Raw genomic sequence first — 122,778 nt, 5'->3', positions numbered from 1 at the left:
AATCACAAAAATATTGTGAATAGTAATTTAGATAAATTAACAAAGTTAATAGAATTTTGATTAAATACACATATACAAATATATATATATATATATATACAATCCTGCGGCTGCATGTGACTTTTTCCTTTATCTTTCATTCCCGATCCTGTGGCTTCTTGTGACTTCTTCCATCTATGGTTGTTACATTATGACCTCAGTCACAATAACAATTGTAAGTGTAATTATATACACTTTATTTGGAACATGATCCTGATAAAGTGCCAGACATGGTCTTCTGCTGTTGACCCCATTGCCTCAAGATTTGACATGTTCATATCATTCTGAGATGCTATTCTGCACACTAAAATTGTACACAGCGGTTATCTGAGTTACCGTAGCCTTTCTGTCATCTCAAACCAGTCTGGCCATTCTCAGTTGACCTCTCTCATCAACAAGGCATTTCCGTCTGCAGAACTGCTACTCACTGGATGTTTTTTGTTTTTGGTACCACTCCGAGTAAACTCTAGATACTGTTGTGCATGAAAATCCCAAGAGATCAGCAGATACAGAAAACTCAAACCACCACTTCTGGCACCAACAATCACTTAATTACTGAGATCACATTTTTTCCCATTCTAATGGCTGATGTGAACGTTAACTGAAGCTCCTGACCCTTATCTGCATGATTTTATTCATTGCACTGCTGCCACACAATTGGCTGATTAGATGATCACATCTAAGTTGCAAGTAGGTGTTAAAGTGCTCAGTGAATGTATTTGCAACTTACATTTAACAGGGCCATTGCCATTGATTTCAAAGTAAATAGAAAAGTGTTCTTTAAAGCTTTTTCAGTTGTTAGACTCCTCCGTTACTATTATTGTTAGTGCTGGATCTTTTAAAGTGGTGAATGGAGAGCCGCTCTCACGAACGCCGGTGAAGATTCCTCAATCGGCCACCCGTGGTCTCCCTCGCCTGAGTATTAACATTGGACTACAATTCCCAGTGCCCACATACCTGGTCTGATTACCACCCACCTGTTCCACATTACTTAGACTACTTAAGCCCTGTATGTTTGTTCACTCTTTGCGAAGTCTTGTTTGCCCTGTCTACATCTCTGAGTGTTTATTCATTCCCTGTATTATCCTACCCGTGTGTAAAGGGATCAATGGAAAGGAGGAGGCGAGAACCGGCTTTTCAACATAAATAATATTTTAATAATAAACTGAAGCACACAAACATAAAGACACACATGACGGACATGTCCGTAAACTCACTCTCTCTCTCTCTCTCCCGCACGATCCTCTGCAGTTGACCTTTATCCCTCACGGAGGCTGGATTAGCCTAATACGGGACCGGGTGTGTAGGATCACGAGCCCTGTCTGCCGGCAGGTCATCCCCGTCTACCTGGACGAGGGAGGGGACAAGGTGAGGGAAACAGAAATAATTAAACTGAGGGGGTACTTCCTGTAACAGTGTAGTACCCCCCAAAAAACACTGTAAAATTTAAAAGAGAGGGAAAAGGCCAACGCAGAGCAGCAGTGAGAGAGAGAGAGAGAGAGAGAGAGGGAGGAGAGAGAGAGATGAAAAGAAAAAAAAACCTTACTCGCCAGTTCTCCGATACGCCGTAGCTTGTTCCTCGGCCACACCTCCACACTCTATCGGACGACAGCCATGCCTCTCTGGGCGGATCAGAGGCAGACTTCCAGCCCCTGGCAGATGGAACGCCCTGCCACGTTCTCGGGGAACAGAAGGGGTCTCCCCCGCCCCTGGCAGCGGTTCTCCCACTCCAGGCGGTCGGCAGCGAGCCCCTCCCCACTTGCAGTCAGCGGTCTCAAACCCCGCCGCGTTTCATCGGCCCTGACCGCTCCAGGCGGTCAGCTACGAGCAAGGAGCCCCTTCTTCCCTCTCGGTCGGCGGCCATCATACTCTTCCAGGCGTGGCTCCTCATCCCCCGGCAGATGACTGCGCCTGCATCGTTGGGATGGACGGTTGTGGCAAGAACCTTACTACGGCGTATCCCTCCTCCTTCCCGAGTTTCGGCACCAGTGAAAAGGGATCAATGGAAAGGAGGAGGCGAGAACCGTCTTTTCAACATAAATAATATTTTAATAATAAACTGAAGTACACAAACATAAACACACACATGACGGACATGTCCGTAAACTCTCTCTCTCCTGCACGATCCTCTGCAGTTGACCTTTATCCCTCACGGAGGCTTGATTAGCCTAATACGGGACCGGGTGTGTAGGATCACGACCCGACCCCACCCTCCACCCTGCCACACCGTGTTTGAACTTGTCTTGTATTACCTCTTATGATCGTTTGCTGCCTACCTATAACTGACTTTGCCTGGACTACTTCTATTGATGTTTATTGCCTATCCCGATCTCCTGCCTGTTTACCTCATCTCTGCTCTACCACTGATATTGTTGATTGCCCTGATTATTTGACCTTTGCTTGTCTGTACACTGAACTTGTTGTATTGAATAAACCGCATATGGATCCTTCTCATCTGACAGCATGCTCTTTGTTTTACAGTATGTGCTTTTGTAGTGACACTAATCACTGCAGTCAGATCGATGATGCTTTAATAAATACTTGCAGTAGAAAAAGGCCCAACAAAATATTGCATGATGTCAACTGGATGCTGTGCACCAAAGATATAACATATCTAACATGTATTGAATGTGGACTCGCATCGTCTAGCGCGTCTAAAACATTGATCCAAGTAATTTGTTTATTTACAATAAAGGAAAAGGCGAACAAAACAAAAAACATCTGGAGGGTGAAAGCCTAAAATAATAAACAAAACAGAGCTAACTGGAGGCAAAACTCCTACCTGGCATTTAAACAAAATATTCAAGAATCAAAGTTTTGCCTCCCTCACTGGCCATACACAGGAGAACAGTATTTAATAAATAAAAGAGCACGACTTTCCTACAAACATTATCAGATAAGGCAATTTAATTTCAATATTACTACAATACAACTTTAGCACCTTTAAACAACAGCTTGTACAACAATTTGCAGTTAAACTCTCAACAAGTTATTTTAACATATTTGAGATGGGAGAGTGGAATCAGAAAATGATGCTTTCCAGCAACATCAACCCGGGCACCTTGTTTTAGTAATCTCAACTGATAGTGGTGTGAGAGAGAATAAGAACGAGAGAACGAGAACAAACAAATATGTTTGAAGCTACAACAAAAGGTAATATATTACAACAGAAAAACTACCTGAGATCGGTTAAGGGTAAAACAATGATAGCAAAATTACAGCAAAGCTTTTGATAATATCCCGCCATCCCCAAGAAGCAGCATCATTTAAGTAAGTTAATTCATTATTGGGCATTGGAAACCAAATAATGCCAGAGACTTTTGCATCCACTGGACTTACCTGAACTTGGCCAACCTGTTTACCCAGGTAGGTGACTGTAGCTTTAGCGAGTTAACATTTGGGCAAATTCTAAGTCAAAGAGGCGCTTGCAAACTGAGTAAACAGCACTTAGCATTTCTACATGTTCTTCCTAAATGGAAGAATCGACAACGACATCATCCAAATATGCTTTGCACTTCTACACTCTACACAAGCTTGTCTGGATAAAGCCCCGTGTACACAAGCAGAGACTTCCAGCGACAAAGCAACCTCATCTCATTCATTTTCAATGAGAGCTGGCGACTTCTGGTGACACGAGCAACAGCAACCTCTGGCGATAAGATGTGGGAATGGTGAGCGACAAAGTTGATGCTAATGAGGAGCCACTTTCGGGAGTGATTACCAATAGGAGGGAAGACAGGAGTGGTGGTGGTGTAGTGGCCTAAGCACATAACTGGTAATCTGGTAATCAGAATTACACTGGTTTGAACCCCACAGCCACCACCACTGTGTCCTTGAGCAAGGCACTTAACTCCAGGTTGCTCCAGGGGGATTGTCCCTGTAATAAGGGCTCTGTAAGTCGCTTTGGATAAAAGCGTCTGCCAAAAGCATAAATGTAAATGTAAGACAGTGTTCACCGGAGTTCACATCAACCTTCACCTTTAAGATAATGGCACTGATTGCAGACTAGACAGAGCAGCGTTGTCATGTTTCTGTGAGCGATTTCACTGTTCTATGATTTATTTGTAATTGCACGCATGGATATAATGAAAAATGAAAGCAACTGATTGCCAGTCTGAGTGATTCATCTTCTATTAATGATATGATGCAATTACCACTGCTTCAGATCATATAAAACACTCTCCCCTGCAGAATGTGCATTTTAGGGACAAGAAAAAGGATAATTGTCAAATTAGAAATAAATCTTAATTTTACAGACAGTACATCTCATATTTGATCATATTTCCAAAATACATGGCTATGTGTGCATTCCAGCACAGTGAGAGTGGCAGCAGTAGAAATGCCCACTGGTGACTTCATAGTACAGAGATTAGCTTCATCAAGTGATAAAGTCCCTGCATGTGTGTTCGTGGTTTAATGCACTGAAAGGTAGCGGGGGCATTGTGCATACTAAAAGGCCATAATAGAGTAATGCAGGAAGTCAACATGCATAATCAAAGCCAATATTTCAGATGCATGAGAGGTAAGAGGAACTTGCCAGTATCCTTTTAAAATGTCTTGCTTTGTCACAATTTTCGCAGAAACTCTGTAAGTGAAAGTGTGAATGAGTCAGGCTTCGTAACTGAATTAACTCTGCGATAGTCAGTGCAGAACCATAAGGATGAATCAGACCTAGGCCATAACCATGTCTTGAACATTGGGGGTGACCAAACCATTTTGGGGGTGGGGGTTCAGAGGTGTAATCGGTCCTTTAAAATAGTAAATGTGGTAAATGCAATAATTTTCTGAATAAAGCTTTAAATCCGTAATTTAAAAAAACAAAAATGCTCTTCAATGGGCTACAACTATTTGGAATCAAAATTAACCAGTTACCCAATCCATTACCGCCTTCCTTTCCCACTTCAAAGAGGTTTTCTCTCACCTCACAGGACTTTCTAATGAGGAGAATAGCTTCATCGCATTAGGCAGGGGAAAATATCTATTTCTGATTATGCAATCTCCTTTCGCACCCTTGCAGCAGCCAGTGGATGAATGAGACCACTCTACTTACCTCCTATCACCAAGGACTCAACACTACAGTCAAACGTCTACTAGCGGTCAACAATAACACTATGGGTCTGGAAAGATTCATACAACTTTCCATCCAAGTTGCTCATCAGCTGCAGACCTATGGTATGGAAGTCCTGCCCAAAGCAGAATCACTGTTATCCCCCTCATTCCCCACCACTTCCTCTGATGAACCCATACAAATAGACTCCTCATGTCTCAGTACTACAGAATGTCAATGTTGTATTCAGAACAGGCTCTGCATGTACTGTGGAACTGATGACCATCTTCTCCCTAACTCCTCCATTCGTCCTCCTCGTGTGCTGGTGAGTTCAGTCAGTTGTAAGCCCACCATTCATTCTCCATGGAGTACTTCAGTGAATATCACTGCAAACTCACTCTTCCTCACCATAGAGGCCCTCATCAATTCAGGATTGGTGGGCAACTTCATCTCCAGATCTCTTTGTAAACAACTCAAGATCCCAACCATCACCTGCTCCACAGCACTCCCCAACCACTCGGTAGTGGGTCAACCATAGGGAAAATGTATCATAACTCATCGACCCAAACCCATCCTCCTACAAGTAGGTGCCTGGGCTACACATCAGAAATTGTCTTTGGAAGACCTTGGCTGGTGCAACACTCTCCCACAGTGTCCTGGGTATCCGGGGAGATCCTAACTTGGGGTGAACATTTTTTCCACAGATGCCTGGCCTTATCTCGTCCTCACTATCCTCCTTGCTGGGATACAGACACCCAGGGATAGCTCAGACCCTCTCGCTAGTCCGTAATCTATACTGGTGGTCTCAGATGACACGGGAATTCCAAAGGTTCATGTAATCTTGCCCCGACTGCACCATGTCTAAAACTCCTCAACACCTTCCAGCTGGGAAGCTTCTGCCTCTACCCATTCCTCAGCACCCCTGGTCACACCTGTCTTCTCCTACAGAGCCTGATGGGGTGAGTTATCCCCCACCACCACTGCTCCTGAAGCATAGCCCTGCGTATGCAGTTTGGGAAATTCTGGGCTCCTGACACCTAGGGGGTCGTCTCGAGTATCTTGTTGACTGGGAAGGTTACAGACCAGAGGAAAGGTCTTGGGTGGGTCGAGATGACATCCTGGATCCATCTTCAACACAGATCAGCCAATCATCCAGTTCTGGAGAAGAACGGGGGGAGGGGGTTGGGGTAATGTCACTCCCAGTCATGCTCTCCACCTCCTACCATTCTCCGCTCCCAAATCACCAGAGTTCTAATCAGTCTCTCCTGCAATCAATGAACAACTCATTATGAACAATGTGTATATATATATATATATATAAATACTCATCTCTAATCACACATCATTGTCAAGTCTCACCTTGGACTATTCACAACCACTCTGCTCCCATGCAGTGTTTCCCTCTTCATCCTATGGTATTCGCCTGGTTTATTTCTACAGTTTATATACTTGGATACTCACCTTTGTTACTTACCTGTTGGAACACCATACTGCCATTCTCTGTTTTACTGCTGATATCTCTGCTTACCTGTATCTGCTGTATTCATCTGCTCATTAAATCCTCCTGCATCTGGGTTCAACTGTACATTGTTGTGAGTGCATTCCTAACACTTCAAGAATCCTAACACTGCACTCTTCCATACAAAAACAGTTCAAATTGAGCACTTCTATCAAGGTCCAAAGAGGGAAAGAAATCATCATGAAAATACCATAAAAGTAGTCCAAACATCACTAAGCTTTTATATATCCCCAGAATGCTTGAAAGAAAGTGCACAAGTCATATGGACTACTGTTGCGATTTATATTTTGATTGCAATACATTTTGTTTCGTCAGGGTACACAGTTTCTTTTCAAAACTTGATCCGACACTGAATGCTCAAACTGCCTAATTTACACTTAGAAAACTCCTGAAGTTGCTATAACAATGCAAAAAAAACACTTACCAGTTTGCTTGAAAATCAGTCCTCCTTTCCTGTTTAATTAATTAATCGCATGATCATACAGAACATCTCAGGTTTTTAAATCCATAAGGATCTCTTTCTCAATGGCAATAACAACAGTGACAGCCTACTGGTTTGCAAGATTTCGCGCTCTTCGCTTTGAAATTACATTCATCAGTTAAAGCATGACTGCGTCACTAAAGGCCAGTTAGATGGCCTGGACTGGGACATCAGCAGGTTAAAATGAGTGTGCAACACTTTTGTGATCAAACTGAATCTTCATCACAGCTTGTGAGGTTGCCAAGTTTGCCTTTGCCACCTCAGAAACTTGACAAAGACATTTGTGAAAAAAGTTCACATATTCTGACACAGAAGTGAGTGAAGAGTCTGTGAGAAGCTGTTCGCTTAGTTGTTTTAGAGGACTTCGAACAGTATGACCAAATCATAGTTTGGCTGAGCTGAAACCAAAGGACTCCTGAACCGTTTATCTTATCGCAAAGAGAAGCAAGGGAGTCTATAGGCCCAGTCTTTACCAGTTTTAACACAATGAGCATGTAACTTAGACATGAGCATTTTGTGAAACCTCTCCAGAGCTTCCTGAGATTGGGGGTGAATGATAGGCGCAAGACATTTGGTGAGTTATTCCCTTCAAAACCTCTGTGAAAAATTTAGAGGTTAAATTTGTGCCCTGATCTGTTTGAATTATACTGATTATGCTAAATGTAATGAGCTCCTTAGCGATGGTCTTCGCTTTAAGATTGCCCTGTGGTATTGCCATGGGGAAGCACGAATACAGCATAAGAATATACTGATAACCATATTTCAATCAAGGGAGCAGGCCAGCACAATCAAAAATGTGTCATTCAAATGGCTCCACCATAACTGGAATAGGTTGCAAGGGGGCTGTTTGAATGACTAGGTTCGGCTAAATTTGACATGCATGGCATGAGTGACAGTAATTTGAGGAAGCTGTTCTTAGGCTAGGGCAATATACAGATTTAGCATAGAGCCCTAATGGTGCAGGCTGAAAGGCTCTTTGAACTTGTTATTTATTCTCTGATCGGCAAACTCACATGTGATGTCAATTGGCTCACATGATGTAAGCTCATAGGTCCACTGACATGTAATCAGGTAGCCAATCATTTCATGTTATCTCTCTTTGCCTAACATTTAAATTGCTCAGTTTTGCAGATAAGCTGGTTTCACTGCAGAATGCGGCAAGAAATGTTCTTACCTTTTTCTCCACATTAACATGCTAAATCTTTCTGATAGATGTCATGACTGAAACAAATAAAACAATTATTTGAATAAAGCCAGTTATTTTAGATGTTACCACATGAAGCTATATTTTAGGTTAACGGACAAAGCATTATTAACAGTATGGGAAGGGATATAATGGCCATTATAAAGTATATCCAGGCACAATATTCTACACAAATTCCCCCTATAAAATTCTGACTCTATTTGGACCCTTGCATGCAGGAAGACAAGTAAATAATGTAATTCCTTACACAGCAAATATATTTAAATACATTTCATATAAAATGTAAAAGCAAACAATTACCTCGTAAATTCTGTAAATAATATAGGAGCTTCCTAACAGTATGATAGGTCTGACTTTTTTTATTTTGAAAACAAGAGAATTTTATATTTAATTTCATCACTGAGAAGATTTACCTACAAACTTAGTAGCACCAAACATCACAAGCAGCCTCAAGAATGGACAATGGAGAGTGGTTGTATAACACTTTTCCTTTAGCAGAATATTGCATTAGAGATCGCTATGTTTGCTCAAAGGGGAAAGTGAGAGCTAGAAATAACGCACTTGCGTGCATGGATACCAAATTGCACAAAAATTGGTATAACATTAGGCAGAACATTTCCAATTTGCACAAGTATAAATCTCAAATTGGGGGTGTTGTGTCTCTTATCTGGCAACCCTGAGCATGTCAAACATTGTGGAGGTGCGTTAGGTCCAAATGCAAGATAACTGAAATATCCAATCAAAAAAAAATATATATATTTTAGGATAAATGAGCCGCAGGCCACATTAAACCATGTGGAGGGCCGGCCCTTGGGCCGTAAGTTGTCCAGGTCTGCCTTAAAATTCTTGGTTGTGAAAAAGTGTATCTTTTACAATAAAGCCTTTTATGACTCACCATAAAATGCTGTACTGAAATACTCAATCATTTACTTAAAAAGACATCATGTTGCAAGAACATGTAGAAACAGGCATGCAATACTTCCCTCATGTAAACTAGATTTCATGATGATTTAGTGTATACTAGAGTTAAATTACCCGCTCTTGATAAACATCTATTTATACCCATCATTTAGGAAATAATATATGTAGGAATCCAGAAATCACTTTATTTTCTGTGAAGTCACAATGTACAAACAGTACAGATGTCTCCCAATTAAGATACATACAAACACACACACACACACACACACACACATATGTGAAATGGGTGATCCTCTTTGGATAGTTTGTTGGTTTATGTTACTTCTATTAGGGGAATTGTAAAATTAGCACAGTCCTCTGAGAAGCAGGCTGACACCTAAAAGTTTGTTTACAAATGGCGGCCATGAATGAATGTTTTTCAAAGTTTTTTGCATCATAATATTGGTTTTCTTTCTGACATTCATTCGGGATCTCACAAAGAGTACGACTCAGGCCTGACCGATTGCGGACCTCATCATTGACAGACTTATCTGTGCAGTCCTGTTGCTGCCTCATTCTCACACTCTTCCCCATGGAAGATTTTGGAAGCTGTCCTTAGCATAAGCATTTGAGGATTACTGCTTAACAGTTTGTTGACGAAGCTGCTAGGTAACATCTGAACACAATTTCCACTGTGTTTTTATTGAGTGGCTGTTCAATTCGTTTTGTGTACTAAAAGAGATCAAACTAATGCATTGAGGTGAGTTTTCTCTTTTTTAAATGAAAAAGAACTTTTAGCACTTTTGTGGACTCGAAAGCTCTGTTTGGTGCCAATGTGTCAGCTATGCGCCAACAGTGTGATACTCGAAAGATGGAGGGAGAGGCATTTGAAGTTTGTCTCCCAAGAAAGCACACTCCACGATCTTATCAGCCGAACCGAGGAGGTTTCAGGCCCTCCGAGAAAGGAGGACAGTCTGTTTACCAGCCTTCTCTCTTGTCATGCCTCAGTAACTTGGTAAAATGGCTCTGCGATTGTTTCTGAGATTGTGGGAAATTGAGCAGTCAGGAGTGAACAGTCAAAATGAATATTTGTATTACTCTTTCAGTGTCACACAGAATTTTTACAAAAAGGGCTCTTGGTGGCCAAAATACACAAACGAGTCATTGGGGTTTCACACTGCTAAGGCACATGCAGCCAACATTCTCTGATGCTCTGGCTTGCCTTATCAGGTCTCCCTCCACCATCACTATAACCCAGGGGATAAGCCTTACCACTCTCCCTCTCCCGCAGACAGACACATGACCACGCCCCCATGACACAGGCTCCAAAACAGAAAACAGGCCACTCTAAACCCCAACAGTCCTCTGCAGCCACAGCAGCAAAGCAACTTCCCGCCAACCCTCAGGGTAGGAAGAAGAGCCGGGCGATCTGAGGTCATTCAGATTCACTAGGAAGGGTCTGGAGATAACACCTAGAGCTTCACTATTCCAGTCCCTCATGAGACAGACACCTTTCTCCCTCCTGCAGGGAAACTGAAAAAGATATGTCTATAAATATGGTTTAAACAGCGAAAAGTTAATTTTATTCCACTGTTAATTGTGCGTGGAGTGGTGGAATAGGTTCCTTTAGTGTCCCCTACAAGTTCTCTTCCCCCTCCACCCACGGGGTTTGTTCTGATGGCAAAAGAGAAAGTTTGCACAAGCAGTCATATAACAAGAATAAATTGCTCTATGCCGCATCCAGGCAGAGGGCTGAGTGGTGTAAGAAAATGGACACACAATACTAAAATCATTAAACATATCTATCATTCATGGGCTGCTATCGCAGCTGCCCTCTTTGCCACTAGATGGCAACACCATCCCACTAGTGAGCAGAGATGGCAGAGGCACAGTTCATGACTGAGGTTTAAACACAGTAGAGAGGGACTACAGGCTTCAATTCACTGTAAAGCTACCTCTTTTCAACGGAGTGGTCATGTCAGCAGTTCAGGGGGAGTCAGCTTGGATATTAGAGGAAGAAACAACCTCTTTACTGAGAAATGGAGTTATAAGAATGATACCATTGGAAGAACGCCATCAGGGTTTTTATTCCTGGTACTTTATTATTCCAAAAAGGGGGGGAGGTCTCAATCCCTTTTTAGATTTACGGACCCTCAATAAACACCTCAGAAGCATAGCATTGGCTTATCTAGACAATTTGCACGTATTGGTGCCATCTCAGTGGCAAGTGGAGAGAAATACGAAAATGCTAGCTACATATTTGGAGAGCTTGGGATTTCGGTGGAGTACATTAAAGAATTCTATACCTACATCTCCCTTTTTCAACAGGGGAGATCAGTTTCTCTCAAGACGTGCCTCCGACTGTTGGGCTTGATGGCCTCAAGAGTGGGAGTAATCCCCCTAGGAAATTTGCAAATGAGGGAAATTCAGAACTGTACAGCACCACTGTGCTAGGTCCGTTAGCGCTGTCTCAGTAGCAGAGTAATCGTTTCATCAGAATGTCCCGTATTTTCCCAGGACAGTGTGGCAATTGGGATAGATTTTAATGAGAAAAGTGGTGATGACTGACTCTTCTCTCACAGGCTGGGGCACTGTGATTGATGGCAGAACAATGAGAGGTGTCTGGATTCTGGCAATGAGGGAAAAGCACATACATTTTCTGGAGCTGCTGACAGTGCTTCTAGCTCTCAGACATTTTGTGAATTTTCTCCAGAATCATTACATGTTGATTCGGACAGACAACATGACAGTGATAGCCTATATAAATTGGCAAGGGGAATCCGCTTGTGCTAGCTTCACAGCTTGGCAGAGAAACTGATTGTGTGGAGCAGCATGAACCTGTTTTCAATATGCACAACGCATGTGTGGCGGCAGGGTTGTGGTCGAGCATATCTCCAGATAGAGAGAAAGCGGTAAATGTGCACACACCTTAGCACTATAATGTCTATCACCTGTTTCTGATTGCAGTTGTTTGTTGATGTGGAAGCTGAAAAGCTATTTTTGAGTGATATCTTATTAGAGACCAGCCTTTTGATTTGAACCCACATGTTTCCTGTTTCCTCCTTTCACCCCACAACAAACTCCTTTACATTGGTGCCAAACCCGGGATCTTGGAGGAAATATACACCAGCATGGAGAACTCACCGTTAGTGGAAGTAATCAAGTCCTTCGCCAGTGTGCATCACGCTCAACATAAAACCCTGCTTGAAGCTGTGCTATGACTAGGATCGCCGATTCCAAGAGGTGCTCCAAGCTCAAGCAGAAGATTGGCACGCAATCTGGAGTTTATTGCACTAGGAGAAGATGATCTGGAGGTATTCCTGGATCTGTTTGAGAGGACGGCCGAGATCAGGAGCTAGTCGCGTGCTCAGTGGGTGGCCAGACTCATCCCACTGTTGTCCGGGGAACCCCAGTTCATGGCGAAACAGCTACCGGCAGTGAGTAGCCTGGTGTACTGATTGAATCCTGATTATCTGAGGAAGATTATCCTGTAGTGGGTCGGTCCCAGCCCTGAACAGCACCGACAACACTTCCTTTTGATGAAGATGGATGTGCGCGGCCACCCATTTGCCTTCACTTAACAGCTCCAGGGCACCTGCCTGAAGTGGCTGCTTGCTGAGGACCATGAGACGCAGAGTGAGTCAATGATCTTGTGGTGCTGGAACAGCTTATCCATAATCTGCCGAAAGGATTGGTGGAGTGGGTCCAGTGCCAACGACCGGCATTGCTGGAGGAGGTAGTACAACTGGCTGAGGACCTTATGTCGGTGTATCAGAAGGCGGAAGAGCCTTCCCACTCTCCCTCCCCTCCTTCTCTCTTTCCCCCATCTCTCTCCTCTCACTCTGTCAATTTTTTAAAGGCAATCTCAGTTCCCTGGAGGAGTGGAAATGTACCGCTGAAGCCGGCTCCCCGTTTGCTGGGGTTTTCCTTGCCACTGATGGCCCCGATGTATCTTCACTCTCCCCCTCAGGTGGTTGAACGTTTGGGCGTAAAGTCTGGGCTGGCCTGCTGGAGTTGTGGGGAACCTGGACATTTCTGGGACCAGTGCCCAGTGACAGAGCTGGGAACATTGGTCCGGGTCCCTGACACTCCGTGGGCTGCCACTGATCGAGCCAGAGCATACAGAACAGAGTGTCAAGGGGATTACACACCAAGCCTTGGTGGATACTGGCTGCAATCAGACCCATATACACCAATGTTTGGTTCAAGATGTTTGGTTCACATATAAAAGGGTGAGGTGTATGCATGGTGATATTCACAATTATCCTGTAGTGACACTCATTACTAAATTTCAGGGCAAAAGCATAGAGTGGAGGTTGAAGTTAGTTCCCACCTCACCATTCAGAAGTTTTGGGAACTAATTGGCCAGCATTTAAAACTTTATTAAAGGGAACATGTGTGGAAAGGTCCTGTGAGAAAATTATTAGATGTGATTAGATGTGTGATGCCTTGATGGGGGAGGCAGTGCCGTGTGGTCTTCGTCAGCCCCAAGTCAGGATGACGTAAGGGAGGGGGAGGCTTCAGCCCCTCCCATCCTTAGAGGATTTCCTGAAGGGGACTTCCCTCTGTAGCGGTCAAGAGACGAAACCATTTGGTATGCCCTTAACCAAGTGAAAGTTATTGATGGTAAGCAGCTTTAGACAAACATCGCACTTTCATATCCATATTTTACTATTATAAAAAAGTAGTTGTAGTCAGTGGCACAGGATGCTCAGACAAAAGAGGATACAACCCAATTGTTAATACCGTGGAGCCACTGGGAAAAGTTATTCCATACGAATCATTATAATCCAATGGCGAGTTACTTAAGGCAGGAAAGAACACTAAACTGACTAATGGACAGTTTCTATTGGCCAAGCATTCATGGGGATGCTTGCAGGTGGTATGTGGCTTTCGGTGAATGTCAGCTGGTGAATCTGCCAGCCACCACAAGAGTTCCGTTGCGTCCCTTTCCGTTAATCGAAGTCCCCTTCGAAGGAATTGGCTTGGACCTTTTTGGGCCATTAGAGCGTATGGCACATGGGAATCGCTTTGTATTGGTTCTGGTGGACTATGTGATAATAACTAATGCGATAGCAGTGCCTCTGTGCAAGATCTCAGCATATAGTGTTGTGGAGGCACTCTTTAGAATAATCTCCCATGTGAGGATTTTGAAAGAAATCCTCACAGATCAGGTCACTAAGTTCATGTCACGTCCACTACGTGAACTATATGTATTGTTAGGTATTAAATTAATTCGCACCAATGTTTACCACCCACAGAGAGACAGGTTGGTGGAACAGTTTACTAAATCCCTGAAGAATATGATTCATAAATTTGTACACGAGGATGCTAGAAATTATGATAAGTGGCTCAATCCCCTGTTATTCGCAGTTCGAGAGGTCCCACAAGCCTCCACTTGAGCTGCTGTATGGATGGCGACCGCGTGGTGTACTCGGCATCATGTGGGAAGCTTGGGAGGAGGGATCTTTGAACAGAAAAAATAAAATTCAGTACATTCTTGATCTTAGAGCGAAACTCCAAACTTTGGGTCAACTGACACAGGAGAATTTGCTCCAAGCTCAAGAACGTCAAAGCCAACTGTATGAAAGGGGCACTCAGCTATGGGAATTTGCATCGGGAGACAAAGTGCTTGTATTACACCCAACGTTGATCTCTAAATTACTCGCCAAGTGGCAAGAACCATTTGCGGTCACTGGACTTGTAGGAGATCTTGATAATTAGGTAAGGTGAACAGATAGAGGTAATGCACGTCAAGTATACCATCTCAACCTTCTGAAATTATAGAGGCTGTCCCTGTGACGTATACAACGGTTTTTCCAGAGAGGGTGGGGCTCGGGCCGGAGGTGAACTTAAAAGCCAATCAGATTACCCCTGTCACTTGTGGGGACAACCTCTACACAGAGTTTGCCAGGTTGCAAAAATAGGTTGATCATAACCATCCCTGCCCGAACACAAGAAAAAAGTAGTTCGGGAAGAATTGGATGCAATGCTCGATATGGTAGTAAAAGAAGAATTCCACAGTGACTGGTCCAGCCCGGTTGTTCCAGTCCCTAAGATTGATGGGTCAGTACAGTTCTGTGTGGATTATAGGAAAGTGAGTGTGGTGTCTAAATTTGATACATAACCAATGCCTCGTATTGATGAGTTGCTTGATCAGTTGGGCACAGCTCGTTTCTACTTGACATTGGATTTGAAAAAGGCAGGTCCCCTTAACGCCAATGTCCAGTGAAAAAATTGCCTTTTCCACACCATTTGGCTTACACCAATTTGTGACACTTCTATTCAGTTTGTTTGGGGCCGCAGCTATGTTTCAGCACATTATGGACGAGTCCTCAGACCACACTCTGTTAACGCCCTTGCCTATCTGGATGACATCATTATATACAGTAATGATTGGCAGTGGCATATGCAGCATCTGAGGGCTGTTCTGAGGTTGCTGAGACAAGCGGGACTCACAGAAAACCCAAAGAAGTGTGCAGTTGGATGGGTGGAGGTATAGTATCTGGGGTTTCACTTGGGTCACGGGCAGGTGCATCCTCAAATTGATAAGACTGTAGCGATTGCGACCAGCCCAAGACAAAAAACGGAGGTGAGACAGTTCTTAGAGCTGGCAGGCTATTATATGGTTTGTGCTTAATTATTCAGACGTCACCAGCCTGCTGACTGATCTCAATAGAATGGCAGCTCCATTCCCGATCCAGTGGATGGAGCAGTGTCAACAGGCATTAAAGCAGGTGAAAGCTGCACTTTGTGGCAGACTATTTTGACATTCCATCGATTTGGAATGGGACTGGGGGCTGGGGGCAGTGGTCTTGCAGGTGGTGCAGGGGGAGGAACGGCCAGTGCTGTACATTAGTCGCAAGCTTTCACTGAGGGAGACTAACTACAGCACCATTGAAAAAGAGTGTCTTGCTATTAAGTGGGCCATCTTCACTGTCCCATACTACCTGCTGGGGCATGCCTTCACCCTTTGTTCAGATCACGCCCGCTCCAATGGCTCCACTGAAAAAAGATACCAATGCACGGACCACCCGGTATTATCTGGCTCTTCAGCCTTTTAGGTTTGAGGTGGTCCACAGGCCAGGGGCACAGATGGTTGTTGTGGACTTCCTTTACAGAAATGGCGTGGGGGGGGGGGAGGGGGCAGACTGGATGACTCCCTGGACTGAGTCGGGCAGTGGGCTATGTGGTGGTGGGGTGTGGTCAAGTGTTCGTCTGGAGAGAGAGAAAGTGGTAAGGGTGCACACACCTGAGCACTATAATGTCTAACACTTGTTTCTGATTGCAGTAAGCACTGGGGAGAGCAATATATGGAGGAACCAGGCCAGAGGCGAAGAGAGAGTGAGTCACGCTTCAACCACCAAAGTTGTTTGATGATGTGGAAGCTGAAAAGCTATTTTTGAGTGATATCTTATTAAAGACCAACCTTTTGAGTTGAAGCCCCACAGTTCCCGTTTCCTCCTTTAACCCCACAATGAACTCCTTTACAGCATGTTCCAGGTGTAATGAAAAGGGGAGCGGATTTGCTGTCCAGAGGGAATCCTCTATATGTAGAATGGAGGTTTAACCCTCAAGTTACTATATGCATTTCCCCCATTGAGCTTGATCAGACTGACGCTGTGGAGAGTGAGGGAGATCAGTCATTCTGTTATATTTTCCCTCCCTCTTATCAGAAGTTGGCTCTCTGGGCCTGGCCCATGAGAGGCAAAATTTAAATAATACCGGTTTGCCCCGAGAATGATTAAAACAATCCAGAGCACGAGACTACCCTCGACGAATTAATTATATGATCTCAAATTGGGGAGTGTTTCAACGATGCTGTGCAGACAGATATGTTGTTCCATACATGTGTTCAGTGATGGATGTACTGTGTTTTCTGCAAGACCTTTTAGATAAGGGCAGAGCAATTTCTATGGTCAAAGTCTATTTGGCTGCTATAGTAGCAGGTCAATGTGGGCATCGACTCTGGCACTTTGGGCCAGCACTCTCTTATTTGTCATTTTATGAGAGGTGCATGAAGGTTAGACCCTTTTCTAGACCAGTTGTTCCACCGTGGGACCTGTCCGTGGTCCTGAACAGGTTGTCTCAGCCCCTGTTTGAACCACAAGTGTGTATGACATTAATGCTGCTCTCTTTAAAGACAGATTTGTTACTTGCTATCATGACTGCAATACGAGTGAGTGAATTACATGCTCTATCAGTTTATTCCTTGTGCCTGTGGGCTGACAGGGAGGTCTGAATGTAACCATTAGACAAAACCTGGCATTTGTACCTAAAGTGTGCAACCCCTCAGGCTCGTGCCAGTCAGTAGACTTGTTGGCTTTTCACCTGCAACTTTTTTCCTCCATGGAGGAAGAGTGGCAACATTGTTTGTGCCCAGTATGAGCTCAGTTGTTCATCTCTTCACACATTTCTAAGGATTTACAGACTAGATGTTACAGAGCCTTCAGTGGCTCGCTCTGTCCTTGAGGCAGGAATGCAACATACTGTACAGTAAGCACAAATACATATGTATCAGTAGCCTAATATGTTAGGTTAGGAGGTACTGAAGTGGTTCATATACTTCTGTTTAATTTTCTGAATAACAGAGTGTGTGATTCAGTACAATTGTTTCTCTGCCTGTGGCATCTGCTTCAGCCAGCATATCTGCAATATGGAAGTTGTCTATATCCCTTAGTAAGATACTGGACGAGTGTTAGAAAGAGAACTTTAGGTTACTCATGTAACCCTGGTTTTCTGATAACATGGAGTGATGTATCTTACATCATAGCCCTCTTTGCAGTTTTCACGGAGAAGAGCCTGCTATCTGTTATTTGCTGTTTAATAAAAGCAGTAAGTAGGGGATAAGCCAGACCATGATAATTTTAAATGCAAGAAATATATTTATGAAATTAATTTTATTCCAGCTTAGTAAGTTTTAATGGAGTGACAATGATTATATCTATTAGGCCTCTTGTCAAGTACCTTGAAAGCCTAATTATATATTTCTGTACAGGTTTAAGAATGGATTGATATGTATGTTTGTTTGCATTTCTTTGACAGCTGAATAATAATATTAATAATAATAATTATAATAACAACATTTGAAGAAAAATTTTATTGTCTACAATTATATAATGCAAATGTATTTTCTTGATCCTTAGCATTCGCTTATTCTCTTGAAAGAGCATGAACACTGATCAGTATCAGACAGTTACTGTTTATCAATTCAAATTATGAAACTTATTTAAAGTTTGAGTTATATATTTTACCCTAAAGCATTCTGTAAATCTAAGGTCATTAACTTTTAATTACAAACACTATAATAGTTACATTACCAATACTAAAGTAGTTATGCTACACCATAATCAGGTAGTTTCACTTTCTGATGTGTATACAAATACATATAATGTTTATCCCTGGCATCTTAAATGCACTATAACTTTTTAATCCCTATTTGTCTGTATAATGAGGGATATTTCCCTCAAACAGGGTGCTGCTCAACACCATATGTACCTTTTTTCTTTTATGTCAGCTGTGATGTATGAAAAGGCACATCCAAAAAAACAGCATTTACATGCACTCACAGTTGACTTCAAAACCAAAACCAAAACCAAATCCAGACCTATTCCTCCATCAACATTTCTTTAATGATTATATACAAGTTAAATCAGACAAATGATGTGCGTATGTATTTACATATGTATTTGCAGTCAAAACAACATGGAGCTGAACACGCTCAAAATGGTGGAGATGATTGTGGACTTTAGGAGGAACACCCTAACATTGTCCCCCTCACCATTCTAAACAGCACTGTGGCAGCAGTGGAGTCATTCAGGTTCCTGGGCACTACCATCTCACAGGACCTGAAGTGGGAGTCACACATTGACTCCATTGTGAAAAAGGGCCAGCAGAGGTTATACTTCCTTCACCAGCTGAGGAAGTTCAACCTGCCACAGGCACTGCTGATACAGTTCTACACAGCAGTCATTGAGTCTGTCCTCTGCACTTCAATAACTGTCTGGTTTGATGCAGCCACGAAATCAGACATCAGAAGACTACAGAGGACAGTTCGGACTGCTGAGAGGATTATTGGTTGCCCCCTGAACCCCCTTCAAGAACTATACACTTCCAGAGTGAGGAAAAAGGCTGGTAAAATCCCTCTGGACCCCGCTTACCCTGCCCACTACCTTTTTGAACTGTTACCTTCTGGCCGACGCTTCAGTGCTCTGAGCACCAGAACCGTCAGGCACAGGAACAGTTTTTTCCCTCAGGCTATCCATCTCATGAACAGTTAAATTGCCCCATTGAGCAATAATTATGTGCAATACACAATTACATCTATTTATATTATCCAACATATCCACTTCTGCCATTACATACATTGCACTGTACATAATATACTTTATTTTTGTTCTTTATATAACGGATTTGTAATAGATTTGCACTACGTGTGTGTATATGGGTATGTATGAAGGTGAGTGTATGTACATATATGTATAATTATTTATTTTTTCTTTTGTTTTGTTTTTTTTTAATTATCTATGTCTTGCTGCTGTTTTTGTATTGCTGTACACTGGAAGCTCCTGTCACCAAGATACATTTCTTGTATGTGTAAGCATACTTCTGATTCTGATATAGCCAGGCTGTGTGCCCAGTGCTATTTACAGTTGTGCAAATTAATTATTTGGCCACACTGAACCTGTGGCAGGAGTCCCCCTGGTGGCCTCTGTGGCACTATGTAGCCACTTATGTTGCTTAGGTAGGGCCGGCATTGTCAATAGATACTGATTGGTCTAAACAGAAGCAGAGGGAGTTGCAATATCCTGCCGGGAATTATTGCCTGCCACACCTCCACCAATGCCTTCAGTTCAGCTGTGGGGTCATCAGCCAGGAGCCACCTATCTTCAATGTTTCACTTCATTAATCCTGGAACATCTCCTTGTGGTGGGGCAGCAGTCAGTGATGTCTCCCTGCCACCTCCTGCAGCTGGATACTGTTTTTCTTTAAAGAAAACACAAACAAGTAAACTTAGCATTATTTTATAACACGTTAACTTGCACTCTTTTATATACTGTTAATACAAATGATAAATTATAAACATTCACATTTACTCATTGCAATACTTTAGCAATTTCTTACAGATCTATCAGGTCTTTTAATGTGTCTTTGTAGGTCTGATGAGTGTAAATGTGTGATTGTTTAATGTTTGTGTGTCTGTATGTGAATCAATGTTGCAGTCACTTGTGAACAATACAGTTGAATCAGACTCAGCATTACTTTGATTCAAGTTTTTCACTTCTTCTTCTTCAGACTTAAGCAGATCACGTCTATTTCGTCTGAGGATTTGTCCATCATCCGTTTTCATAGTATAAGATCTTGGAGCTACTTCTTGCATAACTGTGGCTTTTTTGCTCCAGTTCTCATCACTTGTGATTCTGACGACATCATCCATCACCAATGATTGTAAACGCTTTGCAGTCCTGTCATAGTAGAAATTTAGTTTTTCTTTCAGTTGCTTGAGTTTCTGCTTCATTTTCACATTTCCTTTTTGTTGAGCATATTTTGGACTAGAAGTGACATGCTTGAAGCCATATTCCACTGAAAACTCTTGCCACTCTTTGCTGCTGAAGCACGGGCCATTGTCACTGATGACAATCTGCAGTATGCCATGTCTTGCAAAAATTTATTTAGCATGTGTTATTTCACACTTTGTAGACATACTTGAGAGTAAGGCCATTTCAGGGTTATTTGAGTAATAGTCAATCACCACTAGATAATTTTTGCCTTTGAGATGGAAGATTTCCATTCCAACCTTCTCCCAGGGTGATGTTGGTAAGTCCGGTATTATCATCGGCTCTTTGGTTCACTTATTTCTGAATTTTTGACATGTGTCACAATGTCTCACGAGAATTTCGATGTCTTTGTTGATTCCAGTCCAAAAGACTGTGTCTCTCACTCTCCTCTTGCATTTGTCTATGCCGAGACAATCTTTTTTGCTTCAGAAGAATTCCATCCACAGCACTAAGATCACCTCTGACATCATAGTATTTTGGGGAAGAATCCGTCGGCCATCCGTTATGCATGTTATCAATTACAGCTAGCAACTCAGTGTCTTTGTTAGTTTCATATACTATTCGCTTTGACTTTCCACCATTTCCACATGAATCTCATCATCTCAACAAATACTTAGCCAGTACTAAGTATTTGCCAGGCGTATACACCAGACTGAGATTGTACCTCTGTAATTTCATCATCAATCTTTGAATCCTTTGTGTCATCTCATTCAGATTCTTTTTCATTATTGCAACTAATGGATGATGATCCCTTTCTGCAGTGACGGTAGGAAGACATATCTACGTCCATGGGATATACGTATGTCTGAAATTTCTCCATCCAAAACAATACAGGTGCAGAGGTCAATGCAATTTTCAACTGTTGCCATTCACTCTCAAGTTTGTCTGTCCATGCAAAATCTGTTGTCTTTTGTAGGAGTTTTTGTAGGCATGACGTTTTTGCAGAAAGAAATGTGGAATTAAATTTCCTCTATAGTTGACCATACCCATTTCACGTTGTACTCCTTTTCTGTCTGTGGGACTTTTCATTTCTAGACTGGCAATGAAGTATCCCTTGATCTGCCAGTTTATCCCCAAGAAATACAATTTCTTGCACAACATATCTAAATTTGTCTCTGTTTAGTTTCAGTCCACTCATTCTGATTTTTTGCAGCACTTTAGACACTCTACTGTTGTGCTCTTGAAGTGAAGATCCAGTGTTGAAGGTACAGTACTTTACATTGTCCTCATCCAGATGTATTTGCCAAAATCCTTGTGAGGCATCAAGCTTTGTGAAATATTTTGCACCTGACATTTCATTCATTATTTCTTCACGTTTTGGTATTTGATAGTGCTCACGCTTTATGTTGTCATTCAGATCTTTTGGATCCATGCATACTCTAAAGTCTCCATTCTTTTTCTTTACTCAGACCATGGAGATCACCCAGTCCGTTGGCTTTTCAATTCTTTTGATAACTCCTAATGTGGTCATCCTGTCTAATTCTTTCTTTAGACAATCGTTGAGCGGTGCTGGAACTCGATGTGCAGGATGACCTACAGGTTGTGCATTTTCTTTCAGCTGAATCTTGTAAACATAAGGTAAGACACCAAAGCCTTTAAAAACATCTGCAAAGCTTTGGACTATGTCATCTACAGAGTCACTTATACTCATAAGTTTCCACTGCTATGCTGACGATACACAACTTTATATGTCTTCAAAACTTGATAAGATTTTACAAATCTCCAAATTGTATCAATGAAATAAAAGATTGGATGGCCAGAAATGTCCTTCTAATCAATTCTGACAAAACAGAGGAACAAATAAGATGCTAAAATATCATTTGACTCTTGATGGATGTACTGTTACATCATCTTCAACAGCGAAGAATGTAGGTGTTATATTTGATACAAATCTGTCCTTTGAAAATCAAATTACCAATGTTTGTAGAACAGCATTCTTCCACCTAAGAAATATTGCTAAATTACGGCACATGTTCTCTGATGCTTATGCCGAAAAACTAATTAATGCGTTCGTGACTTCAAGACTAGATTATTGTAATGCATTACTGGGAGGATGTCCAGCAAGATCAATAAATAAACTTCAATTGGTTTAAAATGCAGCAGCCAGAGTGCTAATGAGAACCAAGAAATATGATCATATTAGCCCCATTTCATCATCGTTACATAGTCTTCCTAACAATGTTCGAGATGCAGACAGACTCCCTCAGTCTCATCTATTTAGCCAGGCATACACCTAATTCATCTTTCAACCCACAATTAGGCAGCTTTAGTTTAGTCTGCCGGAACCAGAAACATTGATCATGATTTAAAACTCTGCAATAAATTGAATGGCATCTATGCTTATATTATTTTATTTGTTTCCCTGTTTTAACCTCGGGACTCCTATCCTGAGGTCACCAGAACCAGTTTGATCCAGCTCTATTCCTGCTTCATGTTGGACTCCACTGCTACGTGTCGCTGTGTGATGATGACTAAATGCATCCGGTGCCAGCCAAACATCACTTCAGTCTGTTATGATGGACTTCAGAGGATGAACTGATGCCAACTCCAACCATAAGACATGGTATAAATCATATGCCATTGTCTGAGCCTTGGGCTTAGGATGGACCACACAGAACCTCACCGAAATTACCGACCAGGCTGAACTGCGATGCACCTCACTGACCTCTGCCTGCATCACTTCGGTCTATTGATGGACTACGCTCTTGAAATGGAATACATAGACTATCAATTGCAAACAAAAGCCTTCATCAGCCAATTAACAGGGATGATTTAATCTATGTGAACTGTTATTCCAGGATGGACTTCAAAGACATTGGCCATTCATCTTACAGTTCATACAAAATCTATGTTTAAACACTGTCACTTAACACTTACTTAGTTTATTAATTTTAAACCATGAGTTGCACTATACATAAGAAATATTGGCATTATATTCATTATGTTAGCCAGAGGGGAACTGGTCCCCACAGTGAGTCTGGTTTCTCCCAAGGTTATTTTTCTCCCATTAATCAACATCTTACGGAGTTTTCTGTTCCTTGCCACAGTTGCCTTCAGCTTGCTCACTGGGGTTATTAATACAATTATTATTTAATTAGTTATTTTTAAACAAAATTCACAGTTGTATTTTATCTAATTACATAATGATGACTCATCGACATTACAGACATTATAGTTGTATCTTCTGTTAATGCCTGATCTTCTGAAAAGCTGCTTTGAAGTGCTAAAATTTAATTGAATTTAATTTGTCGCCTAGCAGGGACTCTAGTTCGTCTACAACAACGGAGAACAGCAGATAATGCACTTTGTACTTTTAGCTTGCATATGCCTAGAGAGTCAACGCTTTGTCCATTGTAGTCCTTGAGAAGTATTGACTTTTTCCTGATTTTCGGCTTTTTTGTCATTCTTTTAATACCGGACATGGTGATCAAGTTTGCTTTTGCACCAGTATCTAACTTGAGTGTAACCAGCACCCCATTGATCTGTAGCGGTGCTACCCACTACATTTTATCACTTTTGATAGCATCATCTTGACTCTGGATGGTCTCAGAATCCAGCATGTTTTCACAGGTTACCATGCCAACAAAAAAATTTATCACTCAGGTCAGTTTCATCTATCATCTTGACAGTTTGCTCTTTTTGTCTCACTTTTCCTTTAGAAAAATTTTGTTAAGCAAAATTATTTTTACCATTACACTTTGCACACTGTTTTCCAAAAGCTGGACACTGCTTAGGCTGATGTTCAATACCACAACGTTTGCATCTATAAATGCCATCCTTCTGTTTTACACATCTGGACGTGCATCACTTTACTTTGAAAGATACTGCACTGATTGTAGTATCTGTAATTGCACACGCTCTTTGGCCATATCTCACCAAATGTTTTCACATGCATTTGGGCAAGTTCACTGGCTTGACAGATTTTAATTGCATCTTGCAAAGTAAGCTCTGTTACTCTTAATAAACATTGTCTGACTTTTGCATCACATATGCCAAAAAGAATCTGATCCCTTATCATTGAATCATTCAGTCAGGAAGAAATCAAACATTTCATGCAGCTGCTGCATGCTTGAATGAAATGCGTACCTTTCATGTTTCATTCTTTTTAGGCAAGCTGTGAGCAGTGAATTTGGCTAGTACATCATCAAGATTTTTTCTATCTTTGTTTTCTTCAAAGACTTCAAAAACTTATGTGCTTACGTGTCCATCAAATAGCTGCCTGAAATGGTCTTTTTAAGGTATCCATCATATCGCTTTCACAACAAGCTGTTTTTAGTTTGAGTTCACTCCTAGTACCATGTTTTGTTCAATGTTTCAAATAAAATACTTCTCTGTACAATCTCAACATGTCTGTTTACACTTTACACTTCTGCCTGTGTTGTTATTCTTCATTACTCATTGCATAGTATCCATCACAAAACACTTAACACATTGCCATCTAGTGGCTTTCTTGAGTAACAGACACAATCAATGAATATCAATACAGATACCGGATACCCTAAAATGCCTCTCATCCTTGTCTTCCAATCCAGACAACCTTTCTTCACAAATTACTTGCAACCAAAGTTATATATGTCATAATACCTCAACACGACCATACGCGCCAACCCATTGGCCAACTGGCACCGAGATGTGGACTCGGTGCCCTACTGGCACTGGCAACTTATCTCTAAGTAATTAAGCACTACTGTATCCGTATGGCTTTCTACCTGAGCACAAGCCCTCACCATATATTACTCAGGTTCTCGATTCCTCTGTTTCTTACTTCTGAACCCCCCACGTTTTGTCCTTCCTTCTTAACCATAGCAGAAACTCCCTTTCTCAGCTTCTTCTGCCAATTCCTTCAAATACTTTTTAAAGCTGTCTCTAAATAGTTACTGCATTGATGTTCCCATAAATCCTCTGCACCCAACCTCCACAGGGTAGCTGGCAGTCCTCCATCCATTTTCCCTGCTCTCTATGGCTAGATCAGCATATTTTAGCTTCTTCCGCTCATAGGCTGTCTCCAGACCCTCTTCCCATGGAACAGGAAGCTCAATCATTATTATTTTCCTAGCTGAAATCGACCACAACACTACATCCAGCCTCAAGGAGGTAATGGTAACCTCGGTAGGGAATTTTAGCTGCTGGCCAAGGTCAAACATCCTTGACAATCACTTCCAGATGCCAAGCTTGATTTGGCTTCCCTCCATGCCTTGTGCGGCACCTCCCTCAATAATAACCAGTATTAATGATTAATGACACAAAGTTTTATTTAGTCTATAGTACACATCTTTGTCTTTGTGCTGATAAATGTGAACTTAAGGCAAAAAGGTTTGAGAAACAATAGTTTGAGTCTAATTATCAGTTAATTTTACTCTACAGGCCAGCATCTCTCACAAACATGCACATTAAAATTTTGCATTCTGCTTAATCCATACCAAAGGCAAATGTTCTTCAGTTCATTTGCAAAGGTTATTTAACTAGATTTCCATGTACTGGAAGTTTATAAGAACACAAACAAGCCAAATTGGCAGGCAAATAGATGTAGTCATTATGCAGGCAGTATAATCCAATAAACCAAAAAGACAGTCCAACAAGGCAAGCAAAACAAAGCAGTATCCAAAAAGCAGTAAATCCAGGAAAAGAGGCAATGGTCATAACAAATAAATAATCGGCAATGGCAATGGCAATGGAAATGGAAATGGAAATGGAAAAACACATGGTGAAGCAGGGTAAGCTGGCAATACTTCACAACGTGACAGTAGAAACAGCATAGAGTTAGTATTCGAGGGAGGGCTCCCTCTGGTGGTTGGTAGGAGGGTTAACAACCTCGGATGTTACAGAAGTTGCACCATTTCTCCTGTTCACGGCTACAATAGTTTTGAAGGTGTCTGCCAGTCTCTTGATTCAGAGGTTCCACCTGTCCATTGGCCTGGGGGTGATAATCAGTGGTGACTCACATTAATGTCAAACTGTTTGCAGAATGCCTGCCAAACTCGTGACGTGAACCTCGATCGGATACGATGTCCTCTTGTAATCCATAGACCATAAAGACTTGGTGGAACACATCATTAGCGTGTTTCCATGGCAGTGGGTAAACCCTTGTGAGGGACAGGTCTACATGATTTGTAAAATTGGTCAATGATTACCAGAATGGTAGTGTATCCATGGGAGTTTGGCAGGTCTGTGACAAAGTTGATGGACAGGTGAGACGATGGTATTTGAAGTATGGGCAGTGGTTGAAGCAACCCTGTGGGCAGTTCTCTGGGGGTCTTGGATTGGGCACACACCTGGTCACATCATGAATCAAAGATGGCCACCAGAAATAATTAAGTACTATGGTTATTTGGATGCCAGGGTGTCCTGTGTTCAAGGAAGTGTGGACCCATTGGATAGTCCTCTGACATACAGCTTGGGGTACAGGTGCTTGGTTGGGGGGCAGTTAGGTGGTGATGGTTCATGCTGTTGTGCTCATTGTATTTCCTCCATTATGTCCCAGCTAACCGGTGCTATGGTAACAGATGGTGGCAGGATGGACCCAGGGAGAGGTTGGAGGAGAGGTTGATCATGATTGGGGATGATGTTTCTGGAGACATGACAAGACTGTAGATGAGGATGTCGCCAATATAAGCCACCACACAATGATTCAGTAAGTCTCTGAATATTATGGTGATGAAAGACTGGAAAACAGAAGGGGCATTAGCAAGTTCATATGGCATGACCAAATATTCATAGTGCCCACTGGTGGTGATGAATGCCGTCTTCCAATCATCCCCTTCTCGGACCCTGACTAGGTTACAAGCACTCCTAAGATCCAGTTTCAATCAATCAATCAATCAATCAATCAATAAATGTATTATTTATAGAGCACTATTAAAACAACTACCGTTGACCAATGTGCTGTACAATAAAACATAAATTACCATCAGATACAATCGATACAAATTCACACATAATACCAAAACAGAGCAAATACAGTAACGCATCATGTCACAAATTGTAGGCCAAATCAAATTAAAATGTTTTTAGTTAGATTTAAAAATAGGTAGTGTGGGGGCAGTTCTATTTTGACTTGGTAGGCTGTTCCAAAGTTTGGGAGCTGCTACGGCGAATGTCCGATCACCCCTAGACTTTAACGTTGATTTTTGAACCACTAAAAGGCTTTGATCGGCAGACCTGAGAGCTCTCACTGGGTGGTGATCCATCAACAGGTCAGAGAGATATGATGGTGTTAAATCGTTTCTAGACTTAAAAACTAATATGAGAATTTTTAAATAAATTCTATAGAGAACAGGAAACCAATTCAAAGACCGTAAAATAGGGTTAATATGTTCCCGCTTTTGAGCCCATGTTAAAACTAGCAGCCACATTTTGAACCATTTGAAGCTAAAAAAGAATGGCTAATTCCCAAGTATAGAGGGGGAGAGTCTTTTGGGCCTCTCTGGGCTTGATTAGGCAGAACATCAATTGCGGTTTGTAAACTTAAGAGCGTTTGTCGATCGTACACTAATAACGTCGAAACAACTTGAAATAAAAGAGACCAAAAACACATTAAAACAAACATACTGACAGATGTAGCAGACGACAGATGGCAAGCCATACACAATGGCACCATCTTCAAGTTTGGTATAGATCTTGGCTTCAGGGAGTTGTTCAAGGGCTAAGGGGATAAGTGGCAATGGGTAATGATATTTTATGGTGACAGAGTTCAGGCCTCGATAGTCGATACAGGGACATAGACCTCAGCAGCTGGGGAGGTGGAGGGATGGATGTAACCAAAGGTGAGGGTCTCAGGGCTTGACAATACATAGGCCTTGCTTAGATGTATTGGACAGAAGTTCAATGGCAGAGTCCCATGGATGATAAGGAGGAAGTTCTGTAGCTTTATTCTTGCTAAAGACTTCACTGAACTCTGCATACTCCTTGGGAATTGTGGTCTCCTTCTGTGAATTAGGGCTCTCTATACTGGAAATAAAGCAAAGCCTGGAAACAGCAACATGGAGACAATGTTCATGACAGAAACTTGACCAATGTGTGAGCTCACCTTGGTTCCAGGATATCGATGACTCATGGACGGCCAGCCAGGGATAACCCAGGATAAGACCGTGATTGAGTGAGTTGAAGAAATATAGGGAGATATTTTAAACATGAAAAAGTCCAATATTGATGGTTATCGGAACAGTCTTGTGTGTTATGCCCAGGGCCGGTTCTAGACATTTGGAGGCCCTAGGCAAAATGTATGTTGGAGGCCCCCCGCCATGCCCTCCTCCCCTCCACCTTTCAGAATTCACGAGTTCACACTTACATCAAATTAAATAGAGTAAAGATTATGCGTATTTGGCATGCTGTCCAGGGGAGGGCTCCAGGCTCTGAATTTTGGCCAGATTTACACAGTATTACATTGGATTGCATTGTATTTTGGATTGTGTTGTTTACATCCAATAAGAGATTAGGACTATTAAAAATCAAAGTGAGGAGATGGGGGTGGTGGAGGGATGCTGATAAACTGTCAATGAACAGAGCTAAGTCTGCAGTATATATACCTCTTATCTCGTTGATTATCTGAATGTGCTCCTCCCGAACTTTGTTAATAAAACATCATTTAATAAAAAAGACTTGAAAACAAATATGATTCCTAACCATTTTATTTATACAAAACCTGTTATCAGTATTTTTATATTTTTACTTAAATGTGCATATTAATGTAACTTTAATTAACGTAAACAAAACAAAAAAAATAATCTGAAAAGTCATCTTTTTTTTTTTTTTTTAGCAGTCAGGAAGTTTTTTGCAGTAATTTGTTCAGTAATTTATTTATGGTAACACACTAACCCACTATTTGGGATAATGAACAGTTTTGTTTTTGATAGACTAAATATAGACATATTAGGTATGTATTGTAGAGAAATACCTTATGGTACACAAATCAGCTGCTAGTGGAAGTGAAAAGACAAGTTAATTTCGTCAACTGTAATTGTGTGCTTATTCATATGCTTAAGATTGCATACTTATTTTCAATAAATATTGCAACAGTATTTATGATTGGAAAACGAAAAAAATGAAGTCTATTATGGTCTATAGTCTATTATGATAGACTAGAGCAGTTAATGTAGGCTAAACATCTGCGTTTTAGAAGATATACAGACTGTTTTAAAACATAATAAACAATGCTTTAGTATAGTGCGTTTGCTCTTTGACTGACAAACTTGACTTTTTCTGTAGTGTTTTGCGAGTCAGCTCCTGACTAGGGCTGGAAATCGATTGTAGCTACATACGCTCGGATTCAAAGTGTCAGAAGTGAATTCAGTCCATCAACGGTGCTCGCGCTCTTTTGAACTGGAAATAACCGTCAAATGATCTATCTCAAAATGACGCTGATCGTTAGAATCAGTTTATTTTTTACAATACATTACAATCACTCAAAAATAGATGATACCTGAATCACGAGCTGCACTTTCTTTGCGTGCCTGCTTAGCCTTACGCTTAGCAGCCCCTGAAGGATGAGTTCGCTTCCGCGCCATCAGATACATTTGCAGAAAAGTTGGATTTTATTCATCTACAATTTCTTCATTCATAAATTCAGAGGTCGGGAGTGACTCGCATGTAAACGGTGATATTAGTGGTTTAACTACTGGTGAATGACAATTGTTATATCCAATGGACAAACAGCATAGTATTTTGCTGCTCTTGATTGGTGGATAAGCATGTGTATATTTTGGAGGCCCCGCCTCCAAGGCCGAGGCCCTAGGCAACTGCCTAGTTCGCCTATAGGTAGCGCCGGCCCTGGTTATGCCAGTACCAATAGGTGCATATTCCACAGTGGTGATGTTAAGCTTAGGAAAGCATTCAATGGTGGGTATGTTGAGTTCTTGTACAATCCCCTGATTAATGAGATTAACAGCAGCCCCAGTATCTACTAATGCTGTAACACATCTTGCATGATCACCAATGGAGATTTCTACAGGCAAGAGTGAGGTGAGTGATTTAATATTCATAGTACTCACGTGCTGTCTTGACTCAGGGAACTTTGATTTCTTGTGTGGACATAAAGCATTGAGATGACTTGGTGATCCACAGTAAAAGCAAAGGTTTGCGTTGCATCGACGTTGGTGCTCCTCCATGGAAACACGAGTGTGAGCAACATGCATTGGTTCGGGTGATACAGTGAATGTCTGGGCCTGTACTGAGACTGTAGAATCCAGGGTGAAACATAACTGAGGCCGTGAAGCATTCTGAAGCAGGTTATCAATCTTGATGGCGATAGTGATATATTCAGAAATACTTTCACATGTTTAGGTTAGTTCCGTCCTGAGTTTCAGTTTAAGCCCCTCATGGAAAACAGTCCTCAGAGTGACATCATTCCACCCACTCTGAGCCGCTAGTTTTCTGAACAGAACTGCATTATCCGCTGACTTTATTTAAAGAGGCGTGGTCGAGTGTTTGTCCAGAGAGCGAAAAAGCGATAAGGGTGCACACACCTGAGCGATATAATGTCTAACACCTGTTTCTGATTGCACTGGGGAGAGCAATATATGGAGGAACCAGGCCAGAGGCAAAGAGAGAGAGTCACGCTTTAACTGCCGAAGTTGTTTGTTGATGTGAAAGCTGAAAAGCTATTTTTGAGTGATATCTTATTAAAGACCAACCTTTTGAGTTGAAGCCCCACAGTTCCCTTTTCCTACTTTCACCCCACAATTAACTCCTATACAGCATGTTCCAGGCGTAATGAACAGGGGAGCGGAGTTGCAGTCCAGAGGGAATCCTCTATATGGAGAATGGAGGCTTCTCCCTCAAGTGTTGAGCCTCACATGTCAAAGAAATGGACAGGCAGCTTTAAATCTCTTCGCATCATGCGAAGACACACAATGTCCTCTGTTCTTCTCCCTGGTGATGATGCAACGTTGGGTGTTGCAACTTTGGCACACATGTGGCCTCACGCATTACTATATGCATTTCCCCCACTGAGCCTGATTGGACTGTCGCTGTGGAGAGTGAGAGAGTTCAGTCATTCTCTTTGATTTTCCATCCCTCTTATCAGAAGTTGGCTCTCTGGGCCTGGCTCATGAGAGGCAAAACTTAAATAACACTGGTTTGCCCCCAAGAATGATTAAAACAATCTAGAGCACGAGACCACCCTAGACGAGTTCATTATATTATCTCAAATTGAGGAGTGTTTGAACAATGGTGCGGACAGATACTTGTGTTCGGTGATGGATGTACTGTGTTTTCTGCAAGACCTTTTAGATAAGGGCAGAGCCTTTTCTATGGTCAAAGTCTATTTGGCTGCTATATTAGCAGGTCAATGTGGGCACCTACTTATTTGTCATTTTTTGAGTGGCACTTGTAGGTTAGACCCATTTCAAGACTGGTTGTCTGCCGTGGGACCTGCCCGTGGTCCTGAACGTGCTGTCTCAGCCCCCGTTTGAACCACTAGTGTAGTGGTCGGGAACCTATGGCTCGCGAGCCACATGTGGCTCTTTGTTAAAAATCAGATGGCTCACCGGGTCTCTCACCATTCACCAACACATGAACGTTTAAAACTTTCTAGAGAGACTTTTCCAACAGAAAGTGTGGGTGCGATTGCAAAGCTTGAAGTCAATGTCACTGTTTTGATTTCTTTTCTCCTGAATTTTAAAGCCTACTTCTAGTGAACAGGGTACTAAACCCTGTATAAATAAACACCCGCCACTGTAGAAGGTGACCTGTAAGACTTCTTGGAGTGATATATTACAATAAATTAGAAAACAGAAACGTGACGAAGGAAAAGCCACCGATGTGAGTCTGATTTGGCATGTGCGCTGTGAGCTCTGAGTGCAATGAAAGCGCTTTTCCAAGACAAGCACATGCTTAGATTTCTGGGAATCGTTTCCCAATAACTATTGATCTTAGCTGTTAAGAGCATTTTCTACAAGCGATTTTATGAACATTCGTTATTTTTTTATGTGCAACCAGGGTGTGATATAACACCTGCAAAATGCGACGAGACTCAATCCAATTCGCGAGCTCCTCTCCAAATGCATTTCATGCACGAGTAATTTTGCTCATCTACCTGCAAAAGGTGTCTCGGAGTGACACATGACAAGAAATACTTTTTGAAGAAAAACAATTTATTATATTTTTAAGAACAGACAAAAGAAAAGCCGTCAATCCTCGTGTCTGATTCACTGTTCAGAGGCGTGGAACGGGACCTTGTCTCTTGAAACAAGCGCATGTAAAGCGATATCACTCATTTCTCTCTGTTTTCATTCAACTGAAAACTGTATAATGATGTTTAGTTCACTCTTACACGTTGTGAACGCAACTCTGCAGATTCAGTAATATAAACAGGTATCTTTGTATTAAATAAACAAAGACGAAAGTGATTAAATCATAAGGTAATACAAGACACGTTCACCTTGATCCTAAAATTGAGTTCTATTTTTTTTTCTTTAGGCAGCATAAATATGACCAAAATGATCAGTATCAGTCAGCTATTGTTCATCAATTCAAATTATGTAACTTATTTAAATCAAAGTTCTAGTTATATATTTTACCCTAAAGCATTCTGTAAATCTAAGGTCATTAACTTAATTTAATTACAAACACTATAAAAGTTACATTACCAATACTAAAGTAGTTACGCTACACCGTAATCAGCTAGTTTAACTTTCTGATGTGTATTCAAATACATATAATGTGCATCCCTGGCATCTTAAATGCACTCTCTAACTCTCAGTAATACCTATTTGTCTGTGTATTGAGGGATATTTCCCTCAAACAGGGTGCTGCTTGACACCGTATTTACCATTATTGCTTTTATGTCAGCTGTGATGTATGAAAAGGCACATCCAAATAAACAGCATTTAAATGCATTCACAGTTGACTTGAAAACCAAATCCAGACCTATTCCTCCATCAACAATGGAAGCAAAAGGTGGATTTGAATCTGGTTGCCTGTATTAGCCACCTGTTATACTAATGTCAACACACCACTTCTAAGAAATCATGCTGCCAAATTATAATATGTGTATAATAAACTATAAACATTCACATTTACTCATTGCAATACTTTAGCAATTTCTTACAGATCTATCAGGTCTTTTAATGTGTCTTGTAGATCTGATGAGTGTAAATGTGTGATTGTTTAATGTTTGTGTGTCTGTATGTGAATCAATGTTGCAGTCACTTGTGAACAATACAGTTGAATCAGACTCAGCATTATTTTGTTTCAAGTCTTTCACCTCTTCTTCTTCAGACTTGAGCAGATCATGTCTATTTCGTCTAAGGATTTGTCCATCATCTGTTTTCATAGTATAACATATACACAGTATAACATTTTCTTTTCTTTCAGTTGCTTGAGTTTCTGCTTCATTTTAACATTTCCTTTTGTTTTGAGTAGTACGAAGTTTCCGATTAATCAGCATTTCAGCTGGGGCCATACCACACTCTAATGGAGAGGTTAAGCAATTGAGCAAAGCGAGGTAAGGATCAGACTTGCTGTCAGCGACTTTTTTCAGAATTTGCTTGAGAATATGCTCTCCTTTCTCAGCCTTGCCATTTAACTGAGCATATTCTGGACTAGAAGTGACATGCTTGAAGTCATATTGCACTGAAAACTCTTGCCACTCTTTGCTGCTGATGACAATCTGCGGTATGCCACATCTTACAAAATATTATTTTGCATATGTTATTACACACTTCATAGACATACTTAAGAGTAAGGCCATTTCAGGGTAATTTGAATAATAGTCAATCACCCCTAGATAATTATTGCCTTTGAGATGGAAGAGATCCATTCCAACTTTCTCCCAGGGTGATGTTGGTAAGTCCGGTATTATCTTCAGCTCTTTGGTTTGCTTAATTCTGAAATTTTTACATATGTCACACTGTCTCACCAGATTTTCAATGTCTTTGTTGATTTTAGGCCAAAAGACTGTGTCTCTCACTCTCCTCTTGCATTTCTGTATGCCGAGACGACCTTCATGAATTCTGTGAAGTATGTCTTCTCTCAAGTTTTGCGGAGTGATGATTCTATTTTGTTTCAGAAGAATTCCATCCACAACACTAAGATCACCTCTGATGTCATAGCTTTTTGTGGAAGAACTCGTCAGCCATCCATTCTGCATGTTGTCAATGACAGCTTGCAACTGTGTCTTTGTTAGTTTCATCTGCTATTTGCTTTGACTTTGCACCATTTTCACATGAATCTCAACATCTCCTTCAATTATACTTATACTATTCATTGTACTAAGTATTTGCCAGGTGTACACACCAGATTGAGATCATACCTCTGTAATTTCATCATCAATCTTTGAATCCTTGGTGTTATATCATTCAGATTATTTTCATTATTGCAACTAATGGATGATGACCTGTTTCTGCAGTGAAGGTGGGAAGACGTATCTACGTCTACGGGCTATACGTAGCTATGCAATTTCTCCATCCAAAACAATACAGGTGCAGAGGTCAATGCTATTTTCAGCTGTTGCCATTCACTCTCAAGTTCGTCTGTTGTCTTTTGTAGGAGTTTTCGTAGGGATGATGTTATTGCAGAAAGATTCGGAATGAACTTTCCTATACAGCTGACCATACCCATTAAACGTTGTACTCCTTTTCTGTCTGTGGGACTTTTCATTTCTAGAATGGGATTGATCTTCTCACTGTCAGGGTGTATCCTTTGATCTAACCCTAACCCTTTTATCTCCAAGAAATACAATTTCTTGCACAACAAATTGACATTTGTCTCATTCAAATGTGACTTGGTAGCTGAACCAAACCAGACAGTTATAGAAGTGCAGAGGACAGACTCAATGACTGTTGAGTAGAAACGCATCAGCAGTGCCTGTGGCAGGTTGAACTTCCTCAGCTGGTGAAGGAAGTACAACCTCTGCTGGGCCTTTTTCAAAATTTTGTCTATGTAAATCTCCCACTTCAGGTCCAGTGAGATGGTAGTGCCCTGAATGACTCAGTGCTGTTCAGAATGGTGAACGGGGGTAATTTTGGTGTGCTCCTCCTGAAGTCCACTATCAACTCCACTATTTTAAGCATGTTCAGCTCCAGGTTGTTTTGACTGGACCAGACGGCCAGCTGTTCAACCTCCCTTCTGTATCTTGGATGAGGCTGATGACTGTAGTGTCATCTGCGAACTTCAGGAACTTGACAGAGGGACCCTTGGTGGTGCAATCATTTGTGTAGATGGAGAAGAGTAGTGGGGAGAGCACACATCCCTGGTGTGGCACCAGTGCGGATTGTACATGAGGTGTGCTTGAGGTGAATTTCCCCATTCTCACTAGCTGCTGTCTGTCAGAAAGCTGGTGATCCACTGACAGATAGAGCCCAGAACAGAAAGCTGGGTTAAATTAGTCCATAGGAGAGCGATGGTGGTTGATGGTGTTAAAAGCCGAACTGAAGTCAACAAATAGTATCCTTGCATAGGTCCCTTGTTTGTCTAGATGTTTAAGTATGTAATACAGTCCAATATTGACTGCATCATCCACAGACCTGTTTTCTCTGTAATCAAATTGAAGGGGATCCAGAAAGGGTTCAGTGATGTCCTTCCGGTGGTCTAACACCAGTATCTCAAATGACTTAATGACCACAGATGTCAGAGCAATGGGTGAGTAGTCATTAACTCCTTTGATCTTGGGTTTCTTTGGGATGGGGATGATTGTGGAGCATTTGAAGCAGTAAGAAGGGGAGAAGCCAGACCATGCTAATTTTAAATGAAAAAAAAAATATATATGAATTTAATTTTAATCCAGCTCAGTAAGTTTTGATTTTTAAAGGAGTGACAATGATTATATCTATTAGGCCTCTTGTCAAGTACCTTGAGAGCCTAATTGTATATTTCTCTACAGGTTTAAGAAAGGATGGATATGAATATTTGTTTGCATTTCTTTGACAGCTGAATAATAATAATAATAAAAACATTTGAAGTCAGTTTTTATTTTCTACTATTTTTTAATGCAGATTTATTTTCTTGATCCTTAGTATTCACTTATTCTCTTGAAAGAGCATGAACACTGATCAGTCAGCTATTGTTCATCAATTCAAATTATGTAACTTATTTAAATCAAAGTTCTAGTTATATTTTATATATTTTAGTTCTAGGGATATTTCCCTCAAACAGGGTGCTGCTTGACATGGTATGTACCTTTAGCTTTTATGTCAGCTGTGATGTATGAAAAGGCACATCCAAATAAACAGCATTTACATGCACTCACAGTTGACTTGAAAACCAAATCCAGACCTATTCCTCCATCAACAATGGAAGCAAAAGGTGGATTTGAATCTGGTTGCCTGTATTAGCCACCTGTTATACTAATGTCAACACACCACTTCTAAGAAATCATGCTGCCAAATTATAATATGTGTATAATAAACTATAAACATTCAAATTTACTCATTGCAATACTTTAGCAATTTCTTACAGATCTATCAGGTCTTTTAATGTGTCTTGTAGATCTGATGAGTGTAAATGTGTGATTGTTTGATGTCAGTGTGTCTGTATGTGAATCAATGTTGCAGTCACTTGTGAACAATACAGTTGAATCAGACTCAGCATTGCTTTGATTCAAGTTTTTCACTTCTTCTTCTTCAGACTTGAGCAGATCATGTCTATTTCGTCTAAGGATTTGTCCATCATCCGTTTTCATAGTATAACATCTTGGAGCAACTTCTTGCATAACTGTGGCTTTTTTGCTCCAGTTCTCATCACTTGTGATTCTGATGACGTCATCCATCACCAATGTTTGTAGACGCTTTGCAGTCCTGTCAAAGTAGAACTTTTTCTTTTCTTTCAGTTGCTTGAGTTTCTGCTTCATTTTAACATTTCCTTTTTGTTTTTAACAGGATGGCAGTGTAGTACGAAGTTTCCAATTCATCAGCATTTCAGCTGGGGCCATACCACAATCTAATGAAGAGGTTAAATAATTGAGCAAAGCGAGGTAAGGATCAGACTTGCTGTAAGCAACTTTTTTCAGAATTTGCTTGAGAATATGCACTCCTTTCTCAGCCTTGCCATTTAACTGAGCATATTCTGGACTAGAAGTGACATGCTTGATGTCATATTGCACTGAAAACTTTTGCCACTCTTTGCTGCTGAAGCATGGGCCATTGTCACTGATGACAATCTGCAGTATACCACGTCTTGCAAAAATTTATTTTGCATGTGTTATTACACACTTCATAGACATACTTGAGAGTAAGGCCATTTCAGGGTAATTTGAATAATAGTGTTATGTATGACCTTGTCTTGTTTTTCCGTTGCCCCTTTGTTTTCCATTTTTGTCACATTTGTTATTCCATAGTTTTCACTTTTGTCCCTTCTGTAGCTCCACAGTCTTGTTAGCCCTCGTGTTCACTGTTCATTGTTTTCACCTGCCCTCGTTAGTTTCCCATTGGTTTCTGTTTATCATCTTGTCATGTTATTTTGAGTTCTGTTTGTTCATTGGCCCTTTTGTCTCATGTTCATGTATTTATACCCTGTCTGTTTGTTCAGTCACTGTCGATCGTTGAATGTTAGTGAATGTTTATGAAAGTTGTTAAGCCTGCTCTGTGTTCCCTTCCCGAGTTCTCTGTTCATGTTTATTTCCCCATTGTGGGTTTTCCTTTGTGTTCGTTTATGTTAATAAAGTTGCTGCATTTGGATCCTCAACCTTCGTCTGCCTTCGTTGTCTGCAATTCTTGACAGAACGATAGACCAAAACAATGGATCCAGCGGTTCTGCGAGCAAGCTGCCGTCTGCTCAGCCTTAGGCAGGGAAACCGTCCGGTGGAGGACCACATCCGCGATTTCCTCGCGATTGCGAGTGCCACCGAATTTCCTGACTCCGACCTGGTGGTGTTTTTTCAGGCCAACCTGGATTGTGCGCTCCAGGAGCGGTTACCACCGTCAACGCGTGGCTGGACGCTCCTCGAGTTCATTGAAGAGACTCTGCTGGTCTGCACTTCACCGTTCACTGTGGGCGTCATCGAGGAGAACCCTGCCACTCCTCCCACAGTGGTAACCCTCCATTCGCCCGTGGTTCGTCCCTTCACGCCTGCCTTGGTCAGCGAGCCAGCGCGGCCCTCTTCATCTGCCCGGAGGAGGGAGAGAAGACGGGCTTCCGCCTTCCGGCCCACGCCTGCCCCGGTCTTCGAGCCTGTGCCCACACCTGCCCCGGTCTTCGAGCCTGTGCCCACGCCTGCCCCGGTCTTCGAGCCTGTGCCCACGCCTGCGCCGGTGAGCGAGCCAGCGCCCACGCCTGTCACGGTGAGCGAGCCAGCGCCCACAACTGTCACGGTGAGCGAGCCTGCGCCTACGCATGTCACTGTGAGCGAGCCTGCGCCAACGCATGTCACTGTGAGCGAGCCTGAGTCCTCGTCAGCCACGGTGAGCGAGCCTGAGCCCTCGACCGTCCCCGAGCCAGCGCCTGTAGCCTCAAATGTCAATGAGCCAGTGCCGATAGCCTCAAACGTCAATGAACCAGTGCCTGTAGCCTCAGATATCCGTGTGCCAGCGCCTGTAGCCTCGACCGTCCCTGAGCCAGCGCCTGTAGCCTCGACCGTCCCTGAGCCAGCGTCTGTAGCCATGACTGTCCAAGCGCCAACGCCTCCTTAGCTTTCCAGAGCTCCACCTTCTGAGCCTCCCGAGCTTCCCAGAGCTCCGCCTCTCGAGCTTCCCAGAGCTCCGCCTCTCGAGCTTCCCAGAGCTCTGCCTCCCGAGCCTCTCGAGCCTCCCAGGGCTCCACCCCTCAAGTCTCTCGAGCCTCCTACGGCTGCGCCTCCCGAGCCTCCTTCGGCTCCGCCTTCAGAGCCTCCTACGGCTCTGCTCCCAGAGACTCCAGAGCCTTCTAGGGCTCCGCCTCTAGAGCATCCAATGGCTCCGCTTCCAACGCCTCCTGGGCCTCCCTCGGCCCTGCCTCCTGGGCCTCCCAAGTCTTCTACGGCTCCGCCTCCGAAGTCCTCCTTGGCTCCGCCCCACGCGGCTCCGCCGGCCCCTATCCTGCGGCCACCACCCAGGTCCTCCAAGCCTACCCACATTACGTGGTCAACTCCCAGGCCACCTGAGCCTGTCCTTGCCCTGAGGTCAGCTCCCAGACCTCCTGAACCGGTCTTGCCCCATGGCCATCTCCTAGGCCACCAAAACCGGCCTCTGTCCTGTGGCCACGTCCCAGGCCTCCTGACCCGGCCCCTGACCTGTGGCCTCCTCCCGGGCTCCCTGACCCAGTCCCTGTCCTGTGGCCTCCTCCCAGGGCCCTTGACCCTGTTCCTGACCTGTGGCCTCCTCCCAGGCCTCCTGACCCAGCCCCTGTCCTGTGGCCTCCCCCCAGGACTTCCTGCCTGCCCTCTGTGCCCCCTTGGACTTCCTGCCTGCCCTCTGTGCCCCCTTGGACTTCCTGCCTGCCCTCTGTGCCCCCTTGGACTTCCTGCCTGCCCTTTGTGCCCCCTGAACTTCCTGCCTGCTCTCGTGCCCCCCCTGGTCTGCCCGTCTGCTCCTGGTGTTTTCTTTTTTTCTTTGTGTTTCTTTTATTTCGGATCGTCTGGGATCCGATCCTTTGAGGGGGGGCTATGTTATGTATGACCTTGTCTTGTTTTTCCGTTGCCCCTTTGTTTTCCATTTTTGTCACTTTTGTTATTCCATAGTTTTCACTTTTGTCCCTTCTGTAGCTCCACAGTCTTGTTAGCCCTCGTGTTCACTGTTCATTGTTTTCACCTGCCCTCGTTAGTTTCCCATTGGTTTCTGTTTATCATCTTGTCATGTTATTTTGAGTTCTGTTTGTTCATTGGCCCTTTTGTCTCATGTTCATGTATTTATACCCTGTCTGTTTGTTCAGTCACTGTCGATCGTTGAATGTTAGTGAATGTTTATGAAAGTTGTTAAGCCTGCTCTGTGTTCCCTTCCCGAGTTCTCTGTTCATGTTTATTTCCCCATTGTGGGTTTTCCTTTGTGTTCGTTTATGTTAATAAAGTTGCTGCATTTGGATCCTCAACCTTCGTCTGCCTTCGTTGTCTGCAATTCTTGACAGAACGATAGACCAAAACAATGGATCCAGCGGTTCTGCGAGCAAGCTGCCGTCTGCTCAGCCTTAGGCAGGGAAACCGTCCGGTGGAGGACCACATCCGCGATTTCCTCGCGATTGCGAGTGCCACCGAATTCCCTGACTCCGACCTGGTGGTGTTTTTTCAGGCCAACCTGGATTGTGCGCTCCAGGAGCGGTTACCACCGTCAACGCGTGGCTGGACGCTCCTCGAGTTCATTGAAGAGACTCTGCTGGTCTGCACTTCACCGTTCACTGTGGGCGTCATCGAGGAGAACCCTGCCACTCCTCCCACAGTGGTAACCCTCCATTCGCCCGTGGTTCGTCCCTTCACGCCTGCCTTGGTCAGCGAGCCAGCGCGGCCCTCTTCATCTGCCCGGAGGAGGGAGAGAAGACGGGCTTCCGCCTTCCGGCCCACGCCTGCCCCGGTCTTCGAGCCTGTGCCCACACCTGCCCCGGTCTTCGAGCCTGTGCCCACGCCTGCCCCGGTCTTCGAGCCTGTGCCCACGCCTGCGCCGGTGAGCGAGCCAGCGCCCACGCCTGTCACGGTGAGCGAGCCAGCGCCCACGCCTGTCACGGTGAGCGAGCCTGCACCTACGCATGTCACTGTGAGCGAGCCTGCGCCAACGCATGTCACTGTGAGCGAGCCTGAGTCCTCGTCAGCCACGGTGAGCGAGCCTGAGCCCTCGACCGTCCCCGAGCCAGCGCCTGTAGCCTCAAATGTCAATGAGCCAGTGCCGATAGCCTCAAACGTCAATGAACCAGTGCCTGTAGCCTCAGATATCCGTGTGCCAGCGCCTGTAGCCTCGACCGTCCCTGAGCCAGCGCCTGTAGCCTCGACCGTCCCTGAGCCAGCGTCTGTAGCCATGACTGTCCAAGTGCCAACGCCTCCTTAGCTTTCCAGAGCTCCGCCTTCTGAGCCTCCCGAGCTTCCCAGAGCTCCGCCTCTCGAGCTTCCCAGAGCTCCGCCTCTCGAGCTTCCCAGAGCTCTGCCTCCCGAGCCTCTCGAGCCTCCCAGGGCTCCACCCCTCAAGTCTCTCGAGCCTCCTACGGCTGCGCCTCCCGAGCCTCCTTCGGCTCCGCCTTCAGAGCCTCCTACGGCTCTGCTCCCAGAGACTCCAGAGCCTTCTAGGGCTCCGCCTCTAGAGCATCCAATGGCTCTGCTTCCAACGCCTCCTGGGCCTCCCTCGGCCCTGCCTCCTGGGCCTCCCAAGTCTTCTACGGCTCCGCCTCCGAAGTCCTCCTTGGCTCCGCCCCACGCGGCTCCGCCGGCCCCTATCCTGCGGCCACCACCCAGGTCCTCCAAGCCTACCCACATTACGTGGTCAACTCCCAGGCCACCTGAGCCTGTCCTTGCCCTGAGGTCAGCTCCCAGACCTCCTGAACCAGTCTTGCCCCATGGCCATCTCCTAGGCCACCAAAACCGGCCTCTGTCCTGTGGCCACGTCCCAGGCCTCCTGACCCGGCCCCTGACCTGTGGCCTCCTCCCGGGCTCCCTGACCCAGTCCCTGTCCTGTGGCCTCCTCCCAGGGCCCTTGACCCTGTTCCTGACCTGTGGCCTCCTCCCAGGCCTCCTGACCCGGCCCCTGTCCTGTGGCCTCCCCCCAGGACTTCCTGCCTGCCCTCTGTGCCCCCTTGGACTTCCTGCCTGCCCTCTGTGCCCCCTTGGACTTCCTGCCTGCCCTTTGTGCCCCCTGAACTTCCTGCCTGCTCTCGTGCCCCCCCTGGTCTGCCCGTCTGCTCCTGGTGTTTTCTTTTTTTCTTTGTGTTTCTTTTATTTCGGATCAACTGGGATCCGATCCTTTGAGGGGGGGCTACGTTATGTATGACCTTGTCTTGTTTTTCCGTTGCCCCTTTGTTTTCCATTTTTGTCACTTTTGTTATTCCATAGTTTTCACTTTTGTCCCTTCTGTAGCTCCACAGTCTTGTTAGCCCTCGTGTTCACTGTTCATTGTTTTCACCTGCCCTCGTTAGTTTCCCATTGGTTTCTGTTTATCACATTGTCATGTTATTTTGAGTTCTGTTTGTTCATTGGCCCTTTTGTCTCATGTTCATGTATTTATACCCTGTCTGTTTGTTCAGTCACTGTTGATCATTGAATGTTAGTGAATGTTTATGAAAGTTGTTAAGCCTGCTCTGTGTTCCCTTTCCGAGTTCTCTGTTCATGTTTATTTCCCCATTGTGGGTTTTCCTTTGTGTTCGTTTATGTTAATAAAGTTGCTGCATTTGGATCCTCAACCTTCGTCTGCCTTCGTTGTCTGCAATTCGTAACAAATAGTCAGTCACCACTAGATAATTATTGCCTTTGAGATTTAAGAGATCCATTCCAACTTTCTACCAGGGTGATGTTGGTAAGTCTGGAATTATCATCGGCTCTTTGGTTTGCTTAATTCTGAATGTTTTACATATGACTCACTGTCTTGCCAGATTTTCAATGTCTTTGTTGATTCCAGGCCAAAAGACTGTCTCTCGCTCTCCTCTTGCATTTGTCTATGCCGAGGCGACCTTCATGAATTCTGTGTAGTTTGTCTTGTCTCAAGTTTTGCGGAGTGATGATTCTATTTCGTTTCAGAAGTATTACATCCACAACACTAAGATCACCTCTGATGTCATAGCTCTTTGTTGAAGAACTCGTCGGCTATCCATTATGCATGTTGTCAATGACAGCTTGCAACTCAGTGTCTTTGTTAGTTTCATCTGCTATTTGCTTTGACTTTGCACCATTTTCACATGAATCTCAACATCTCCTTCAGTTATACTTATACTATTCATTGTACTAAGTATTTGCCAGGTGTACACACCAGATTGAGATTGTACCTCTGTAATTTCATCATCAATCTAATAGATGATGATCTGTTTCTGCAGTAAAGGTGGGAAGACGTATCTACGCACGTCTACGGGATATACGTAGCTATGAAATTTCTCCTGCACAAAAACTAATCCTAAACACTCTTTCTCGATTTGTGCATATCAACACTCAGAATCAGTCATGGATCTGCTTGCATATGCTACTGGTTTCCAGATTTAATCATCAGCCTGCAATAAAACTGCACCAAGACCATTCATCGAGGCATCTGTGGACACTTTGGATTTCTTAGTTGGATCAAAGAATTTCAATACAGGTGCAGAGGTCAATGCTAATTTCAGCTGTTGCCATTCACTCTCAAGTTCGTCTGTTGTCTTTTGTAGGAGTTTTCGTTGGGATGACGTTTTTGCAGAAAGACACGGAATGAACTTTCCTATACAGCTGACCATACCCATTAAACGTTGTACTCCTTTTCTGTATGTGGGACTTTTCATTTCTAGAATGGGATTGATCTTCTCACTGTCAGGCTGTATCCTTTGATCTGACAGTTTATCCCCAAGAAATACAATTCTTGCACAACAAATCGACATTTGTTGTGCAAATGTCGATTTGGTAGCTGAACCAAACCAGACAGTTATAGAAGTGCAGAGGACAGACTCAATGACTGTTGAGTTGAAACGCATCATCAGTTCCTGTGGCAGGTTGAACTTCCTCAGCTGGAGAAGGAAGTACAACCTCTGCTGGGCCTTTTTCAAAATGTAGTATGTGTAAGTCTCCAACTTCAGGTCCAGTGAGATGGTAGTGCCCTGAATGACTCAGTGCTGTTCAGAATGGTGAACGGGGGTAATTTTGGTGTGTTCCTCCTAAAGTCCACTATCAACTCCACTATTTTAAGCATGTTCAGCTCCAGGTTGTTTTGACTGGACCAGACAGCCAGCTGTTCAACCTCCCTTCTGTATCTTGGATGAGGCTGATGACTGTAGTGTCATCTGCGAACTTCAGGAGCTTGACAGAGGGACCCTTGGTGGTGCAATAATTTGTGTAGATGGAGAAGAGTAGTAGGGAGAGCACACATCCCTGGGGGGCACTAGTGCGGATTTTACACGAGTTGTGCTTGAGGTGAATTTCCCCATTCTCACTAGCTGCTGTCTGTCAGAAAGCTGGTGATCCACTGACAGATAGAGCCCAGAACAGAAAGCTGGGTTAAATTAGTCCATAGGAGAGCGATGGTGGTTGATGGTGTTAAAAGCCAAACTGAAGTCAACAAATAGTATCCTTGCATAGGTCCCTTGTTTGTCTAGATGTTTAAGTATGTAGTACAGTCCAATATTGGCTGCATCATCCACAGACCTGTTTTCTCTGTAAGCAAATTGAATGGGATCCAGAAAAGGTTCAGTGATGTCCTTCTAGGGGACTAACACCAGTATCTCAAATGACTTAATGACCACAGATGTCAGAGCAATGGGTGAGTAGTCATTAAGTCCTTTGATCTTGGGTTTCTTTGGGATGGGGATGATTGTGAAGCATTTGAAGCAGCAGGGAACTTCACACTGCTCCAGTGATCTGTTGAAAATCTGTTTGAAAAAGGGGGCCAGCTGGTCAGCTTAGGATTTTATACAAGTGAGTGGAACACTATCTGGGCCCTGTTCTTATCTTGTCTTCTGTTTTCAGAAGATCTGGCACACATCCTCTTCACATATCTGAAGTGCATGTTGAGTAGCAGGAGAGGGAAGGAGGGTGGTGGTAGGAGATGTAAATGTTTGTGTGCTGTGAAGGTCTGAGCGGGTGTGGGTTGTGTAACTGGGCTTTTCAAATCTACAGTAAAACACATTCATGTCATCAGCCAGTTGTTGATTCCCTACAGTGTTAGGGGATAGTGTATTGTAGTTGGTGAAGTCTTTCAGGCCTCTCCACACTGATGCAGCGTCGTTAGCTGAAAACAGTTTTTCCAGCTTTTCAGAATAGCTTCTTTTAGCTTATTTTCGAGTGCCAGAGTGACACTGTTCCATGCAGATTGATGGCTGGTCCACCAAATCAAAAAGGCAGAAATATACTAATAGTGTATTAGTAAGCCCTTACTGCTTTCCCTTTCAGACAGACGCTCGATCACGCACCCGCTCCCATAAACATCTTTATGTTGCCTCACTCTCTTTGTGTATGCACTGTGTGTGAGGAAGTGAGAGAGCTATCTATCTCTAAGCATTACTCTTAATTTATGTACATTGTTTTGCACTGTGTTTGTTTTATTTCTTTGCCTGCAATTTCTTTCTAAACAGCCATAAGCCATTGCTTTGATGACCAACTAAATCTGAAATGGAGAGTGCTTCCAGCCAAGTACAGCGATTGTGAAAAAAGCATGTTTATTCCCATTCTTTTTGTCAATGGTGGCTTGTGCAATGATCCCCAACAAGGATTTGCTTTCCCCTTAATACCTAAAAAGATTCTCCAAGGTGTGTCTAATCTGTGTTTGAGTTTTGCTTTATTTAAAGGTGATGTATGCAATTTCTGACGCAGTTTCAGGCAGCAATTTGAGCTATACATGGCAGCCATCGGGATGGCCACAAAGCCAGAAGCACGTAAGGTTGCTTTATTTCTGACGATTGCTGGTCCACAGGCTATTGAAGTGTATTATACCTTCGTCTTCGATGAGAACGAAGATAGAAACAAGCTTGATGTTGTACCAGCCAAATTCACTTCTCCCTGCTCGCCTAAAAAGAATAAAACAAAAAAATATGCAAAATGTGCTTCTTTCCATACAAAGTAATGATATAACAATTATTTCACATATGCTATTATATATTATTATTTTACATAGGTTACTATTCAAAATAAATATTTTGCAATTACAGCAACTCCACAAAGCAGAGGGTTTTTCAGATTTGTTCTTCTGTGAACTAGCCAACACCTGTGCCAAGCAGGAGGAATGAAAGTGTCTAATAATAATGTTTATTGCACTGTGTTACTTATATTAGTTTATTGTATTTTGTAATATTGCCATTTCATTTTTCATTGCATCTATGTGACCTATTAAGGCAAATGACTAATGACAAACTTAATAATTGTTCAAAAACAAATAATTATTATTATTGTACCAGTATGCAAATATAAGCATCAAGCTGTGTGTAAATGAGCAAACATTGATTCATAACGGATGAGGAAAGGGGTAGTTCTTTTCACACTATACGTATACAAATGGATGTGTGAGCAAAACTCCACAGAATTATATAATGAAATGCTCTGATGATACTGCCATTCTTAGTCTACTACACAGTGATCACGGAATATAATTTTACCAATCTGAAATTAAACAGCTTGTGGATTGGTGTGATGCTCACCAGCTTATTGTAAATGTGAAGAAAATGGCAGAGATCATATTTGATCCGAAGACCTTTAGGGATCACAGCCCAGTATTGTTTGACAAGGAATCCATTAAACAGGTTACCTAGATATCTTGGTGTCTATATTGATAATATGTTTACATGGCAAGTTCATATTGATAACATTTGCTCTAAGTTGCAACAGAGAATGTACTTTTTGTGAAGGCTTAGACTTTACAGTGTCAATGGTAAGATTATGTATTTCTTTTATCACATGATTTTAAAGAGTGTGATTAAGTATGGCATACAGGTGTGGTATGGCAATTTGCCAGTACAAGTCAAGTCGAAGCTTGCACATCTCAGTGAGATGGCAATGAAGATTATGGGGAAAAAAGACCAATATTACCTTCAGGCTCTGTATGAAAATTCTGTGCTAAGGAAGGCACAGAAGATTTTAAATGATCCAACAAATATCTTACATTCGGAATTTGAGATGCTACCGTTAGGCAGGCGGTTTAGATTGCCAAAGTACAGGTTGAACCACTACAGGATTCATTTGTTCCATCGGCGGTGAGATTATTGAATAGTAAACGGTAAAGGATTCTATTAGTCCTCTTTGCATGTGGCTGTTTGCATATATTTTTTTTTATTTCTTTTGTATTTGTTTTATGTAAGCAGCGGCTCTGAGCCCAAGACAAATTTCCTATATGGGACAATAAAGTTTACCCTAACCCTTACCTTATTTGCAATGAAATTAGGCACAGAATAGAGGTTTACTGCTGTTGTTTTATGCAACAGATTCTGCATGATGTTGGTCTCAATAAAGCTCATTTGTTATCTTTGGAGTGAAGGGTTTTGGAAAGAGGGAACTAAACACTGTATAATGAAAGCCATCTTTGAACAATTAAGAAGGTCCCATCCAGTTTTGGTTTAATATTCATGTTTAGAAAACAGTCTTTATGATCAGGAATTTTGTTGCCATTAGACCAGTTTTTCAGTAGTCTTTTTACATCTTTAGACATATCATTCCAAAACTTGGCTAGCTATCCATGTAGAATGTATACTTAGTCTTTATGCAACAGCAACCACATTAATCATTGTTGCCTCCACCAGTTCAGCAAGATGTTTTACTGTTATAACATGTGTATTAAATAGCATATAGCATAGTCTGCTCACCTCATTAATATAAAAATAATATTAAAATATAGTTTGCTTTAATAAATACAAAAAATAAGAAAAGTGTGGCTCTCAAGGATAAAGGGATCCTGCTTTTCGGCACCCCAGCTTTATAAAGTTGAGTACCCCTGCTTTAAATAGAGCTTTATAATCAATTATATAAAAAAAAAAACAAGATAAATCTCATTTGTCTAGTTTATGGATTTTTTGATATTTTTACAGGAAAACAATACAAAAATTATTATCAAGAATATGATTTTTGCCCTAATATCAAAGGTCTTACTAGAAATTATGATCCAACATGAATTTTCTTGATAAAAAAAATTAGATAGTCCCTGGTAACGTGCATTTAAAATGGCTAGAAATAGCACTTTAGCTTAGCATAAAGCTGACAATTTACACAATGCTTATTTCTAACATTGTGTAACATTCTATTTCGTTACTCCCCAACCCTGGGTATACAACAGGGCTGGTCTTCATGAAACAAGATACCTATAACATTTTTAGGCTGATTTGCAATACATTTAGACAATATCTTGTAGTCAGAGTTGAGAACAGAGATAGGCCTCCAGTATTTTAGCAAACACAAGTCTCCTTTCTTTGGATTAAGAGTAAGAACAGTCCTTTGGCAACTGTTAGGACGTACCTTCATGATGTAGCTTTCTTTTAAACCATTAAAAAAGTATTTTCCAATAACATTCCAAAAGGTTTTATAGAATTCTCCTGGTAGGTAATCCATCAAACACTGACCTCATCTAGATAAGAGTTGTTTAACTGCATCCGTTATTTCCCCAAACGTAAGATTCAAAGAACTGTCTTTCTTTTTCATTAAGACACAGTAAATCATTAAAACGTTCACACGGATTGTACAGATCAGAGTCTTTTGCATATAAATTAGAATAAAAGTCCATATCAATTCTTCTCATCTCGAAAGGGTTTGAAGTACTTCCATTAGGTCTGTGTAGAAAATGCATTACATTAGTATGAACAACTTTCTTTTCTTTTCTACATTAAAAAAGTATTGTGTAGGTGCATTAGATATCATTTACAGAAATGAAATGTGTTCTAACTATCGCTGATTTCACCTTTTCATGTAAAATTGTTCATGTTTCTTAGACAGTACATTTCCTATATCATTTACCAAATACCCTTGTAACTTAGAAATGTAATCTAATAGACATAGCTTTCTTAACTCTATTCATAGATTGTGATGAAAACTGTTGACAGAAAAGTTGAATTTAAAATTTTCCCACCCCCCACATTGAAATGCCAATAATATGGCTGAGGAGTTGTTTGTATAAAGATTATTTGTAAAGAATTGAGGTGATGATCAGAAATAATACTTGGGGTTATATGGATCCTTTCTATCCTGCTATATTCTTTTCATAAAATCTATCCAAATATGCAGCACTTAGTACTATCTAAAAAAGTATTTATTTGCGCAACCGAGTAGATATCACCAGATTTCTTATATATCTTACACTCTCATCATCCGACACTTTTTCCATTTCATCAGACAATCCCTTAGCATTATTTTGCTCCACTACTTCCTTATGATCCAAAACACCAGTAGCACCACAACCACTAGATAAAGCATATTTTTACCTTCAGATTTTTCAGAACAACTTACACCTACCTCTTCACTGTCATTCACTTCAATTTCCACCTCTGTTCCTATTTTTGTCTCAAGAGCTCTCACATTATTCGGCAGCTTCTCCACTGCACTCGTTTCACTAACTGCTGCTTCCTTATCAGCTTGTTGGTTATCTTTTATGGCCAATATCTCCACACTCAAAACAACGCAAATTAGTTACACGGAAAGATACATCCAGTGTTTTGGTGGGAGAGGTTAAAAACATGAACACTTGTTATCTGAAAGACAAAACATGTTAAAGTACTGCAGATGCACATCACAAAGGAATCACCTTAACAGCACTTGCCATTTTCACAAATCGAGACATGTTAGAAATGATCACTTTTGTGGCCAGAATAGACAGTAGTGCGATCAGCACAAAAGCTCCTTTAACTCAGATGCCGCTTTAAATTAAAATGTTAATGAGTTGTTTGTTTTTATGAAAAACTACAACTGCTTCATTCGTATGAGATGCAGACTATATATTTTCATGGCCTAATGTACCTGTAGTCCTGCTGTCAACAGAACATCTTCAGTAGGTGCACCCACTTCCGGAATGCACCTGAATCCATTCTGAAGCTAAAGAGACGACGCTTCCCCTGCAGTGGCAGGCGCCATCCCACCTCACACTCCGAGCAACTTCAGGACACCAAACAGTATAATTACATTTCACAACTATAGGGCCTTGAAAAAGTTAAGAAAAGAAAGAAAAACTTGTAGGGGGAAACATCCAGCTCTCCCTCACACAGCTATAACATATACCTCACACTCCAAGCATGCAATGAGAGAAACATTGTAGAGTTTTATACAGTGAGTGAGAGAAACATTGTATAATGCACCAAATACAGCAGGTTTCAAAGTGGGATGACTGTTTGAATAAGACACTTCCACTAACTTCAACAAAATCCTCTAAAAAACACCAGCTTGGCCTAATCCTGCTGTGTTTGATATTTCTCTGAAACAAAGTTTTTTTTATGTTATATGTATTGATTAATTGGTGAGTAGAAAGTTTTTTTTTGTGTTTGTTGAAGAGCTCAGATAAGAGCCAAATCTGGCTCCACGGCTCTAAACAAACAGCATGTTTTCTTGAACATGTTTTCATTTCAGATTTACCTGTCCACTTCTTCCTGTCTTCCTTAACAACATTATCACATTTATTTAACTAGTAAATTTTTGTTCTCTTTGAAAAGCTATATTGTGATTGGACTGTCGCTGTCACAACATCACACTCTTTTGTCATTGGTTGTTTGTCAGTTTAAGCAAGAAAGAGTCATTGTCATTATGCACAGTTCTATCCTCATCTTCAAATGATCATTGTAAACTCACAAAACCTCTTCACTGGTTAAAGATGAAGTGTACACTCACCATTCTCCTCATAATGGAGCTCTCTGGACTCACCTCCAGTCTCTTCAAACAACATTTCTTTGTGGATTACTATATGTCATGGAACGATGCACAAGAATACTGCAAAACTCACTTTCATGACCTGTCTACATTCACCAATGACAGAGAGGAACAGCTATTTTTAAATGTTGCAGTTGTTCAAACTGATCGCAGCTGGGTTGGACTCTACAAAGAATCAGGAATCTGGAAGTGGGTAGGAGGTGAAACTGCAACACGAATTAGCTGGGCTACTCAACAACCGGATAACGATAACTGTGCCTTTCTATTTAAAAGCGAAAAGAAACTGCATGATAGACAATGCACTGATCGATACACCTTCTTCTGTATGACAATAAAATTGGTTCTGGTTCCCCAAAATCAGGGCTGGGAGGACGCTCTGGAATACTGCAGATATTATTATACTGATCTGGCAAGTCTGAGCTCAAAGAATAAGAACGATTCTGCTCTTAGTGAAATCGTAGATGCTCAAACAGAATACGTGTGGACTGGTCTGCACTTTCTAGCAGGAAAGTGGTTCTGGCTCAGCGGAGAAAATCTTGACTCCAACGTCTGGTCTCAGATGGGACTGCCCCAGTGTCCTGCCAGAAACCTTCTTTGTGGAGCCCTGGACAGTAATACGATGGAATGGAGGAACAGAGACTGTGAAGAGAAGCTCAACTTCTTATGTTTTTAGCAGTCAGTAAATAGTATCTCACTTGTACAGCTTTCTGGAAGCCTACATTTAATATGATATGGAATTATATGATAGCAATTGGGGATAGGGTAGTTGTAGATAGCTGTGGTGGTGTTAGTTCAGGGCTGTACCCTTAAATTTTAGGTGTTACCACTGGTGTTGTAAAGAAAAACATTCATTATCACATATTAAAATATATAAGCACACCGAAGAGTTTGATTTAAATTGTTATATTTTTAATTATTGGGCCTGTTAAATACAACAATTTCTACTTCTACTACAAATACAACTACAATCTACTATTACGAATTTGACTTATTTAAAATAATAAACATTCATCACAATAGACATCATAGCTGCAACACCCTAGTAATTCCCTTGATTGGGTGTTTTCCCCACCACATCAAGAATGTACAGTATTGATGATGCATGACCCAAGACTTATTGTGGAGAAAAACAGATCTATATGAGCCTCAACATACTTTTTAAAAGGAGGAATTAACAAAAGCATGGGATGCAATTGCTTCGGCTGTTGGTGTAGATGGCAAGTTACCATTTTTTTGGAAGTATGTCCTAATTCTGTATTCAACAGTAATTAACACAGTTGTACCTGATGTTTGAACAAACAGAGAGCACTACCCAATGATTGCATTTGAAAACTTATTTCTTACAATTATAAACCCCACTTCTGATAACTATTTTGTAAGTTATTGTAATTCATAAAATAAATTCTCAACAAAGTTACTTAGAACTCAAGTTTTTTTCTGTATATTGTGCTGTGGCTGTATCGCAATGAAAATAAAAATCATATTAAAAGCCCTAGTTGCACTGTAGCTTTGCATATGCTTTGCTGTCACTTGTAATGTCAAATAGGCATAGGATTATGTTTATTTCGACCTCATTGTTTTCAAATATATCTGTCTTCTCTGTCCACACTACAATGTGAAGATGGTATTTTCAAATGAATCCACTTGGGAGAGCGTTTTCTGAAAAGCTCAGTTTTTGTTGTTTAAACAGTGTCTCAGTGTGGAAGAAAAGGCAAAACCTAGAGAAAAAGATGCTTTATTAAATGTATTAGTGCAGACTTGGTCTTAGAAAGAATACTGCTTCTGCAGACTGATCTCACGATGAAATCGGAAACATAAGGTTTACCTTTGTTTAGCTAAAATCGGTCTGTGCTTACTGAAATTCGAAACACTGCCCCCAGTGGCCAAAGCATGAGGTGTTGAGCTCCATGGAGGCATTACATGTTGCATCACTTGGGCATGTTTAGTATTATGTAATGATTTGGATTAATCTTTTTTTTTATTATTGTGACATGAACCACATTTAATTAATTATACTGAACGCAACGTAAAATCTAATAGAATTGCCGTGAGCACCTCTGCGCCTGTGGGCAGTGGGTACCTAGAATTATTCCCACCTTTCACCATTAGTTACAGCCCTGCCCAAAGGTTAAATTAATGTCAGTTTGTTTGGTTGCTATTCACAATTAGCCTAACTATAGTTGATTTGCATTTCTGCAATTGGGTATGAGTATTATCACACCATCACACTTGCAGTGGTTGTATAGTTTTAAGTAAGAAAAAGTCATTGTGATCATGCACAGATTTGGCATAATAGGCCGTCAGTCAGAAAATCTAATCAACGTGGCTCTGTTCGTTTCTATAAAGTTGCTTTCAACAAAGCTCATTTATCCATGTTTTTATAGGCATTTATATTGATCTAAATAAATCATTAGAGATGAGGAACACACAAATGAGAGTTATTTATAGGCATATCGTTCTTAATTGACAGCATTAAGTGAAATGCACTGCAGAAAAAAGGACAATCCTTATTTTAAGCACACATTGTAAGTGGAGTTTATGTCAGCGCATGAGTCTTCATTAAGTTATGCTTTTTACATTATCTTTGTGAGGTAATAGTTTGGTTGATTTTGCTAATTTAAGCAGATTATTAGATCTGAGTTAAATTTGTAAAGCTATTTTTAATATCAGCTCCTGTTTATTACCTCTATGTTGGTATGCAGTAGACAAACCATAGGAAAAACAGATCTGCTGTGTTCTTAGAAAACGTATGCATTTTACTGAAGTGAAAAGATATGTAGACATGCATTTTTAGTACATGAAAACGTACAGATGTTATTTGAAACTCTTATTATAATACCGTTATTGTTGTCTTTTGATAAAAGTCATGCTCAGCAGCTCACTTTGCTTTGCTCTTATAATGCTTAAAACCTCGACTAAAGTCTCTTTGTAGGTCTGTAGACAAGCACATTTTAAAGGATTCAAATTTATTTTGATCCTTGATTCAGTGACTAACTCATTTCACACAAAACACTCATTTGTCACCACCATCTGACATCACCAGAAATATTCACTGAATCATTAAATGGATCTGAACTCATTTTGGTGAACGTAGTCAAAACACTCGAGTCACTTGGATACATTTAAATCCCACAATGCACAACCACAGTGTAAAAAAATATATTTTGCACATGCACAATTATCATTATTGTAACTGATTGAATAATTTATTCAGGACCAGCTTGTGCTCAGTCTTTTATAGCCTCCGCAAGATGCCCTTTATTTTTGCAGCTAATTATGCAATACTTGAATCTTTAAAATACTGCAAATATTAAAAGTAAATAATATGTATATATTAATATCATACTTATATCATACTTAGACATTAAATGCATTGTCAGTGTTAGGTCTGTGCGAGCCACCTACTGACAGCAATGTCCCCCCACTTTTAAAATGACTGCTACGCAGTTTAACCTTTAGGTTAAAATCTACCTTCATTATATAGTTTAAACTTTTCCTAATGTATCCCCTTGTGGTTTTATTGTTTCCACTTTTTGTTGCAGGTGTACAACAGTTTTGAACTAGGTGTTTGTAAAAAAAACTGATAGAAAAAAGCATTTCTAATTAAAAACAAATACTTTTGGTCTCGATTATAAGGCTAGACTTAGATCAAATTAACATTTAAACTGATATTGCTGTGCTTTTTAACCCAAGAGAAACCTGCAGCTCATCAGATGTTTAAGTGGATAGTTCTCCCTCTGCTACATTAAAAAAATTTTTACTACATTATTGTAGTAAAGCAAATGTATGAACACAGTGATGCAAGACAGGCTACTGTACTCGCAGTGTGTGAATAATTAGATTTTTCAAATATACAGAGTCTATATTTCCTACATTGTTGTTGGTAGCCTACATTATTAATATAACATCCATCCACCCCATATATTTGGCTTCACTCCCCCCACCTGAGTGAAGCCAAATATATGGGGTGGATGGATGTTATATTAATAATGTAGGCTACCAACAACAATGTAGGAAATATATTTGGAAATATATTTTGAACAAAATACTTTAGAGCATACTTGTTTAATGTTAAATGGTTTATTTTATGCACTTGTGGTCCCTTCTGAAGTTAAATGAGCATTCGTGTCATCATAGTCATTTATTCATTTACTGTAATCAACACTGTAATTTTACAGTAATTAACAGCATTTTGCACCTACAACCTACAATGATTATCAGAAATTGCTGTGCTGTATTTAATTGCTTTTTTCTTTCATGCACAAAATAATAATTCAATTCCACAATAAAATGATCATCACCCACTTCCATGAATTTACAACTATCGCAGGGCAGAGGGCGGGGCCGGGTTGTGATCATACACACCCGGTCCCTTATCAGGCTAATCAAGCCTCCGAGAGGGATAAAGGCCGATTGTGGAAGGTGGTGCGAGGAGAGAGAGATAATTTACGTCATGTGTGTGTCTTTGTTTAAGTTAATCATTAAAGTATTGTTTATATCGCCAGGCCGGTTCTCGCCTCCTCCTTTCTGGATTTCGGCACCAGTGTAAAGCAGTTCAATGGAAAGGTGGAGGCGAGAACCGGCTTGACGATATAAATAATAGTTAGACCCCAAAGGTCAGTTCCCAATACTCAAGGGACAGATAAATTGGTAAGAAATAGAAGTAGACTATTAGACAGTACAACAAAAGTAAAGAGTCGTCATCATTTGATGGAGGAAGGTGGGGACAGGGAAAGAGAAATTAAAAATAAGGGTGACTTATAAGAAAATTATATTTTGTAACTTAAGTAAGAAAAGTAAACCTTAAATGTGAAAACTTTACATTCATGTGTCTGTTTTACATTATCTCTGGTCCAGTTTATGAGAGAATACAGTTTTTAACAATATTAAATTAAACACTATAAAGTATTGATATCTAAATGGAAGAACCTATGATTATATGTTTTGTTTTTAATTTTCTATGTGTTGTTTAGAGAACAAATTTACATGTGAGTTTAAATTTTTTTCAGAGTAAACTTGATCAACCAACAAAAATATGATAGGTAGAGTTTCTTATTTTTGCTAGGGACTGTCTGATGGAGAGATTGAGTGAGACGCTGTTAGTGCCCTGAATAAAAACACACCCTGCACTCTGTAAGGAGAGTGAACGGGAGGGGTTAAATTCCATGCTCTTGTCATCTCTCTCTCAGACAGGGGTGCCCAGAAATGAGAAAAGATAGATAGCAGATTCTTTTAGTTAAGATTAGATATTTTTATTTTATTTTCTTGTTTTATATACATAGTGTAGCTTCGGTTGATCATGGGTACACTGAGAGCTGCCATTGAGACTAGAATTAAAGAAAAAAATATTTTAAGAATTATTTAAGGATCATTTCATGTTCTCTGCTTTTCCAATTCCCTTTGAGATGTTTTTTCTTGGGTTTGTTCTGTGACCAATCATGCCTGATACAATTAAAGTCCCAACCTTGAATAAGGAGGCATTGTACATAGTTTTGCTCAGATATTTAACAAAATCTTTAAATGGAAAATGTTATTCATGCTAGGAGTTCTGATTTGAAGATTTAAGAAATATCTGTGATGTATGTGATTGTAAAAATAAAATTGTTAATGCTAAGGAAAAAAATTATAGTTGGTAGCAGGTGAAACCCAAGGAGAAACAATAAGATTTAATTGAACAACATAAATAAATTCATATTCATGCATTTATTCTGTGTGCCTTTTATACTAACTATGATTTACCCTTTCTTTTGTCATTATTATGTGTATGTTGTTTCATTAACTCAGTCTGGAACCAGTCTCTAACCATTGCAGATGGCTGAGCCAGATGATTTATTGAAGCAGCTAATATTGCAGGAGGAAGTCCAGAAAAAAAAAGACTGAAAATTAGGTGGGCTTTTAAACGATTGATCATTTCAAAGGTGGATTCAAAATTCTCTGGATAAGTTGATTTCAGTCTTATACAACTAATTGGATATTTGATTTTCCAGACTGCCATCCATGGGTTCAATGCCCATATCTAAATTGTTCTGAGGGTCTAAATTTAAATCCAGTATCTAACCATTGATTCATTGATTTGAAGATTAAATATTAAAACTTAATGGCAAAGTAAAAGTTACCTTTATTGGATTGTTTTTTTGTATTTTCCCGTATTTTCCAGAGAAGTACCCACACTTTAAAAAACAAGTTTAGTGGGTGCTACAAAGGGTTGATTGAGTGTCTTTTTCTAGTAATTATTTCTATTTTGAGTTCACTTTAGAGGCATACAGTTTGTGCACTGTGAATTTAGGATTCGCTATTTAACTGAATCAATTGTCAAGAAATGCTGAGAAGTATAAAAGTATAATAACTGAAAAATATTATTGTTAAATGATGCAGAAACAGTAGAATATAAAAAAATACAAATAAATAAGAGACATGAAACATTAAAAGGACAGTGTATGATATGTATCATGACATTTGATGATCAAATATTTAAAAACACAAGAGATTTGTCTAAATTTCCATTGTGCCTCTTTACTACTTTATTTTGTGTAAAATATTTAATTCCTTTTCCATGTGTTTAAAAAGGTGATTTGTGTTGCTTCATTAGATAGAAAGTTCCTTCTCCTGAGAAAGAGTAAGAAAATGGTCAAAGTAATCATTAGAGAGTTAATTGACTTAAAAAAAGGAGGGGATTATATTAGTAATAAAATGACAAGATAGGTGTTGTAAATGTAAAGCTCAGCTTGAACAGAAGGCTAAAGTAAGTTCAATTGAATGATAAGAGAATGTCAAAAAAGAAAGTTTTAGATTTGATGGTTCTTGGTATATGTGTTCTCATGAAGGACAGATTGTAGCATCAACTAAGCTTCTTGCGAAGGTTGGTGACTTTTTGTCCACATGTGAAGTCTGTGCTTTAAACAATGTCAGAAAAGATATAATAACACCCATAGGTCATATACCAGTGCCAAACGGACCATTCAAGCATTTGGTTACGTATTACGTGGACATGAGAAAGAAAGTGCATGGAAAGCATTATATGCTTCCGGTAATATGCAGATTTAGCAGATGGCTGGATGCAGTGCCATCAGCAGATCAGGGGTCAGGAACAGTAGTCAAATTTCTAACAAGAGAAGTAATACCTAGATTCAGAATACTGAAAGACCATCTCTAACAGGTGCCTCATTTGCATATGCTGTATTGCGGTGTAATAGTCTTTACCTTGGTGAGTTTATGAAACACAATTTCATGTTATTTATTTACCATATTTGTTTTAAATTAAATGTAATGCAGGTTTTATTCAGTTTTTTTTTCTCCCTCCAGTTTTTGGCTTACCACTCAGCAGCTCATTGGAAACCACACAAACATCATTAGCCCTGAGGAATATTTCTTTGGAGCTCTTTCACTCTGCATGGATATTGTCCAGATCTTTATCTTCCTCCAGCACATCACTGGGAGCTCTTCAGAGTAAATATATTTGTGAGCATTTGAATGATTGAGCTTATACCTTGTTGGTTATGAAGAACAACTTTGCATGCATCACGAATATAGTTGTCTATAGTACTGTCTGTTATTCCAATGTACTTCGTGTTGTGTTGCTCCTTCTCAAAATTGATCGTTACACTTAATTTACATTAAGTACTTTATTGTTTGTGGGTCATTCCTGGGATTCGGTAATATTTCAGTCCCCTAGATTTTTGAAAGTGGTGGTTCACCAAAATTAAATGTTAAAAGCTTTTCACAATACTTTGGTATCTCCTTTATAATGAATACAAATAATTATTGCATTTAAATAATTTTTATCATTAAAAAAAATATTATTTCTGTCTTAAAGCAAGCATTTTGTCATGTCCCTGAGGTTCTTCGCTGAATTTGTACTTTGAAAATAATTAATAAAATGTGCACAGTGTCTATAATTTTTGGCAATAATGCAAGTATTTATGTGTGTTCTTTGCTTTTGAAAAGAAAAATAATAAAAAAAATGCAAACTATTTGATAAAAAACAACTTATAAAGTTACGTCCCTCAGTTTGAACTCAACCCCGTCACGCCAACCATTCTCCGCCCATATTAATTTAGACTGCACCCATATGTGACATCATTCACAGGAAGTTGCATCACTCAGCTCTCTTCAACAGCATGGTGCAGAAGAAGGTGAGTGACATCACACTTTTTATTCATTTTTTGAGGTGTATTATAGTCAGGGAGGGTACTGTCAGGCTTAACAACTCAACCCCATCACATACAATTAAGATGGAAAATGATGACTTTTCAAAATTTTATTTTTATCCATAAAAATCTAAAATATACTTATTTCATTGGCTGCCATGTGGCCCACTCTTCTACACCACATTAAGAGCAGTGGCCATTTTGAGCAAAAAAACTCAACCCCATCACACTCAACCCCGTCACATATGTCATTGTTTCGGGGTTGTAAACTTTGTGACAGGGTTGAGTTATTCACTTAATTTAATCAATGATTTCAATATAAAAGTTTAATTTCAGTAAATATATTATTACCAACTCATATTTTAACTCATATTTTTGTTATAGATAAAATATTTGATGTAAAATTTCCACTTAAACTTCAACAGGCATCCTAGTCAGAAATGGCACCCACATCAACAGCAGAGAGGCAATATGATGGGATGGCAAAAGCATCTTTTCTACAGTGGGTCACTGAAGACAAGGCTTTAGAAAAAAAAGACCACATGAAGAAGAGTTCAACAGTAAAGATAACTGTCAAGAAAACTATTGAGGATACACAGGAGACCCTTACAGATTTGCTTCACAACAACATTCACAAGTTTAAGAAGCACCTGTTCAATATCAAACAGCAATATGCCTACAATCGTGAGCTCAAAAAAAACCTGGCAATAGATGAGGCATTGATCCACATAGATTTTTCAGAGAACTATGTCTGTAAATATGCATCAGAGATCCAAGCTGTTCACTTTGGCGCCTCACATAAGCAAGCCACTCTACACACTGGGGTAATGCATGTAGGGCAACAAGAGCCCATGTGCTTCACCACAATCTCCCCTTCTAGATACAAAGGTCCTCCCGCTATCTGGAAATATCTTGATCCTGTGCTAGACCACCTTCAGGCTACTCATCCACAAGTTTCTGTCCTACATTTTTTTAGTGATGGACCTTGTACACAGTACAAACAGAAAGGAAATTTCATGCTTTTTACAACAGAAATCCACAAACGTGGATTTAAAGATGGCACATGGAACTATTTTGAATCAAGTCATGGGAAAGGGGCCCCCGATGGTGTAGGAGGAGCATTAAAAAGAGCTGCAGACAGGTTGGTGGCTAAGGGCCATGACATCCAAGATGCACAGCAACTGTATGAAGTCCTCAGACAAACGAATACATCAGTGGAACTGTTTTTTGGAAAGCACTGAGGTTGACCGTGCTGTAGAAATGATGCAGAGTCCTATAAAAGCAGTGCCCTCTTCAATGAGAATACACCAGGTCGTCACCCTTGCTCCAGGTGAGCTGATATGTCGTGATGTCAGCTGCTTTTGTTCAACAAAGAAAGACCTAAACTGTACATGCTTTAACACACAGCACTTCAGTTTTGGTCAGAACATACCAATGCCTGCACAGCCAGCAGACAATCAGGAAAATCCACAACCCATGGAAGTGGAGAAATTGGTACATCCAGATGTTGGACAGTGGTGCATACTGAAATATGATGCTGACCTGTACCCAGGCATTGTCCTTGACACAGACGAAACAAGTGTTCAAGTCAAGTGTATGCATCGTGTTGGACCAAACAGATATTTTTGGCCTTCTCGTGATGACATCCACTGGTACCAATTTGATGAAGTCATTGAGATGATTCCAGCTCCACAACATGTGACATCTCGCCATGTAGAGGTTCTGAAGGAGGTTTGGGCCAGACTCTCAAGATAAAAGCCTGAATAAAGTGCCTCAGCCACACACACACACACACACACACACACACTTGTTGTGTTTCCATGTTTTATGGGGACTTTCCATAGACATAATGGTTTTTATACTGTACAAACTTTATATTCTATCCCCTAAACCTAACCCTACCCCTAAACCTAACCCTCACAGAAAACTTTCTGCATTTTTACATTTTCAAAAAACATAATTTAGTATGATTTATAAGCTGTTTTCCTCATGGGGACCGACAAAATGTCCCCACAAGGTCAAACATTTCGGGTTTTACTATATCCTTATGGGGACATTTGGTCCCCACAAAGTGATAAATACACGCTCACACACACACACACACACACTTGGTAGCTCAGCACTGTGGTGCCTCTATGAATAAATATGGATTAGACCTTTTATTTCTTTACATTTGTTCAGGTATTTTATGCAAATGTTCATAAAATAACTATTTTAAAATCCTGTTTATGTTGAGTTTATGTGTTAACATGGCATTTTCTTTTGTAATGACCCACTGATTGTTACTTATGTTATTATGAACTTTTACCTGCTGCAGTTTTGTTTTATGTTCCAGCACTGAGGAATGTTTTAGACACTATAGTGAATTTACCTATTGTGCCCATTTGATAAAAGGTTCTGTTTGGTAATCTATTTTTGTTTTTTCTTACCAAAAATATTGAAAAGTTACTAACGACCGTACTGTCTGCAGTAGTTTTCTTTGTTTAAATTCTCACTGCTGTTCAGATAATAAAGTAAAAACGAAAAAATTAAATATGACTATGTCTTTATTACATGGTTGCCTAAAATAAAATAGTGTTTTGTTTGAGTCTCAAAGAGGAATTTTCGTATTAAACAAATACAAATTAAAAGTAGGCCAATGTGTCCTTTCAACGCTGTTACAGTATTCAACCCCATCACAGTATTCTCAACCCTGTCACATTAATATTTTTGGAAAATAAAATAAGGAAGACAATTAAAAATTAAAGCATTTCTTGCTGATTACCACCCGACATGTTAAGGGCTAACAAAGTAAAATTGTGGTTTTAGTGAAACATCTAAATTATTTTTTTCTTACTAAAATAAAGAGACCACGGACAAACAATTTGGATATTTGTAACTTCCATCACATACAAATGTGAAAATTATCATAAATGTTACATTTGAAGTCAATGAATTGGTATGAGGGACACATGAGCAGTAGGTAGATGTTTGTTTTATAACAAGTTTTGTGTAAAATCCTGTTTAAACTAATTCAATTTTGTCCGTTACGGGGTTGAGAATAAAAGGTGTACAAATCTGAAAAAAACTGAAAATAATAAAAAGTCTTTAATGCCTGAGATGGGAAAATATGATTTTTTGAAGGTTTGATATGTACCTAATAATGTGGGGTATTTAGAAATGTAATCATATGTAGTTCAAAAATTAAAAAAGTCCAAGTTGAAAAATTACCGAATCCCAGGAATGACCCTTGTATTATTAATATTTTTAGAAGGCTACAGTGAAAGCCCGTGTGTTTAAGACAATTACACTGTGATTTGTTATAAGTTGTCAGTCTGTATAGGTTTATAAAAATTTTGCCTATAACCTTAAGAGAAATAAAATGAAAAGTATAGCAAATGTTTTAGAAAATATTAGCAAGCTGTCAAATGTGTCATAGGTGCGTCCCAAACCGCACACTTCTGCATTATTCTAAGTCATTTTGAAGTGCAAATACACTGAAAATGAAACAAAAGTGTGAATACCCGGATGATGTACTTCAACAATTAAAACTGATTGTAGAACATTGTACATTTCATGCACTCTCGGCTTGCCGTACGTAGCAGAAGAGGCGGAGTTACCAGGCAAATGTGGGAACAATGCTTTACCATCCCCCCACGTTGTGTGAATGTGTATGTTGTTTGAGACAGAGGTGTTGAACTGAGGTGGGCTAATGTGCTAGTTTATATAAGTTTTCGGGGGATATTATTTGATGAGCTTAACATTTAGCATGACTTGAGCCTCTCTATAAAAAAAAAGGTTAATTTAACCTACTAGAAGAATGCCTTAAAAAGGCGATGTTAACCACTATTCCCATTGTATTGTGTTGCCAAGCCTGACAACTTGATTGACAACTAGGAACGTCGTCCTGGGGACTGTGATGTGGGGGTCCCACTAATGTCCTTTCTTACGTTGTCAACTCATTGGACTCTACCCATAAAAGTGGTGGGAAAATTAATTGCACATTAATGAAACCCATTAAAATGTTATTGGATGATGAAGACTGTTGGCCATCATACAAGTAGCATGCTGTAGCTGTTTCAGGGTGGGACATTGACCTTAGTTGACAAGTGTTTGGGAATTAACGAGTTTGTTCACCTGAAACATTCATTTGCTTTTATATGCAAATATGACCTTCTAAAGACCCCATGAAATGGCTTGACAAGCAGTTTTCTTTCCTGTGATATTTTTTGAATCAGGACGTTTGGGATGGACATATTGAATGGCTCATCCAGTTCTTTTGGGGTTTTTTTGTCATTTAAAAAAAAATTACAAATATAGCTAGTACCCTTTAAGTTCAGTTACAGCAATGAACATGATTTGACAACAATTTGCTATTGCTAGTAATAAGTAGGTGGTATTAGGGGGTGGGATTTGTTTTTTAATTTTAGAAAGCATTTTATAGGACAAAATGATTAACAAATCAAACTTTCAGAGGATAGAAATTTATTGTGGAGGTGCTGTTTTAAATTATTTGTTAGAATTTTACAATTACTTCTCAAAAACATAATACACTAGATCAACAGAAAAAAAATCTAAACATACAGGATGGTTTTAATAAAACAGTTTGCTTTGATCATCATTGATCTGTGACTACATCATCTGCAGCATTTAACAGTTAACACAGATTCCCTTCTGCAATTTAAGTATATTAGTTTCCCCTAAAGTCCTGCTGTATCATTCACTGGTGAGAAGTATTACAATTAATCAAAGTGGCACTTCCACATCCTGGCACGTCTGAGAGGTTCTACTGTGTTGGTCAGTATGGGAGATGAGAGGCCATCCAGCTTCAGCAATCTTTATGGGGTCAAGCGTTTGGGGTCACGGGGGAACATGGAGGTCTGACGTATGTTATGTAGGCCAAGGTAAAGCATGGTCACTCTCTCCAGGCCTAAGAGAAGGCACACATTCAACATCATGAACCATATATATATTTTTTTTTAATTGAGAAGTTCTGTAATCCCTTGGATTAAAATACTGGAACACTAAATGTTTTAGAAACGAAATCTCAAGGCTGGTTAGAAAAGTATGTTTATACTTAAATCACAATGGTTTTAAACTGCAAGAACGCAAAAGGTGTTTGTTACCTATGCCACCACCAGCGTGAGGAGGGGCACCATACCGGAACGAATCAATGTAGGCCTTGATCTTCTCCAGATCTGTAACATACAGCAAAACACTAATTATCTATTACAACACAGACTTTGAAGTATTCGGTTTTTCCCATTATTTTAAGTACAGATTTTTGAGTAATTAGCTCCAAAACCTAGAGTGCTGTCTACCCAAGCAGCATTTAAATAAATTATAGGCACTCTCCCGGCACTATGGCTATTCCAAAGGGTAGGCAACAACATAATGCTGTTTACATGTGCTTAGGAAACCCCAGAATGCATTTTGACAAGCACAATAAAAAAAATAATCTTAGATTGAGGCTACCATTGACAGAAGAATTGATGATTAGAAATATTTTTACATTTGATTAAATACTGAATATTATCAATATTATAATTTTTTTATCGAATTAAAAAGGGACCATTTCACCCAATGTTTGTGTGTGTAACATATGGTTATGTTTACTATAGTACTGTCAGAGAGTTATTAGCTTAGCAACCAAACTCTATTAGAATCAATTGTGATTCAAGTCGTGTTGCTATGGTTACCAATGTCATGGTGCTGTGCCCTTTCAGTCAGCAAATGGGCATCGTGGATTCTCTGAGCTCCAGAGAGAATCTCCTCTCCTCTCATGAACATGTCATATGAGTTGGAGTATTTCTGCAGGGGAAATATGTGGAGTTTGTTATTAACCATGTAACCTGTAATTAAACACTGATGGGTTTTGTCCTGCAAGCATAGGTTTTTAAAACATTTACCGGGTTGCTGGGGTCAGGCATGGTGTAGAACGGTCTCACAGACAAGGGGTATTTATCCAGTACATAAAAGTCAGTGTCATACTAAAGAAAAAAATGTAAAAGGTGTGTTTAATATACTTGTATAGATTTGTTTCCCCCACTTATAATCCACATTTAATGTAAGTCAAAGTTTCTTGAAAACTTGGCTGTTGTTCTTTCATTTATTTTTTAATTTTGTTTCACAAATGAAGCAAGTTAATACTAAGTTAATACTAATGAGGGTTAAATGGGTTACACCACCACATTTTGAGGGTTCAGTGGAGTACTACACCAAATGTCTTTGTGAAAGTATTATTATAATATGCTGGGGAAAATCACTATATGCATATTTAAGCAGCCTCTGAACTTTGACCTTAATTATTTATTTAACTTTTGTATTTAAAAACATGTTAAAACATAAAAAGAAAGGTTTTAACATTGATAACACCAATGCCATGAAATCAAGTGACAAACATTATTTTCAAATTATTAATAATAATTTTGTTTTGCTTTTTTTTTTTAACACTTGTTTGGCTTTGCACTAATGCTTGTATTAAAAATAAGTACAAAACAAATACATACATTTACCTGTCATAGAAGTGGTGTACCAGAAGGATAATTTTTCAGGCAATTGACAATTTCAAATATATTTTCTTAAACAATTGCAAAACAGTGTCAAGCGATTTCATATTTTTAAAAGTTACAGTGCATCTGGAAAGTATTCACTGCGCTTCACTTTTTCCACATTTTGTTATGTTACAGCCTTATACCAAAATTGATTAAATTCATTATTTTCCTCAAAATTCTACAAAAAATACCCAATAATGACAATGTGAAAAAAGGTTGTTTGAAATCTTTGCAAATTTATTACAAATAAAAAAAAAGAGGGGAAAAAAACCTAAATAAAATCACATGTACACAAGTATTCACATCCTTTGCTCAATACTTTGTTGAAGCACCTTTGGCACAAATGACAGCCTCAAGTCTTTTTGTGTATGATGCTACAAGCTTGGCACACCTATTTTTGGGCAGTTTCTCCCATTCTTCTTTGCAGGACCTCTCAAGCTCTATCAGGTTTTCAGATCTCTCCAGAGATGTTCAATCAGGTTCAAGTCTGGGCTCTGGCTGGGTCACTCATTGACATTCACAGAGTTGTCCCATAGCCACTCCTTTGTTATCTTGGTTGTGTGCTTAGGGTCGTTATCCTGTTGGAAGATGATCCTCCACCCCAGTCTGAGGTCTAGAGCACTCTGGAGCAGGTTTTCATCAAGGATGTCTCTGTACATTGCTGCATTCATCTTTCCCTCGATCCTGACTAGACTGAAAAACATCCCCACAGCATGATGCTGCCACCACCATGCTTCACTGTAGGGATGTATTGGCCAGGTGATGAGCGGTACCTGGTTTCCTTCAGACATGACACTTGCCATTCAGGCCAAAGAGTTCAATCTTTGTTTCATCAGACCAGAGAATTTGGTTTCTCATTGTCTGAGAGTCCATCAGGTGCCTTTTGGCAAACTCCAAGCGGGCTGTCATGTGCCTTTTACTGAGGAGTAGCTTCTGTCTGGCCACTCTACCATACAGGCCTGATTGGTGGAGTGCTGCAGAGATGGTTGTTCTTCTGGAAGTTTCTCCTCTCTCCACAGAGAAACGCCAGAGCTCTGTCAGAGTGACCATCGGGTTCTTGGTCACCTCCCTGACTAAGGCCCTTCTCCCCTGATCTCTCAGTTTGACCGGGCGGCCAGCTCTAGGAAGAGTCCTGGTGGTTCCAAACTTCTTCCATTTATGGATGATGGAGGCCACTGTGCTCATTGGTACCTTCAATGCGGTTACATTTTTCTGTACCCTTCCCCAGATCTGTGCCTCGATACAATCCTGTCTCGGAGGTCTACAGACAATTCCTTGGACTTCATGGCTTGGTTTGTGCTCTGACATGCACTGTTAACTGTGGGACCTTATATAGACAGGTGGGTGCCTTTCCAAATCATGTCCAATCAACTGTATTTACCACAGGTGGACTCCAATCAAGATGTAGAAACATCTCAAGGATGATCAGTGGAAACAGGATGCACCCGAGCTAAATTTTGAGTGTCATGGCAAAGGCTGTGAATACTTCTGTACATGTGATTCTTTGTGTTTTTTATTTTTAATACATTTGCAAAGATTTTTTTGTAGAATTTTTAGGTAAATAAGAAAACACAATTTGAAAGCATTTTCATGACTAAAAGGGACATGTTTTTCAACATATTCTGATTTTGACCCAAATGTTGTCAGAAATAACCTATTTTGTGAGACAAAAATAGTAATTTTTTTATTAAAACTGATAGTTAAAAAGATTCATACTTGTTAAATCCACCACAGCATTATCTATAAAATCTATATTTTTGAAATCCTCCAGTAACACTTGATTGTGATTGGCCCATTCTGTACAGCGCTGCCAAAAATAACCGGTGCCAAGTGACAGAGACGTCTGTGCGCTGCCTGCTTCAGCAGTGGTCTATCGTCGTGTTATTCCAAAAAAATACATTTCATTTATTAAATTATTTAAGGAACGTACACTCACCTAAAGGATTATTAGGAACACCATACTAATACTGTGTTTGACCCCCTTTCGCCTTCAGAACTGCCTTAATTCTACGTGGCATTGATTCAACAAGGTGCTGAAAGCATTCTTTAGAAATGTTGGCCCATATTGATAGGATAGCATCTTGCAGTTGATGGAGATTTGTGGGATGCACATCCAGGGCACGTAAGCTCCTGTTCCACCACATCCCAAAGATGCTCTATTGGGTTGAGATCTGGTGACTGTGGGGGCCATTTTAGTACAGTGAACTCATTGTCATGTTCAAGAAACCAATTTGAAATGATTCGAGCTTTGAGACATGGTGCATTATCCTGCTGGAAGTAGCCATCAGAGGATGGGTACATGGTGGCCATAAAGGGATGGACATGGTCAGAAACAATGCTCAGTTAGGCCGTGGCATTTAAACGATGCCCAATTGGCACTAAGGGGCCTAAAGTGTGCCAAGAAAACATCCCCCACACCATTACACCACCACCACCAGCCTGCACAGTGGTAACAAGGCATGATGGATCCATGTTCTCATTCTGTTTACGCCAAATTCTGACTCTACCATCTGAATGTCTCAACAGAAATCGAGACTCATCAGACCAGGCAACATTTTTCCAGTCTTCAACGGTCCAATTTTGGTGAGCTCTTGCAAATTGTAGCCTCTTTTTCCTATTTGTAGTGGAGATGAGTGGTACCCGGTGGGGTCTTCTGCTGTTGTAGCCCATCCACCTCAAGGTTGTGCACGTTGTGGCTTCACAAATGCTTTGCTGCATACCTCGGTTGTAACGAGTGGTTATTTCAGGCAAAGTTGCTCTTCTATCAGCTTGAATCAGTCGGCCCATTCTCCTCTGACCTCTTGCATCAACAAGGCATTTTCGCCCACAGGACTGCCGCATACTGGATGTTTTTCCCTTTTCACACCATTCTTTGTAAACCCTATAAATGGTTGTGCATGAAAATCCCAGTAACTGAGCAGATTGTGAAATACTCAGACCGGCCCGTCTGGCACCAACAACCATGCCACACTCAAAATTGCTTAAATCACCTTTCTTTCCCATTCTGACATTCAGTTTGGAGTTCAAGAGATTGTCTTGACCAGGACCACACCCCTAAATGCATTGAAGCAACTGCCATATGATTGGTTGATTAGATAATTGCATTAATGAGAAATTGAACAGGTGTTCCTAATAATCCTTTAGGTGAGTGTATATGTTGATTTTCTATAATAAACACTTTTTAAGAACCTCTTGGTAAACATGGCTATTTTCAAGGGTTTTCCAGGACTTCAATTTGAAAAAGCCAAATTTAAGTATTTCAAGCACCTTGTACAAACCCTGTACCAAATATCTTTTTGTCCAAATTTATATAAAGATGGTAGGCTAACCTCTTTGCATGTGAAAACCTCTCAAAAATCACACTTATCGGTTATCAGGGCAAGCCATATTTTAGAACACTGAATAATGTCTCAAAGTGGTACAAAAACATCTCACAGGCGGTTTGTTTTTTTACCTTCTCCTTTACAAGACGACCAAGCAGTTTTTCGTTAGGTGTGCTGAGTAAGGGAAAAAACGAAAAGGCATAAAACAGTCAGATACATATTCAGTGTCAACAAAGAACAGTGTGCATAACTGTGTCAAAGAAAGCCACACTGACCTCAAATCATCTTCATCCCCCATTTCCACCCCAGCAGCTCTGAGCATTGCCACTCCCTCCTTGTATTCCAGTCTCAGTGTGGGCTCCAGGAACTTGAAGGGCTCACTGGGGTACTGCTTATTCACTGTCTGGATCTCTATCTGGAACCTGGAGTGCACCCACATCAGAGATAAGAAAAGTGAGAAGTGGGTAGAATGGCAAAAAGCATGAAGGGGGGGCGGGTTCTCAGTAAATGTATTCAGGTTAAATGATTGTCTAGACATTGGCACCTGTCACTTTTGTCAGTGATAGTCAAGCTGGATCAATCCCAGTTTGCAAATACTGGATAAAGCATTTATTAATTTATTCGTTTACTAGAGATTGCTAGGCATCCAAGACTTGTAGTACTAATCTGACAACTAGATGGCAGTGTATACCCAAGTTATAATAAACCACATGAAAATGTGTTTGTCTTCCTTTCATGTGAATAAATGACGTCAATCTTTTCAGATTTTCTGGTAATTTCTGAGAACGTTAAGGGACATTCAAGCTGTTGTGCTACTTACCGGTCACGGAGTCCCTTAAAGATTTGAACCATGGTCTCGGTGATGGAGTCAATGACCTCATGGTAATGGTAATCAAAGGCCATCTCAATATCCAGACCAACAAACTCTGTCAAGTGCCGATGAGTGTTGGAATCCTCAGCCCTGAACACTAGGAGCAAAATGTCAACAAACAACAGTGATATTCCCAGTCACAGTACAATTTTAACCACTGGTCACAGTGCAAACTTGGTTGCAGATGTGGGAAGTAAAGTAGCATTCCTTCTAGTGAATCAGTTCGTTTGGACTTACTTTCTTGGAACCAAAAATAAGATTATCTTATAGTTATGCATTTAGAAAGACATGGCACCCCCTTAAATAGCTTTAATGTAGCTATTAAAGGTTTGTAGCTTGACATGATATAATTTCAATGTAGCTTCCCCTAGACTTTGTGGGTGTAACCTGATTTTAAACAGGTCACTGTTGTTTCCACTGGACATCAATTTTCCGTTATGCAATGAAGCACAGAAGACCCAATTTTCAAAATACAAAAAGCATTGCATGTATGTATTATGATCAGGAAATGTAGTTTCAGTGACAAACAACAGAACCAAGAAAAATGTCTTGCTCAGAGGCAGACTAAGGCAGTGTTTTGCACATTCCTTGGTAAAAAGACAAATGGTGTTTCTAACAATGTGACTTCTCGTCAGCAGAGGTCCCTGATGAGCTATATTTTCCTGAAGTCTACGTCCCACAGCTCTGTTGAAAGTGTTTGATATTCATGTTCAAATTCAATGCGTTTCAGAGGGATTTCTGTGCCTGCCAAATAAACAAGAGTGCAAACTGTTTATTTATCCTGCAAAATTAATGTCATGATCTGCATACTGGCTGGGAGAAGACAGATGACAGTGACTTCTACAGATTGATGCGCAAATACAATGGACCCAAGAAGAATTTGGACACTTAAGTTCACTTAAAATGTATGTCATTGCAGTTGTTAAAACAAAGGTTGTGCAAAACAACATATCAAATAGGACAGGGTATTGATACAGACTTTCAGATTTCATTACACAATTAATGATAAGTTGACAAATATATACATTTTAGACGCATACAGTGAAATTTGGTTGCAAATGCATGTGATATTTTCTCCTTGTAGTGGAGGGTTGCACACAGAGTAAAAGATCGATCTTGGGATTTAAAAATCGATATTGTTCAAATGAAGATTGCGATGCTTTGGAAAATCTATATTTTTAGCCACCCCTATTTCTATTTCAACTATTTTGTGACATTTCTGAATAATGAGTCAACTAATTAGTTGTATGGATGGGGGGCGTTTACTTTGGACGTATTCCTTTGTTAAAAAACCAGCTGGATGGAGCACAATATAAAATGGAACAAAATGCCAAGGTCTTAAGGCATACAACTTGACTCATAGTCTTAAAATGCAAAGCTTATACTACAAGATGCCGAAAAAAGCCCTGTATGTGTATGGCTGAAGTAGCGGAGATATAAATGGGATAAACTTAAAGACTTCCCTTCTCAGAGTGAGTTTTATCATGTAAATGGTCTAAAGCACAGTACTTTGTAAACATAGTAATTAAAACACCACTGCTAAAACATCAAAACATTTAAAAAAATAAATAAATCTACAACTACATAACTTCACTAATCAAGTTGTTAACACAGGTGTCATAGCAGAATAGGTGCAGTACATTACATTAACTAAAGGACATTCTTCACTAATTTAACAAACCAGAAAGTGTCCAAACAATTTTTATCAATTTTGAACAGTATCCCTATTATAATTAAAAACCTAACAAACTTATTTTTGTCCTATCTCTCTTTAAAATAAATGTGATGTGGTTTGATAGTGTTATCTAATGCTATAAAAGCTTGGATGTCCAAATACATTTTGGGGCCCACTGTATTTTTAGTTGTCTCTAGTCTTTAGTAGATATACATTTCCTGCTGACATGTCTAGAGAAATTATGTGCTGCTGGGTACAGGAGGAGGACATAGAGAATGAAGTGGAAGAGACTGTTTTTTTTTGTGTTTTTTTTTACCTGGTCCGACACAGAAGACTTTGTCAAAATCAGCACAGATGCACATCTGCTTGTAGAGCTGTGGGGACTGGGCCAAGTATGCACTGGTTTTGAAGTAGGAGACGGTGAAAACGTTGGCTCCACCTTCACTGGCAGCTTTAAAAAATACACAGTTCTTTGATCATGGGTAACATTTTGTCCAAACATTGAGGACATATTAATAATTTTTGCAGAAGTATGGTCAATATGAACATTTTGTTCCATGGGGCACATACATTTGGGTGTGTGCACCGGATGCAGTGCGGTTTGAGTGAGAGAACACAATGTTGTTCAGTCACGGGTGGCAGCTGTCACACAAAACGCGGCAAAGTTCAAATTTGAAACATGTCATTACCATGCTTTTTGATTGGCCGTTCGAGGTGCAGAGGAAATAAGAGTAACTGTTTCCTTAACAGCGAAAACCACAAACACAACAGGGGGGTTATTGAGGGAAGTTGTTGTAACAGTAACAATATCTTTATTGACGTAATACCTCATCTCTAATATCATTGGTCGACTAAAATAGGAGCATATTTAAGTGCAGATTGAAGCATTTGACACTTGTCATTTTCGAACTATTCTTCTAGCAGCTCAAAGGACAAAAGCTGTATCATGTTCATGAAAAGCAATGTATCACTCAATTCATTATTTTGGATTGTAAATTGCTTTGGATAAAAGCTGCTAAATGACTAAATGTAAAAAGTAAACATTTAAAAGAAATACTATATTGTCTATATGATGTGTGCTATATTCCAATTCCTCTGAATCCATGCAATAGGCTTTGTGTGAAGAACAGAACAAAATGTTTATTAATGAATTACTAAAAATCTTTCCCTTTGGCACTGCTTTCACATCACTTTGATTATACTTTGTGCTTTGTCAATTTTGGGGCTTGGCAGAATAAATCACGATTCACATTTGTGGTATGGCAGAGAGCAAAATCTCTCTTTAAGCCTGGAAAGAAAGAAATACCATACAGGTGTGTAACAACGAGGGTGAGTAAATTAACTTTTATTTTTGGGGTGAACCATTCCTTTTAATTACATCAATTTGCAAAGTGTTTGAGTCCAGTCAACAGAACCAGGCCCTGAACTCTGCACAAAAAGACATCTCTGCTCATGAATTCTGGCATGACTGATAGCACTCTGTGTACCATCTAAAGAGGGCTAACATGGCTACCTATCAATGACTAGGGACAAATCTCCTTAAACACCACTTTTTCTTCAGCCAGTGTTTTGATAGTCTTTTCTTTTAGCTCAGAAAATGACTAAGTATCAATCCTTGAAATTGAACATTTAAGAGACTGAAGGAACAATAAACTAAGTTGACAGCGTGAGCAGGAAATCATTCAGAAGGCTGGGTGTGCGAGGACAGAGATAAGACCTGTGCTACTCTGTTGTTGCTGTGAATACAGACAATGATCTCAAGATTAAGGAGACAAGATTATGTGCCTTGTGTCGCCTCAGTTGCTCTGTGAGGTTAAGGACAACATGAAACGGCACCAGCAGTGCATTTAACTTCAATAATGTGACATTAAGAAGTAAAACAGCCATTTTTCCACTATCGGGCAATAGCCTCGGACCTCGAGCCACAAGACCAAACTCATTCTGCGTTACCACCATTGGGCCAATAACTCCACAATGTTGCCCAAAAACGCCCTTAATACGCCGCCGAAGTGCCAACATCACACAAGCAAGAGGGAAGCTTAAGCTGAGATATCATATTACCTAGTTATTTAGAATATCAAGTTTATATAGAAAGTAAACAGCAAGATAAGTTAACGCTGACAACTCATCGACTGTAACTGCCATGGTGTCCTGAGTGGTCTCTCCATTAACAGAGAGATGATGTCCTAGCACACAATGACAGTTCACCGAACCAAGGAAAGTAATTTCTTTGGGCACAGCTTTGTTCATTGGGCTTTCTAACAGATTTGTACTGTGCATACAATTTTTTTCTATTAATGTTGTTCCCCGAACCTATACCGTTGTGCGCTGGATACACAACCTGGGAAGCTTGGTAAAACACCGCCTTTGACATTGAACCCGCCTCAATGTCCAGTTGGCCTTGTTTGGCCCAAGGGTAATCAGCAGGCCAAAGGCCATTGGCCCCGAGAAAGCCCAGATGAAGTGACAGTGGGAATGCAATTGGCCCTGGCACGCACTAGCATGCCATAATTTGACCCGAAAGTGGAGACGCAGCTATTCAGTGGCAGGAATTCATTTTATCCATCGTGATTCTGTTGGATCACATATCATTGGAATTATATTATTGGTTAATATTTGCTGTCTGTCCATCTGGCCTTGGTTCCATCAGCAGAAAGTCATTTTGAACTGAGCACAATAAGTCAGGGATATTTATTATGTATATAGGGTAATAATTTATCCAAAAATGTAAATTTTCAAAATGTACCTTCTTATGCAGAACACAAAATACTGTATATTTTAATGAATATGGCGATTGGTCTTACCATACAATGGCAGTGGTAGTGACTCACTTTAAAAGCTTAAAAAAAGATCCCAAAAGTATCATAAATGTAGTCCATCTGGCTTGTGTATATTCAAAGACTTATGAAGGCATAATATAGGTTTTGGTGATAAACAACATGAAACATTTGCTTGTTCAATCTCACTCACATATTCATTAAAGCGTCTCCTAATTCTGCATAAGAAAGAAAAGATATATGGGTTTGGAACGATATGAGGGTGAGTAAATTACGACAGATGACATGATGCAACATAAGGCGAGAGATGGACTGGGCGATGAGAGATGGTCATACCAGAGATGATTTTGGGGGTCTGGATCTCCACAAAGCCCTTGTTGATGAGTGTGTCTCTGAAGAGCTGACATACACCCGACTGCAGCCGGAAGATAGCCTGGCTGGTCGTGGTCTATAAGGGAAGACGCATTGGGTTAGTAAACATGTTTTATATCTTGTTTGTTTGAGTGTGCAAGGGACTGATGCAGTACTTATCATTTTGCAACACCTCAAAACTTCTACCTTTTAGCCAATGCACTGTGATGGCTTTGTAAGTATTTGTAAAGTGGTTTTGGAGAAGACCCACAACTAGATTATCAAAAGACTTCTTTCTAAGCTTTAATAAAAAAAAAAATAGCGAAAAAATTAGATCCACTTCACAGTACAAAAGGGACATAGTACTTGCTAAATGAATCTTCAGCAACAATCAAACCTCCAGAATTCTCTGGTCTCCAGCACAAATGCTATTGAAAACAACTTTCTCAGCCTTAAATTCCCAAGAATCAGATGACTCCCCGATGACCCGTGATATTGGCCACGTTTCCTCTTTCTTCATGACTTGCAGCAAGCTCGCATAAATCCTTGGGAAACAATTACCCTCAATATCAATATTTTGCAGCTCTTTTTTTATTGGATTATCTTCAGGACATAACTGGTAATCTGGTAATCAGAAGGACACTGGTTCGAACCCCACAGCCACCACCATTGTGTCCTTGAGCAAGGCACTTAACTCCAGGTTGCTCTGGGGGGATTGTCCCTGTAATAATTGCACTGTAATTCGCTTTGGATAAAAGCATCTGCCAAATGCATAAATATAAAATATAAATATAGAAAATAAAATTAAGATTGTCATGGATATCTAAATGAATTAGAATACATCAGATCTGCCCGGTTTCTGTGTTTTAATTTCAACCCCATATTACATTATAAACCTCAAAAACTCCTTGAGCTTTAAATGTGAGGACACATATATTAGTTCTATTCCAAAATCTAGTGAGCTGCCTTGCTGTCAGCAGCCTACATCAACTTGTAATGGGCTGTTCAGTCCAAACAGGTGTCTCAAGACGTGCTGTTAAAAGTCACTGGACACATGCAAGTGTTTACGCATGTTTATATCGAAAAACAATGGAAAAAAGTTTGCAGACAGACAAAAAATTATATAGATTTATAGTCCATATTAAAATAATTTCATGAGGGGGGGGCTCATGTGATTGTGATTAGAAATGTCAAATGGCAAATTAAAGGAAATAGAAACATACTTAAAATACAAAAAATGTTAATTGAAATTCAATATGAAGATAAATAACATTTGAAATACACAATTGAACAAGCAAAGATGCTGTGAAACTTTTTTTTTTTTTTAAGTTAACATTTCAATGAGTGAATGTATATAATTTAGGACATAGGTGTTCATCTGACAACAAATGTTGGGAACCCCCTTCCAAACTAAATATCAAGAAGAGGACAATGTGTGACTAGTTTTTGCAGTAATATGGTTGTACAGTTAATATGTAAAACTGTTATCAGTGGAGTATAAACAACAAGGTTTCAGTTGGTGTCTTCGCACGTCTTTCACAGGGGGCGTGGAGAGAGAAGACAAGTGCATCACTCTGGTGTTCGTGACAGCGCTATGAAACCCAAAGTACAGAAAGCTGTTGTCCTGTGGTTGGACTTCCCCGCCTCCTGCTCTCAGATTTCTGCCTTCACTTTCTGAAACTTCAAAAAATTAGCTGCTCTTTCAGAGCAAGTTGCACTGCGACAGTCCTGAAGTGCTGCCAGATTTCACTCATTTGGCAGGCGAGAAGGATGGCACCAAATAAACAGTGTGTGTGGGTGGGTGTGTGTGACAGAGGCCTTTATGACGGAGCCAAGCCTGCCACATGTCCTAAATCTAATCTGAACAACATTGCTCAGTTGGGATTCTTCTTTATTTCAGAAATTTCACTCAAGTTTCACAGACGGCAGATCCTGGATAGACAAACAATACATCTAAAAGAAGAAAGAAATAAGTATGGGCTTACTCTCAGATCAATAACCCGGTTGTCCAGTCTGGTGTCCTGGTTGACTGTGGCTCTGCCTTCCTGAAATAAAGAAAACTCACTATTAGGGCATTAGTGCGTAATATTATGAGATTGATAATAAATAAAATAAATGAATCATACTTAACAATTCTAATGCTATTTTTACTAATGACAATTAAATCAAAGATGCTATTAAAACAACTGTCTCAGCACACTCATAGTAACCTTTAATATAAAGAATTTGGTCATTTATTTTTTTTACATTTTGTTAAGCTAGATACACTCGATATTTGCAATACTGCTTAATTTTACATTGCCAGCATGTACAATTTTATTTGTGATATATTCCCATTGTAAATATATCATGTAAATTCTAGGCTATATAACCAGGTCCAAGATACAATAACACACATAAATCATTTCTACTCTTTTCCTAGCCATCCACCTTGATCTAACCTGCAAAAAAAGTAATATTTTGCTGATTGATTGTTCTCCATTTATCACACTACACCAGGTAAATCCACCCACAGTAAAATCTCATTGGTCCAAAATCCTAATCCTCATAGCTGTAAAGTAGACAACTTATTGTTCAGGTAAATTCAATCTACAAACTGCTTTTTTTTTTTGGCAGAATCTGCCCCAAGGTCCATAAGCACTAAGCCCAAAGTAGCTGAACTAGTTGAGCAAAGCTGATAAACAGGCTACTCATTCCACCTTGAAAAAATCTACACAGGCGTAATGAGGCGGCAGATGCTCTGTCTGACTGACGCTGTGGAATCCCTACAGAAAACACCTGGACAGAAACTGCAGCTGCTTTTGCCTTACCAAGTAAACACTGTGCCACCATCAGCTGTCTAACAGCAAGAGAGGGAGGTAGAGAAAGAGACTATGTTCAGAACAGCATACTAACATGACACTCTACTGTCATGTTATCTACTGTACTGTTTTCTCAGTATGCAGTATGTACTGTATACACTGCACAGTATGCAATTTTCTATATGCACAGAATACCCAAATGACCATTTCTAGCCAAAATGAGCAGAACACAGCAAGGAATACTAATACAATATAAATACTATATACACTGATCTTAAGATAATCATAACACTGATTAAAGGTATCAGTCGGACATTGGCTTTAAAGCCCAAAGTATACTTAAGTCAAAGCAACAGGACGCGTGATGTACATTCAATCATCAGCAGAGTGCTAGAGCACTGAACGAAGTGGGTCCACAAGGTGGCAGCTCACATTTGAGGCATTTCGTTCACTAAAAAGTGCTAGATGTAAACATCAGACGACAAAGTTACAAACTACAGCAGTGGAAGTGCAAGTGAAGAACGTGTGTGTGTGTGTGTGACGGGGTCAGGAGATACTTGCATTTGTATAACTCAAGTCTGAAGGAATATAAAAAGGCATCTGTGTGTATAAACTCGTCTAGTATCTCTAGTAAACTGCCTGCGCAAACTGCCCGTGTATGCGCGAACAGTCATACTTTGAAGCACACTTTGAAATGCTCACGTTCGACTGTACGCAGACATTAAGCGCTCGTGACAAAAACAAAACATATTTGGGGCTTAAGCCTTCGTTTGGGTTCTTTTCCTGACCCCTCACCCACAGAGAGCCCTCAGGTTTCTCACCTCATCTCCCTCTCCCTCTGGCCTGACAGCATCTTCCAGCTGAAGGGGAAGTCTGGCCTCAGATTGGCTGATCACAAAGATCTGAAACAAAGACAAAGAGGAGGGAAAGAGAGATTCAGTTATCACTGCAGCTCTATTTACAGGGTTCATACACTTTTTCATGAATTTCTAAAACTTTATTGCAGCGTTTCAAATGTTTCTACTGGGGCTGTCAATTTAATGTTAAATCGGTGAGATTAATTATATACAAAAATAACACATTAAACAAACTAACGCAATTAATCATGAATAAGGAATACTTCTACCATCGGTGCAATTCAAGCTTGAATTACACTGTTTTCAGCAGGGGCAGTAAGCGAAACTCAAGCTGTATGAGCAAAGCGCAACTGTAGAACAAACTACAGGCTTGCTTGACACTACTGGCGACATCACAATATGAGAACGTGGTTTTGCATTCACAGTTGGACAGAGCACAATTCTGTTTAACTTGATGCAGCGACCTTAAAACGCTGTGTTTCTTGCGACGCAACCAAAGCACTCTAAACGCATTCGTCTGATGCACATTTACATTGACGCTTCCTAAAAAGCCTTAATAATAAATATATGTCTTTACTAATTCAATTGCAAAATAGATTGCTATGGAAGGTAGGCCAATGATGGGATTATGTTCAATAATGTGGAAATTAATATCTTGCCTTTTAAAGCCAGGTAAATCAATGCTTTACTTGTCTGCCACAATAATGTAATGCATTTTAATGAATTCTTATTTTTTTATATTATATATTATTTTTATAATTATTTAAATATAACTAATTAAAATTAAATGATCATTATATATTACTGTTGCTGTTATGTGAAGAGCTTTCTCAGCAAATATGTATATATGCGATCAATTGCGGTTAATTCGAGTAATTACTTGCCAGGTAATTAAAAAAAAAATTAAATCTATTTACAGCCATAATTTCGACCTGTTTTTGAAAAATACAATTTAGCATTGTGTATATAACGGTCTAAATGTACACCTTATACAATACCACAATGACACAGCATTTGCTTTGCAATAATTCAAGAAATATTCATTTATATAATTTTTTTTCTGCCGTGAACACATTGTTTTGTCTTGTCCACATCTTTTGGATGTCTCTCTTTCGGCTTTTTAATGCCCAATTAGCTTTTTTACAAACCACTTTTTTCCTATTCAAACAAAAGAAAATCTGATGGATTTAACGTTAATTAAACTCCCGCATCTTCCGAGATGGTTTGAAATTATTTGCAGTGCTCACAAATACTACAAAAATCCATACAAACTGTTTTCAGACCACTGACAGAGAGAGAAAAATTCTTCATAAAGATGTGAAAGATCAAGGGACATCAATGAATATCAGCGCACGTCTTCTCTCATGTTTTCCATTAAAAACAGGACACTGAGATTTGTAATGATTGCTTATCAAGAAGTGGACAATTAACACTGCTCGGGCTCACAAGCAAATATACCTATACATTATCCATATGAACATGACCTATCGTAAGCGAACATCAAGCATTAATGAAGTGCCTATTCACAAACTACTGTTTCCACAGCTACTTGTTTTGCGTAGTGGCTCTGCACGGGCTCTATTTGCTACCAAACGTAAAGAATTCTTAGCACACTTGTATTGCTGAAAATATTTTGCAAGAAAATCCCATGACTTTCCCAAAACATTCAGTGTTAACTTGTTTTCCATGACATTTCCAGGATCTCCATGACCGCACGATCCCTGTATATACAAGCTAGCGTTATGAGAGTCGGAATAACCAAGACCTTATGTAAACATTTGCTTCAACTACAAAGAGACCCTAGAGTAAGTTATGGTGATATAGGGGAGGGGTGGTGTTGTGGTTAAGTTTCAGGACTGATAACTGGAGGGTTGACTGTTTGATCGCAAGAAGCAAGCCACGAGCTATCCCCATTGTTGTTCCAGAACATTTTCACTTTCTTTCTGTTAACACAAAAGGACATGTAAGGCAGTATGTAAGTCTCAGTCACCATTCATTTTGTTGCATATTTTATCATATAGTGAAAGTAAATGGTGACTGAGATTAACATTTTTCCCAACATCTCAGGTTTTCAATGCCGATATTGCATAAATGACTCCGAAACTTATTCCACAGGCTCGATTTGTGAATAAAAGATCCTATATTCTATTCTGAGGAATGCTTCCATTTCAGTTTTTGATTTTCAAGACTATCCTCTCCATCTGGCTTTACAGATTATTTCCAAATCTCTACCCTCTCCACATGAAGCTCCACATCCTGCTGAGAGCAGCTCTCGATCTTCTGGTCCACCTTCTTCACCACGGCCTCCACGTCGATGATGCTCTCCTTCGTGAGGCTGTGAATAAACGAAGAGTGAAATCTGTCAAAACAAGACACTCCAGTGTCCATTTAAACTAAAATATAGATTTTTATTCTCAGAATCATTACAGGCTACATGCAGATTTCACAAACTCATTAAGTCCTAAAAATATAGATTTTCAGAATCCATGAACAGCTTTCAATACAATGAATTCATTTTCCCCTTAGAACAAAAGCTCTGTTTTCCATCAACATTAAAAGTAGCATTCATGCGTGCGTACATGTACAATTTGCGGAACAACTCCATGGAAACATGAGATCATCATGCTATTAAGCAACAGAACCTTTGCAATTTTATTTGGTTTCAAAATCATTTCAATAACTTGGCATGCACAGTTCTGCTATCTACAGTTCAACCAAACAGACTCCTACTGCGAAGACAAACCACAAGCTTACACCACTTTCTCTGTTAAACATCTATGCTTCAATGTGTATTTTAAGCTCTTTATTTCACAAATGGAAAGGCAACAATTTTCTTACAACCACAGATACTGAAAAAATATTAGCAATACATCATAACACAGCAAACTACGTATTTAAGGGATTTTAAATTATGTCATCATTTACTCACCCTTCTACTATTCCAAACCCATAGGACTATCTTTTTGCCATGGAGCACAATCGGAAATGTTAGGCAGAATGTTACCCTCAGTCACCATTGATTTTCACTATATGGAAAAAAGATGCAATGAAAGTGAATGGTGACTGATGCTAACATTCTGCCTTTTGTGTCCAATGGAACAAAGCCATATGGGTTTGGAACAACATGAGTGAGTAAAAGAAATCCCCGTCACACATTCAAGGTCAAGTCGATGGCCAACTGTCTGCTTGGGAATGAAATGGCGCAAATGGAGAGAGAAACCTTCAACAACAGTCATTTTAGAGGAGTAATGAGAGACCAGAGAGAGACAGAATGAGACAAAGAGTGAGACAGCAGAGTCAATGCCAGCATGGTCACATCACTCTTACTGCATTCTCGAGCAATCTCCATACAGACACAGGTCTCTTAATAGAGTCCTGATTAAGTCTAGTTACTGAACACATGAAGGGCTCTGCATTATTGCTCATGTTTTACAAGAACAGTGGTCTGAGCAGAAATAAGGGTATAAAGAAGGGATTATACAGGCAGGCAGAGGGTGTTTTTGAACTGCTCTTATGGTGAATATATTAAATTTGTATATTAAACAGGACATTTCAACGAGACTTTTTAAGAAGAAAATACGAGTGGTGCTTGCCCATTCAAAACATGCCGTCTTCGATGCTACTGTAAGGTGTAATGGCCGTTGTAGGGTGGTTGCTTACTGGCCAAAGTAAAAAGAGTTTAATTCCAAGTCTCTATGATTTTCTTGTCCCTTCTTCCATGTAAGTATATGGGATTTTTGTTTGCACATTAATTGTTAGCCACTTTGAAAAGTAATGACAGACCTCTCATAATCAAGCCACCAACAGTGTAGGAGGATACGTACTCTGAATGCTTTCCTTATGCTCAACTGTAGACCTGGGTCATGAGTTTGATTCCAAGGGTATGCATGTACTGATAAAAGGTACACACTAAACACCCAGTAAAACCACTGTAAGCCACTTTTGGTAAAGGTGTCGGCCAAATGTATAAATGTAAATGCAATCTTTAATACTTTGCTTGCTGTGATGCTTGCCTTGCAGTCACCACTGAAGTATAAATGAGATAAATTAGTTACTTTCAAATGAGTGATAGTTGAGATACATCTTCATGGATTAAGACTATGGTTCATGAGATGAATTATACCATCAGCTCGGGGAGCTGTGTTCCAAAACACAGTTCTTGTCTGTAATGTCTATGTATTAGATTGTGGAGTCAAGACACACCAAACAGACAAAATATAAATCAGGGCATCCTTCAAAATTGTCCTACAGTGTGTTCAGGTAGTTACCGGTACATTCTATCTAGACGTTTACACCGGAGCATCCTATGTTAAGTAATGGTGAACTGTTGGGTCATGATGTAAAGAACAGTGGAAGATTGCTGTGGACACTAGTGTTGTGTGTTGAGTCTCTGTGAAAACTATTTTTAATACACTGAATGATTATTTGGGGGGAAAACAGCTATTTGAATTTCAGGTATAGATATGGAGAATCTTCTTGAAGGAGTTCTGTTAAAGCTGATCTATAATTTGAATAATATGCAATGGCAACAAAAGTCATTTATTTGTAGGTTGATTTCCCCTTGGTTGAAGGTTGAAGTGTAACACCATTTATACAGCCAATGGAAGCTGGGGAGTTATTTTTCCAAATCCGTTTTGTGAATCAATTGGCACAAAACGTATACTGCAGCATCAAAATAATAAAAAAGCATATTACTTGTCCATAGGGAGACATATTAATAAGGTCTTTGGCTGAACAGATTGGGTTCTTTTAATATGTTGCAACAATTCATGCAAGCTTTGCTAAAGAAATTGTGTATGTGGCAACGTTATTTCTTTAACACCCCTAACTGAAACTCTAAAATTTAACTTCTGCGTTACACTACAAAGGTTTACGCAATAAAATAAAAAAAAGTGGAATTTTCTATATTGAACACAAAACACTCATCAACAATCTGCAAAGCATGGGGAAATGCTAAGAGGTGCGGCTGGTCATTTCAGTTGGATAAGAAACAACCAAGCACAAAGATATCACCCTATGCCTCTTTGAATCAAGAACAATTACATTCAACAGCAAGGAATAGGAAACAAGATCAACAGAGTTAAGGACTAGCAAATAACTCCCCAAACCGCAACACCCTTCCTAACCCACAACTGAAATGTGAATAGGGTTTACTCTCCATTCAATGCTGCACAACCAAACAGAGGATGTTACCACTGTCAACAAACAAACTCTTTTACCCTCGTAAATGGATGTGGATTTGAAAATAAATGGAGCAAGCTTTGTCTACTAATATATATATATATATCTCATGTATTATCAGCAGAAACATTTCAGGCAAGAATGCAACAATTCATGTTTAAACATTTACATTTTCAGCAGTCAAGCTGAATAGTTAAAAGTGTGTAATTTCACCACTGGTTGAGCCAGCGATTACATTTACATGAACACCAGAAAGCGGCTTACATGCACTGCATACAGGATATCTGCAGGTTCGAAGGATTGAAATGTAAGACTTTTTAAGGCCAAATAAAATACAAATTTAAGGCCACTTTCGCAATGATAAAAAAAAAACAACATTAATTAATTAGCTAGTCACTGAGCCACTGAGGCTAATTGAATGTCTCTGGACATGTTTCTTTATATAATTTATTGTGCATGTGTGTTAATAAATTAATACAACATCAAAACTCTAAATGAAATCATTAAGAATGCATGTAGCCTGAAGTATGTAGCCTATATTGTGACCCTTCTCTTTAGTCACTTGCTTTCTAGCAAGACATGACGCATTAGACCACTACTTTGGCAACGTTACCGCTTATGTCAAACATGGAAGTGGTGGCAAAAACCATGCATAAAAAGTTAACTTTTTTCAGATCACATAGTTGAAAATAATTCAGAGGCTCTCGTTGACTGCTGTGGCTTCAAGAATCAAACAGAGCTGACTGGACTAAGGAGATCATTTTTAAAGTTAAGGAGATAACTTTGCAGCAAAACTGTATAGCGAACATGATTACATGTTTGTTATTAACAATAACAAATAATAATTATAGTAACTGTATCGCTAAGAATGTGTTTGTATATGGTTGTGTAATACTTTCGTTTAATCTTCTAATCTGTAAAACCTAACGCAACAGTGAGTGGACTTTCTGCCACCACTTCACATGCACTGGCATTTTTGTAAACAACAGGATTGGTCTATAGACCTTATTCATAGTAGCGCCATGTTTGGTTTTTAAAGGGAATGGAAACAAGGCTGTGAGGGACTTTTGTCTACCGATTGTCCTTGAAAATATATATTTTTTCAATGTTTTGTACACTGAACGATCCAAAAACACTTCAAACTGTAGTACATCTCATCGAAGAGACTGTACGTCTATCCCGCACAGCCTTGTTGTCATTGTCATTAAAAATCAAAGATGGCACAACTGTGAAAAAGATTTCTTGGCAGATACCTTAAACATACTTTAACAGGTAGTTAAAGGGCAGTTCATTTAAAAAATACATTTCTGTCATCAATGCTCACCCTTATGTCTGAATGAGTTTTTCTATGCCATGGATCAAAAAGGAGATGTTTAGCAAAACGTTTAGACTCAGTCTCAATTTTGTCTCAACTGTCACTGCATTCAATGTAAGTGAATGGTGACTGAAACTCCTTAATATCTCCTTTTGACATCCACTGAAATAAGAAAGTCATACAGGTTTGCGACAGCATGAAGGTAAGTGATGACAATTACAAATTTTTAGTGAAATATCTCAAATAAAAACTCATCAGTTACCTTAAAAATGGCAGTTTAAATTTGACGAGATGTATTGAAAATGTTAACAGATTAAATTATGAAAGAAAAGAGACGCTGTGCTGCTGATCTCCCCGATTGGTCTGAATAACTGGCAGCATCATACAGGCTGCTCTGTCTTTTCTGTCCGTGCGCTATCAGTGTCCTCTTTGCTCCGCTGACGTTTTTACTGTGTGAGAAAAGGTACGTGTGGTGTGGAAACAGTGTCAATTGCGTTGGCAGCCGTAGATCTAGGGATATGAAGATGAGATATAACAGCTGTAAATCTGCAGCTGAGTAGTTCTGTTAGCTTTACAATTATTATCAAAGAAAGTGTCAAATAAGGAAGCACACGATTTGAAAGGCCTCAGATGACCGCTCCAAACTTGCACTTGCAATTTGTAACATTGCACATGGTCACACTAAACTCAAGCGTCAGCTGCTAAATGCTGGCTGCATGAGAGAGAGACAGAGAGAGAGAGAGAGAGAGAGAGAGATGATTTTGACTCACGCAAATTTAAGACCCAAGCAAATTAAATTTAAGACATCTTGTAATTTAAGATAAAAGACTTTATCTAAGACTTTACATTTTAAAAAGTAAATTAAGACTTTTATGGACCCGCGGATACCCTGTGTATAAGTGGCGTACTTTTTACTCACAAATACATGCGGCTCAGTCAGTAAGTAGCTTCCTCCACATCGATGTAATTACCTCACAATATTTTTTCGTAAATAACACTAATGGAATCTAATTCTTCCTTGCTGTTTTTTCTTCTAGACATTCCAGAGTTGTTGCCGTTTGTTTTCTTAACTTTCTATTGGGACCTGCAGCGGAATTGCGCTACAATAGTGGGATTTCCCCCCTTACATTAAACTCTGGGATTCCCCCAATGTATGAGCGCATATACTCAAACGTGCGGGCGGGCCAGTCGATATTTTACATTGGTGTGTACTGTATAAATGGGTATATTTTATAGTGCATGTGCTTTTCCTACTGTACTCCCAGAAATGTTTATTTGTTTCCGCAGACTTGTTGTTGGGTTCAATCCCATGACGTTTGTTATCTGATGCTTATGCGTTTACATGGTCACATAAAACTTGAGTTTTAAACCATTTTCTCTAAATCCCATGAGGCGAAAGGAAACAGCGTTTCAGAATGCCGCTTTCTACAAAATCCCTGAAATAAACCAAATTTTCTTAAGTGCATGTAAATGTGGTCAGTGTTGCTATGATGGGCTAATCAAACAAACAGATCAATGTTTTGATAGCACAACATAGCCACAGTGTTTACACTTTTCAGGGTGTCTAGTTCATACTTAAAAGTAATTTAACAGGAAAGATTACACTTCACCTTTTACTGGAAAAGCACGACTTATGAAAACAAAATGGTACCTTTCCTGTGCCACATGATATAAAATGAAAGTTAACTTTTTAGCACTTTATGTTGTGACTGTGAATTTGGACCCATTGTCCTCCAGCCCTCACTTTGACCCCGTAGTCAATCATTCAGGTCAGACTTTAAAGTCAACATGTTTCTCTGATGTTTGTTGTTTTAAGGGGAATGACCCTTTACAGTGTTGAGAGAAAGCTGTATCCCACATAAAAATGTAGCTTTTGTTTTGAAGTGAAACATTATCGATGGCCACTTAATGTGTTAAAATGGAATGAGTGGCCAGGACTTCACTTTTCCCACTATTGTTTGACAGGAAATGCAGCCTATACTCACTTAGCTGCAAACTTAACCATCTGCTTGCTCGCACGATCTCCAACAGCGATCAGGGCCTGCACCGTAAACTGCTGGTGGCGCAGGACCAAAAAGCACTGCTTCCCTGGAGGAAAGAATACCTGTCAGGAGGCTTTTACATTCTGCAAACATACATTTACATACCTAAAAACCAGGTTAGTGAGTACAATGCAAAATGATTTGGCTGAAAAATACCAAGTAACACAATTATAATTTTAAAGTCAGCTTGAAAACAAAACTGACCATGTTTACACTCTTAATAAATGTCTCTGGTCAAACTGTACTCATGCATGTTATTTTAAAGAAAAAAATATATATATTGATTAGTCTTTCTTTAAAATATAAAAGCCTGGGCATTGATTTGTGGTTGGTCAAACTCTATCAAAAGTACACTAACAGAACAAAAAAAACTGGTACTGGTACCAACCAGCTCTCAATAGACTGCACATCTCTTTGACAGTTTGCACTTCCAACAAATTGCTAATCAGACACCTTGAGACTGAACAAACTCTTTTTTTAAAACTTGACAGATCAGGTCAAGATCAGAGACCACCAAGATTCTTTGAAGTTCCACTCAGTGGTCATTGTCCGAAACAGACAGCTAAGGAGTAGCAGTTAAAAACAATCCCTTCATCAGGATGTTGTTGTGCTGAAGGACATCCTTCAGACCAGATAACACTGACAGAATGAAGGAAGCTCGGGGTTAAAAACTTCTTGACATGGAAGTTGTACTGGAAGTAAACCTTAGTAATACAGTCATAACACATGGTTTATTAATTACTACACTCGTAAACCAAATGTGTACGTGCAGACCCATCAGACTTGGACTGAGTCCAACAGATGGGGGTGGGAAGCCAAACTGAGCTTAACGTCTATTGTCGTCATTTCTGGTTAACATATGAGTAATTGCAGAAATGTTTGTTGGTCCTGTAGTGAAAATAGCCACTATTTTAATAAAAGTTTAACGGAATTTCAATTCATCCAAATAAGAATTTGCACAGATATGGCACAAGTTCATGGCACCCATATTCCCTACGGTCCTCATCTCATGCATTATTCACAGGTGCGAAAATTATTTGGGGTCTTATATATTTCTTTCTGGACATAAAAATGTGGCGGGGAAACTTTGTGTGAATGTGCATTCATGAACATTAAGAAATTAAGTCTAGGTTCAGAATGAAATACAGGTGTATGGTTACAGCATACAGTGCAGTTTCAACACTATACTGCTGTCTATGTTTTTAAAAATAGTATTATGTAAAACACTGTGCAGTATTAAACACAGCACATGCCCTTTCAGAGTATTTAGGCAAGTGGATTTAAAAAAATATATATATTTAATAAAAAATAGGAGCCCCTGTAGTACGTAATATGGTATTTAATGCATACTGGAAACGTGCCCATTGCGCACAGTACACATGCTGCACACTGAAAAATTGTGTGAGCAGTATACAGTAATAATTAATAAATGCTTCACTTGTTAGTAAAACAGCTAGCTTCTGTTTTATTAATGGCATATTAAAAGCTTTGCTAACAGCAGCTTCCATGTGTTGAAATAAACTGAGCAACGCTTGGAGCAGCAACACGTGTGAAATTGTAAGGAGGAGTTTACCTTTAGCTCTGCTGGTGTGAATTCTGGCACGCACCCAGATATGCTGCTCTGCCTTCTCGGGTGTCAACTCCTTGACACGCACCAACGCCCTGTCTGCCTCCATCCAGAAAAGAGAGAGACAGAAGGAGAGAGTGAGTCTCTCAGAGAAAAGACATCAAAGACGCCAGGTACACAGGTCCCCACAAAGACTTGTCCTTGGATTACAAAGCCAGGCTAATAAATATGAAATATAACAAGCCCCGTCTGAAAGGTGACCAACACATGAATTTCTTCCCATTTTGACAAACATAGTGTAACCCTGACTCACAGACTTTATTATGAGGCACTGGAGACGGGGCGTTCTCACTCACCCCCAGTGAAAGCGCTCAGGGCATTTGCCTGAACCCGATTCCACCCACATGAAAGCTTAGTCTATCTCTGATCGAGAGGAATGTTGGTGGGAGATGACTTTGTACTGTGGCAGCAGAGCTTAAAAAATTGTAGCCGGACAGTCGGGAGCAATGCCACCCTAATTTCTCATCTGAGATTTATCTTGTACTGTTATTCAACACCCTTATATGTGACAGAGAAGGGAGGAACATCAGGGAGAACTATAGGGGACATAATGGAGATCTCATCATGGTTAGATTATCTCTAAATTTCACAGACCTTCCCAATCATTATTCTTTGGCAAATTTTGCCCAGAGAAATCTGTCTTTCTTTACCCTCTGGGTGCAAGATAATAGAGCTGGGCTATATATCAAATATTAGCAATATATTCACATGGATTTTGCTCGTGATATAACATTCAGCAACATCCAAATACAGCAATAATTATAATGCGCTTTTTTATTTGGACATTAAGTTTCCTAAAGAGCATGACTATCCTGATCATTCCTTGTCTCACAACTCAGTATGAACATTGAGACAAATGTTCATAAACATTGAGACAAATGTTTTACATTGCAAAAATGGCATAAGACTTAATAAGTCTAACTAATTTCTTTGAATCAATTTAAACTGTGCTTTTAAATAAATCTATTCAAATTTCTGATTCTTATATTTGTTTGTGTCATCACTCAAAAGGTTCATAGAAGTAGCAGTATTGTATTTTACATATATTAAAATGTAATATGTTGGTAAACACTTTGTTACTATGTACAGTTACATTGGTGCATTCAAATAAAAATGGAAAATTAATTCTACCTTGTGTTCATTTAGTCTAGACTTCAACTGAGAGAGTGTGTCTAAGTCCCGAACAATGCTAGGAAGACTATTCTATAGTTTTTGAGCCAAAAAGGAAAATGATCTACCTCATTTTGTAGATTTTGTTATTTAAATATTAGATTAGATTTTTAGAAGTGTGGAAAACATGACTTGATTATTTTTAACCAGATTTTAACTGTATTTTACTATTTGACTGTTGCTATGATTGAACCCCATTTTATGAAAAAAATCTTTTAAACGATTTCAGAGGAAATACACAAATATCGAGGTATATATTGAATATCATCACTGCAAGACTCTACTCAAGCAATGGGCCCTTTCCCACCTTCAGTCCTGGTACTTTTCATTTAGTAACTTTCTAGATGAGAACTCGTACGAGGAATGGAACACCTGAGGAGACTTTTCCCCATTTCATTCGCATTCAAATAGTTACCACTATACTATAGTTCCCTTAGGTCCAAATGCGATAAAAAGTACTAGTCCCAGGGAAAGTACCTAAAACAGGCATTAGTACCTGCAGTGGGAAAGGGCATAATGAGAACACTGACCCAGTTTCTGCTGAGACTGGACCATAGGACAGATTCCATAGCGATCCTTGGCAAAGTCCTAAGAGAAGTCAAAGAGACAGTGAGCGTGGTGAATCTTGACACTTGATACGGCCAGAGAATATGATACTTAGATAGGATAAGTGAATAGTACTTACATCCTCATCAGTTTCCTGCTGCTCTGCAGACTGAAACAAAGAAAGGAACTGATTTAAATAAAACAACAACAGTAGAGGTAAAACAGACCCTCAGAATGGGGTAATATGTAATAGAGCCAAAAAACATGTCGATTATTCTGAAGGCAAACACTAAATGCTGATTTCAATTTAAATATATTTAAATAAAAAGGCCCAGATATACATCCTACTAAATCAAAGAACGAACGGGTGTGACATAATTTAGAACAAAATCTGGCCAAAAGATGGTATTTTTACATGTTGTTTAGGTGGTTAGTAACAGCTCGCTGGGGCAAACTTTTAGGAAAATTCTTACCAGCTGCTAAATACCTTCTTACCGCCATTGGTCTACATCATTGGTAGGTGTGACCTGAGGCTCCACCTACATAGAGGCCTAGAGCTGAGAATTTTTTAGTCACTCAAATTTAGTCAACATGAACACGCCAGTGAGTAGAATTATTTGTGAGCTGCAGCAAATTTACCTACATCGTTACAAACGTTTGCGTGGAGACATTTTCCAAGACCATGCCATGCGATTGTTTTGTTTTATTAGTCTACAAAAGGAATCAAATCTAATCAAATACTCTCAAGTGGCCATTCACTCATGTGCCATCTGCAGTGAAAGCCATTCACATATCTGCCTAAAGATATGCATATTTATATAGCTTTATCTGCACATTAACACTTTTATACACTCATCTTTGCAATAGTACCAGTGTCATCATAAATGATAAGAACAGTGTAATCGGCACATATTATGGCCACATAGAGCATGTTAGCGCATTACCATCATGAATTCATAAAACAAACAAGACAAATGAAAAATGATCTGCTGCATGTCTTTTACTTTAAATCATTGAGTGGTTAAAACAGCTTCTTTTAATGGTTTTACTGAATGTTCCATATTTAAATGCTCCTCTAAATGCCTCCCACAGTGGTGTGGCTGGAGTCTGAATGTTTGGAAACTGTAGGCAGTTGCTCGGCTATTTAAAATGTATTTTTACCCCTGAAAGAAGAATGAATAAGAACTTCTATGGAAGTATATCGGGGCCTTTACTGATGTCTGGGAGTAGAATATAGTGCTACAGTATAAAGTAAAATAAAATGTAACTATTTCTACTAAATCTAGATGCACTGCATTAAAGAGCTTAGAGTAGGGCTGCACCGATACCACTTGTTCTCTTTCGATATGATTCCGATATCAGAAATCTCGTATCGGCCGATACTGATCACGATCCGATACCCGTGTTGTTTTTTTGCATAATCAGTTTAGAATATCTTTACATTATGGTGTGGAACTAATTGGGAGTACTCTTTAATATGTAAAGAAACACAAAACTCTAACTACACATTATTTTAATATAAATGCATAGCTTATTAAGAAAACTTTTGATAACTAGTATACTGGATAATGTAGCAGAAAATGAACAGTAATTCCAGTACAAGTCATCAGTAGAAAATAAGTTTTTTTTTTTCAAATATTTCCAACTTGTATCTGGAATTTAAAAGATTCAGATCTCTTTTTTGTTCAATTTAGTTGTAAGTCAGCAGTCCACTTTTCATTCAGTTATTTTTTGGAACCCATTCAAATGAATTATAATTCGTAAACAAATTATAATAATAGCAATACATCTCAATCGTGTAACTTTTAAACCCTCACGCTTTTGTTTTGACATTCTGAACTCTCCAGTAATTAGCTTTTTATTCAAATTCTGGTAAAAAATAAAAAGCTTAAAAAAAAGGTATAGGATCGCTGCATCCCTGGCTTAGAGTAGATGCCATATTTCATTTGACATTTACAAAAAGTACTGCAGTGTTGGTACAGTTATGGTAATAACATGGTACTGAACTACCATTTTCATGTACTAAGGCATTATAGTATAAGGTATTCCAATGTACTTCAAAACATACCATAGTATTACCATAAGGTGCCAATTGCTTAACTGACGAAACCCTGTAATGTGTCTTTACATACATTTCCAAATAGCACAGCAAATTAAATAGATTGTACCGTTATCCCTTTTCTGTTCATGTCAAATAAAAAAAAACAGCTATTTAAATAATTCAGGTGACTGACATGACGAAGAATGTTCAGAATATCATATATTGGGGAAAATATTGTTATGACGGCCAATTTAAATGCTTGCTTGTATTGTACTTCACTGATAACCCTGATTTGGGCACATAAACACATATTCAAGCAAAGGAATTCCAAAACAATAGATCCCCACTCCCCCCTTCCATAAGCCAGCTGTGCCGTAATGGGCAGAGCCGTCTTGCCTGGCGTGCACTAACCAGCTTGGCCTGCTTCTCAGCCTTCTTTGCAGCTTTCTCTGCTTCCTTCTGCTGTTTCTTCAGGGCTTTCTTTGATTGGGCCTGCTGCTCCTCCTCGCCAGCTCTGAAACAGGAAGACACATAACACAAACAGCTTCGTCAAACTTCCATCTTTTTTCCCAGTTTCCTCCTGAGATGCTTGTCTGATTGGGCAGAAAGCATTCCAACCTTGCTCACACAAGGGCACAACGTCACGCTGTCTTTTTAAAAAAGCTGTCGTGCCTTTTAATCTATTGTTTCAAAATTCCCCCAAAAAAACAACAGAGGCTAAATTATACTTTCATCAGTAATGTTTGGTTGTTTATGCTCCTGTGATGTAGGTAGACTAGTTATAGCAGTACAGGAAGAGTGATGTCTAGAACAGTACACGTGCAAGATCACTCAGGAGATTAATTTTATTTCATTATCACAGAGACCAGCAATAAACTGATATATTGTCAAGGATGATTCATCAGCCAGTGTTAGGCCATTATAATAATATTGTATCTGCTAACCACCATGTCCACCTGGCTGCCTACACTTACAAAAATGTTCTGTTGTATCAGAACTCGTTTTGAGTGGCTGGTTGTGATGTCATGATACGTGCTAATGTTGCTAGGTAACCTTACTCAACCGTCTGTCCATTTAACCTCGTAAACATTCATGAGCAAACCATCACAATGGAGGGCTTCGTTAATTTGGCCCTTCTGCGGATCCATTTGTGATACTGAGATTCTACAATTATCCTTTTCAAAGGACAATGCAGATTATCTGCTTTAAATTCTAAAAGAATTTACATTTAGAAATATTTTAATGTGTAACGTAAGCCTTGAATTCATTTCCGCATTTTTAGGGCATCTCATTTGCTAGCAATACAATAAAATGTACTGGCCATCAGCAATCCTCTCTAGTTACTGGCTTTGGCCATTTATAAAACATAGACAATCAGCTTTATTCCTCTAATTAGTGGTGCTATGTCAACAAACAAACACAGCTCCAGCTCATCTTCTTTGATGTTTTGAGCTGCCGAGCAATCTACAACAAGAAGTCTGAGATCTCACAACTAACGGTCTTGTTATGTGCGCACTCCTGTGACAGGCCAAGAGGAGTCCCTGACGCTATGACAGTTTTCAAAACAGCTTGACTATACGTCTTGATGTCAGGTGTGTGCACTGTCCCGATGAGCGAGGGACCGACAGTGAGCCACAGCCAATAAAAGAGAGAGAGCAGGAGGAGGTTAAGTTATTAAGAAGCAGAAGACAAAAAAAAAAAAGAAAACTTCACAACTCCCTACCCGCTGTCTTTATTTTCATCTGTCTGACTTTCTTCCTTTACAAATATGACCGAAAATAGGTGAGCCGTTCTTTCATGTTTGTTGACGTTATCAAGAATAAACTGCATGAATTTGTTAATTTCGTTATTTTAATTTTAAGATGCATTGTGGCCTATCCGTTTGAAACGGGATTACGCTAAAGGCATCTGAAACGGCTGGTTTTTTGCCCGTTACATGAGGTTTTGCATGGAAATCATCATAGTATGATCTCAAAATGTAAAAATGTGAATGCAAGAATGCACAAAATGGACACCGATAAGAGCAGCACACACATTAGAAGCTCAGTTACAGGTACTGCACTAAATAAACATGTCTGCACTATTGAATGCAAGAACAATTAAGAAAACTGTATGCTGGTTTTTAGCTCTCTTTTTTTTACTTGTTTGCGCTTTATTATCATTCAGTAAAATACAGACGTAATGACTGATGCACAGTTGAAGTCAGAAGTTTACATACATTTAGGTCAAAGTAATTAAAACAAATTTTATTCTTGAGACTTCAGCAAAAACATGTCCCATTAAGAAAAATATTAATTCCATTGAAAATAAATAAAATGTTCTTATTTAAAATAATCAGCGTTGATCATCTTGATCACATTTTTCATGTTTGTTGTTAATTTTATAAATTATATGGTTATATTATATCACAGTACCCACAAAATCAGTTGTCCTCAGAGATTACCATTTAAATTTGACAAAAAAAAAATGAAAAAAATAATTTATATAATATAATATAAAACTAGAAGCAGTGAATTTTCAACAACATTTACTCTTATTTTGTATTTGCTCAAAATGTGTCCCAAATTTTTGTCAACATCGTCAGATAATTCTAAAAAGCAATCAGGCAACCACATGGTCAACTATATTCACGAGGACCCCCTTTCCACCCAAGACATCTGCTAAATGCACCAAGGTCAAACAAGCTCCTATATGTTTACGATTTTTTCAATCATTTTTACATATTTATTGATGTTGCTACTGTCACACTCATGACATGTCAACTCTGTCTCTTTTAAATAGACATAATTATTTTAAATTATGACAAATTCATGCATTTTAAGTAGAAGCCAGAGGCAGCTAGCAACAGAGGGAATACAAGATGGCTCCTGTGTACAACTCATTCATATCATGTAAAAAAAGTGTTTTTGTCACCACCGTCAGACATCAACACTGTCAGATTGTCTATCTGATGGTGGTGACATATAGTTTGACGGTGTTGACATAAACATCCAAATTATCCACAATGGAGGCTTGAATATGGTTTATTATCATAATAAATAGTATTATGTGGATGAACAATGCATTGTGGTGCCATCCCATAGAGGCACGTAAATCACTGTCCAAGACCTACACCATAGCTTTTTCTCGCTAGTGGAATGACCTGCCTAATGCCACTTGCACAGCGGGGTCTGTAGCCACCTTCAAAAAACAACTAAAGCAGTCTATAGCAGGGGAAAGGGAAAGAAAGAAAACAAGAAAGATACTCAAGAGAGATGAAAGCTTTGAAAAATAAACTTCGAGATAAAAGATAGGAGCAAAATAAAATAGCAATGGCGATGAGAGAAAACTAGAAATAAAAATGCACAAGAATCACAAAAAAAGAAAAAAAAAAAAAAGAGCAGATGCTACAGGGAAGCAAACTCAAAAACCCCTCAATCAAGAAAACCCTGCTCTTCCACAAATGTCTCAATCAAGAAGTTAATCAAAACAAAAACAATTTAGAGCCGCCCTGCAAGTCTGCTAAAAAAAAAAAAAAATCATAGAACTTGACTCTGGCAGGTTTTTAAGAAATATTGCCTACTACACCAGACATATGATGCACTCCTTTCTCAACCACTACCTCAACTCTACCAGCACCGAGGAAAATCCATCAGGTCACACCTTATGGAAACAGCATCCATTGCAGATTATTGTCATGTTTCTGCAGTGAACCACAGATGTGCCAGTGTTTCAGTTTACTGAAAACACACATGCCAGGGTACAGGCTGAGGAGAATTAAGGCCCTACCACAATGAGAAAGAACTGAGAGCCTTTGGCAATGCTAATGGAGGACATGGAGCAGGAACCTCAGAGTGGTCCTGATGGGACAATGACAGATATTTCTGCAGTTGTCATTAATTGTTGAGATTGGCTTGCAGTCATTTATGACCAAAAATGGATGCTCATCATCATGTTGATCAATCCACCCTCATGGGCCAAACACACACTTCCATCCAAAATCAGGTGGAAAGGATATGTGCTTCTTACCAGTTGAAGATATTCTGGTCAGGCTGATGGAGACATCATGTTTGTTTAATGATGTTTATGCTTAAACATTGCAATTGTACTGTAGTTTTTATTTTGCTGTTCACTGTTGTATTATTTACAGAAGGATAAAATGTACATGACCGATTGTTATTTGTTGTACCAAATATATTTGATATTGTTAAATGACGTTGCTAAGCAAGGAAGCTTGACTTGAGTGGTGAAAAGGTTGGAATTGTTTGTTGTAATTAGGCTAAGGAATGACAGGAAAAAACACATATTATATGAAAAAATTACAAAATCAGGAGGTTCCACCTAAATATTGATTGATTGCTGAGACTTTGTTATATAAACATATACGTTTCGATTTTGTAACATTTAAAAAAAAAAATAAAAAAAATAATCTATAAATATAGCTGCAAGCAGCAATGCGGATTCCTCCTCAAAATGGCAAATCATTTAAAATTGATCAGTAGATGGTTGGGGATAAACCCTCCCAATTAAGGAATTCAAAAAACATGTCTTTGTCTGAATCCTAAACGAAACATTTTCAATGTACAGGAAAATCCATACCGGACCTTATGGATCCTTGAGGCTTTTTGTTCCCAATGAGAAATGAGGCATGTACACCAAGTTTCAGAAGAATTGGACAAATGGCGTGGAAATGGTATCACTTTGAAAATATTTTTTTGGGGCGTGGCCTGTAGCACCACCTATGGTCGAATGTGGGCCATTCTTGGTTTGTGGGTTCCTGTTGGCCTGTAGTATCAATGTACAAAATTAGAAAATATTTGACCAGAAAATGGGAATTTTGGAGTGGCCTGTAGCGCCCCTAGGGGCGAATGTGGGCCATTCTTGGTTTGTGGGTTCCTTTTGGCCTGTAGAATCAATGTACCAAATTAGAAAATGTTTGACCAGAAAATGGGACTTTTGGGAATTACCTGTAGCGCTCCCTAATGGCGAATGTTGGCCATTCTTGGTTTGTGGGTTCCTGTTGGCCTGTAGTACCATTGTACCAAATTAGAACATTTTAGACCAGAAAATGGGAATTTCGGCATGGCCTGTAGCGCCCCCTAGGGGTGAATGTTGGCCATTCTTGGTTTGTGGGTTCCTGTTGGCCTGTAGTATCAATGTACCAAATTAGAACATTTTTGACCAGAAAACGGGAATTTTGGCGTGGCCTTTAGCGCCCCCTAGTGGCGAATGTCGCCCATTCTTGGTTTGTGGGTTCCTGTTGGCCTGTAGTACCATTGTACCAAATTAGAACATTTTAGACCAGAAAATGGGAATTTCGGCATGGCCTGTAGCGCCCCTAGGGGCGAATGTTGGCCATTCTTTGCGCAGTACTTCAGAGTGATGTCATCTTGAAGCATGTTAGGTTTGAAAAACCATCAGTCAAAATTACATTTGATTTATTGACACGTATATATTGTTAAAATTTGGACATTTACATAAACACGCCCCTTTCAGCCATTTTGTATCGTATTCATTTTTCCTAAGTAACGTTTTCAAGGATGTCCATTCTACACATGTGTACCAAATTTCAAGTCAATTGGAGCTACGGTTCAGGAGAAGAAGAGTTTTGTAGGTTTTCGCAAATTTTCAACGTACGGGAAAATCCATCATGGCGGAAGTTATGGGTTCTTGAGGCTTTTTTGTTCCCCATGAGGAATGAGGCATGTACACCAAATTTCAGAAGATTTGGACAAATGGCGTGGAAATTGTATCACTTTGAATTTTGTTTTTTTGGGCGTGGCCTGTAGCGCCACCTATGGGCGAATGTGGGCCATTCTTGGTTTGGGGGTACCCGTTGGCATGGAGTATCAATGTGCCAATTTAGAAAATTTTTGACCAGTGACTTTTTGAGCTATTGGGGCTCAAGGAGAAGAAGAATAATAATAATAATAATAATAATAATAATAATAATAATAATAATAAAACCATCAATTACAATAGATTCCCTCCTACGGAGGAATCTAATTAAAAACCTGTTTTAACAAATTCTAAAGAATCGGTGATTAGCAAACTATAGTTTTGGGCAAGTCGTTTAGGATATCTACTAGTAATTTTTCCAACAATTGTTTACAGACAGATTGTTTCACTTTTAATTGACAAGATCACAATTCCAGTGGATCATAAGTTTACTTTAGACTAAGTTAACTGTTTCTTGGAAAATTCAAGAAAATTATGTCAAGCCTTTATGCAATTAGCTTCTGATAGGCTAACTGGAGTCAATTGGAGGTGTACCAGTGGATGTATTTTAAGGCCTACCTTCAAACTCAGTGCCTCTTTGATTAGCATAATGGGAATATCAAAAGAAATCAGCCAAGACCTCAGATAAAACATTGTGGACCTCCACAAGTCTGGCTCATCCTTGGAAGCAATTTCCAAATGCCTGAAGATACCACATACAGTACAAACATGTATAAACTCCATGGGACCATGCAGCCATCGTACCGCTCAGGAAGGAGACGCATTCTGTCTCCTAGAGATGAAAGTAGTTTGGCGTGAAGTGAAACGCTGCTCAGCAAGGAAGAGGCCACTGCTCCAAAACAGCCATAAAAAAGCCAGACTACAGTTTGCAAGTGCACATGGGAATAAAGATCTTACATTTTGGAGAAAGGTCCTCTGTTCTGATGAAACAAATTTAACTGTTTGGCCATAATGACCATTGTTATGTTTGGAGGAAAAAGGGTGAGGCTTGCAAGCCGAAGAACACCATCCCAACCGTGAAGCATGGGAGAGGCAGCATCGTGTTGTGGGGGTGCTTTGCTGCAGGAGGGACAGATGCACTTGACAAAACTGATTGCATCATGAGGAAGGAAAATTATGTGGATATATTGAAGCAACATCTCAAGCCATCAGCCAGGAAGTTAAAACTCAAGTGGGTCTTCCAAACAGACACTGACCCCAAGCATACCTCCAAAGTCCAAAATGGCTTAAGGACAACAAAGTGGAGAGGCCATCGCACAGCCCTGACCTCAATCTGATAGAAAATGGGTGGGCAGAACTGAAAAAGCATGTGTGAGCAAGGAGGCCTACAAACCTGATTCAGTTACACCAGTTCTGTCTGAAGGAATGGGCCAAAATTCCAGCAACTTATTGTGGGAAGCTTGTGGAAGGCTACCCAAACGTTTGACCCAAGTTGAACAATTTAAAGGCAATGCTACCAAATACTAAGTGTATGTAAACTTCTGAACCACTGGGAATGTGATGAAAGAAATAAAAACTGAAATAAATTATTTTATTTACTGTTATACTTTAAATAAATTAGTGATCCCAACTGACCTAAGACGGGAATGTTTTCTACGATTAAATGTCAGGAATTGTGAAAAACTGAGTTTAAATGTATTTGGTTAAGATGTATGTAAACTTCTGACTACAACTGGATGTCTTCATGAAATCAGAGACATCCCCTTGAAATCCGAACACAAGTGGTCAAAAGAGACGACCAGGTGTAACGGTGATGTCTCGCTTGTACATGTGTGATCTGATCAGCCAAAATCTTAATACCAATGTACATATGGCCTAAGTCAGGAATGAACATTCGTGTAGTTGATGCATTACAGTTCTGTAAAGTGCACACACCACCACAACAGAAAACAAGACAGGTGAGAACACTCGAAGAGTGCTGATTGCTGACTGAAAGTGGTGTAGTGTATTCTAGGCTTAAAGTGAGTGGGTCATTGGTGGGTCATTGGTTTAGTTCAGACAGTTGGCTAAGTCCATTAACCAAGTAAGTTCCACATTAACCAAGACCATCATCCATTGATCATATATTAATATGGCAGAGATGGATTACCAAGCAGTACAGCACAAATTTAACAAATACAATTAGGCAACACGGAAGCCAGAACAATGAGTAAACTGATAACAGGACATAAGCTGGAGGAAATGTCATGCTCCTTTGATCTCTATTACCATTTTGAAATTAGACACTGTTTCAAAGTAACAGAGATTGTCTAACCATATTTTATATATATATGTCCATAACTGATCAGTCTTTACCTGGTAAATCTGATCTCTTAATGTTCTAATGATGTTGAAAATAACAACACAAGCAATAAGACACCACATAATTTGAAACCACAAGAGCAACAGGTGGTCAACAACAAGCCGGAAAAGCCAATTAATTCCTATTACACGTTCCACCTCCAGAGACTTAACAGAATGTATTATTAGACTTCACTAATTGCTCCTAACAGTGGAACAAAACCATTGCAAATGATTGCCCTTTTTCCAACACTGATCACCTAAATACCAGAACCCAGGCAGGCAACCATATGGCAGGCCTGAGGCCACATATGATCAAGTGCCTGGACACAGTGATAGAGATGTTCAAACACAATGGGTCTCCAGCACAAGTGCTGCCAAGGCAACAACTGTCCAGCCATGCACTGAGAGACCTCAACCGTGCCAAAATGGGGCTATAAACAACTCTACACCCCTCTTCCCCTTTCTGCATTATACATCAGCACGTAACTGCAGCGAGGAAATAAAGGACCACAGTGAAGGCATGGGCAGCACAGAGCAGCTTTCCACCAAATTCACAGATGAGTCCCCAAAAGCATTGATGCAATTTCTGCACACAGGAAATTGGAAGCACTGGGGCAGATACAAAAGAATGAGAAGACTGCCTATAACTAGAGGCTTGTGCCAGATTCGGGTTATGTATTTACACAGAAACACAAGGCACAGGGCAGAACATGGACATAAAATAAGGGTGGAGCTTTCAGCTGCCCTCCACACCACCCCAGTCAACAGCTGCTGAAAGTTGCTATCAAATTACTCAAATGGCAGCCGCTTATACATTAAACCTTAGTCAATAATGTTCACAATAAACTGCTTTAGGCACAGCAGCACTAAAGTGAAAATTCCTATATAGAGTTGAAGTCAGAAATTTGCATACACCTTAGCCAAATACATTTAAACTCAGTTTTTCACAATTCCTGACATTTAATCGTACAAAACATTCCCTGTCTTAGGTCAGTTAGGATCACTATTACAAGAATGAGAAATGTCAGAATAATAGTAGAGAGAATTATATATTTCAGCTTTTATTTTTTAAATCACATCCCCAGAGGGTCAGATGTTTACATACACTTATTATGTATTTGGTATAATTGCCTTAAAGTTGTTTAACTTGGGTAAAACCTTTTGGGTAGCCTACCACAAGCTTCTCACAATAAGTTGCTGGAATTGTGGTCCATTCATTCAGACAGAAATGGTGTAACGAAGTCAGGTTTGTAAGACTCCTTGCACGCACATGCACAGTTCAGTCCACAAATTTTGGATTGAGGTAAGGGCTTTGTGATGGCCACTACAATACCTAGACTTTGATGTCCTTAAGCCTATTGCCACATTTTTGGAGGTATGCTTGGGGTCATTGTCCATTTAGATGAGCCATTTGCGATCAAGCTTCCTGGCTGATGTCTTGATGTTGCTTCAATATAAACACATTATTTTCCTTCCTCATGATGCCATCTATTTTGTGAAGTGCACCAGTCCTTCCTGCAGCAAAGCACCCCCACAACATGATGCTGCCAGCCCCATGCTTCACGGTTGTGATGATGTTCTTCGGCTTGCAAGCCTCACCCTTTGAGAAGGGTCTGGCTGCAGACTGTGGGCGATTGGATCTCCACACTCAAACAGGAAATACGTCACCTCCACTCCAGTTATTGTGTTGTAAAAATTTAAGATTATTTGTTTTTTTTACATAAAAACAATTAAAACTTAAATTGTGGAAATTATTCTTCATTATTTTACATTGGTTGATTTGTACATGTTATTTAGCTTTAAATAGAAAATTCTGAAATTATTTTTACTATAATATTATATTTAAAAGTCATAAACCGTAAAAGTGTAGTATACTGCTTTGATATTGTGTGTGAAGATTAGGTGAGGTCACGTATATATGCGCTCGGTTAAATAAATAAATAAATATATATATATATATATATGCGCTCGGTCGCAGTCATAGACAGTATAAGGCCGCAGTAGAGGTGACGTATATATGCGCTCCAGCGCAGTGGAGGTGACGTATTTCCGCTTTTGAATGGAGCTCCACTCGCCCCATAGTCTGCAGCCAGCCCCTATTGCACCCTTTTTCCTCCAAACATAATGATGGTCATTATTGCCAAACAGTTACATTTTTGTTTAATCAGACCAGAGGACATTTCTCCAAAAAGTAAGATCTTTTTTCCCCATGTGCACTTGCAAACTGTAGTCTGGATTTAGTGGTGGTTTTGGAGCAGTGGCTCCTTCCTTGTTGAGCAGCCTTTCAGGTTATATCGAAATAGGTCTCGTTTTACTGTGGATATAGATACGTGTCAACATGTTTCCACCAGCAACATAACAAGGTCCTTTGCTGTAACAAACTACGTTCATCTCTAGGAGACAGAGCGGTATGATGGCTGCGTGGTCCAATGGTGTTTATACTTGCATACTATTGTTTGTACAGATGATTATGGTCCCTTCAGGCATTTGGAAATTGCTCCCAGGGATGAGCCAGACTAGTGGAGGTCCACAATTATTTTTTGAGATCTTGGCTGATTTTTTTTTATTTTCCCATGATGTCAAGCAAAGAGGCACGGAGTTTGAAGGTAAGCCTTAAAATACATCCACAGTCACACCTCCAATTGACTCCATCAGAAGTTAATTGCCTAAAGGCTGGAGATAATTTTCTGGAATTTTCCTAGCTGCTTAAAGGCACAGTTAACTTACTGTATGTAAACTGCTGACCCACTGGAATTGTGATATAGTTAAATAAAAGTGAAACAATCTGCCAGTAAACAATTGTTGGAAAAATGACTTATGTCATCCACAAAGTAGATGTTCTATACGACTTGCCAAAACTACAGTTTGCTAATATGAAACATGTGGAGAACCTAAAAATTAGTTTGAATGCCTTCAACCTAAGTGTGTGTAAATTTATGACCTCAAATGTCATATATACACACACACACACACATATATATATACATATATATATATATATATATATATATATATATATATATATAAAAAAGTTTAATCATAGACTGTGTTGCAATTGAAAAAAAAATCTTTCTTTTCTTACAATGCAATAGGGAATGCAGTTTGTGCAGTTAACTGACAGACAAAACAGTCAACTACTGGAATAACTTGTAGTAAGATGGCAATCTCCTACTTGATCTGTCACAAATATTCATTTAAATATAGATAAACGGTGTTCTGTGTGCAACATAATAAAAATATCAATAAGAATTTTACCTTAATAACAGAAATACAGAAACTACATGCATAAAGTAGTATAAATCTTATGTGCATTTAATGCATAGTATGAACACTTATTATTAACTAATTATTATATAAAACTTTACATTACAAACATTAAGTGTATTACATATTTTTATGTAAATTAAAATGTTTTGGATCATATTAATAATAAAAACTGGACCAAAAATACGTTTGATTTAGCCTTGTCAGAATATAAAGAGATTGTGCAGCTGTCGTGTAGTTAGTTCGATCTTTAAACTGCTGATGCAATCTGCTGCAACTAAATTAGACTCGGCTAGCAGAAAGACATGTTAATACACTGCTCACAAATATAACACATTCGTAGAAAATTATAGGATTAATTTCTCACCCTTGAACATTGTCTTTAGTCATAGTTAAGCTCTGAAACGATCTATTGAAATGAAAGCACTCGATGTTTGAGATTTCGGTTGTGCTAATGTGCAGTATCAGTCAGAAGGAATGCCGGACATGTGGAAAAGAGGCGGAGGTATTTTGTTGTTGCACCATTCAGAACTTCCTCGTTAATCCGTGTAGATATGCAACACCACATAAAGGGTTCCTAGTAGTCGTCTTTTCCTGACGCGCTTTTAGTGCCGTTTGTCCAAACAAAATAAAAGTGTGCCTGTTCATTGTTTAGGGATAGATAGATAGATAGATAGATAGATAGATAGATAGATAGATAGATAGATGGATGGATGGATGGATGGATGGATGGATGGATGGATGGATGGATGGATGGATGGATGGATGGATGGATGGATGGAAGAGAAAGAAAGAAAGAAAGAAAGAAAGAAAGAAAGAAAGAAAGAAAGAAAGAAAGAAAGAAAGAATTATCGGAAAAATATTAACTGGACATTAAAAGGAAAGTTCACCCAAATATTCTCTCATCGCTTACTCACCTCATACCATCACAGAAGTGTATGACTTTCTTTATTCTGCACAACTCAAACGAAGATGTTTAGAAGAATATTTCAGCTCTGAAGCTGTCAAAATTTTGAAGCTCCAAAAGACTAGTTGTTTAATCCATAACTTCAGAAGTGACATGATATATGTGTGTGAGAAACAGATCAACATTTAAGTCATTTTTCACTATAAATTTTCACTTTCACATTCTTCTTTTGTTTTTGCCACCTACTGGTCAGAGAGGAGAATTTATAGTAAAAATAAGAACCTATCATATTCTTCACATGAACCTATCATATTCTTCTAAATATATTAATTTAAACCCTGGAGTTGTAAGGATTACATTTATGATGCCTTTATGTGCATTTTTATTACTCATTCACTTTATTGGGAGTACCTACAGAGCTGAAATAATCTTTTAAAAATGTGTTCAGCAGAGGAAAGAAAGTCATGTATATCTACGACGATATGAAGGTAAGTAAATTGTGGAATAATTTTTATTTTTGTGTGAACTATCCCTTTAACCAGTTACCAGGATTTAAAACCACAATTTTCACTCAAGAACAATTGAAAGGGAATTTGTTCCCATTTTGGTTACATTCAAACAATTGTGTTCATTTTCAGGTTTTCATTTCTTGAAACTATTTTTATTCTCTGATTAAAATAGATTTAATACTATTTCTTTGATCTATTAAGCTGATTTTAACATATCTCAGTTTTAAAATATATTTGACTTAAACAAGCAAAAATATTTGACTTGAACAAACAAGAACAAATATTCAACACTAGTTAATTTAATAGCCCCAATCTCAGGGAAAATCATTTTTTATGATAAAAGATAACTGCACATTTCATTTGAGAGAGTTCTGCATTTACTTAGTTTCCCATGTAATGGGTGTTTTAATTGGTGTTATATTCAATAATAAACATCAAAATCAACAACAATGTTGTGCATACTGTAGATACATTTTACAAACAGATTAGCAACTAGTTACCTTATTTGTATGTGAATCTCAGCAGTAGGTTTGCTTGACATAATCCAAGATCATTGCATAATTAATTAGGAAATCAATAACAACAAAACACTTTTCTTTTGAGTTAAAGACCACCTCAATATATCAGTGACTACCACTTCTGTTTGTTGTTTTCAGTTTGTTATGGAGCTATAAAGTATTTTATGAGCCACTGGCAGGAGGTTTCAAAAGGTCCTAATGCAGGAAGCATTTCCCAGACAAAACAATGACAATTGTGATAATAAGTTGATGGCAAAAGTAAAGAGGAAAACAAGGTAGAATTGATTTATATATATATATATATATATATATATATATATATATATATATATACACACACACACACACACACACACACACACACACTACTGGTCAAAAGTTTTGAAACACTTAAATGTTTCTCATGATCTTGAAAATCTTTTGATCTGAAGGTGTACGCTAAAATGTTTGAAATTAGTTTTGTAGACAAAAATATAATTGTGCCAACATATTAATTTATTTCATTATAAAAGTAAAATGTAATAAAAAAAGTTTTTGAAATTGATGACTTGGACCAAATAATAAAGAAAAGCAGCCATTAAGTGCCCAACATAGTTGGGAACTCCTTCAATACTGTTTAAAAACATCCCAGGGTGATCCTCAAGAAGTTGGTTGAGAAAATGTCACGAGTACATTTCTGCAAATTCTAGGCAAAGAGTGACTACTTTGAAGATGCTAAAATATAACACAGTTTTGATTTATTTTGGATTTTGTTTAGTCACAACATAATTCCCATATTTCCATTTATGTTATTCCATAATTTTGATGACTTTACTATTATTCTAAAATATGAAATATATATATATATATATATATATATATATATATATATATATATACATATATATATATATATATATATACTCCCTTTATGGTTTTAATAACGTATCTAAATTGAAATACATTTTCTGACCATAATTTAAAAGTAGTGGTTGTACAAACTAAAAAAACAACTATTATTTACATTCCTTCAAACATTAGTTTTGTAATAAAACTTCTAAATTAGGGTAAATACTAAACAGTAAGATGCAGTGAACACTGCAAAAAAAAAAAAATCTATTTTGATAACTATATTGATATGGTTCACTGCCAATATTATTATATTATATACATTTTATTTACTGATCTTCTGGAACTTAAAAAAAAGTCGCCTTTTCACTTTAAAATGTAATATCAATCACTGTAGTAATGTAGTAATAACTGTAGGCCAGATGATCACATAATGTTTATCCAGGAGCAATAATTAATACACATGTTGAGTGCACAATATTGGAGTGGTGGTGGTGTAGTGGACTAAAGCACATAACTGTTAATCAGAAGGTCGCTGGTTCAATCCCCACAGCCACCACCATTGTGTCCTTGAGCAAGACACTTAATCCAAGTTGCTCTGAGGGGATTGTCCCTGTAATAAGTGCACTGTAAGTCACTTTGGATAAAAAGCGTCTGCCAAATGCATAAAAGTGAATGTATTACTTGCACAAACCACCATCAGGTGAAAACATGTGACACTAAAAGGATGCAATAAACATTAACTAAACTGAATAAATTATAACACAAAACACCCCAATGTACATAACTGATATTAAAAATAAGAAGAAACATAACTGATGATTGGTCACGCAAGGACAGCTGTTAATACCCAATTATTGTTTTTACCTATACTCTTGTTAAACATTATAAATTATACAGTAAAATCATACTTTTTACATCTTAAAAACAAAAATAGTTTACTGTAAATTTACAAGTATTGTTTTGTTAAATTATGATCTTTTTTCAATATATGTAACGGCATTTTTACAATTCATTGAAAATGAATTTTTACATTCATTTTTTATTCATGTAATACTTTTGCTTGACTTGTTAGTTATGAAAGGAATATTTTGTGTGAGTAGATGAACTTAACATCTGTTTTTGCTGATTCATCAGGGTTTGAAAATAGGGTATTCCTTGGCAGATTTCCAAAAGCTCCTTTTGGTTGATCGCTTTTCAAATGGCACTTTGGAGACAGGAGAGATTGTCCAGCTGAGTTCAATGGAGTGTTAATGGTGCTGTGTGGCTTTTGAGAAGAGCTCTCATGCTAATGACAGAACCATTCCAAAACATTTCCAAATGAACAAAATGCAGCACTGGATGCTCTATTTTTACTGGTCTCTTACTGTGAGAGCAGACAGTGAAAAATAACCATAAAACTTGTCTGATAAAGGGTACTTCACACCTCATTGGACTCTTTGGAAATGGTAATTCTAACCCACTGTTTTAAACAGGAGTTAGATCATTACAAAACAAACCACACGAATATTGATGTTCAGCCAGGAACTTTATGGTTGCTAACGAGTTTCAGTAACCTGATTGTTATTCATCAAACAACAGACGACAAACTGATGACTGATATTTACAGTATTAGTAGTGTTGCATACAAAAAGAGGTTAAAATACATGGGTTTTTACATAAGACCAGTTATAAGATCAAGAAATGCCCTAAAGTAAATGTTATATTTCACTCAAAATATATAGACATTATTTTTGAGACAAAATGAGTTTTAAAAAAGGTGCTATATAAATAAAGCTTTACTAACTTACAATCAACCCCCACCCCCATTCTCATTACTGCAATGTGAAAATGATTCTCATTTCATATTTTATATATGTATATATATATATATGTATATATATATATATATATATATATATATATATATATATATATATAGTAACACAGGGCTAAAGTCCCCAGGATAAAAGGTACTTTTGATTTAAGTTTCTCCCAAAAATTTGTCACTGTACACTGTAAAATATTCCTGATCCATGAGATCACTGCATGCAATGACTAAAGTTAGACTTTGAGGTAATAATATGTATTTAAAATGTTGCAAATTTATGTAGCTAATAAGAATCCCTGAAATTACCACATTTATTTTTAGACAAAATACTTATGTATTGTTGCAGGTGCTAAAGGCCCCTATAAAACACTAGCGAATACACGAGTTGTGAAAAATGTATTGATTAAATAACAATGGAGCTTCATTTGTTTATAGAATACCTGAGATGTTATGAAATGCCAAATGTGATTGAAATGAACAGAAAATGGTTAAATCTGAAGTTGTTATTTTGAATAAGTATGATCTTAATTAGTTACTTAAAGCTTCTTGCAGTCTCAAAATTGACTAATTTTTCCCTAAAACTATTGTCTCTATTTATACAATATCACTTTCTATGCTATTCTACATACCCCAAGTGTGGGGTGAAAGGGTCCCTCACCACATTTAAAAAAAGAAATGTATTTTTTCAGTCTTGATACACTTTGTTACTAGAAAAAAACGGATGTGCCTTTAGCCTTCTTTTTATTTAATTTGTTAAGTATTTGTCAAGTACAAGTCTTTGATTTTTGTAATTTTGGGGTGAAATATGACTGGTACATTTTCTTCACATGCAAGATTCACCCAATAAAATGTTTATGTTTACTGTTATATACTGTATATCCTTATAGGACACTATTTGTGGATGCATCCTGCAGAATTTATTGTTTCACATTTTTACTTCTTAAATCTAAACTTATTTAGCTTGTTATATGATACAACAAATGAAATCTGAAGTGATGGGAATTCTGTCCCTTTGTAAGTTTAAGGGTGTCTTGTGTCAGTGGTTGCTTAAAGCTCCACAGATGTTCTTAAAATTACAGACCCTCTCCTCAGCCATTCTGTTCAGTGGGAGATCAGGTGGAGCTTTTGTTTTGGCAACTTGACAGACCTTCACTCCACTTCAGCTCTAACCCTCCCCCACAGAGGATTGGAGCGGAGGGGTGTGTGTATGGCCACTGGAGAGTTGTAAGAAGACACTATATCAGACCTCATTAAAAGTGATGATTTTAAAAGTTTAATTATGAAATGCAAATTCTGACATGCTTAAATTACAAACAAATAAAAAAAATTACAGTGTGAGCTACCTTATTTTAATAAATATCAGAAAGCTTCTCCGGGAATAATGAAAGCTAAGTGCACACACACAATGGCAAACAATGATCTATGTACAAATAATTTACACTACGCACTTAAGCAGACAAAAGACTATGCAACAGTTTGCTAAGATGTCCTGAGAAAAACTTTAGCATGACAAGATGTTTTTAAGGCTCTGCCTTTAGGTCATGCAATAGACATTTGAAAATTATGGAGTAAAAAGATACAATAAAAAAATAAAAAAAGATTAAATTAAGTAATTGAATCAAAATGTTCACAAACATAAGAAAACACTGCTCTCACAAAATAAAAAATATCAGAGTGTTTACAATGTACAAAGTGTAGTAAAGTCCTTTAAAAATGAAAGCTTAGTCATCCCTGTAGTAAAGTTTATGTACACAGTGTCCATTAACTGGAGAGGACACTGGATGACTCTGATTCAGTAGATACAGATGATATGTGGCCTCTTTTCTTGGTCAGCATCTTGAGACTAGATCTACTGCTGATGCTCAGGGCACTTCGGGCGGATTTACTGAATTTGACTCCCAGGAAAGCATAAAGGATGGGGTTCAGACAGCAATGGAAGTAAGCCAGCGCCTCGGTAATGAATATCCATTTCTGCAGACCCTGGTCCAGGAAACAGCTGGGAGAAATAACGTTCAGCATCATCAGAGTGTCCACCAGGATGCCAGCACAGTAGGGCAACCAGCAGATATAGAAACAGAGGATGAGGATGACGGTGGTCTTCAGTGCCTTCTTCTTCAGGGCCTGACCCTTGGAGTTCTTGGACAGTTTAGAAATGATAATACAGTAACAGGTCAGGATGATCAGACCAGGCAACAAGAAGCCAACGATGATGTGCTGGAAGCGAAAAACAGCCTTCCACACTACGTTGGACTGTTGTGGGTAGTTGAGCTCACAGATCGTATTCTCGCCAGTATCGCGGACTTTGGCGAACACCAGATCGGGAACAGTGAGCAGGGTCGCTGGTAGCCAAACTCCAAGGTAGATCACCCGTCCTGCGAGCAGTTTCCTGAACGCCTGGCTGTTTGTGGCACGAACAATGGCCAGATACCTATCCAAGCTGATGAAGGCCAAGATCAGCACACTGCTGTACAGATTCAGAGTGTAGATCATGTTGACTGTGACACAGAGAAATCCCCCAAAATGCCATCCGCTGGCTGCGTCCACAGCCCAGAAGGGCAGAGTGAGGACAAACAGGAGATCCGCAATGGAGAGGTGCAACCTGTATTTGTCAGTCATGTTCTTAGACTTCTTTTGGTAGCCCATCACAAGCACCACGAGTCCATTGCCAACGATTCCCAGGACAAAAATAATCCCATATATAGTGGGGAAGAAGATTCTCTGGAAGTCGTCGTTATCCGCGATGTCACAGAGTCCATCAAGTCCATCAAAATCCCCGTCCCCAGATCCCGAGCTATTGTCGTCAAAAACGATGTGCTGCAAAAAATACAAAAATAAATATTATTAACAAACGGCACATAAAAACACGTTGATCATTATCCACGTTTAAATTAGCCAATATAAATAAATACAAATAAAATATCTGAAGACAAGAAAACAACTGAAAAAAATCTGAATAAAGATTTACTAAAAACATTTTTTTTTTACAAAACTGACACAATATGCGACACCCAAAGTGCAGGTTGCGAAACAACGTAAAATATCCATAACAAACACAAAATAGCATCAGCAATGTATAGCGTTTTTATATTGTTATTGTTAATTGAACTTACAACAAACTCCATGTCGTGCAAACAGTTGAGCGCCAAAACGTACAAAATATCCACACACTTCAGTCAAAAAAATTCCAGCAACGGTTATAACAGCGGCATTTTAAATAGTCCTCCGAAGCCACTAAACACGCCCCTTTTCATTTTGCCGGGCGGAGTCATGACGTAGGTGTCGCTCAAACCCAACAGAGATTAGCTTTAATCTACATTAGAACCACGGTGCAGAAAGTGACAAATAGCCTAACATGAGTGCGTTATGCCAATGATTGAATATATGTTTGTTTGTCTTGTGTAGGCGAGAAAAACAGCTTGAGCACAAACCTTTTGTGAATATTAATGGACACTATTTGCATAAGGGTCGATAGATAGATATTTTTTCTATGTAAACACGTGCTTGATGTACGTATTTGTCGGTAGCTCGATCCGCTTCCCGCTGTATTTTCAGCGTCATGTGTATGAGCAGCGTCATGTGTATTTTTAGACGACGTGGCAAACGAATCTTGAAACACCTGCTTTTAGTTTTTGAGCCCAAGAACACGTTCGGCTTGGATCACGGTCACCCCTTAGCGAAGTGCCTGAAATCTCGTTAGCTGTGAATATTAATCTACATTACATTTACGTGTTAAAAATATATCACTGCAACGAGTGTCTCATTGTTTTTATTAATATTACTTTATGATAAAAATATTAAGAGCACAAATGTTCATTTAAATATTATTTTAATAAGATAATTAATAATACTATCATATCCTATAATAATAATTAATATATTATGTCTTTAATATAAAATAATAAATAATAATTCATACGTACTATCCTTCTGCTACAATCCCTGATATGTAATCAATTACAGAATGCAGGTCCGGCTCTAGGGTTAGTGGGGCTTTAGGCAAAATCATGAAAATGCTCCGCTGGTGAGAATACATATCTTTAAAAAATCCAGAACCACTACAAACCTGCTGAGTAGATTTAAAATAAAAATTAAAATAAACTAAAAAGCACTCTAACTCGATAGGTGACAAATAATGCATACAAGATTTCCTCCCCAACATAAAGACTGTGAGGTTAAAATGTACATGAAATGGAAAGAGTATAATGTAGATGCTGTGACAAGTCAACATTTCTTCACCATTTCAAGTTTTTCATCATTTTATTCACCTTTCAGTGTTTATCTAGAAGTACAAAAAACTAGTGTCTCAATTATTATTAGGTCATGAAAATTGCAAGTATAATATTTACAGGATAAAAATAAGAAAATGCATTTTTAAATATTTTTACATGAAGAAAGTATGTCACAACACTGGACACTGCTGACATTGTTTGAAATTGTATGTCAACCCACATAACTACAGTGTGTAAATGTGTATTTAGTGCAATAAAATCATTGAAAAAAAAAAATTGTCCAGAAAGTGCAAAAATGAAAAAAAAATATTTTTTGAAAATATCAGTGAAATGCAATAGCTACAGCAATGTGGGGGTAAATGTATAAAGAAAATTGCATATTTTAAATTGGGTTAAGAAATGCCTCAAAAATGTTATTAACAAATATATGTTAATTATGTAAAGTATAAACACATACTTCTTAAGAGAGTTCTTTGCAGATAATATAGTTTGGTTATTTTGCAGATTAATTACTCATATATTCTTTATTTTGGCAGTGGGCGTGTCTCAGTCAGCTCACTAGTTCAGTAGTCAGGGTACTGATCAGGGGGTTGGCCATTTCTTCGGCTGTCTCAAAAAATCGTTCCAGTGCACTGAAATGCGGCATCAATTGTTATAAAACTTTCTGGTGGTATGGCCGTTGCCATGTTTGATATTTACTTCAATCTGTCACTATTCATAATGACAGACTGAAGTAAATAAAAAAACATGGGTACAGGTGTTACTACAGGCTATAGGGAGAATAGAATATGGTTATGACTTTGGTTATTTGTTCATATAGACATTTTTCAAGCCGCTACTCTAAGCTGTGTTGCTTGAACAGGGTATTTTGAGACTCACATCTGTTAATAAATAGGTTTTATTTAACCTATTTAACCTGTTTTAATAGGGTTATCAATCCCAAACATTTACAGTGTGAATGTGGCCCACAGTAATGCAGTTCATTGCGGGGCTCCCCAGGCACATCAGGCCCCCAGGCAGCCGCCTATATCGCCTGTAGGATGCATCATAGCTGTTAAAGCTAATGTGTGTAACTTTTTCTGTATTAAAATACTTTCTCCTATCCTAGCTTAAAATGCAGCGACAACCATAAGTAAGCCATACATGGGTACATTTTTCTCGAACAAGCTAAACACTGTGTCTCTGTGGTGCTATAAAAATTCCTCTTTTTATTTAAGCAGGCCATCCAGCCGACACAACAACATTGACACAATGCGTGAGCTGTGGGCGGGATTATCTGTTTGTTTGACCAATTGATGTTTGTTTTAGTAATTTCGTTCAGTGACACTTTTGGCGTAGAAATTACACACTTCTGCTTTAACTATATTGTGTATTTTGAAAATCTATATAGTTCAGTCAGCTTCTATGAACGGAACTATACATTTTATAATAATCAGTATTCACTTCATCAGACTATCTGAAGTTTCCCACAACATAAAAAGTAGATGTCCTTCCTGACTTCCCAGCAGTTTGTTTATGATCTTATCATGTTACTGGGGTGAAGAACAGTGTGAAGGCCATTACTTTTGGTCACTTTAGTCTTTGTGGTGTGATTTAATAGATGACAGAAGTCCTCTGGTCCTCTTTGCAATTTGTTTCATGTAGAACCCTGATTGTTGAAGGAACTCTGAGTGATGAAAGAAAAAGGTCATGCAGTCACCTCCATCATATGCCTAGACTAACATTTCATGACAGATACAAACTCTCTGTGCCTCTCTGTACTAAATGCGAGCCTTAGCGGAACCATTTTGCTTTGAAATTTGAGACACCCCTTTAGGTGATTTATTCTTTTAATTTCTGAGAAACATTCATGATTTAGCTATCCAATCAACTTACTTTATTGGTCTTATACAGTATTTCTTTATGTTGTTATGTCAGTCTTCTTATTTAGTAAAATAATAAACTGTTTAATTGTGTTCACAGAGATACTGCTTGAGAGTGAGCCCTTTGAACGTCGAGAGGAATGCCTCCAAGGTCATTGTGTTTTTGTGGTACATCAACTGTATGGGCCTCTGGCAAGTAATATATACAGAATGAAGGTGACTCAGGAAAAATCTAAGTAGATGTAAAAGTGCTCACTGACAGATGATGACATGGGAGAATTTTTGTGTAATTTTTCAAGGATCATGTAACTATGTCCAATGATAATAAACACTTGATTCTACACACTTTCCGTTCAGACATGTATAGGTTTAAAGTAGCTTTTGTGCTGATGATGTAAATCACTCAGCAGTAAACTTATGGCATTTAGAGATTATTCTTTCTTGAGTTTTATACAGCACTTCTATACAGTACTGTGCAAAAGTCTAAGGTGCATTAGATGTTTCACAAAACATATGTCTGAGATGGTTATTTCTTTCTTCAGCTTTAGCGTGTCAATAGGAAATATACATTTAGACTCCCAAACATTGCTTTTGCAAATAGAATAGAATAGAATAGAATAGAAGAGCAGGGAGCCCTGCAACAGATGGCATGGCCCCCACAGAGAATCCCCACTGAACATCGAATCAGTCTGGGATTACATGAAGAGACAGAAGCAATTGAGATAGAAGAAAAGATAGAAGAACTGTGGTGAATTCTCTAAGGAGCTTAAAACATCTTCAAGAAAAACGATGTCCAGGTGTATCTACAGTAGGAGAATTGGTGCTGTTTTGAAGGCAAAGGTGGTCACACAAAATATTGATTGATTGATTGATTGATTGATCGATTTTCTTTATGTTACTGAACTTTATATGATGTTAATTTTAAATTAAACCTATTTATGGTATTGGTTTTTGAAGACATCCTCCCTATGCACAATTTTTCATAAGTGCCTAAATCTTTTGTACAGTAGAAAAATAACAGGAAGACTTATAATCGCTGCATAACAATTTATAAAAGAAGAGTTCAGATGAAATTAAAAATTCATTTACTCACCCAAGTCAAATCTGTATGGCTTTCTGTCTTCCACAAGATACAAAAGATGATTTTTTTAGAGAATATTCTGGTTGATCTGTTCCATATAAAACAAGTGAATGAGTATTAGGGGTTTCAAGTTCCAAAATGACCAAAAAATAAAAAAATAAAAAAGGAAAAGAAAAGAAAAGACACATGAAAGTACCATTAAATCAACATAAAAGTAGTCAATATGGCTAATTGAAATGTAAGTCATTATTAACTGACTATTTTTCCCTGTGTCACTCTCAAATCATATATGGTGCCATTGACGTTTGGTCATGAAACACCAGGGACTCAAAAACCATATACAATTTTAAACACCCCCAAAACAGACCCTGTCCCCATTCACTTTTAGTATATGGAAAAGAGCAGTCAAGATATTCTTCAACATTATTTATGGCAGAGAGAAAGGAAAGGTCCAGAATATCATGTGGGTGACAGAATGATAAAAGAAATGTCTTTATGTTTATTCACAATAAATATACAATGTCAGAGTATGTACTGTAGTAGTTAAAACAGGTTTTGACAGGTCATTTCAGGATGAATTATTAACTTGGCAATGCTTTCATGTCACGTTTTCTTTCAATTAAATGAGAGGAGGTCGAGTCAGGGAGATGTTTTTTCACTAACCCGGGCTTGAGTCTTCCCGGTGAAATGTGAGATACCTTGTCCTGAGAGCATTAGAAACAATTTGTCTGTAGAATGCTGTCAGTACTCAGAATACAAAGGATACACTTGCTGTTTAGAAGTCAAATAAAGCATGTGAAGAGTGGTGAAGAAAGCAGCAAATATGGAGATTAAAGTGTTTAAAGCCTCCAGGGAGTCAATGCTTGTATTTTACTGACATCTCATTCATAGCCATCAGCAAGCTAGCAAATGATTCAAAATAATTGATGGCTCAAGTATCAGCTCTGTTCACAAGACAGTAGTTTTTGGCAAATATGCAATGATACATAATTAATTATAAATTCAGAGTTAGGGGCTTTCCAGCAATTACAACTCATTTCAGGCCATTTAGATTAAGATCTGATCTTTTTGTGGACAATGATTGTTTTTGTGAAAATCTGGAAAACACACACTTTACCATACATTTTTACTATGTTCATTTTATTGATTCTACTTTGGGAAATGTGTTAATGCATGCCTGCATGATGGATTGATGTTGCATAATTCATTCCAGCATCTTTTATGGTCATGTTCTGCATTCTTTTCACCCGCTTCTCCTCAACAAGGGTAAAAACACTAGGAGAATGACATGATAAGATTTGCCTACTCATGTTCTAACTTGGCGTTTCAGACAGATTCAGAGTTCCCTGGCACAGAAAGCTTTAGGAAATGTCTTCATGAATTTTAAATGACAGTTTAAAGAAAGTCTTATTATTCAAACAATATAAAATTTTAAGGAAAAAGGTTCACCTTATCTGCAAAAGGCACCTTTTTACACTTCCTATAGTGCATGGTGCTGACTTATTGACTTTTTGAAAGCTCTTCCTCTTAAGCATTAGGGGGTTTTGAAATCAGAGGAGTGGGTTTTTATATGATATTTCAGAACATTTGGGGGGATTTGGGGGGGGGGGGATTTTGAACTCATATATTCAGACAAATACACGCTTAGTGCGGTTTATAACTGGAATTTTTGACTCTCAATGTCGTGATTAGTTGCATGTTGTTTACACGTGAGTGATAGTGAAACCATGTACAACAGGCTGTCACATGTTGTACCATGCTTCGTGTGTGGGTGCCCGATATGTGGTGTTAACTTAAAACAGAGAGCACTACAGTTTGCACAAAATATTATTCACCAACACATTTTCTTTGCCCACATGTCCTGACATGACTTCTCTTATTGTGAGGCAAAATAAGGGGTTATGATGAAAAAATAGGTTGGGTAAAATGACATTTAAAATGGTGACACTTCCCCTGGACTGTTGCTTGAGATGTATATTCATGATTGGCTCATAGCCCAAACAAACCACAGCAGCCTTTATTGGATGAGATGAAGTTTGAAGGGAAGGGTGTTTTCTTTTTCTCCATGATAAGTCCCTACCTTCTTTCATTAACGTCTAAATTGTGGTTTTGTGTGCAATACTGAACCTGGGCAAATTGACCAATGGGCAACTAGGTTTACTGTGTCAAAAAAGATTACAAAACAGCAAAGGCATTTTTCCAAGGTAAGGCCTGCTCTGAACATGCAGCTAAACCACACAAATGTCTGTCACTCTTAGACAGCTGCTATTTTAGTTAAATATCCATTATATAATGTAAGGAATAGTTCACCCAAAAATGAAAATTCTGTTCTGGGAACTACCCTTTTAACTGTAAAAGGAATTAATTGGTTAAAACACCTTGCATGTGGCTTCCCTATTTCTGTTTTTGCATCAGATGAAAACGGCCTACAATGAACTGCACAAAAATTAAATCAATTGTAACCAAACTTTTGACCTACTTACCAGCTGTTTAATTTACATATCTACCTGTGTGTTCAGCAGGAGAGCGCATTGCCTATCTTTGATGAGAGGGTGAAATAAAGCTACTCCTTTTGCCCCCATTCAAATATCCTCCATTCTAAATCTGCCCATATGGCCAAAGTGGCTTTAAGAAGAGGGGAAAGGGTGCATCAAACACATGGCCTGCTCAATTCTGCTTCACTTGTCTCAGATGAGAGGGACGGTGCACCAGATGACGTCTCAAAAGACCTCATAAGCACACTGCTAATGAGCATTCAGTGTCCCAAATGCAATTCAGTGTTGTTTATTATTTATTAGGCTATCAATGTGGGAAAATATCATGTCAGGTCAGATTTAAGAGTAGTCACTCAAGATAAATATTGAAAACTCAAGATATTGCTATGCTGATGCTACGCAAGACCCTTATTACATCAAATCAGCTATTGTATAGTCTATGTTCTTAAGGAAGAAATAGGGAAGTCTAGAGTCAGCTCTAAAGAGTCAGTAGAGTTCAGGTAGAGGTCAGGTACTAGGCCCTTATAATTTTACATTCATTCTTTTTAATAATAATAAAAAAAAAACATGGTATTGTCTTTATTCTTGTTTTAAAGGTGTCATATCATAAATTGTTTTATTTAATACTTAGGGTTTTTTATTTCATGTCGTTCTATATCAGTATTTATTACTACATACATTTCATACCATTAACGGGGAAGGAAAGGGATTACTACATGTTGGTTAGACCTCAAGAATGAATGTAGAATAACTTGTTTTACTTGCAGATAAACTTAGTTTAAGATTTAAAGCTGTAGTATGTAATTTCTGTCCCACTAGTGGCACTAAATGGAATTGCAAAAATAAACTTTGTTTACGGCTTTCTGAATACAATACCCCCCAATTTAACTAAATAGTACAGAGTAAATAAACAGCAATGGTGTTGATGTTGGAGCTACTGTTGTGTTCAGTCGATAGATGTAGTGCATTGTCAGTGTTTTCTTGTTTGTCACATAACAATATCATATTAGCTGGATAGCTAGCGGCTACTTAGCCAAGCCTCCTTACATGATTGTTAAAGTAGTAATTAATAGAAATTTAACCCGAAAACATACAGTAACAGCGTACTCATTTGTAATGGTTAAGAGAGATATCCAGAAGAACCATATATTTCTGAGGTATGTTGGCTAGTAATGATATTCAACCAAGCAATATAGTCATTTAGAGGGGTTATTTCTATAAGTTCATTCCTGGTTAAAGAGAACAACAGGGACACTGTCCTACGTCTGTAAAGATGTACTTCATTTTTTGTCACTAAATAGAATAATATCATTTACATTTAGTCATTCCAGTGTTGGAAATGGTGCCATAATAACGATTCTGCCCCCACTCCCTGAAGGGGGAAAAAAAAATCTGAAAATAAATCACAGTAGGCTACAATTAATATGGCTTTTGTGGTAATGTTTGCTGATGAGTCCCTTTGGTCCAGTAGTTCTCCTTGTCGGAATCAAGTTAAGATAGTGATTACACCAAGTGCTGACCTTGGCTGTGTTATCTTTATTAAATTTACAGTCTGTAATAATAATAATAATAATAATCAACAGGGCCATAGCCTGTTTATTTGACAGTTAATTACTTCACAAGTTCATATGCTAATAAATCCATAAGTGAAATTAAGGTAAATGGATTTTACATGCTATAGTTTCAACTTGAGCTCTAAATAGTTCTCTACAGGAAACAACATTTACTAGTTATCAATAGCTAACCTCAATCATATGTCTGCTATTACTTATTGATTAGGTAAATAATCTTGTGTATTATTTAACAGTAGTGATTAATCATTAAATGCTAATAATTTGTTCTGCATTAGTTTTTGATTAGTTTAGCATTAATTATGAAGCAGTATAGTTGTCCAGGAGTTATGAAAAATAATAGTTATTGATTAGCTAATAGTTAACTCTATGTGTATTCATCTGCTATTATTTACTAATTAGTTGATCACAGTTTCTTGTTTGTTAATAGTAGTAACTAAAATGTTAATGAGTAGCACAACATTAACATTTTAGTTATGAAGCAGTATTTTAGTATTCTAAAGTGTTACCTCCTAACTTAGTTAGGAGTAGTACAATAACTGTTAACCGCAGAGACAACACACTCTACAACAAAGAAACAACGTGCTAGACTTAAGATAGTGGAATTTGGGCAAATGTGTTTTGAAGATGAGCAAAATTTGATCCATTAGTATAATGTTTTTTATTTGCAGCACGATTTATAAACTGAAACTCATTGTTGTGAATTTAGCATTTAAAATGTTTTATGGGCTACATGCCTAAATTTCATTGAGCTGCATTAACTAATGAATATAATCTAAATTACACTAAAATAAATTAAATGATGAAAATAAGCACAAATTAATTCAAATATTATTAGTTGAATATTTTTGCACTCTAACCTCCATCAGTGACACCAAGTTACAGTAGTGAATCATCAAGTTACAGTAGTGAAAACATGTGTCTATGGGGAAAAAAAACATTTAAAATGGTACAGAGCTGCATCTGAAAAGAGCCCAAACATAAACAAAACATTTAACAAGCTCATAGATTTGTGTGGGGTGTCAGGTGCTTGGGTTTAATGTGCTTGAAAGACATTTAACCCGAGCTCTTAACTTACATCTTACTGATATATTCTTATTTGTAATCATATAAACTCAAAGTCATAAACTCAAGTTTCCATAGCCATTTTGCAAAACAACTTGTCCAAAACAGCAAGCAAGTCATTATTACTTCAAATAGGCCAAAAATAATACAATAAATGTATATATATTTTTAAATAAAACAATAAAGATAGGCTTACTTCATGGAGTGAGCGCCAATGCCGGAGTACTACGATAAAATATTGTTGATATGTTAAATGTCAAATTCACACAAAGTCCCTGCGTGCGGAAATCGCGACTCAAAGACGCCATAAAGCCTGTCCCTCCAGCCGAGATGAAGAAGGGTTTCTACAGCCCTTACTTCATCATACCCAAGAAAGGTGGCGGCTTACAACCGATCTTGGACTTAAGCGAGTTTTCAACCGGGCCTTGCACAAACTCGCGTTCAATATGCTCACGCAAAGACACATCTTAACTTGATTCCGGTATCTAGATTAGTTAGCAGCGGTAGACCTGAAGGACGCCAGGTTGATGCCATAGCATTGGCATATCATACCCAGGCTGCCCCCTTGTGGGTTCGAGCACACGTGACGAGAAGTGTGGCATCCTCGTGGGCACTGGTCAAAGGCACCTCCTTAGCAGAAATATGCAGAGCAGCGGGGTGGGCAACACCCAATACCTTTACGAGATTTTACAATCTCAGGGTTGAGTCAGTTTCATCCCGTGTATTCTCAGGTCCGAGCCGGTAGAACTCGGTAACATGGTAACAACTGACCGGTTGTACTGCTTGCACCTAGCAACCTTTCCCTCTTTAACTCTATGCGAGAAGCATAGAGAGAGAAAAGGCGCGGCTGGCTTTCTCTCATGCTTGGCATGTCGCCTTGTTCCCCCCATATCGGGGCGTAGGGAACCAGAAGGCTATGATGATCCTTTGGGGCGTTGGTGAAGTGTATGTGCAGTCTGACATGGCATGTCGTTTTGGCATGCAACTGCCTGCCCGAACCTGTGTCAGCAGCGCACGTACACGGTTTAGTGCATGGCGTGATTAAAATTGCTTCTTCGACACAACATCGAAGTGAGTGACAGACGGGGAACGTCTAGGTTACTGTTGTAACCTCCGTTCCCTGATGGAGGGAATGAGATGTTGTGTCCTCCCAGCCACGTCGCTGAACCGAGCCACTGTTATGGCCGAACCTCATTGTCGGCTTCTCCATCAGGGAACAGAGGTTACAACATTAACCTAGACGTTTTGATAACGTGAAAAGCATATGCAATTTATATAGCAAGATTTTGCTTTTTTTTTTTTTTTGTAGCCTTTAGTTTGCATATTGTTTGAGGACAACATTTGTCAGAATGTGAATAAAAAAAACAAATATTATTATCAAAATATTGTTTTGCAATGTGTTGTATTAAACCATGAATGAGTAAATGGTGTCATACCATCTAGGACATATTACCCTTGCAGGCTCACCATTGGCTGATTCATTGTTTGAGGGCAGACATTTTGGATCAACATTATTGTAGTCCTTAATTCACAACACTTAAGTGTCACCTCAGACAACACTTAAGAATCAGTCCTAGACTTTTAACATGTTTGTAAAAAGCTAAAAATAAGAATGTTTTGACACTGAAGTCAAAGCTTAAGACTATTCTTAAGAGCATTTTTGAGAAGTTTTATACATACGGCTCCTGACAACCAAAACTATGAGCTTATTAAACATTTTATATAGTGTTTGAGTTTGTGCTCTTTTCATATGCAGCTCTGTACCTTTTTTCACATGTCTTTTTCCCCCCATAGAAACAGATTTTCAATACTGTAAATTGGTGACACTGACGGAGGTTACAGTGCTAGTGCAAAGATATTCAACTAATCATAAATAAATATTTTATCATTTTCATAATTTTTATTTATAATTTAAGTGATTTTTAGATTATATTAATTCGTTTTTGCAGCTCTCTGAAAATGTAGACCTGTATCCCATCAGTTTTCTAATGCTTAATTCACAGCAATGAGTTTCAATGTAAAAATGTGCTGCAATAAAAAAATTATATTGATGGATTTTATTTCACTCGATTACAAAACACATTTGCCCAAATTCCACTATCATAAGTCCAACACATTGTTATTTTCGTGTAGAGTGTGTTATCTCCACAGAACACAGTCATTGTGCTACTCCTAACTAGATTAGGATGCCTCTCCAGCACTCTAAAACAATTTAGGAGCTGAGAACAAGTCTTAACACTTATAAAACTTTATGAATCACACTTACACTTAAGTCTAGGTATAAGAGTAAAATTATGCCATTCTTAGAATTTTGACA

General features: G+C 39.0%; 2 protein-coding genes across 2 annotated transcripts; both read right to left on the bottom strand.

Annotated features, from left to right (window-relative positions):
• Nucleotides 1–63,662: 63,662 nt before the first annotated feature.
• dars1 (aspartyl-tRNA synthetase 1) lies at nt 63,663–104,099 on the bottom strand. The gene is made up of 18 exons (XM_052142882.1): nt 103,954–104,099; nt 92,733–92,835; nt 90,420–90,449; nt 90,265–90,322; nt 88,511–88,603; nt 86,881–86,983; nt 80,632–80,734; nt 78,364–78,444; nt 76,727–76,786; nt 74,727–74,838; nt 71,930–72,064; nt 69,888–70,035; nt 69,343–69,489; nt 69,199–69,241; nt 65,100–65,180; nt 64,890–65,001; nt 64,317–64,388; nt 63,663–64,120 (listed from the first exon to the last, which is right to left on the bottom strand). Exons 1-18 carry the CDS (start codon nt 103,974–103,976, stop codon nt 64,029–64,031), a joined length of 1,596 nt encoding a protein of 531 aa, XP_051998842.1. The 5' UTR covers nt 103,977–104,099; the 3' UTR covers nt 63,663–64,028.
• A 5,285-nt stretch (nt 104,100–109,384) lies between these two features.
• cxcr4b (chemokine (C-X-C motif), receptor 4b) lies at nt 109,385–111,374 on the bottom strand. Its single transcript, XM_052142602.1, has 2 exons — nt 111,269–111,374; nt 109,385–110,972 (listed from the first exon to the last, which is right to left on the bottom strand). The coding sequence occupies exons 1-2, from the start codon at nt 111,278–111,280 to the stop codon at nt 109,920–109,922; spliced, it is 1,065 nt and encodes a 354-aa protein (XP_051998562.1). The 5' UTR covers nt 111,281–111,374; the 3' UTR covers nt 109,385–109,919.
• Between the last annotated feature and the right edge of the window lie 11,404 nt (nt 111,375–122,778).

The sequence above is a fragment of the Xyrauchen texanus genome, chromosome 14 (genome assembly GCF_025860055.1).
Source record: "Xyrauchen texanus isolate HMW12.3.18 chromosome 14, RBS_HiC_50CHRs, whole genome shotgun sequence".
Lineage (NCBI taxonomy): Eukaryota > Metazoa > Chordata > Actinopteri > Cypriniformes > Catostomidae > Xyrauchen > Xyrauchen texanus.
The sequence above is the reverse complement of the archived record's forward strand: the minus strand, read 5'-3'. Positions and strand labels throughout refer to the sequence as shown.

Excerpts from the sequence above, each read along its gene's own strand:
- dars1 (XM_052142882.1), bottom strand. The coding sequence starts at position 103,976 with ATGACTAAAGACAATGTTCAAGG. Across the intron at positions 69,490-69,887 it reads TTTAAGGGACTCCGTGACCG|GTTCCAGATAGAGATCCAGA; the intron begins GTAAGTAGCACA and ends GGTGCACTCCAG. Across the intron at positions 64,389-64,889 it reads GGCACAGCACCATGACATTG|ATCTGGAGAAGATCAAGGCC; the intron begins GTAACCATAGCA and ends TGTATGTTACAG.